We start from the raw sequence: 117,845 nt of genomic DNA, 5'->3' as shown, positions 1-117,845 counted from the left end.
CAGCCCCGCACGTTTTACACCGAGGAAATGAAGGTGGCATTCGTCTTGTCACTACTGACGGGGAGGGCTGCCCTCTGGGGGACGGCGGTGTGGGAGAACCAAGACAGCTGCTGTGCCTCGTTCCACGCCCTTTCGGAGGAGATGAGACGGGTCTTCGACCGCTCCGTCGCCGGGAGGGAGGCGGCTAGACTTCTCACGGACCTACGTCAGGAAGACAGGTCCGTATCCGATTATTCTATTGAGTTCCGCACCCTGGCGGCGGAGTGTAAGTGGAACGAAGAGGCGCAGTGGGATCACTTCCTGCATGGGTTGGCTGACCGCATCCAACAGGAGATCCGCGCCGTTGAGCTCCCCACTTCTCTCAATGGCCTGATTGACCTCACCATCAGAGTAGACAACCGACTCGACCAAGCCGCCAGACGGAGGGGGAGAGCAGTTCTCGCGACCAGACCGGAGGCTCAGCGTCAGCGCTCAGAGGTTGCAGTCAGCCCACCTGGAGATCTTGAACCCATGCAGGTGGGGCGAGCTCGGCTCTCCCGGGAGGAGAGGATCAGGCGGAGATCCCTGGGACTGTGTTTATACTGCGGCAGCCAAGAACATCACATCCACCGCTGTCCAATAAAAGACCAAGCCCGATAGTAAAACGGAGGCTACTATCGGGTGGGATCTCTGCCAGGAAGACCACATCTACATCGACACTCCTTCCGGTGAGTCTACGATGGTCCACCCACGCACTCGATCATCACGCTTTGTTGGATTCTGGGGCCGAGGGTAGTTTCATGGACTTTAAGTTTGCTAGTAAGCTCAACATTCCTCTCACCTCCCTCAAACACCCCATTGCACCTTTTGCACTCAACGGACACAGACTGCCAGTCATCACACAGACCACTTTACCTGTTTCTCTCATTACATCTGGCAACCATACGGAGGAGATTTCATTCTTCATCACGGACTCACCTCAATCTCCCATTGTTCTCGGTCACATCTGGCTCCAGAAACACAACCCCAGGATCGATTGGCGCCTCGGATCTGTGGGAAGTGTCATTTGTCTTGTCTTTTGTCTGCTGGTGTTAATGTTTCTGAGTCTGTGTTTCAGGGGGAAGCAGTGGATTTGGCTAACGTGCCCGCGGAGTACCACGACCTGAAGGAGGTGTTCAGTAAGTCTCGTGCTGATTCTCTTCCTCCTCATCGTCCCTATGACTGTGCGATAGAGTTATTGCCAGGTACTTCTCCGCCTAAGGGCAAGTTATATTCTTTGTCTATTCCAGAGACAGCGGCCATGGAGAAATATATATCCAGTTCTCTAGCAACGGGGTTCATCCGCCCTTCTTCTTCTCCAGCGGGGGCGGGGTTTTTTTTGTGGGAAAGAAGGACGGATCCTTGCGACCTTGCATTGACTACCGAGGACTGAACAACATAACGGTAAAGAATACCTATCCTTTGCTGCTTATGTCTTCAGCTTTTGAGAGGTTGCAGGGAGCGTCCGTTTTCACTAAATTGGACTTACGTAATGCTTATCATTTGGTTCGCATCAGGGAGGGGGATGAGTGGAAGACTGCCTTTAACACCCCTAGAGGCCATTTTGAGTACTGCGTGATGCCTTTCGGGCTAACGAACTCGCCGGCAGTCTTCCAAGCACTCGTTAATGACGTGTTGCGAGACATGGTCGATCTGTTCATATATGTTTACCTGGATGACATATTGATTTTTTCTTCGTCTCTCCAGGAACACATGCAACACGTACGACGAGTGCTTCTGCGGTTGCTAGAGAATGGATTGTTTGTCAAGGCGGAGAAATGCGTTTTTCATGCACAGTCTGTTTCTTTTCTAGGACACATCATTTCGACTGAGGGTGTTCGCATGGATCCTGAGAAAGTTAAGGCTGTGGTAAATTGGCCATCCCCAGAGTCTCGCAAGGCCCTGCAGAGATTTCTGGGGTTCGCCAATTTTTACCGGCGTTTCATTCGCAATTTCAGCCAACTAGCCGCTCCTCTGACCGCCTTGACCTCCCCTAGTTTGACGTTCAGGTGGTCAGACGCAGCCGAGGCTGCGTTTGTCAAACTGAGAAGCTGCTTTGTTTCAGCTCCCATTCTCGTCACTCCTGATCGCTCACGTCAATTCATAGTGGAGGTCGACGCGTCAGAGGTGGGGGTAGGAGCAGTGTTGTCCCAACGCGCATCCTCAGACGGAAAGGTGCATCCTTGCGCGTATTATTCTCACCGTTTATCTCCTGCGGAAGTTAATTATGACATTGGCAATCGAGAGTTGTTGGCAGTCAAACTTGCACTGGAAGAATGGCGTCACTGGCTTGAAGGGTCGGGTGTACCTTTCATTGTATGGACGGACCATAAGAATCTCGAATACATTAGAACCGCCAAAAGACTTAACTCCAGGCAGGCTCGGTGGGCATTGTTTTTCGGTCGTTTCGATTTTACACTTTCTTACCGGCCGGGTTCCAAAAACATCAAACCCGATGCTTTATCCCGTCTTTTTGAGCGTTCCGATCGTACTGCTACTCCCGAGCCCATTTTACCGGGGACCATCATTATCTCCGCGCTCAGATGGGAGGTCGAATCGAAGGTGTTGACTGCCTTAGAAGGGGTAACGCCCCCGGCTCGTTGCCCACCGAACCGATTGTTTGTGCCGGAGGGGTTACGGTCAGACGTTCTCCAGTGGGGTCATTGTTCCAGTGTTGCTTGTCACCCAGGGGTTAGTAGAACTAGGTTTCTAGTCAAGCAACGATTTTGGTGGCCTGGTATGGCTCGTGACGTCCACGACTTCGTCTTGGCTTGTTCAGTTTGCGCTATTGGTAAGACTTCCAATCGACCTCCAGATGGGTTACTCTTACCACTGTCTGTCCCTTCGAGACCCTGGTCCCACATTTCGCTAGATTTCATTACCGCCCTCCCGCCCTCTAAGGGCAATATGGTGATTTTAACCGTAGTGGACCGGTTCTCGAAGGTGACTCATTTTATTCCCTTGCCCAAATTACCATCAGCCAAGGAAACAGCGGTAGCTGTCATTGACCACATCTTCCGTATACATGGCCTTCCGACAGACGTGGTTTCTGACAGGGGTCCCCAATTTGTGTCAAAATTTTGGCGAGAGTTTTGTAAATTGTTAGGAGCGACTGTTAGTCTTTCTTCCGGGTTCCATCCCCAGAGCAATGGTCAAACCGAGCGAGCCAATCAGGATGTCGAAAGGGTTTTGCGATGTTTGGCTTCCAATAATCCTTCGTCCTGGTGTCAGCAACTCTCAATTGTGGAGTACGCACACAATTCTTTGCCAGTGTCATCTACGGGCATGTCTCCATTTAAGTGTAGTTTAGGGTACCAACCACCTAATTTTGTCAGTACGGAATCCGAGGTTTCGGTCCCCTCCGCACACGCACTAGTCCAGAGGTGTCACCGCACCTGGACCAGAGCTCGCAGAGCTCTGCTCCAGGCTAGGTCGCGCACCAAGGCTAAGGCCGATCGCCACCGGTCGAAGCCTCCCCATTACGTCGTTGGTCAAAGAGTGTGGCTTTCAACCCAGAATATTCCTATGCGTTCCGTTTCGAATAAGCTTGCTCCTAAATTTATTGGCCCGTTTTCTGTTACCAAAATCATTAATCCGGTAACAGTGCGTCTTAGCCTTCCTCCGGCGTACAGGAGGGTTCATCCCGTATTCCATGTGTCCAAAATTAAACCGGTGATTTTTTTCCCGTCTTAACCCGCCTGCCCCGGTTCCCCCCCTGCCTTGTATCGTTAATGTGGAAACCACATATTTGGTTAATCGTATTCTGGACTCTAGACGGAGGGGACGCGGATTTCAGTACTTGGTGGATTGGGAAGGTTACGGTCCGGAGGAGAGAAGGTGGGTTCCTGCTCGGGACATACTGGATCACCGCCTTATTTATGATTACAATCTACAGGTAAAGCAGGCTGGGAACGTCAGGTGACGTCCTAGGGGAGGGGGTACTGTCACGGTAGGAAATCCATTGTTTCCTCCGTGTCATGTTTTGTGTTTGTATTTGTACTCCTGTAGTCTCCATGTGCTCGTTTGGGTTATTGTTGTCACCTGTGCGTTGATTGTCTCGCTCCAGCTGATCCTCATCTCCACTCAGCTACATATACTCACTCATCTCTCTGTCTGTTGTCAGATCCTCATTCATGTCTCCGCTTCCTAGTTGGATTACCGTCTCCCATGTTCGTGTGCTGGATTATATTCGTGTTGTCGTCTTCGTGTCAGTGTTCCGGTCTGTTCCTGGTTTCACCCATTGACCGTCTTCACCTTCACCATCGACTTCACCATCCAGCTCTTCTCACGCCACCGTAGACCTTCCTTTCCATTGCCTACATTCTGGACTCTGATATCAATAAACTTCTTCTGATTGCCTGCATTTGCTTCCTCCTCTTTTACGAACCGTCACAGTAAGTGATTTTCACACTTGATTTTTCGAAGACATGATGTATGATATCTTGATAATCAAGTAAATCTAAGTTGCTGCACACCAGTAAATGTTTATTTTGATATATTACTAATAATATCAAGGGTATTCTTACTTATCAGCAAAGCATCACATTGTATTACTGGCTCTGTGTTTTAAGTTTGCACTGTATACACATTGCATTGCATAAAATATGCATTTTGTACTTTACTCAAGAGTAAACATAGTGCACATGCACTATTTAAACAATAATGTCTAGACAATTTCTCATGTATCTTCTATTTACATGGTGCATAAAATGTTATTACATTTTCAGAATGATCATAACTTTTTAAGGCAAGATGAATAATATTTTAAGTTATTTAAGATTACTATGCCTTAGAAATGTCTATCACTGCACATACAGCAATGATGCGTCAATATCTAATATGGCATTAATCTCCATTATGCTGTGTTTATCAATAGTTGCTCGTCCAAAGATCTGTTTTACATTTCTAAGGAGACACACTGACAAAAATAGCATCAGCACCGTTCAGTAACAGTAAAAGCATCTCCAAATCTAAAAACAAAGCCTCATTGCCACCTTTGTTTAAAAACAAATGACAAATATGGGAATATTATTTTAATATATCCTGTTTTCCCCCAACAATGCATTAGACTTTGAAGTCTACAGTATTTACGTTATATAACAGTTTCCTCCTGCTCTATTCTTGTGAATGAACCAACAGTGTTTGATCTCACACATTCTTTTAAGTTTCCAGAGCTGTTTCTGTAAATGACATAAACACATGTAAGTTTGCACACTAAATCTGTGAGTAATGAGTAAATGAAAGCAGAATTTTATCTTTGAGTCAGTGAACTATTCATTTGAAAATCTACCTTAGCTGCCAATTGTGAAATCACATGCAAATAAAAATTAAATTAGAGGTAAAAATCTGTGATGTTAGTTTTCTAATTACACTGCAGAGCTAACTATCTGTCATCAGCCTTAATGAGCAGAGCATGACATCCTCATAACTAACAGATCACAGGCCTACAATCACACAGATGATTGCATTCGCAAGTACAAGCTAGCACTTTGGTTTGGCCACAGACTTTTGTGCAAGCCATGAAATATGTTGTTCCTGTCCTGGCTTGATAGTATGACACCTAAGAGTGAGCTGTAACCAACAGGAGACTTTATTTCTCTTTGTGCTGCAGGCGAATGACATTCTTCAAACACAACTTCAACAAGTATTATAATGATAACATTAGTGTCTCAGATTACACACTATGCTCTTATTCTATGCACTCAACCGTCTACTGTATGAATAAGGTTATGTTATCATCACTGACATCAAGGTCAACATGTTGTCAACATCAGAGTCTGATAGCTTTTTCCTGTTATTTAAGTACATCATCTGGGAATTGGCATTATCTGGGCAGTGTGTGAACACACTAATACATTATTTATACTAAAAACAGAATAGAATAGTGCATAAGTATGCAAATTGGGGCACACCTAGTATGTGACAATGCTACTGTACTTTGATATGGTCCAAAAGTCTAAAACCACACTGAAAATCTGAGATTAAACTCCAAATTAAACTGATTTCAATATGTGTGTGTGTGTGTGTGTGTGTGTGTGTATATATATATATATATATATATATATATATTTAGTGTGCGAGACAATATAGTCATTAGATTTTCATGTTAGTTTTTGCATTTAACTTTTAACTCAAATTGTTGTGCATTCAATTCTATTTTATTATAATTAAAATGCATACCTAATATTTAACTATTTATTGAAAATACTCTAATAAATACTGGAACTGTTTGTAAATAAATTGCATCATAAAAATAATAACTAGTTATTAATTAATTATTAAATTAATAATAATTTACGGTAATTGTCTTAATTTATTTCATCTTTATTTGTTTATTATTATTTAAAATTTATTGATTTATTAATTAATATTGTTAGCAGTTACATTTTTATTTAAATGTATATATTTTCTTAACAATTTATTAACTTAATCAATTATGACATTTTGTGTTCTCTCAAGGGTCAAACAAGAGCTTAATAAAACTACTTTTGTTCTGAAAGTCTGAAATATTTATAAACGGACACAATCCGTGTCTCATATTGCACTGGTAGCCTTGACACAATATCTGACTGTCCTCCTTCTCTGTTCTGGTTCGCACTGGTTATCCTGCTGTAGCCTACTACTGATGTAAGCCGGATCTACAGCACTTCCGGTTGCTGACGTCAGAGCGGTGCGCCTATAAATACCGCAGCAGCGCAACTCTCAGACAAAGCGCTTCCTGCGATTTCAGACTTAATGTGATTCCTCGCGGACAGGGTGAGAAACCCGGACTTTCTGCTGAGGGTAGCCCCCTTGGAACCGAATGAAGAAACAAATCTTACTGCTTTTCACATACCGAGGTCTAGTAAGAAAAGGGAAGAAGAGTAAAAGAAGAAAATGGCCAATTTTATATTACGGAAAGCCGAACCCAAGGACGTGTCAGACATATTGCGACTCATAAAGGTACAAACACGACGCGAATAAACAATTATTCGTCGACGATGTTTATACTTTGATGTTTGGGAGATAATGTACTCTTATTTAATTAATTCTAGGAACTTGCGAAGTTTGAGGAAATGGAGGAACAGGTCGTCCTGACCGAGAAAGGTAACGTTATAGCCGTTATTCGGTCTTCGAATCCAAACCTTGTGCTTTCCGTGTACCGTATAATCTATTATACGATGATTGTTTGTTTGTTTCTCAGAGCTGCTCGAGGACGGTTTCGGAGATCATCCGTTTTATCACTGCGTCGTCGCTGAAGTACCGAAAGATAAACAGTCCGTTGAAGGCAAGCCAAACTCATCAATGTTATCTTTCTTACAAAAACAACCGTTTGTGTCATGGATAGGGTATTGTTACGGTTAATGATACGTTTGTGATGGAAAGTTACAGTTTATCGCTCTGCGTCATCTGTTAGTGATGACGTCAGATCCGCTGAATCAGAATCCTGTAATTTTCCCTATTTTTTTTTTTTTTTTTTTGTGTACTAACCATCCTCGTGTATGATTTCCACTTCAGGTTATACAGTAGTTGGCTTTGCCATGTACTACTTCACCTATGACCCCTGGATTGGGAAGCTGCTTTATCTGGAGGACTTCTATGTGATGACGGAGTTCAGAGGTCTGAAGCGTTTCCGCTTAGCGTGTGTTCTAATTATAGTAACCATTTGTATGAATAATTATGCTGATTTTAATAAAAAAAAAAAACTTTTTTTATAGTAATAGCACTATAAATCATGCTATTATTTGCACAAATGGAAAATATAATTTATCTATTTCTCATAAATCGAGTATTCCAATTTAAATAACTTGGATTCTTTGCTTTCTTTCAGGTTATGGGATTGGCTCTGAAATCCTGAAGATGCTGAGTGAGGTACTTATAAATCATTACAAAATTTATGGCCATTTAAAGTAATTTAGTTGAGTTGTTATATAATCTACTCTAGGCATACCCTGTGACACACACACTTGACTCTTCTTTTGTCATTGTCTGCAGACGGCAGTGAAGACTCGATGCAGCGGCATGCACTTCATCGTGGCCGAGTGGAACACGTCATCCATAGAGTTCTACAAGCGTCGCGGAGCGGCTGATCTCTCGCACGAGGAGGGATGGCGTCTGTACGAGATCGACAAGTGCAACCTAATCAAGATGTCATCCAAGTAGACTCAAGTGCGGGAACGCTCCCAAGAGGAGGATCATTATTGCAACTGTTGATGTGTAATCTATGGATTACACCTAAAATGTATCTGTTAATAAATATTATACTCTGAGAAACGCATCCTGTTTCTATCACTGTTAACCCTGTTCTCCTCTAGTAAAGAGACACTGTCTTGGTTCACTACCTTGGGATTTTGCCTTTGAAATATTTCATTATTTGGCTTTTTTTTTTTCTTTTTTTTTTTTGGTCGAAGTTAAACTTAATTATACTGATAATGTGAGACCATAATCTCATTCAGGAAGTGTTTTAATTGCGTTCTGCTGTTTGGAAACAACCAGATATCTAGGCTAAACTAGTTCAAAGGTTGCTAAACCGCAGCAGTTGCAGTTTCTTTTAAGAGTTTACACCGAAAGGGGAAGTTCAGACTGAGAAACTGCTGACATGTTAACCCTAAATGTTTACATTTCCTCCTCGCACCTTACGTGGTGTATACATGCAATATATGATTGCATACATCTATACAACATTCAGAAATCATACCACCATCACATTTACTTTAGGTACACCACTGTGTTTTTAATACAATTGCAGTAGTTTCTCAAACTCAGACCTTTCCAGTCAGGCCACTAGCTCCTGTCTGATACCGAAAGAGGAAGTGGCTAGTGCAAAAGCAGATCATGAATGTGAGCGAATGATGGAGATCATGCATCACAAGCTCACTGTCTGCGAGACGATGATGCATCTGTAAACAGACAGCACAGAAAACCACAGTCATGATGACTTCTGAGAAAAACCATGAGTGCTGGGAACAGAGCATATTTAATCTGTAAAACACAGACCTTCGTGCCATCACATTAGAATGCAAAGTATTAAAACAGGTATATTGTAAATCATTTAAAATATATTTTATTAAAGATGCCACTTGGTTTAATATTTTACAATCTAACGCAAATAAAGTTTTCCAGTAAAACAATTGTATGCTTATTAAACTGCTTCTTAAATGTATGCATCTGTGTTCGATATTTTGTACCTAAGCTTTGGTCTCCCCGCTTGAACTTTTTTCTGCTTGATCCTGTTAAAACACAAAACAAATAGTTTCCAAACACAAAATTAGCAGTATTCAAATGCTTTCTGTAGGTCAAACACTAGAGGCTGTGGGTTTGATTGCTAAGAAAAGCAAAAAATATGAAAACCTTGAATGCAATGAAATGGCTTTGGATAAAAGCATCGGGCAAATGCATGAATGTAAAGTCTTTGTGAGAAGAGCCAGACTCACTTTCTTTGAGGCAGGTTTGTTCTTGATGAGTTTCTCCACAGTAACATAAGCCTGAAGCGCCCAGTCGTACACGGCGTCTCCTGTGTCCTGTTGTGTGGGGAGATTAGAAAAGGTCACTTCAGTGAAGCGCAACGTTCACACGTTCACATACACTGAGATTTGATTTTTTGCTGGAAGCACATGTTTTTTTTTCAGTGTGTTTCAACTGCTGAAGGCCCTTGTGTTATTGGTGGCTTACACAACTGTTCCTAGCGTTTGGAAATCTGGTCTGGAGATATAATGCACTGTACAAATTATGAAGTTAAAATACAAGTCAATATTTTTGTTGCTTTATGCTTTACATCAACACAATGCATGATTGATATATATATATATATATATATATATATATATATACACACACACACACATGGCTGAAAAAAGTTTATTTTTACATAACCATCAGAAATTCAGCTTTGCATCACAGAAATAAATTATATTTTAATGGATATTAAAATAAAAACCATTATTTTATACTATAATACAATTACTGTTTTTTTCTGTATTTTTGATCATTTAACATGCAGCCTTGATGACCATAAGAGACTTCTTTCTTTATATATATATATATATATATATATATATATATATATATATATATATACGCACCTTTTTTTAAAATAACTCTTTCTTGCAGTAATAATGCTTAAAGATTTTTATTCTTCATGTTTTAAGCATAAACATAAAAAAAGACTCAAAAAGAGTGTGAAAAAAAAAGTTTTTATTAAAAAGAATGGATGGATATTGTATGCTAAGTCCTGATTTAACGATATCTACATATTTCTACTGCAAAATTACAAAGATATTGAGAAAGAAAATCACTTTTTGCAGTGTATGAGATACTGTTAATGAAAGCAGACAAAATGCAGAAAGTAGTGATTTCACTGTTGGTTCGTCTCTATAATTAATACCGCTCATACAGCGTTGTCAATTGACCGGTCTAACCTTGACACCTTGAATTTGAACTCGGCTCAAATCAAATGTGAAGCTAATTTGGGGCTGTTTTATAGTTTAATCAGTGCCTCCCGCTGGTCTTTCGCAGCATTTCCATCAGCGGATCTGACAGGATGGGTCCTGCAGAGAGATTTGGATCTTAAAACCGCTCACAGCGTTTCAGCAGGACGTGTGCGAGGCGAGAGATAGAGAGATATTCACAACGCTTTCCACTGCAAAGTCTATATCGGTTACAATCCAAACAGACAAACGGCTGATATTAGACACAGTGTTGATGTGCCTGGGAGTTGTTAGGAAAGTGTTTCATCTGCTGTTTTTAACTGGTGGAAAGTTACAGATCGTAACCTCGCCTCGCCTTTTCCTCCTCTCGTTTCCAGGCCTGATAACAGCTCACAACCCTTGAGCCAATAAAAACACAAGACACACAGACTCTCGTACCTTTGCGACGGTCACGGCCTCTCGAGGATAATACATGGACGCAGACACAGCCATCAGACCAGTCGGGTAGATCAGTTTCTTCAGCCTGGAGCCTTGAAATGACAGGATTACACTAAAAATCACACTACTGTTCAAAGGTTTCATTCTCAATAGGACACATTCGGTTCATGAAAAGTGACGTTTATAATTTCTGTTTCAAATAAACACTGTTCTTTTAAACATTACTGAGTTTTCACTAAAATATATGAAGCGGCACAACTGTTTCTTGAGCAGTTAATCGGCATGTTAGATTGATTTCTGAAGGATCGTGAGACTGATGCATGTGTAATTATGCTGAAAATTCAGCTTTGTATCACAGGAATAAATTACATTTTAATATATATTCACATAGGAAAAAGTATTTTTAAATAGTAATATAATTTAAAAATTTTACTGTATGTTTGATCAAATAAATGCAGCCCAAGCATGCAAAAAAATTTTTTTCCGGAAAATATTAAAAAAATGTTACTGAAATGTTTTGTATCTGAAATATCAGTGAGTGCAGTAAAGCAAATGAATAGTATTCATGTTTTGGGAGAGATAGAAATACATATTTACATTAGAAGGAAAATGACTTAAGATATCAATCATTGTTTTCTGGAAAACGTATGAAAATTAAGTGTTTTTGCTTAAAAGAAGAAAAAATATCTGCCAACAAGGTCAGAAAAATAATCTTGTTTTACCCCTGAAATTAAGTTCAATTTTCTGATTCCACTGACAGATTTCTTTCTTATTTTAAGCATGAACTCCCTATTTAATTTATCACAAAACAAGACTTAATATCTTAAGTCATTCTGCATCTTGAGTAAACTTTTTTTAGATATTTGTAATGATTTTCTTTTTCTTTTTAAATGCAGGCTCCAAAAGGAATCATTAAATCTTTAACTACCTCTTCCAAGGAAAAGGCCCAGGATCCCGGCAAATCCGATGACTCCGGCTCTGGGGTAAAACTCAGGCGGAGGGTTCTTCAAGTAGGCATAACTGTCTAGATGACAGTGCAAAGATTCACTTTATGACTGAAAAAGTCCAGTATGAGAGCATGTTTCATGTGTTCATGATCGTTTGCTTACTCTGTCCGAACTGTACAGTGCTGTCAACCTTGGGCTTCACCGTCCCATAGACGCCCTGAGAGTCAGTGCAAAACAATATTACTTATAAGCATCTCTATTTAAACTTTATAGTCAGTATTACATGCTAAATGCAAAGACTTAAATTCAGTGTAGAGTGTAGGAAAACAAGCTGCAAGCATTAAGGAATATTTTCATTGCATGGAAAAGATCAGACCATATATCTGTTTTAGTTTCATAACTGTCTCGAAAATCTCTTTTTTGGCTGAACTATTTCTCTGAACCCTTTGTGAACTTTCGCACAGACCAAAGGTTTATAAGTGTACTTTATAGCATCTAGGTTATATTTTGATAATTGATAAATGCACCTCCTTGGCAAATCTTTATCAGTAGCCATAAACAACTAATGCATGACTGACAGAGATATAACTGTCTATATCTTGGCAATCAGATTTTCTGCGGTATGTGACCTAAGGTAGAACAGAATATATCTGATATAGAGCAGAATCTGATGAATTTGCAAAAAGTGAAGAACTTGAGCAAGAAAGATTTAAAGCTGTGCCAGAAAAACCAAATATGCAAAAACAATTAATTAAAAAAAATATATATATATTTTAATCAATTAATTAATTTTCTTTCTTAAATAAATATCTTGATTTAATAATTGTATATAATAAATGATTCAAAATAATAACTAATACTACAATAGTTTGGAAATAATACTATATTTATTAAATATGATCTAATTGCTTAATCTTTTAAGCAAATAACATTTCTACCATGTAAATGTGCGATCTCTGTGGCTTCACCAGATGGGACAGCAATAATAATGACTGTTTTCAGACAGGTCCAAACACTCCGCCCGTCTGCTATTGGTCGGATGGACAAAGTCCCGCCCCTAACTCACACCACTCTATGAGGTTAACGTGTTGACACATTTCATAAAAACACTGCAGAATTTCGCTTCTTGTTTTTTTTTTTAAAGGCTGTTCTGCTTTCAGATGTGGGTCAGTGTGTCCTGCCTCCTCATGTGGGTTATGACAAATAAAATCATTTTTCCACTTTGTGTTTGTGTTGCAAATGATCTTTAACTTGCGCACAAATGAGTGGTCTCCCAAATCCATTTCGAACAGGGAGCTGAAAGAACAGCTTACTTTCTACGTCAAAGGCCACGGTTTTTAAAAAAAATGAGTGTTGACGTGGACTTAAGCATAAATGGCTGCCCACTGCTCCGGGTGTGTGCTCACAGTGTGTGTGTGTGTGTTCACTGCTCTGTGTGTGGAAATTTCGGATGGGTTAAATGCAGAGCACAAATTCTGAGTATGGGTCACCATACTTGGCTGAATGTCACTTCACTCACTCACTTCTTCACTTCTTCTTCAAACTATATATAAATATTTTAAAAAGCTAATAAAATGACAGAAATTAAATATTAAAACACATTCAAATGAAAAAAAAAATTATATATATATATATATATATATATATATATATATAAAACTAATAAAAAATAAATGATTAAATATTAATCATTAAATAATTCTTTACCTCTGGTTCATTTGGTTTATTTCAGTGTTGATTTTAGGAAAATGTTTCAAACGAGCTGTCGACTATTAAATTGAACTGCAGAAACCCAACAACAATGTACAAAATGATTAACATGGCATTATATGCTGAGAAGGAAAATTGAACATTTTGTAAATGTATGATTTAAAATCCTCCCGAGCGACAGCTGCACTGACTGGAGCGAGACTTTGTCTGACCAATGGCCAAAGCAAAACCTGTTTGAACAGTCGCCAGTGCACTTCAGTTTGGTAATGCAAATATGTGACCCTGGACCACAAAACCAGTCGTAACGGTCCATTTTTCAAGATTGAGATTTATACATCATCTGAAAGCTGACACTGACAACATTTGGCCAAGATACAACTGTTTGAAAATCTGAAATCTGAGGGAACAAAACAAAATCACAAATTTGAGAAAATCTCCTTTAAAGTTGTCCAAATGAAGTTCTTAGCAATGCATGTTACAAATCAATAATTAGGGTTTGATATATTTACGGTAGGAAAGTTACAAAATCTCTTTACTGAACATGATCTTTACTTAATATCCTAATGATTTTTGGGATAAAAGAAAAATCGATAGTTTTGTCCCATACAATGTATTTTTGGCTATTGCTACAAATATACCCCAGAGACTTCAGACTGCTTTTGTGCTCCAGGGACAAGATAGTGACATAGTAAGGCAGAGCAGAAATCAGTTCTATACTCAAGCAAACAGCGTGAGAGCAGAGAGCAGCGTGGGTAAAGATGATGATGATGATGATGTGTGTGTGTGTGTGTGTGTGTGGGTACCTGTGCTGTCTGTTTGGCCGAGCTGGCCGTTTGCTGGACCGGATCAGACCAGCAGCAGACGGCACATTAAGATGAAGAGGAGCCAAATCATCACAACATCATCATCAGTGAAGGTCAAACGATGATAAATCACAGTGAAAAGAGTCACAGATCACAGGAAAGAGCTGCATTCCATAAACTTTCAGTAATGCTTCTCTCTAAACTTTATAAAGCTCAACTTATTCACCTACTGACAACATCTGTGACATGCTGACGACTAGCAAGAAAACAAGGTAAAACGCATGATGCATTATACAGCTATCCATACAGTACATTCTAATGCATTATATCTTTTCATAAATGATGCATTATAAAATGTAAAGGTCTTCGTGTCTTTTAATGCACTGGACTTTCTAAAGGTGTAACAATGAAAAGAGAAGCGTTGTGTTATAATGCATTATGAATATATCATGAATACTTGTAACCACACTTATATGGTGCATTACAAGGCATAATTCATGCATTATTTAAATTTTAGTTTTAACTTTTATAATGCATTTTATATATAAAGGCTTTAAATTAAATTTTACTGAAAATTTTCAATTTGTAAAAACAAACATAAATCGTGTTTAGAGTAATAGGCTTAAAATAAGAACAGCTTCTATTGTTGTTAAAAACCTCTCTCTTCATGTAAAGGTGAATGTTATTGGATTCATTACTGTACACATGATTTCTGCTTGTTTTTACAGACTGAACGACTTTTTGTTATTCTTCTGTGGTAATCGACAGCATGTGTCGTACAGATGCTGGTGATCCGTTTTTTCCTTTTTTTAAGGTCTGTTTGTTTGTAAAATAATGTGAGCAGCTCTGTGTTTGACACAGCTTTTAAAGAGAAAAGAAAAGAAGAGAATAAAACTGTTTAAATGCAGAAAACAATCAAATCTCACAGAATGCAGCTCTAATTTAGACCAAAGCAAACCAACTAAATATGAAGTGTCAAGTGTTTGGAAATATGAAAGTAGTAGGCCGGACAAATGATTAGTCATTTAGATTCAATTCTGCATTTGTTTGTTTGTTTATTTAAACTAATATTAAAATCCATTATTATTTTACATGGGTCAATCTCACAAAACATATCTGCATTAACTTTTATCCAAAAAGCAAAAGAAGAAATAATACAGAAATTGTATAGAAAAATAACATTTTAAGTTTTTTTTTTAATTGCACCACTACATATTCCTTCAAAATCACTTTAATAAAATATCATAATATTAAAGTAAAACATTAACAAAGGAACTTAAAAAACTATGATAATTATCATATATAAAAATATATTTTTTGTGATGATTTTGTGAGAGATCCTGGCTGACTGCTGGTTTCCAGCTGTTGTATAAGGATTGAATTATTCAAGTGAGTGAAAGTTAGTGGCTGTAGAGTGTAATTAAAAAACTGAGATCACATTCTGTCCTAAAATGAAGAAATGGAGGAATAGAAAAGCCATGATGAGCAAATAAGCCACCAAGCTGCATTTACTGCATTCTCATGCGGCTGATTAACACAGAAATGGAAGTACTAGTACAAGAACTAGTGCTGAACCAGTCGAGCTTGTTAAAAGTGTTAAAAGTGCTGCGTGCTTGAGCTGTTACCTGGCACCAGCTGCTGTAGGGCTCTGCCAGCGCTCTCAGTCTGGCCACGCTCTCCTCCACCTGTCCTCTCTCAGACTCCACGTGCTCGTACTTCTGCTGCACCGTCGTGTAGAGAGACAGCTACCAGAGCAACAGAGGCAAAGTTAAAATGACCATCCTCGCTGGGAACACACATCATTCAGGTTCTTTTGAACACAGTCCAGAAACCAGTGAAGACTTAGTTAAACTCAGGCTCAGCTGAACACATTTCCCTCTGAAGTCCAAACAAAGAATGTGAAATTATATTTTGCATAAAAAAAATAAAAAAACTACACCTACTTGTTCATTTTTCATTACAAATAAGCATTTTTGTATGTTTACTGTAATGCATACAGATATTTTAAGATTAGTTTTTTTTTTATTATTTGAAATTAAACTTTTGAGTTTAATGTTTAAATGTTATTTGGCTCAATAGAATTATTACTCAAGAATTTTCTTTTTTTTTTTTTTAGTTCAACTGCAATTTTTTTTTTTTTAATACTGTAATTCAATATGAGTGTTAAAAACTACTTTAAATGGGTAATTCTCATGAAACTTGTCTAATCTGCATCACATTTCATCCCAAAAACATAAGAGTAAACATAGTAGGATCATATATATATATATATTCTTTTATTTGGCCAATTTGCCATTATTCTCAATGGGTTTGAGGCTTAAAACTTAAAGAAATAAAGTAGAAATGTTGACTTGGCAACCAAATGAAAATAAATGTAAATATAGGTACTAAAATGACTAACAAAGAAAAATATATAGAATAAAAAAAAAAAAAACTTTCATCAAACTAAAACTAGAAATATCAAAATAAAAGATTATAATATATAAATAATATAAAAATAACATTGAGTGTAAAAAAATGTTTAATGTTATTATTTTTTGCTATTTAAAAATTTTCAGGACTCTAATCAGCATTTATATATATATATATATATATATATATATATATATATATATATATATATATATATTATTTTTTATTTTTATTTTGGCATTGCCAACAGGCAAGATTCTATTATTTTTCTAATATAAAAAAGTTATATAAAGGTTCATATTGTCCAAAAAAAAAAAATTCCCTCACATATTATGTAATGTTTTAAATGACTCTCATAACAGAGTGTTAAATATGCATCAATTATAATCAAATAATAATATTGTTTTTCTCAATGCTGGTTCTCATTCTCACTAGATTAGATTCGTATTGTTTGCTTGTCTGATTTTCTTTATGTTAAATGCATTGTGTAGTGTTTCAGTTGGTGTTGGGGTCAGAATGTGTGTGTGATGTGAGATGACCTCATCTACACTCAGACTCGCGCCGGGTTTGTCATCATCAGCGGAGACGGAGGCCGAGGCCGCCAGCACAGAGGCAGAAATCAATCCCAGAGTGCCAGAGACTCCTGCGACCACTCCGACCTATCAGAGCCACAGAAACACAGAGCACGGATGAACCGGTCCAAACACCGCAGAAGACCTGAAGACAGCTCGGGTTTGTGCTCACTGTCAACACACCGAACACTTTCGGTTTAAGCGAGAATAACACACAGCATATTTCCTCAAGCTGCCCACACACAGCTGCTCTGAGGACAGTCAAGGTCCCTCGCTTTCTCATAGAGCTGAACTGTGAGGGATTCAATGAGGAACAGTCACACAATATCAGACATTGGAGGTCAAATCATTTTAGTGTTGAGGTCAAAGGTCAAAGACACACGTGTCACAAGTTTTTCATTTGACTGATATTCACTTCTATTTGCATATGAGAAATTGATAACGTTTCAGTTTATACATTTCCCCCGGTCATGTAACAATTTGTGACTATTAAATATTGTTTTTGATAATAGAAATAGTTAAAATATTAAATTGTATCTGTATAAAATATATAGATAAAATATAAAGATTAGCTGAAAATCTGAAAAAAAGTGTGAAATGTTGCAAGTTTAAAATAAATAAAATAACTAAAAACCTAAGAGCCTAAAAGCAAGGCAAATAATAATAAAATGACAAAAGAATACATACAATTAAAACTGAAAATATAAAAATAAAAACTATCAATACATAAATAACATGTATAATTTAAATAAATTATAATAATAAAAAGCATTTAGTAATAAAATTTATTGCAGCACAAGTGTTGCCACCAGAAAATATTATAATATTTATGAAAATCTATTATTTTAGTTCATTTACATTTAATATTTCTACTTACATTATTGAGTGAAATCAGCATTAGAGCAGAACATTGTTTCAGTGTCTTTGGGATTTAACGGTTTTGTCGCCGTCTAGCGGCCACATGTGGACCAGCGCACTCTTATCAAACGGGATAACACATTCTTATAATAATCAAATGTAAGGTTAGTAACAGTCGATGTATAAACTTTAATTTCATCTTATACTTTGAGCATTGACGGTGGCAAAGTCAATAAAGCCAAAAGACACTTTGACTTTTACTATCGGTATAACGATCTTATTGAACATTACAAATCGCGCCGATAAATTTAGATTTTTACACACTGAACTCAGTCTATAGAAAAAGAGCAGTCTAAAATTGTATAAAGAATAACAAGTTTATGTAAACAAGTAAAACTGTTTATTATATTTTAAATATTCTTCAGTGTCCTTGTATTTCCTGCTCTCAAATGCCTCTTTAAAGATGAAAAATATATAGTAATCTTTTTAATAAATCCCCAGAAGTGAAATCTTTGTACATGTGTATTTAAGACGCGGGACTGAATGTGATGTCAGTGAGTCATCGAGAGAAAAAAACAGAAGAACACAAACTGAACGACTCGACTCAAGTTTATAACTCTCACCTTGTACATGCTGCGCTCGTCTTCTTCTTCTTCTTCTTCTTCTGTTTTCCATTGAGCCGCGATCAGACTTTCATCCGCGGAGCGCCATCTAGAGCTCATCAGGCTCACTACACTCCCTTGAAATTAACATTTTATACTGAAGGTTGTCAATATTTATTCTTTCTATATTACAGTTCTGCAGTGCTAGGGCATAATACATAAACATTGCAATAATTTAAATGTATGTTTATTTCAAATAATATTTTAGCATTAGCATATAAATTGCTATTTAATTATTTATTTATGCATTTAGCAGACACTTTTATCCAAAGCAACTTACAGTGCATTCAGGCTATCAATTTTTACATATCAAATTTAATTTTTATTAAAATTATATTAAATTTTTTAATACAATCTATGTGTATTCAGTGATTTTTTTTCCCAGAACAGGGTTATTAAAATATCGTTACATGAAATACAATAAAAAGTAAAAAAAATAAATAAATCATCAGGCTCACTGAAATTTATTCATTTTTACAGGTTGTAATATTTATTATTTATGTATGCTAGGGCATAATACATAAACATTGCAATAAATAAAAATCATATTAATTTCGAATAATCATTTAGCAATAGGATAGAAGTAGTTATTTATTTATTTAACATTTTATGCAAGCTATGTGTATTCATTGATTTATTTTATTCAGAACAGGGTTATTGAAGTTGAATAAAATTAAAAACATTAAAAAATGTGTTACTTGAAATACAATAAAATGTTTTTTTTTTATTTAAAAACAAAATGTCTTATTTTAAATCAATTTAACTGTTGACAGTTTTAGTTTGTTAAAGTTGTTAAGGCATCTTGTGTCTAAATAAAATACATTGAATAAATACATACACCATTCACAAGCCAACATCACATCTTACATCCCATCAGTCTCACTCAACAGTCATTTAATTTATTTTTATTAATTTATTTTGTAGAATATAAAATTCAATCAGTTTTCGTCATTCAGTGTTTTCCCGCCATCTAGTGTTTATGAAGCGAATTACAGTCAAAACTTGTTTGACTTATGGACTGTAATCAATCAATATTAGTAATATTAATAGTACATATTAGTAATCAAATTACTAACTGATATTTTGGACTTTAATGGTTCTATATTACTTAGTTTGTAAGAAGGAAAGCTTTAAAGCTGGAAATGTTGGCTGATACTTTCACTGGTGTCCTAGCAACGGCTTCAGTCACGTGCACTGGCCTAACAACACACATCACGCGCAGCTCGTGTTGACAAACACTACAGAACACAATCATAAAAACACCTCGGTGTTAATCAGCGTGTGTGTGTGTGTGTGTGTGGAATTGTTATGGAGGAGAGGTGAGTGCCATCTGATACTTTATACACTTTGCAAACGAAAGTATCATTTGTAATGTTCTGAATGATTGTTTCTGGTTTAGATTGGAGAACTATGAGAACTGTGCCAGAAGAATTCAGGCTTACTGGAGATGTTTTAGGGACAGAAGGCTCTTCAGACTCATGATGAACACTGTACGCTCAGCTGTGAGTTCTTACAACTCTACAGCAGAACTTTGAGTGTGAATTATTACAATGTTATTACATTATTATATCTCACAAATGATTCAAAAAGAGAAAAGTAACACACTGAGCTGAACAAAACATTTTGAAGTAGAAAAAACAAAATAGTAGTGCTGTCAAATGATTATTCGCATACAAAATAAAAGCTTTTATTTTATTCATTTATTTATATAAATATATATTTATATTGCACATAGATATATTTAATACATAAGCTTAAAATAAAAATGTATACATTTGAATTCTAAATATTTGTAAAATTTATTTAAACCCAAGAAAATGCAATCACATATAGAAAAAAGAAGAAGAAAATATATATATATATATATATATATTTGTATATTATATATATATATATATATATATATATATATATATATATATATATATATTTTTTTTTTTTATTTCTTTTTTTTATGTGTGAACATCATATAACACATTTAAATAAGAAAATTCCAATATTATATTTATAATAAATGATGATCATTATTATTATCATTATTATTTCTTGACACTGAAATACATTTTGAAATTTTAAGTTAAAACTAAATATATATTCATTTTCGAAAATATATTTCATTAAGCTTCACTGTTTAAATTTCAATTATAGCATATATTCAGCATATTTAAAACATATTTTGGCCATTTATTTATTGCTGTATGTGAATAATCTTTGTTATGTTTACATCTTCGAATCCTCGTAATTTTGGTCATTTTTACTAGAAATCTTCATCTGTTTTACTGTTAATCAGTGCAGTTTATTTATGGGTTATGAGGTTTATTGTTCTGCAACATTCCTGTCAGCACTTTCATTGTACTAAATTTGATCGTGTGTGTGTGTGTGTGTGTGTCTCAGGAACAGTGTCTGGCATCAGCAGTTCTGCGTCAGCTCAGTCCCAGAGAAGCTGAATTGCTGAAAGACCCCAGTCTGAAGTGCAAGATCAGATTCAGGTATGAACTTCATAAATACATCATCAAGCAGCATCATAAGGTGGACCAGAAGCTGTCTTATGCAAAAATTCTTAACCCACTCAGAAAAAGATTTACTGGAACAAAACATGTGACAACTAGCCGGTGTCTCCCTGATATCTAAACTTCTGTTCAGGTTTGCAGGTCCTCAGTTTCCACCTTCACTTGTCTTCAAGATTGTCCACATTGGAGGAGGAGGACACTATATGTCTGGCAAAAAAGTCTTTTCTGCCTCCAATCAGGTCCTGAATGCTGGTTCAGTGTTATTTCAGAATCACTGCAATAATAGATTTTTTTTTATTAATATTCTTAAAGTTCAAAAGTTTAGTCAATTTGTTGTGTTTTTATCATTTTTTTTTTTTTTTACATATTTCTGGCTTTTATTTATTTTTTATATTTATTTCAATTTTAGTTTTAGTTATTTATCAAGTTAAGCTAAATTAAAATGTTAAATGTTGCCCTGGGAACATGTTTAAATAATAATAATAAAAAAAGTATATTTACTTATTTAACATTTTATTCGTATTAATTGTATTTTACTTATTTTTATTTTTATTTTACCTATGTAATCCAGTACTGGTCTTGGATCAGGTTTATTCAGATGCATCCTAGTTTCAGTTTTAGTTTAGTTATTTATCAAGTTATTAAAATGAGAAATGCCAGTTTAAATAAAAATATTTAAATAGTTATATTAAAATATTGTTAACATTTATTTTACAGATTTTATCTTTTTTTTTCATAATCCAAGACCATTAATTCACCATTTCATTTTTTTTTTTTGTATAGCCTATAATCTTTTTATAATCTATAATATTGTTTTGTATAATCTACAGGTGTATCTCAATAAATTAGAATGTTGTGGAAAAGTTCATTTATTTCAGTAATTCAACTCACATTGTGAAACTTTTGTATTAAATAAATTCAGTGCACACAGACTGAAGTAGTTTAAGTCTTTGGTTCTTTTAATTGTGATGAAAAACCCTGTGCTGGTCTCATAGCAGATCAGATCAGATTATTTTTGCACATCCTAGATTTTGCTGAAATAAAGAATGGTTTACTATGAGAGTAAAATATGCATTAATTGTACTGTGTATGTCTGCGTCAACAGGCCACAGCAGACACCTGCAGAATGATGGGAAACAGAGCATTTATGGATCTCGTGTCAGTGGATGAGTTTCATGGAGCTGCCGTTGATCCACAAGATGTGATTTGCATGAGAGACTATATGAAGGTGGATAAAAAAACACCCTTCAGGCTATATTCACAGGCCAATTCTGTGACGTTCACCCTTTTCTCCCACTCAGTATTCCAGCCACCTGGATGAGCTTCCAGCGTGTGTAGGAGGAAGGGAAAACAGATGGAGGTTCCTGTCTCTGAAGGTGCTGTCCCGAGACGTCATGCTCAGAGAGGGTGTGAAGCCAGGAACCAGAGGCATGTTGAAGACTGTATTGCCATTTAGACATCTACCCCGCTCTCATTTTGCTGGACAGCAGATCTCACACAGGTATTCAGTTTCATCTTGTATTATAGTCTCTAACAGCCTGGACCCCAGAAACAAACCCATTGCCAAAGTTAAAGAATAATATAAATAAAAAATGTTCTTAAAGGAATAGTTCACCCAAAAACTGTGGAATTTTACTCATCTTCATTCCAAACTGTAGATGCTTTTGCTTCTTCATCAGAACAGATTTGAAGAAATGTAGCATTGCAAGACTTGCTCACTAATGGATGCTCTGCAGTGAATGGGTGCCGTCAGAATGAGACTCCACAAACAGCTGATAAAAACATCACAGTGATCCACACCACTCCAGTCCTTCAGTTAACATCTTGAGAAGACAAAAGCTGTGTGTTTGGACTCTGACGGCACCCATTCACTGCAGAGGATCCATAAGTGAGCAAGTGATGCTGCATTTCTTTAACCTGTTAGATGTCACCCCGTCCCGTATACGGGACGCCTACGTTGACTATACTATATTACAATCAAATTTAATCTAATCTTGACAAACTATATATTGTTGGAAAGGTCTAAGACTCCCAAATATATATTATACCAATATTTTTTGTTAAAAATTATGTAGGAAAAGTAATAGATCAATTTATGAAAAGAGTGCACCCTCAGAAATCTACATTACAAAAGGAGCTTTGACTTTTGTTTAAAAATAAGACTTCCTCATTGCCTTTTTCTCTATCACATTTTAGAAATGATCAGAAGTTATATATCACTTGAAAACATAAAATCTCAAAATTCATCCTTCAAAACCCATGTAAATGGCACATCAAAATCATGTTACAAAATGTTTTCAGTCGAGAAATATAAAAATTTAGGTTTGTATCATGCACATTCAAGTCTATCTTCAAAAACGTGAGTGACAGTTATCAGGTTAAATAAAGAAATAAACTCATCTACATCTTGAATGGGCACATTTTTGGGTGAACTATTCCTTTAACATTATTCTGATGTGTGTTTGTCACATTACAGAGGTTCCCGGGTCTCTACACGACAATCTGCCCGTGCTCAAAACACCGCGGCTCAGAAGAGACGCCTCTACGGCCTGAGCGAGGCTGAAAGAGTATGCTTCATTTTTATAATACAGTAGTTTTTGCATCTTTCTAAAAATATACTCTATGGATTCCCATCACTTTTAATGCCAACTGTGGAAAACATGTAGAAAAAAAGTATCCTCAGTACAAGGCTAAATAAAGCAAAAGGTTAAAAAAAAGTTACTTTACAAAAAGTTTTCATTTAACATTATTACCTACTTAACATTAATGAAAAAATACTCCTATTGCATTAATGTGTCTTAGTTAACTTCAAGACTAACTGATATATTTAAAAAAAACATTTGTAATATAATATTATTTAATAGACTTGAGATAACATGAACTAACAGTTGTAGTTTTGTCAACTAACATTAAAAAAGAGGAATAAACATTGTAAGTAACAAATAATTTGCTCATTATTAGTTAGTGTTAGTTAATTCATTAACTACTGTTAACACACACACACACACACATATATATACATATATAATTTCAATTGGTGATGGTTGAGGGGAACACAAGCTACAGTAGGTGACAGAAATGAGATAAAATAGATTAGAAAAATGACCTTGATTAAATTATTGAGATGATGATTTACAGTATTGTTCAAAATAATAGCAGTACAATGTGACTAACCAGAATAATCAAGGTTTTTCGTATATTTTTTTATTGCTACGTGGCAAACAAGTTCCCAGTAGGTTCAGTAGATTCTCAGAAAACAAATGAGACCCAGCATTCATGATATGCACGCTCTTAAGGCTGTGCAATTGGGCAATTAGTTGAATTAGTTGAAAGGGGTGTGTTCAAAAAAATAGCAGTGTGGCATTCAATCACTGAGGTCATCAATTTTGTGAAGAAACAGGTGTGAATCAGGTGGCCCCTATTTAAGGATGAAGCCAACACTTGTTGAACATGCATTTGAAAGCTGAGGAAAATGGGTCGTTTAAGACATTGTTCAGAAGAACAGCGTACTTTGATTAAAAAGTTGATTAGAGTTAATTAAAAGTTAATGTTCAGCTAAAATGATCTCCAATGCCTTAAAAACCAGAGAGACGTGGAAGAAAACGGAAGACAACCATCAAAATGGATAGAAGAATAACCAGAATGGCAAAGGCTCAGCCAATGATCACCTCCAGGATGATCAAAGACAGTCTGGAGTTACCTGTAAGTACTGTGACAGTTAGAAGACGTCTGTGTGAAGCTAATCTATTTTCAAGAATCCCCCGCAAAGTCCCTCTGTTAAAAAAAAGGCATGTGCAGAAGAGGTTACAATTTGCCAAAGAACACATCAACTGGCCTAAAGAGAAATGGAGGAACATTTTGTGGACTGATGAGAGTAAAATTGTTCTTTTTGGGTCCAAGGGCCACAGGCAGTTTGTGAGACGACCCCCAAACTCTGAATTCAAGCCACAGTACACAGTGAAGACAGTGAAGCATGGAGGTGCAAGCATCATGATATGGGCATGTTTCTCCTACTATGGTGTTGGGCCTATTTATCGCATACCAGGGATCATGGATCAGTTTGCATATGTTAAAATACTTGAAGAGGTCATGTTGCCCTATGCTGAAGAGGACATGCCCTTGAAATGGTTGTTTCAACAAGACAATGACCCAAAACACACTAGTAAACGGGCAAAGTCTTGGTTCCAAACCAACAAAATGAATGTTATGGAGTGGCCAGCCCAATCTCCAGACCTTAATCCAATTGAGAACTTGTGGGGTGATATCAAAAATGCTGTTTCTGAAGCAAAACCAAGAAATGTGAATGAATTGTGGAATGTTGTTAAAGAATCATGGAGTGGAATAACAGCTGAGAGGTGCCACAAGTTGGTTGACTCCATGCCACACAGATGTCAAGCAGTTTTAAAAAACTGTGGTCATACAACTAAATATTAGTTTAGTGATTCACAGGATTGCTAAATCCCAGAAAAAAAAAAATGTTTGTACAAAATAGTTTTGAGTTTGTACAGTCAAAGGTACACACTGCTATTTTTTTGAACACACCCCTTTCAACTAATTGCCCAATTGCACAGCCTTAAGAGCGTGCATATCATGAATGCTGGGTCTTGTTTGTTTTCTGACAATCTACTGAACCTACTGGTAACTTGTTTGCCACGTAGCAATAAAAAATATACTAAAAACCTTGATTATTCTGGTTAGTCACATTGTACTGCTATTATTTTGAACAATACTGTATGTGAATTTGCTCTGGGACCAAATACAGTTTGCTCTCTGATTCCAGATATTAGAGGAAGCGAAGCACGTTAACACCCATGACATGAAGAAACAGAATGAGACGACTGAGAAACTGGACATCAAGATAGTTCTGCCATCTGTCGAGACGGAAAATTACAACTCATCCGAGTCTGAATGGGAGGAAGAGGCTGAGAAACTGTGCAACTGGTCAAAACAGCTGAACATAGATGCTTTAGAAACACCTGCATTCAATTAGACGGAGAAATACGATTTCACACCAGGAGATGTATGTTAATGAAAATGTATGTTAACTGTGCATCTAATTTCCAGACTCTCATCTTCTTAGGAACATGCACGTCCGTCAATAATCTGTTCATACTTTTATCTGTTCATATTAGTGTCATATTCGTAAGTCTTTCTGCCTTTCTGTCTCGATTTTTATCTATTTGCATGCATGCATGCACACCTGTATGTATGCATGATCAGAAAACTACTAAACATGAAACAAAAATCCTCATGCAAGGAAAAAAATAATGTTTTCACTAAATATGTGATCAAACTAAAAAAGTTTGTTTTTCAGTTGTGATAATGTATTACTGTGGTGTTCATGTAAATAATTTGTGAGTTTAATATTTTATTTAATACTCTGTGGGCATGAAAATAATGAATGACCCAACCAGTGAAACAAAACAATGAAAACCCATTTCAAATGTTAATACTTAAGTAAATAGTTTAAATAGTGAGATAAAAATATGGTTTTGCAGATGAAATTTCTAATAAGAAAATACAACATGCTTGCATGATAAAAAAACAACAACAACAACAACTATTAAATATGAAACAAAAAAGCCTCTTGCCTGGACCACAAAACCTGTCATAAGTAGCACAATATTTTTGCAGCAATAACTAACAATAGCCTACATTCTATGGGTCAAAATTATAAATTTTTATTTTATTAAAGATCATGTTCCATGAAGATAGTCCTACCATACATATCAACACTATATAACTTCCTTTGGACAACTTTAAAGGCGATTTTCTCAATATTTAGATTTTTTTGCACCCTCAGATTCCAGATTTTCAAATAGTTGTATCTCACACAAATATTGTCCTCCTAACAAACCATACATCAATGGAAAGATTATTTATCAGATGATGTATAAATCTCAATTTCATAAAACTGACCCTCATGTTATGACTGGTTTTGTGGTCCAGTCACATTTTGATTTAGGTTTAGAGATGGGAGAAAAATGTTTAGAAATGTAAAGAAAAGAAAAGAACGGTGGGAAAAACACATGGCATGTTTCGTAAAAAATTGCAAGCCTTCGGTTTGGATATTGTGCAGATGAACAGATTGGATTTCCATCGCTAAAATTTGTGCACTAAATATTTTATCTAAGACATGTGGGCATGAAAATGTCGTGCCAACCAGTGGGCGCTTTTAAGGGCCAAACAATGAAAACATACATCTTTGATATGAACATTAGAACATTGATGTTTAAACATTGCGTTGAAAGCATCTGGCACGATCATTTTCACCGTCGCTCGCCGTTAGCTTCGCTTTCTCCGGTAAATATTGGTCACCAGCCTTGCGCGTTTTCCTGCGGCTCTGCGCAGTGACGGAGCAGCGGGCTGCAGCGCGTCTGTGTGCGGAGCTCCGCCCTCCCTGCGCACTGCGGCCCGCCCAGCGCCCGCTAACTCCCGCTCCAGCCCTGCCCGAGTCTGGGGGAATCCGACGGCCTGCCTGCGTGCCTGGGGAAAATCTGGAGGCCGCCCCGCGCGTCGATCTACGGTAAGTGCGACGATACCAACGAACCGTCCAGCGCCGGTTTCATCTCGCCCGCGGATTGCACGCGCGCGTTAGGTTTATGCGCGTTTATTGCACGTTTTGTTGCATTATGTTTCGCGTCGCGGCTGGAGACGCGAGGCCTCGGATTGGCGCTGGGCCCCGGGCCTCTCGAAGGCCGCAGTCGGGCCTGTAGCGCTGGGGGTTGGGTTATTGTTTATAAATACCCCTACATGCACGCGACACCAAACGCCCCTTTGTTTTTAAAGCAAAGCTCGCGCGTATGCATGCGTTGGAATCAAACGCGCGATGTTATTATGACTCAAAATGGCGCGCGCAGGGAAGGCAGGTTTTGTTTTCAGTGCAAGGGGGGAAATTATGGTCACAAGGCGCCATGATTATGTCCGGTTTCATGTGCTGAAAAACGAGGAAACCTTCAGCGCGCGCTGCTGCACGCATTCTTCTCAAATGCATGAAGCTTCGTGTGTTTCCTGACATGCACGTAGCGTTTAATGCATTTTGCGTTGCGTTTAAAGACGTGTTGCATCATTTCATTAAATGCACAACCGTTTATTGGTGCTCATGTTTAATTTCCAGTCGCTCTTCTTGTCGCAGTCATTTGCAAATTAAAGGGACATTCACGTCCGTCAATAATCTGTTCAATAATTATTAGTGTCATATTCATAAGTCTGTCTGTCTGTCATTTATTTATGCACAGCTGTCTGTCTGTTCAAGCCTATGGCATGTTTACATTACGTGCACTAGTTCTTGAAGCCTGTCACAGTGTGTATGGTCCTCCCAGATCTTATGCTATAAAGGCTTCATTCTGTGTTTACTTTGTATGAAAGAGTAATTCTCTTCTAAGTGATTGTTTAACTCTTTGATTCTCTCTTTTTTTGTCATAAATGGTCTCTATCAGACATTCTTGATGTATTGTGTGTGTTGTGTGTTGTTGTGTTAGTTGTGCCGTGGCCAATGAAGAATAAAGACGATGGATGAGGAGGTGACCAGGCTTGCTCTCCGTTCCCAAGAGCCAAAGATTATACTGCATGGCTCAGGTAATAAACAAAGCGTGACGTTTGCTCACTCATTTGTATGTCTGGGACACTTAATGGACACTTAATGCCAATGTTGTGTCGTTATAATTCTAGAGAGCATTTGATTGGACGAAACAGTATTTTTCATCACAGATGAGAATGTAGAGTTGTAATTGATATATTTTATAATTAAACATTTAGTAAATTTTCGGGAATATTTCAGGAATGTGAATATGAATAAAAATTTTAAGTACAAAAAATTTCTTCAATAATGTTGAATTCTTATTGCTTATGTATAGTTACAAATACACACATTATATTTATTTCATATTTTTTTTAATGAAAATTGATTTTTTTTGCATTATTATGAAGAATAACTAATAATTATTAAAATTACAAATATAGTACATGGGGAAAATGTACATAAATATACCTTATTAAAATGGAATAATTAAATTGCATAATGTGAAAAATTATATATATAATTGTTTTTATATAATTTAATTATAATTAACATTAGTTATATTATTAATTATAAATGTACATTTATATGCATTATTTATATTTAGTGTATATTTCATTATGATATTATTAAGAGTTTTAACTTAATCATTATTATTTTAAGAGTCTCTGTCGGAAAAAAGATATATTGAAAAATGCTTACATTGAAAAATGCTTTTATAATATATAACTATAATAAATTATAATAATGAATATAATGACTTCTAATGAATATTTTAATATAATTACCTTTTAAAATGTATATCATTATAATAAAACATGTAATTGTTATTTAAGTAATACATATAAATGTATTTAATTATGAATTATAATAATTATTATGTAATAAAAATAATTATCATGATGTGTGCTTTTACTGTTGTCAGTTTTTTTTCTTCCTATTATTATTATTATTATTATTATTATCATGGTATCAAAAAGCAGATATAAAGCAGTATATATATATATATATATATATATATATATATATATATATATATATATATATATATATATATAATGTATATGTGTGTGTGTCTGTGACCCTGGAGCAAAAAAGCAGTCTTAAGTCGCTGGGGTATATTTGTAGCAATAGCCAAAAATACATTGCATGGCTCAAAATTATTGTTTTTTTTTATGCCAAAAAATCATTAGGATATTAAGTAAAGATCATGTTCCATGAAGATATTTTGTACATTTCCTACCGTAAATATATAAAAACTTATTTTTTGTTTAGTAACATGCATTGCTAAGAACTTCATTTGGACAAGATTTTTTTTGTGCAGATTACAGATTTTTAAATAGCAGGGCTGAATGTCCTTACCGTCCCCTTTGGATTAATAATGCTTATTATTATGTAAAATCATGCAAATGAAATTGTATCTTCTTAAGATAATTCACGAAAAACATCAATTGGCCAATCAGAAGTCGGTTCTGTAACAAGCTGCGCACGAGCTGAAGCAAGTTTTCTTCATTTTTCGCACAAAATGGTTCAATTACAACTTGAATTCCTTTTAAAAGAAGACAGCAGAAAAGGGATGATTTTCCTTCATTAGAATGTAAAAACATTCCCCTGATATAATGTTATTGTGCTGTGTGTGCTGACATTATCAAATCATCGTCTTGTGTCTGAAAGCATTCACTGCGTGATGAAGCCTGTTAGAATACAGCTCAAATAAACGTATAATTCAAGCAATAAAAAAAAAATACCCTTGAATCAGTTTTTATGTTTTTATATTCATTGCACAAGCAATGTACATTTCTGAATATCAGTAGGCCTACATGTGCAAGCACAAATGTGCTATTAATTTTCTACAACAGTGTTTCCTTCCATGAATGAATCAGTTTGTGAACGAATCAAGTGAGTCAGTGATTCAGCGGCTCATTCAGGTGCACACCTTCCCTGCGTCCCAGTGTGCATACTGTCCAGCCCATCTGCCCTAAATATTATTACAAAATGACTAATATCGCATAGAATTTAGGATGGATAGTACACAATGCACATTGGGATGCAAGCTTAGTTTCTAATTGAATCAGCCGTTTTGAACGAATCATTTGATTTGAACATTTCAATAAAACGTTTATCAAAACAGGGGCTTGCTGCTTCCTGCTGGTGGCTTTATTGTCATCGCTATTATCCATGAACAGCCAAGGTTTCAGCACAGAAGCTTATTTGTTTTCAGATGAAGCACAAATCTCAATTTCACAGAATTGAGCCTCACGACTGGTTGTGTGGTCCAGGGGCGTAATTGAACTGTAGTAAGCAGCAGTGTCCACTGTGAAGTGTGCACCGTAGTGTTGAGCAGTAGTTGTGTGTCGTCACAGATGAGGGCGGAGCTGGGGAGGAGGAGGAGTACGTGGTGGAGCTGCAGGAGACGGTGCTGGTGTCTGAGGTGGAGGGCGAGGCCGCCTCCGTCCAGGGCTTCTCCTCCGACGAGCTCGTCATCCAGGACGCAGTGGAGGATGTGGTCGCCGAGTACGTGCACTGCGATGATGACGAGGGTGTTGCTGTGGAGACCTGTGTGATGTCACTGGAGGGGGAGGAGGAAGAGGAGGATGGTGTTGCCATGGCAGAGATGACGGAGGATGTTCTGGTGACGGAGGGCAGGGATGCTGAGCACGACTCGGACGGCTGCGGAGATTACCTCATGATCTCCTGTAACTCACCACTCATTCACTCACTCACTCCTTCATCTGATTCAGTTTATTTTCTCAAATGCAGTTTTTAAATGCATCATTTAATTTGTTTGTTTGTTTGTTTATAAAAAATTTATATAATATATAATTCATTCTTAATACTTTTTACAGTATTATGCAATATAATATTTTATAATATTATTATTTTTTGTGCCTAAACATATTTCAGTTAGATGCCAAGGCTGCATTTTCTTTTTAGTTTTTTTATCTTAATCTTTGCTACTTTTTTTATATCTTCATTTTTTTTTAAAAGTTGCATTTTATTTATTTATGTACTTTTGGCATCGTTATTAGTTTAATAATATTACATAATGCTACTTGTTTTGTTTTTTATATTTCTTAAATGTATTTCATTATTTAGCAATTTTGGTAAAGCCGCTTTTTACTTTTTTAAAATATCTTCAGTTTTACAAAAATACATTTTGTTTATTTATGTGCTTTCATCATTGTTAGTAGTTTTTATAATATGATGTAATATAATAAGATAAAATATGTAAATAATGTTTTTGTCATCAATGTTTGTTTTATTTTAGTTTTTTAATTTTTAAAAAAATAATCGTAGTTTAGTTGTGGTTTTGCCAGTTCATTTGTTAAAGTTGTTTATTTACTTAACAGTTGTTTGTTTGTTTATTCAGTCAGTTATTCGTTTATTTGTTTCTGTCTGAATAGTTTGGACAACCTTTTCAAGCTGGACTGAATTGTCCAAAAATAGACATTAACACATGGCTTTTTTTACATGCAATATTTAATAACAGGTAGTATTTTATTTAATGTTACAGTTCCAGTGTTTTGTCTCCTGTCTTTTTATCATAATCCTAAAGATGCTTCTGATCAAGCATTCAGTGTTCATAACGATCCAGTGTGTTGTTCCCCGTGTAGTGGACGAGGCGGGGAAGATGGTGTCTGGAGACGGAGACGAGGTGACCGTCGAGGGGGCGATAGATGACCAGGAGGTGGAGAAGGACGAGGACGGACAGGAAGTCATTAAAGTTTACATCTTTAAAGCAGACTCTGGAGAAGACGACCTCGGTGAGTGAACAGCCGATTTAAATCAGGGCTACTTTAGTGTTATTTCTACTCAGCTGAAGTATTTAGAGATTTTAGCTTTTATTTGAATATTTTTCGTTTTTCTTTTTTATATAAAAAATAATTTTAGTTAGTTATTTGTAGAATATTATTTAATATATTTTATAATGTTCATTTTTTTATATTTCTTTTTTTAGCTTTGATTTCAGTTTTAGTAATTTTAGTATTTCAATGTAAATGTATTTTAGTTTCTTGTAAATTTTCGTTTACATTTTTTTTAATATAACGTTTGTGGTTTATTTTATCTTCAGTTTGTAGTTTTTAAAAAATCATGTCATTTATAGTTATGCGCCTTTGTCATTGTTATTCGTTTTTATAGTGTTATCTAATATTATAATATTTTTAATATTTCTGTTTAGCTTTAATTTTTTATTTCGGTTTTAGCTTTAGAAATTGTTTAACTTATTTCACTTAGTTGCCAAGGCTTCATGTCTAATTTCTCATTAATTTGTCATCTGAAGTTTTGTTTCATTTTTATATTTATTTATATTTTATATTTGAATCTTTATTTCTTTAATTTTTTTTCTTTTTCTTTTTTGTAGTTATGTGCTTTTGTCCTTTTTAATTTAATTTTAATTTTTTTTTTTCTGTTTAGCTTTAAATTTAGCAGATTCAGTTTTATTAATTTTAGTAATTAAACTTTAGATTAGTTGCTTCTGCAACATTTCTCATTTCATTTAAATATTTTATTATTTTATTAGCTTTAGTTGACAGTAGCAGCACTGTTTAGGACTCGTTGATGAAAACTGCAGTTCATTATTTTAAAAGAAATTGAGACTCAAACTGCAGATTCACATACTCTCCTGCTCTTCATTTCTGATCAGGTTAAGATGCATCATGGTTGAGGAGATTTGTATCCCAATGTGTATCATATTAAGAGCTAGTTGCTGTTTCTCAGCCAGACTAAAACATTTTTAATTTTTACTTCAGTGTGAGTGAAAATGTTGCCAGGGCAAGTTAAAAAATAAGAAAATCCTGTCAGGATTTGAGCGGCCTGTGATGAGGATGTAGTCCGGTGGTGGGACAGTTGTTCAGTGCTGTATCTGTGTGTAGGAGAGCCGGTGGATCTGGGTGAAAACGAGGCGGTGGCTCTGGCTGAGCCTGTGGTTCGTCCGCTCAGAGAGAAGATGGTCTACATGTCTGTGGGAGACGCTCATCACACACCGACTGATGGTGAGAAACTGAGAACCCTTCCCAATATGAAGAAGCACTGTTTTCAACATTGATAATAATCAGAAATGTTCCTGAACAGAAAATCATCATATTATTCTGATTTCTGAAGATCATGTGAAACTGAAGACTGGAGGAATGATGCTGAAAATACAGCTTTGATTAACAGCATTTTATTTTTAATTGTAATGAAATTGAAATATTGAAAAACAACAACAACAAAAACATCTGTTTTATAAAATTAGTTGAACTCAAGTGTTTTATAATGGAACTATGTTTTACCAGTGTAGATAAGTAACAAAAATAAATAAATAAATATATATATATATATACATATATATATATATATATATATATATATATATATATATATATATATATATATATACATATATATATATATATATATATATATATATATATATATATATATATATACATACATGTGTGTGTGTGTGTATGTGTGCGCATGTGTATATATATGTGTGTATATGTATGTGTTAACTGAAATAAAATTAATTCTGAAAAAATTTAAAACAGTTAAGTTTGTTGAAATGCTAAAATTGCACAAATTAAAACTGAAATAAAAAAATAATAAGAAATAAGTGGACATTAAAAACTAATAATAATAGTAAAAACATGGAAACAAAATTAATAAAATTATAACTAAAATTAAAACAAAATATAAAATAGTTAATAAATATTAGGATATTAAAAAGCACCATTTAATTGCACTGTCGTCAGTTGTTTAATATGAATCATCTGATCTTTTTCTGATCACAAAGTGAAAATATTAAAGTATTTAATTCACTGGATTATACAAATATAGTATGTTTACTATTTAATATATAATTGTTTATTACATGATTACTTGATATATAATATTTTATATTAAACAATGTTTTAATTTATTTAATATATCATATTTTGTTGTTGTTGGTATCTATAAAGTGATTCACACTGATATAACCATACAGTAAAATGTTTGCTTGATATTGGCTGCAAAAGCTCAAATATACATGTAGTTTTTGCTCAAAGCCCTTTGCTCTTTCTGTGCTACAAATGTCAAATTGTATCTCTGAATGACTGATGCCTTTGGTTCCAGTTTTGCAAATGTATTGTCTTAGTTATCTTTGTCCCAAATTTACTACTCTCTAATTTTTAAGCTGCAAAATGCAATAATAGAGTTCCAGTGATGAAACTCATTGAAACTGCATGAGACATACTGCTTGTATGGGGGATGTAATGATGTACAGTGGTTCTAGATGCTGTTGTTGTGTGTCTATCCCTCGTTTATGTACAGTTTGTGGTGTTGTGTGCGCAGGAGGATCGAAGCTCTCGGACGAGGTGTACATGGAGGTGGTGGTGGGAGGAGAAGAGCCGGTTCCTCACGACAGAGCGTATGACAGCACGGCCCTCAGCAAGGACTTCATGCCTGTCGCGTGGGCCGCTGCATACGGTCAGGAGCCCACACTTCACCGAGCCTACAAATCCAGATCATGTAGTATACCTGCAGCCTTAAAGAGATAGTTCACCCAATAATCAAAATGATGTCATTAATAACTTACCTTCATGTCGTTCCAAACCAGTGAGGTGGCGCTGTTACCAAATTTGTGGCATGGTCAGTGTGAGGTGACGATGACACATACAAAGTTTGGTGCAAATATGTCAAAGCTTAGCAGAGATGCAGCCTCAAATGCATTTTGGCACCCTTCCAGCAGATTCGTTGATGTGCTAAATGAGAACCGTTTTGTATATTGACACGAAATCCATATCTTTTTGCCAGCATGGTCTGAAGATGATCCATGTCAAATTTGATCAAAATCGGACTAACGGTCTACTTCACAAGCATTTGAGTGTGTGGATAATAACTAGATTAGAGCGCCCTCTGCTGTTAAAATCTAAGCTCAGAATCGATTCCAGAGACAATCGCGATGCATTCAGAAGATGGATTTATCATCGCAGCCCTACTAAATAGAGGCTATTAATGACAACATAATGCATGCATACAGCCGTTAATAAATGTAGGCCTGAGTTTTGAGACAAATTTCACGATTCGATTTGAATCGATTTTTGATTAGATTCTGATCTCGATTTGATTCAAAATCTGTGTTATTTTGGTATCACTGAAATATATATTTTGAATGTTTTGATATATTTTTTTATTTTAACATTTTCCGTTTTAAGAATTTTTATTGTGTGTTTTGTCATTTTTAGTAGTCTTGCGTTTTGGTCCATATGGCTTTTATTAATTTTCAGTAATCATAGGTCTGCTTCTGACTTTCTGTACTTTTAATATCATCTTTAATAGTGGTTGACTGATTTGTGACCCTTTACTACAAGACCAGTCATAAGGGTCAGTTTTTTGAAAATGAGTTTTATAATAAGCTTTCCATTGATGTGTGGTTTGTTAGGACGGGACACTATTTGAATCTGAGGGTGACAAAAAAAAAAAATCTAATTATTGAGAAAATCGCCTTTAAAGTTGTCCAAATTAAGTTCTTAACAATAAATATTACTAATCAAAAATTAAGTTTTGATATAAAGTAGGAAATGTACAATATATCTTCATTGAACGTGATCTTAATAAACTAATGATTTTTAGCATAAAAGAAAAATCAGTAATTTTGATGCATACAATGTATTGTTGGCTATTGATACAAATTATGACTTAATTATGTCTTATGGTTCAGGGTCAAATATAAGGATTTTGAACTATAATAAAGTTGTGGTTTTGCATTTATTAGGATGTTTCTTCTACTGATAAATGGTTGTGAATCTGCTGGTGTGTGTTCGGTAAGCAGGTGCGGATGAGGGCTGTGAGAACCGTAACGGAGCAGCGAGCGCATTACTGCACATTGACGAGTCGGATGCACTGGACAAACTCAACCGGCAACACGGCAAGAACAAGAGACGAGCTGAACCCCGACAGGTCCAAACAGGTATCAGCACGCTCACCTCCCACCAACTAAATTAATAAATCTTAGGTTTTGTAGAATTTATTTGAAAGTGCTAAGCTTTACACACAATTTTAGATTATGCATAGTAAGTTTGTAGCGTTATGCATCACGCCGAAGGGGCTATTACAAATGACTTTGTGAAGTAAAATGAGGATTAAAAGTGATGAAAAAAGCAGAAATATACATTTTCGCCAATATACAAGTTTAGACTTTTTTTTTTTACCTTGATGTTGAAAATGTTGTTTTGTTTTCAAATATTTTTCTGTGAATTTAATCATTTGTTAATGTTTAATTGTCATTTTATTTCAGCAGCCTCAATTGAATTGTATGTAGTATCCAGTATTATGTTAGTATCATCAATTTTTTTTATACTTTGAATTTTAAATTGTTTAATTTTGTATCAGCTGCAGTTTTTATATTTTCAGTTTTAATTTGGATTTGAGTGTTTTTGTTGTCTTGCAGTATTGTTGTTTATTTATGTTTATTTCTATTTCAGTTTTTATTTTCCTTCTATATATTTATGATTTTATTCAGTTTTTGTTTATTTATTTCCAGTTAGTAATTTTAATGATTTTACAAATTTTAATGCTTCGACTTAAACTAAGCGAAACTTAAATGATTCCTTGCAAACATTTTAGTTTAGTTTTTATATTTCAGTTAACAATAATGCTTTTAAATAGTTTTATTTAAAACCAATATTGCATTCAATTGACTACAGAACTGATTATCCTTTATCCTCTCACCATCCTTTTCCATCTCCTCTCATTTCCCTCCAGCGATCATCATCGGTCCGTATGGACAGCCTCTGACCGTCTATCCCTGCATGCTGTGTGGCAAGAAATTCAAATCCCGTGGCTTCCTTAAGCGCCACACTCGCAACCACCACCAGGACGTGTTGACTCGCAAAAAATACCAGTGCACGGACTGCGACTTCACCACCAACAAAAAAGTCAGTCTGCACAACCACATGGAGGTGCACGCGCTCAGCAACAAAGCACCGTTTGAATGCGAGGACTGCGGTAAGGAGTTCCACCAGCAGGCGGCGCTGTTCTCGCACCGTCTCCAGCACCACCAACAGGAGCAGAAATCGCCCACGGCCATCGCATCGCCGCCTCCTCCCGCCGCCGCGAACAAGACGCACAAATGCAAGTTTTGCGATTATGAGACTGCCGAGCAAGGGCTGCTCAATCGCCACCTGCTGGCCGTGCACAGTAAGAGCTTTCCGCACATTTGCGTGGAATGCGGCAAGGGTTTCCGCCATCCGTCGGAGCTAAAGAAACACATGCGCACGCACACCGGCGAGAAGCCGTACTCGTGCATGTACTGCGATTACAAATCTGCCGACTCGTCCAATCTGAAGACGCACGTGAAGACGAAGCACAGTCGCGAATTGCCGTTTCACTGCGAGCGCTGCGGCCAGACCTTCGGCGAGGAAGACGAGCTGACGCAGCATGCGGCTACACATGAGGACGCTCGGGGACACCAGTGCAGTCACTGCGACCATCGCAGCTCCAACTCCAGTGACCTGAAGCGACATGTAATTTCCGTGCACACTAAAGACTACCCGCATAAATGCGCTGTCTGCGGGAAAGGCTTCCACCGGCCGTCCGAGCTTAAGAAACACTCGGCGTCGCATAAAGCCAAGAAACTGCACCAGTGCCGCCACTGCAACTTCAAGATCGCAGACCCGTTCGTTCTCAGCCGCCATATCTTATCCGTTCACACTAAGGAACAGCAGCAGCCGGCCCAGTCGCCGACTCCGCCCACTCAGGCGTCGCCACCACAAGCCCCGCCCACAGAAAAGCCCACCCCCAAGAGGACTATAAGTGCGGCGCAGTTAGCAGCGCCCGCTGTAAAGAAATCGGGTGGCTCGAAGGGCCCGCGAGAACGGAGGGTGTATCAATGTCAATATTGCGACTACAGCACAGGAGACGCGTCTGGCTTCAAAAGACACGTTATTTCCATCCATACTAAGGACTATCCTCACCGCTGTCAGTACTGTTCGAAGGGCTTCCGGAGACCTTCAGAGAAAAACCAGCACATTATGAGGCACCATAAAGACATGGTGCCAGCAGAATGAGCTCCTCCTCTTCCGTAAACACACTAAACAGCCAGTGATTGGAAATCACCATCCTTCATTTTGGCAACCTCCGTATTGGGCTTCTTACCAAGACCCCTCATGCATAGCAGTGTGTGTGTTGTGTTTGTATGCGAGAGAAAAGGGTTTAGTGACATAGTGCTTTCACATTGTTTATGATCACATGGTCTCTCCAGTCTTAAAGGAACAGTTCAGCCAAAAACCAAAATTCGGTTGTTATTCATTCACCCTCGTGTCGTTTTCAAAGCTGTATGCATTTCTCTGTTCTGCTAAAGAAAATCTGCATTTAGTTCTCATTGACTTCTATTCTATAGGAACACAAATTAAGATATTTTGAATAGTGTTGGTAACCGAAGAGTTTCAGTTCCCGTTGACTTCCAGTGGAAATAACTAAACTGTTTTGGTTCCCACTTATGTACTTTGTAACACAAAAAAAGATACTTTGACAAATTTGGGTATCCATACTCTTTCTGTTTCCATTGACTTCCATTCTATCTTTTATTCGTACAATGGAAGTCAATAGGAACAGAAACCATTTAGTTGCTGGGTTTCTTCAATATATCTTCCAGAATAGAAAGTCGAACACATTTTAAACATCATAAATGATGACTGAAAATAGTTTTTTGTGTTTGTGAAATATCCCTTTAAAGGAACAGTTCACACTAAAATTTAAAATGAGAAAATAATTTACTTGCTCTCATGTTGTTTAAAATTAGAAGATTTTCGGCCAAGGAATGTAAAAAAACAACAACTGATTTTTTGTTATAATATTATCATTATAATAATGTATTATAAATATTAAAATAATACTTGTGCATTATGTTCCAGACTTTCTGAAGTCTTCTGATATATTTGTGTGAGGACTGACCCAAATTTATGTTGTTGTTCATTGGAAATCTTCCCCTTCACTTTAGAAATTATGTATGAATAGGAAGGTGAGTAAATAATGACCTTTTTTTTTTTTGGCTGGACTATTCCTTTACCTGTAGATGTTTTATGTTTTTCAATGCATTTCAGTTTGGTTTTGTCATCTGAGTAGATGAAACTCACATGTGCATTCAGCTTCTGGGATCAGGTGCATATTCCTGAAGCGTTTCAGAGTCATCGAGTAGCTAACATAACCTCTCTGAAACGCTTTATGAAGATAATGTGATTGATATCAGTCTTGCACTTTATTAGCATGTCGGTCTGATAGATAGCTGTTTGAAAAACATGGACACCAGGAAATGTTTTTAATATTCAGAAACACGTCAGAAAGGTAGATATCAGGCTGTTTTTCATTAGAACTGAGGACATTGCCTTATTTTGATATCTGGTCTCTCAAACCTATAATGATGGTAAAAAGTGCATATGATCTAATTTGATGAAGATGATGAGGGGAAAACAGATGCAGCATTATCTATAACCATGAATTAAAAAAAGCCATTCATGTCATTTTTATTTAACGATTTATTCAAAAATAAAAAATTTCAATCACATTTTTTTTAACTTCCTGGATCGAGTCCATGCAGCTCATGAACAAAGTTGATTTATAAAGCATCTCCGGCACCTCAGATCTCAGGCATTTTGGGTCTGTGAGACCAGATATAACCCCTTTAGTCTGTGTAATTATAAGAAAGCTTGAATTCTTCGCTGATAGGACAGATTTTAATCATGCAAAGGTAAATGTTTTCTCATGTTCTAAGTTGACTTCAGTGCATTTCTCTTGGATGTATGGGACCACAGAGATGTGTAGTAAAACTCATGTAAAGAGCACGTCTGGCTCAAATCTAACCCCAAAATCGAGAAAAACTACAACATAATAGCATTTTCTTTTCTACTTTTATGCAAAATTAAATACAAGTTGTTTTGCAGTAAATATTTTATGTTACAGATATGTAAATAACCATCGGACATTGAATTGGAATTATTGGAACTAAAAATAGCACCTACACTGAAAAATGGTGTAAAAAGGATTTCCACTTTTCACAATTAATTACAAAAAATCAGCAAGTAACACACTGAACCTCTGAAGTAGAAAGACTTTAAATAGTATTTTCTTGGAAAACTATCTCTGCTAAATGATGTTTCTATATATATCTTTCAACAAAAAAAAATCCACTGTATTTCCATCTTGATACTTCAGCATTTCACGTTTACTTCAATGTGTTATTTTCTATTTTTTTTGGAAATATGTGCAATTTACAGAGTGAAAATTACTTTTACACCATTTTTTTGTATAAAAATCAAATAAAAAATATTTATTGCTACACAATGATTTGTATTTCAAATTTTACCACTGATGGTTTAGCATATTAGGTTTAATAGGTTCAAAATATTAATAATAATTAAAATTTCTTTCGTTTCTGGGGTGAAATTTGACCTGAGCGTGTATCTTTTTTTTATTTGAGACTCGGTCATATGAATTGTAAACATACACTATATAAGATTCAATATGCCAATTATGTGTACCAAAGTACCAAGTGTTTTGATAACCTTATTGATAAGTCATCATGCCAATTTCATCTCTCAACAAGCTGTATGAGTTTCATTTGAAAAGGACAGCTACGAGGAAATTACAGATGATGTGTATGCGTGTGTGTGTATGATTATGGTTGATGATTTTTCTGGTTTATCTTTAAAGCAATGCATCAGATATGTTTGCCGTTGCCAATAATCTTTCCACCAGGTGACCTTCTCGTCTTGGCGACTTCGTAAGTGGTGTTCACATACAGTCAGTGCAAATATACAATAATACCCACTAATTGTCTTAAACAGTCGCTGTCAGACCTCACTGAGAGCGTGCTCTAGGCTGGCATCCTTTAAAACATGACCCAAAGCTGGAATCGACAAGGCGAGTCGTCTTGGAAATGCGCTGTTTTGTGTTTTTAGTCGAATCAAATTATGCTTATTCGGGTCACAACTCCACTAACCTGTGATGGATGATGTCATATCCAGCTTTGCATGTGATTGGCCAGAGGTTTCCAGCGGGACTCGACCTGGAAGCACTGAAACAGCCTCCCATTGTGTCCAAACAGCACCATTAGCAATGATTAGCAAAAACGATGCCATCGGTCGGAAAGGGAAGCACTTCCCGAGCCTTTCCTCCCTCTCTCACTCTCGCTCTCTCCCTGTGATCATTTTTATACTGCAGATATTTATTTGGTCACCGTTTAAACTTTGTTGTATAGTTAAATGTAAGTAGGAATCTATGGGACTATAACTTATTGTTTTGTACACTGATCTGTAAAGAGAGAGTGTAGATGTAAACACTTCGGAAAGAGGACTTCAGAACTTTGTGTTGTCATGGATGTATCTTCACATTTGTTTAAAAAATGATAAAAAAGGAAATAAAAGGCAAAGTATTTTCCTGCATCCTCTGTTCTTCATTATGGAAACACCGTTGTCTTTTTATGAGGGATATAATGAGCACTCACATTTACGTTCGTTCATGCGGTAGATGCTCTTTATGTTATTTATAAGTAAGTTCATCAGGTTTATTATTTATTCAGGACAATATTTCTCAATATCTTTAAAGTTGTGTATTTACAGTGTAATTTGTTATTTTGGCATCATTGACACTACTAGTTTATATTATTATTATTTTTTATTTTTTTGTAGCTTTGTGATGGTTTTGTCATTTAGTTGTGTATGTCTATATAAATGTCTATACAGTTTTTGTAAAAAAAAAAAAAAAAAAAAGAATTTATTTAAAAAATGAGAAATGTTGCCAACTAGCTGAAATAAGTTTTTTTTTTTAAACTTTTGTATTTTAGTTTTTATTTCAGTTAAAGTTTAACATTTTTAAGATTTATTTTAATGTGGTTTTAGTATTTTTTGTGTTTATTATTTTTTCATTTTTATTTTTACTCACTTTTATTATTTTTATATTAATTTTTATTGTGGTTTTAAAATATAAATTTGATTACCGTAATTTAGATAAATTCTAAATTTATTTTTATAACTTTTATTAATTTGTATTTTATAGGAAATGCTATATAAAAACAATTAATTTTGTATCATTTTTAACTAGTTTTTATTCATTTTTATAAACATATTTATTTTTATTGCATTTGATCTATTATATATTTATTTATTTTGTTTAATTAAAGCCTTGGAAATCAGTGGAAATATTTATTTATATTTCATACTTTATTTCAGTTAACGTGAAAAAAATAAACATTTAGTTGTAGTTATATCCCTGGTGCGTACATGCTTAAAACTCGTTTTTTATGAAGACTTACATTTTTACATTTAACTTTTATAGCTTTTCACTTCTACAATAATCTGCCAAATATCTTTAAAGGAGACCAAATGCTCCAAAGCATTCAATATATACAACAATTTCAGTTGTAAAAGTCATTTTCTATGACTGTTAACAAGCTAAATACACGAAAGTCACATAAATGCCTCAGAACAGACTCACAAAAGATTTTATTGTTCCAAACTGATGAAGAAATAAGAATAAATGATGGAAAGAACTTCGAGGGTAAAAGGACTGATAGTGAGAGCAGAAAACACTAGAGGCACTTTAAATGATTCACTACAATCATATGAAATCAGTCAGGATTCAGAGAGGAGCTTCACGGCAGCACATCAAGGACACTCGTCTGGAGAGAAAAGATGCTGAGTCAGCCCTGGATACACTCATATTTAATGTTAACAAGAGTGTTTTTAACAGTTTTTTACCATTTTTCGGCAGGATGGCGATGTTCTCAAGCAGAATGCCTTGCTCCAGTGAAAACTCAGTGAACTTGTCCAGGACGTCCTGACTCAGGTCTGGGGTTCGGCCTTCACAAGTGTCCCGAAAACAATCCAGAATCAGTGCAAACTTTAGTGAGTATCCTCATAATCTGAGCTGATGCTATTCACAACATGTTTACAGCACACATCACAGGCTGAGGAACATGAGATCTAAATGCATAAGAAACCGCTTCATAATCCATTTAACCTTTCTAATATTTCAGCAAAATGAAGAAATTCAGTGAAAGCTTCATTTTATCCATCAGAAAACAATTGTGTGTTTTATATTCAATTTTATTGATTAAAGTTGAAAATTAAGAGAGATTCAGTCAGCTGAAAATAAAAGAATGGTTCATTTGTGAACATTAACTGAGATTAATAAATGCTTTATACACATATATTCAAATCAAATGGGCAATAAATAGAATACAAATGCTTATACTACTACTGCTACATATTTGCTCAAATAATTTCAAAATATATTTACATAAATATATTTGCATTTTTATATTTTCTTAAATATATTTTGCCCTCCATATATTTTCAGTACAATAAAATACATTGACGTTTAAATATATTAAAAAACATTAATGAATTATTATGAATCTAGTTTTGATCTCTCATTTAACATAATTGCTTACAGCATATGTTTAAAATCTATTTTATTTTTGGCCATATGTGTAACGTGGAAGTATATTCGCCTCATTTTCATCAGCATTCAATTCAATATGATATCTAATCTAACTGAAGTATATAGTTGTCTTTAGTGTTTATGTGAAGAGGAAGATTCAAAACCTGTTAAAAATAGTAAATGTTTGTTACCGTAGAGTTTGTTGAGAAGCGTGGTGGAGTCGGCTTTGGTCTTGATGATGTGGATCAAAGCATATTCATCATACTTCACATCAACAACACGCATGTCATTGTCAGTCTCCCAGCCTGAGGAAACACATCATTTCCCGTCTGAATCCTGAATAAATCACACTTTCATGTCTAGATGAACACTATCTTCCTTACGTTTACTGCGGAAGCTGAATTTCCCTGGAATATTCGTCTTTTGAGCCAGATTGTTCATTGTCCAGCATGTGCCATCCGGGCTGGAGAAACGGGATGGGTTAAGGGTTAAAATCATTCGACATGAGAAGATTTTATTAACAGTTTGTCTTACTTGAGACTGGAATATGATATCTCCAGATCTCCTTCATCAGTTGGTGTCAGCATGGAGGTGCCCATCTTCATGTTCGCCTTGCGGGCGACAAACCACTCAGCATTGGTGGCAAAACCAATCAGGTACCATTTCCCAGCCACCTGTGTGAAGGACACACGTCAACGACAGGGGACTAAACTCCCCAAATATACACTTTCTGTTAAAGCTGAAAATCTAGTTTGAAAAAAGTTCTAAATTATTCCTTTTATGTTTGATGCAAGTTTTGTAATATAAAAACTATGTTATGCAGAAAAAAATATATTGATTCTTTTTATTTATATTTTATTTTATTTTTGCATGAAAATGTAGCATGCATGATGAAAACATACACTTCCTGTTGACAGAAACGATAGTTAAAAGTGCCGTAATTATTGAGCATTTCTAAAATATTAATTTAATGTTTGATACACGTTTTGTAATATAAAAAGTCATGCAAAAATGTTTTATGTATTTATTTATGATTGAAATAAATGGGCAGCTGCGATGACATCCAAAATATACACGCTGAAAAATACAAACATTTTAACTACTCCAGTAGACCAGAAATTATTGTATTTGTGTTTTTTTTAGCTATTCAGACACTGAAGTTTTTGTGCAAAAAAATAAAATAAAATAAATTATGTATAAATAAATGGGTAGCACCCATAGCACCTGAAATAAAAAAATTCTGTTGAGCCTAAAATCTAAAAAGTAAAAAAGTACATATATTTTAACTACTCAAATAGATACAAAAAAAGTTTTATATGAATTATATGTTTAATGTTTGATATAAGTTCTGAAATATCTATCCATCTATCTATTTATCTACAGTATATGCATGTATACACACACATATAGTAACAAATTAAATAAAAAGTAAGGTTTTATTATTGTCACCTCGTTGATTTCTCTTAAATTAAATTGTACCCTATTTGTATCCCGGTCTTGCAGTCTTACCCCCTTGAGGTTGAAGTCTGCCTGCGGTGTGACCTCAGAACTGACAGCAAGGACACAGAGCAAAACTCCCATCAATCCCAGCAGGGCGTTTGCCATGACTACAGCAGAGCTCGGTCTGGAGTGTGTGGGAATCAGGGGCTCGAGAGCTGAATTCAGATCCCAGAGTCCCACTGCAGGAGCTTATATAGAGCAGAAGCCCATTACATAAACACACGCCCCCTACACACACACACACACACACACACACACACATCTACAGGAGCACATACCAACAGTTAATTACAATCAATCAAACCAACACAAACCCTACAAACAACTATTTAAATTTATTTATTTTTTTTTACAGTTTTGCGATTATTTTTTCAGATTGTAGGTGCAGTTTTGTCTCCAATTTACATCTACTGTATTATAACCCACACACACTGCACACACAAAGACACACAAAGCTCCAATGCACTTGTCCGTCTGTGCCGGATGCTCAGCACACACATCTAAATCTCAATGACATCCATTCAGTTCTCACTTTTCATTGCACACACACACACACACATACATACACACAGGGGCATAAATATTGTAGAGTTTTAGGGCCTCTCATTTAATAGCTTTGTTATACAACCGTTGGCACAGAGTTTTGTGAGGGGGTGAGTTACCTTCTTAACCAGAATCTACACACACACACACACACAAACACAATTACATTTGATTAGTCACCTAAATAATGGATTTTTTGTTCTTATCTTCTTCTCAATGATAAAACTTTATTTTCAGGTTTAAATGCAATGCAATAAATGATCCAGATTTTCAGTGTGGTCTCAGTCTTTTATACCCCAAACAAAATGCAAGTATTTGATGCTACATTACAACATCAGAATCATCAATAAAAAGTGTTACCAAGGCTGCATTCTTTTTAAAATTCAAATACATTAAAATTGCGAAATATTATTACAATTTAAAATAGCTGTTTTCTGTGAGAATATATTGTAAATAGTAATTTATTCCTGTGATCACAGCTGTATTTTCAGCATCATTACTCCAGTCTTCAGTGTCACATGATCTTCAGAAATCATTTTAATATGCTGATTTCTGATTATTATCAATGTTAAAAACAGTTGTGCTGCTTAATTTTATTTTTAAACCATCACGTTTTTATAATTCTCTGATGAACAGAATAAAAATGAGGGTATTTATTTTAAATATAATCTTTTATAAAATTATAAACGTCTTTTATGTCTTTTAATCAATTTAATGCATCCTTGCTGAATAAAACGTATTTCTTAAATAAATAAATAAACAACAGTGATCCCAAACATTTGAGTGGAAGCATATGTCTGTGTATGTGTCGTTGAATGTGTTCCATCTGTGGTTTAAGATTGGAAAAGAGCCATCAATAACTACAGCCAAAAAAAAAGTCAAACAGGGAAATAAAGCACAAAGAGCTTCTGTCTCTGTCTCTCGTGCTCTGGGCTGTTCTGGAGCCTGGGACAGAGAACAATGTCAGCATTTCACATAGAGAAAACACAATGTTTACAGTGCAAACCCTGCAGTCACTCGCATGCACAACAAACACAGTTCAACACACTGCATCAGCTGCAAATGCATTCGGACTGAAAGACTTCAGTAATAGAGAAGTTATTAGTGCAATCATAGTGAGCTTTAAAGCAATGGTATGAAAACCACGTTTATAGTTTTACCCCATATAAAGCTACCTGTGAGATGTGAGATCTGCCTATAAGAGATGCAAACACCTACAAACAATCACAGCATTTTCTAAGAAACGGCTTTCCTCTGAACAAATCCGAGTGTGTGTCCCAACACATTTCCTATGATACAGGTAAAGCAGGTATTTCTGAGTGTTTCTGCAGGTGCAAACTCATCTCAGCTGATAACCTCATTAATAAATACCTGAACGGTTTCAACAGGTCAGAACCAGAAGATATAAATCTAATCACAGACTTCTGGAATTATATTTTAATTAAAGGCAGAATATTGATGCAATGCAATATAAAAAAAAATAGTAAAAAAAACAATACAATAAAATAAAAGATTCTGAACTGGTGAATCATGATTAATAAGTGTGACTGTATTTTCAGTGCCTTGATAAAGTTGTAATAAAGTCATCACATTGTGAATTTGTTTTTATGAAAATAGTTAGAAAATAACAACAATAATAGTACAGAAAATAACATAAATATCTTAATATTTAAAATCAAAACTCTCTAGATATTACAACTTTAATCTCACATGCTACAACTCTATTCTCATAATTTTTAAATTAATATTAAGTTTATTCTTATGTTGCTGTAAGATTCTAGTATTGATATGACTTTATTCTCATAATTTTTACTTTATCATCAAAATACTTCAATCTCACTATGACTTTATTCTCATAAATTGTCAGATTATTTTTATAAGTGAATTTTTTTATAGGACTTTATTCTTGAATTGATACTTTTTATTGTCATTATGAAAATAGTGCAACTTTAATATCACAATGAATTTATTATTTTAGTAATCTTGTGTGACTTTATTCTTGTACTGATGTGATATTATTATTGTAATATTTTTAAAAACTTTATTATAAAAAAAACATTACTTTAAACTCACAGTGCTATGACTTTATTCCCACAATTTTCACTTTTCAGATTTTTAAAAGTTTAATCTCATATAAGGTTTTTTTCTTGTATCACTAATACATTAATTCTCATAATTCTGACTTTGTTATCAAAATATTAAGACTTAATCTAACCATTCAACACAATTTTATTTTCATTATTTGGACTTCATTCATACATTTTCACAAGATCAAGCCTGCACAAGACTTTATTCTTGTATTGCAACAACTTTAGTCTCAGAATTTTGATATAACTCTCAAAATACTTTATTCTCATAATAATACTTTTTTTCTTTTTTTTTCTGGGGCCCTCTTCTGATTTGTTGTCCAGGCGTGAACTAGTCTTTTGAATCTTGCTGTCGCCTCTGGATTACTAAAGGGGAGGTCAGACAAAAGCGTTAGGATGTTTACAGGAGACTGCATGGACATATATCACAGTCCACAGCCACAGAACTCACTTCCCACGACCCTGGGACTTCTTCAACGGTACCAGAGGAGAAACAACACACCGCATGTGTTTACAAAAACATCTAGTGACATTTGTTACAAATTTCGAATTATATAAGAAAAAATAAACATATTGGTCAAATGCACTGGAACTGTTTCTACAAATGTGTGGATAAATCATAAAGTAAAGCTTCTGATCAAAATATTCATTGTCTCAAGAGAACAGACTCAAGTTTACCTAATCAAATTAGGTGAAATAGTAAAAGTGGCAGTCAGATTAAGTACAATATTGTAGAAGACGAGTAATGTGTTCAGTTCTCCTGTAGGAGTCCTTCCTGCTCTTCAGTAAAACTTTTTCAACCCTACCTAACTTTTAAATGATTTGTTCAGTTATATATGCTGTGGTCAAACTTTATTAATTCACTTTATTATTATTAACAGAATGGGGAAAATCGAATGTTATTTTTATTTGCTTATATATGAGGACATCAGCTTGCATTTTTAAACGCATTTAAACAATCAATTTCCTAATGATTACAGCAGTTTCTGTAACTGATCAAAAAGGATTGTTTTACAGTGATACAAATCAACCACTACCTTGCATTTTACTCTGTGAATATTAGTTATCCTTTACAGGTTTATATGTACACACACACAAACACACGTACTGTTCATATATCAAGTGTGATTAATCAGGTTTCTTTTAGACACATGGCAGCTCCCGTGATAATGTTCCTTTTTATTCATGCTTAACAAGCATTTAATTGTTCCTAGCTGCATTCTAGCTTTTTACCATCTGGCACCTTGGTAAAACAACTAATCTTTATGCAAAGATTTATTCTTAGGCTGAGACTTTTTTATTCTTTTTTAGATTAGACCTAAAATAAAGCAATCTTTTCAGGCAGATGCAAGTATCATAGACTTATTCTTTAGGAAATATGTTGTTTACATGTTTTCAAAAGTAGTCATTTATAGGTTTATTTCTAACTCTGAAATGTGACGTTATTTCGGTCTATTTATCTATTTATTTTATGACCTTAATCATTTTCTTCTGAATATCAGTCAATCTGTAGGTTGACATTTGACCTCATTACATTTTAGTTGCTTATATGTACTGTAGCATAAATAATCAAATGCTTTTGGCTTTATAAAAAAAGACCATAAAACAATCAAAAACATTCTAACATTTGGTAAGTTAATTAAAATAAAATTAATTTTTCTTGAAATAAAATGAACATTAACTGAAATTAACTTATTTAATAACTAATTTAGATGCCAGATTGTTAATTTTATTTATTTGTTCGGTTTTATTTAGTTGAGCTTGAAGTACTAATATAACTTAATATAAATAAACATTAAATAATATCTTTCATTCAATTAACAAAACCTATAGTGTATCTGTATACAGTGTGTGTGTGTGTGTGTGTGTGTTTGTGCAAGGCTGGTAAAACAGGTTTTCACAGAAGCAGTTGTGGTTTAGTGTGGTGTGTGACTAATGCTCCTCGTGCGATGAATCATGCTTCATTTAGACGTATGGCATCTCCCGTGATAATGTTCCTGTCTCTTTCATTCTTAATAAGCATTTTATGGTTTCTGTAGCTGAATGCAAACCTGTGCCATTTAATGTTCTCACTCGAACTCAAATAAAGATGTATTAAATATATATATATAATTACAAACGAGTTAGACTCTCACATTTTGTCCAGTGCAGACTTAAACTCATCCTACCCTGATCAGATCATCACGAGACCTGTGATTTCTCCTATTCGCTGCTAACTACTGTAAGCAGAAAACATCACAAGACTTTTATTTGTCATTCGTATTCAGTTCTATATATAGCATTTGAAGTGGACCAAAACCTTTCATCAAAGTTGTCCTAAAAAAAAAAGAGAGAGAAAAAAAAGCTTTCTTGTCTTAGGACAACTTTGATTTACTTTTTTTGATCCACTTCAAATGTTGACAACTTTATATACACTACCAGTCAAACTTTTTACGTTTATTATTTTTATTGTTTAGTATTACTATTTTCCACATTTCAGAATGACAATAAAATTTCATAAAATACTATAGAAATAATGTGACAAAAAAAAGAAAAAAAAAGAAAACTAAAAACATTGTACCCATATTGCATATTAAAATGTAGAATGTTCTTATTAAATTAATCCCATTAACTTATGTTTTAAATGAATGATACACATCATTTCTTTGGTCTTGCAGTTCTTCAGATGGAGTTTAAAAAGGATTATTTTAGTTAACAAAAACTAATTCTAAAATGAGAAAAAAATGCATTAAGATAAACTGCAATAAGTGCAGTGTATACTGTATATATATATATATATATATATATATATATATATATATATATATATATGCATATATATTATACCTTTCTAATCTTTTTGTATTGTATTTTCTTTTCATTTATTATACCATTATACATAAAGACCTCTAACACTAGCTTGCTCTATTCTTTTTCTATTTTGTCGGTTTTCTTTTTATTTATTATATTATTTTAAAGCCCTTGCTACGTGTACTGTGTTAACCTAACCGAGACTTTATTATAGCACTTATATATCATTGCTCTTTTGTTGTTTTTGATTGCTTCCATTTGTAAGTCGCTTTGGATAAAAGCATCTGCTAAATGACTAAATATAAATGTGTATATATATATATATATATATATATATACACACACACACACACACACACACACACACAAAACTTCAACTTGTTTGTATTAAAATAACAAAAAGTGAAATAATTTTTTTTTATCTTTAACTTAAAATGAAAAAATAGTATAGTAGTATCTCACAAAAATAACACTGGTGTGAGCTGATGGACAATGTTGAAAACTGGTGGAGAAGCAAATTTCTCAGCTGTAATAATGAAAACAATGCTTCAGGTTTTTTCTGAAGCGGTTTCTTTCTTTTCTTCTTTTGCTCAGCTCATTCAAACTGAAAGGCTTTTTTTTGAGTGTATGAAAATGCATGACCCCCCCCCTTTTTTTAAAGAACAAGACACAAAGATATTTGTATGCAATATTCTACAAAAAACAACATTCTTTTAAAGGGTGTAAATAAAACAAAGACTTCCCATTTGAAATATGAAATTTATTTCCCTTTATTTTAAAAGTTCCATTATTTTCAATAAATCAGGTTTAGAATGTTGATTCATATCCATGTGCAATTATTTCACAACAATATAATGGTTGTCAAAGTAAACAAAGCTGTGCTGGTCTTATAAAACTCCTCTACATACAGTATGGTATTTTATTATCCGTGTGCATACATTAAAAGTATTCAATAAGATCCTGTTGAGTTTTTGATATCTGGATCCCGTGCAGCTGGAGTTTTGCTCCACTGTGAGGAAGCGACTTATGAACCCTCAGATGAACGAATTCATCGCCTCCTACATTTACCTGAAGAGGGAGACATGGAGCATGAGAATAATCAGTTTACACATGCTTTGAACTCACAGAAAGTAGATATTGATGGCAATATGCAAGCTGCAACACGGCAGTCCAAACAGCTGATAAAACCCCACAAGTAATCCATACCAGTCAATCAGTTAACAATTTATGAAGATAAAAGCTGCTGACAGACTGTTGCACATTATTATGGAGTGCATTTTGTCTAGAAGCAAAGGTCTGAAGTTAAAAACGCCTTGATGATGGATTTATTTCTTACAAACATACAGGTTTTGTCTTCTCAAGACATTAACTGATGGACGGGAGTGGTGTGGATAACTTGTGGATTTTTGGACCTGTTTGGACTCTCATTCTGACGGCACCCATTCACTGTAGAGCATCAATTGATGAGACACTGATGCAATGCTACAGAAAAACGTATCTACATCGTGGCCTGAGTGTGAGCAAGTGTTAATTTTAAAGTGATCTGTTGCCTTACATCCTTGTTTTCAAAGTTTACCTTGATAAAGTAGTTGGTTCCGGCCACGACCTGAGTGGTGAAAGATTTGGCAACGAAAACAGCAAACTTCTTCCCTGCCTTTGTCTCTGCATGAGGTTTGACCTGAATCAAAAGACAAAGATTTAATTTTTAATGCATAGGTGTTTAATTGTCATTAAAATAATGACACTTTGAAATTTTAACTTGGTCTTAAAATATGATTCTTTTTCATGAAACACAATTTCTTGTTTTTTTTCCCCCTTTGACCTAAATGGAAAAAGCTGGTTTTGCAAAAAGTATGTAATTTGTCAAGTTACAATTATTCTGACACACCCCAAGACAAGACTCAACATCATTCATTCATTTGTTCATTTATTTTTTTACTTTGCTTTTCAACCTAGCATAAATCCCATTTAAAACATGCATCTCTGGTGCATGCAATTGTTGTGCATTTGACATGACTTTAAATCATTTAGGAAGCTAAACCATTTAAAGTAGTTATCCTGCATTAATAATTTTATTTATTTATCATTTGATTATTTTATCAACACATAGTATAGTAAACTCTAAATACTAATGAATAGCTTATAATAGTTAATAAATACACATCACGTGCATTCCCATATCAGCTGACTTTCATCATCAAAACAAAAGAAGCTCCAGTCTCACCTCATCACAGATCTTCTGCACCTCGGGTGTGGCTTGCTTCACCTCGGATGGACCTCCAACAAGGGTTGCCATTGCTGTAATCGGTGTCGAGATGAGAAGAATATATAAATATTTTAGACAGTCTAATTCACAGAAGTGTCACAACTGCAGTATTTATGTTGTCTAGAGACCATATGACTATGAGCCATCACTGGAATGCACCATGTGTTCGGAACAGGTGGGGGTTGATTAAAAAACAACTTTACTTAACAAACTTAAAAATGTTAAGCTAAAACAGTAATGGAGTATAATTATAGGTTGGTGTTTAAAGCTAAACACATTTGTCTATCATAACATCTGATGTATAAAGGATATTTCCTCTAATATTTTGGTTTAGTCTGAGGCGAGCCTAGCACAAAACTGAGTAGAAATCCAATTATGGGCGTGGCTTAATATACCGAGCGTTCTCTCTGATTGGTCAACACCGATGGCATAAATGAAACGTTTCTTATTTTAATTACAAACTGTATATTTTATATTAAATTACATTAAAATAACTTCATGGAATTATTAAAGAATATCCTATTGTACAAACAACGTCAGAAGCACAAATATTAACGACGCAGTCACGTGGTCGTGTTACTATTCTCAGCGCTGATCTGAACGGACCGATCAAAATAGATTGTGATTACTAGATAAGATGCGTTTTAATTAAATTTAAAGGAATAATTGGGAACAAGATGCATGCCTATATCAGAAATTGCTCATTTAAATTAATAGGTTCTAACGATTATATTGAAGCATCCCCAATAAAACGCCATGACATATACAAGCGGGTGAATAGGGTAATTGGCTTTTGAGCCTCCGAGCGCCGTCTGGAGGAAAACATGCTTCATGTCTCAAGATAAACACTATCAGCTACAGATCCGTGCAATCACAGATGCATATTTAAACCAAATACGCTGCTTTAGATCAGTCATAGCTGCACTTTTTAGACTTCATTCTATCTGAGCTCACGTATCTTGAGTAGAGATGAACACAGTGATGCACCTGAGGTCAGATGTGTGCGCTCTAGTGGCGCTCCTGCTTCTGTGTGTCTCAGCACACAGTGACGATCAATGCGATAATGGAGCTGACAACTGCAATAAATGGACTGAAACATCTCACAATCGACCTCTAAATACAGGTTAAGTAGGCATATTTAGTTTCTCGCTGTATACTATTTAATGACACAATAATAATGTCCTAGTTTAAGATGTTATATATTTGTATTCCGTTGGCTTATATGCGAAATAAAACAGAGTACAGAGTAAGCAAGCATGGGAGTTGGTAGGTATGGTCATTGACTCATGGGTCAGAGAAGGTTTGAGGTTGCTTCATCTGTTGAACAGTTAGCTGCCTTTGGCAAAACCTGCCTGATCAAAGCCTTTTCCTGACACAAAGAAAAAACTTGGTCTCGGTCATTAGGAGAGTGTATTAAGGAGATAACTTGTTGTAACTAGGTCTATATGAAAAAAAAAGTTGACATTATGAGATACTAAGGTAGGCTATAATATGAGATAAAATGTAAAATTAGATATAAAGTAAAAATTAAGACATAAACGGTAAAAAAATAAATAAATAATTAAAACAAATTGACACAATGAGCCATGATGAGATTAAAAAGTCAAAATTATTACACTATCATAATTATGAGATAAAAGTAGAAATTATGACAAAAGTAAAACATACATAATTTCATTACAGTCATTACAATTAACATTAATTACATAATTATTACAAAAAGTCATGATGAGATAAAAACATAAATATTGGAATAATAAGTAGAAATTATGACATAAAAGCAAAAACTATGATAAAAAGTCATAATTATGTAATTAAGGTGTGGGATTACAAATTTATAAAATGTTCGATCTAGGTTCCAATATAATAGTAGACTTTTTGGGGTAATAAAGCTGACATCCAAGAAGCTCAAATCAGGAAAATCAAGTGTCTGAGACATTAACCTTTTGTCTTCATGCACTTCCTTACTATAGGGCCTGGTCCCAAGATAAAAGTGCCTGCTAAACTCGAGGCACTGCTTTGTTTTTGTCTCTATGATAATGTGAAGGTATCAGCAATACTGTCAGGCACCTCTGTATTTAAATGACACTGTTATGCTGACAAGATCAAAGATGGGAAAATGGCCAGTATCAGGCTGATCCCTTTAGTCATAATCGTGACAAAAATTCTTTATGAAATACTGTCATATAAATAATGAGATAAAAGTGGCAATTATAAACAATATATAAACTATTATTTTATAATTAATATATAAACAACTTTCAGATTATTTACGTATTAATAATTTTTTATCACCATATAATCTGGCTTCAGGTCTGATCATTCTAAACCACTGCATTACTTAAGTTTACTAATGATGTGTTCTCAGCTGTTGATGATGATAAACACACATGTGCTATTTTACTTGATTTATCCAAAGCTTTTGATTTAGTTGACTGATATTTACTTTTAGATAAACTTTATCCAACTGGTCTTTCTGAAAATGCAGACAGGTGGTTTAATTCATACTTGCTTAATAGAAAACAGTGTGTAGTATTAAATGGGAATAAATCAGATTTTTTTGGTTCAGCAAAGGTGAGGTGTGCCCCAAGGTTCAATATTAGGACAGCTTATTTTTTATATATGTTAATGATTTAACGTTAATTTACAATAATTTTAAAGTTCAACTTTATGCTGATGACACCATATATATATATATATATATATATTTATATCTAATTCTGATATATTGACATATTGCATGGAGGGAAAGTAACCTATCCTACAGAAAAGCATTAAAAATGGCTAGATCTGATTACTTTTCATTTATTTTAGAAGAAAACAAACATAACCCCAGTTATTTATTCAGTACAATGGCTAAATTAACAAAAAATATAGCATCAGTAACTGTTGACATTTCGCACCATCACAGCAGTAGAGACTTTATGAACTACTTTACTTTTAAGATCAATACTATTAGAGATATAATTGTAACCATGCAGCCGTCAGCTACATACCTCAAGGTTAGATTATTGTAATGCTTTATTGGGTGGTTGTTCTGCACGCTTAGTAAACAGAGAGACCAGGACAACTAGAGCCCCAACTGATACAGATCCCCTGTAAAGACCTTGTCTCAGACGACCACCAGGACAAGACCACAGGAAACAGATGATTCTTCTGCACAATCTGACTTTGCTGCAACCTGGAATTGAACTACTGGTTTCGTCTGGTCAGAGGAGAACTGACCCCCCAACTGAGCCTGGTTTCTCCCAAGGTTTTTTTCTTCATTCTGTCACCGATGGAGTTTCGGTTCCTTGCCGCTGTCGCCTCTGACTTGCTTAGCTGTGGTCACTTCATCTACAGCGATATCATTGACTTGATTGCAAATGAATGCACAGACACTATTTAAACTGAACTGAGATGATGACATCACTGAATTTAATGATGAACTGCCTTTAAATGTCATTTTGCAATATTGACACACTGTTTTCCTAATTAAAATTCTTCAGTTGCTTTGACAGAATCTTTTTTGTTTAAAGCGCTATATAAATAAAGGTGACTCGACTTGACATATGTTATAAACGTATGCTGCATTTATTTCTTGTGAAAACAAATCAATAAAAGCCAACTTTCTCACAGAGTATATTTGTTTAGTTGAATTACTGTGACACACCCTGGTGAAGATTGCTGAATCTCTGTGTGTGTTTGGGTGGGAGTCTAGTTTCCCATGAGATTCTACTCTATGACACATTAAGAAATACACACCTTTTTTTTTTTTTTTTTTTTGACAACATTGCACTTTTTCACTGTTAATTAAGTTTGGAGGGCAAAATGAAGAATTCTCTATCAATATATAATTTAAATAACACAAATTGTGTATTTAAATGTAGTAAAACATAAATTAAATATTTAATATTATTTCTATATTATTTCGTCTGCTGAATATTTAATCTTTTCTGGAAGATCATGTGACACTGAAGACTGGATAAGTGATGCTGAAAATTCTGCTTTACATAACTAGAATTAAATACAATTTGCAATATTTTCAAATAGAAACAGTTATTTGAAATTTTTACATTTCATAGTATTACTGTTTTTACTGATCAAATAAATAAATATGACTTAGCAGCAGTATGTTAGCAGTATGTTGTCAGTACTCGGATGTGTGCTCACCTGTCGTGTGTTTCAGATGGTGAGGTGACGTATGAGCAGCTGAAGATCATGATGTCCACCGGAAGCATCCAGCTCTTCGATGTGCGTGAACCAGACGAGCTGGAAGCAGGATTTATTCCAGGAGCCACTAACATTCCCTGTAAGTCACCAGCACACACAGATCTGCACAAACACACTCAGATATGATGAGTTACAGTGTTTTTGGTTATGTAGTGGGAGACGTGGAGCAGGCCCTCAGACTGAACCCAGATCAGTTTAGAGAGCGCTACAGCGTCCCGAAGCCCGGTATAGAGGACTCAGACTTTGTGCTGTACTGCCAGAGGGGCATCCGCAGCCTCACCGCGCTGGAGACCGCAAGAGATCTGGGATACAGCAAGTATGTGAACACACACACACTGAAAAAGTGGGTACATCCCATAGGTGTAATGGTTTTTATACTGTACAAACTGTATATTCTTTGGCCCTTAACCAACCCTACACCTAACCCTAACCCTCACAGGAAACTTTGTGCATTTTTACTTTCTCAACAAAACTCATTCTGTATGATTTATAAACGTTTTGAAAAATGGGGACATGGGTTATGTCCTCATAAGTCACCCTCTCCTTGTAATACCTGTGTCATACCCATGTCATTATACAGAGTTGTGTCCTGATATGACACACACACACACACACACACACACACACACACACACACACACACACACACACACAGTATACTTTATTTGATTCCACATTAGAAAGTCAAATTTCATTAGGAATCACATTTTTTGAATGATGCAACAGATTAAAGCAAATCCGCACATTGTTATGGATAACACAGTTCTATGGGTACAGGAAACATCACCTTTTCCAAATAAACATGCTTCCTATAATTGCTGAGATTGAACAGTACTTTGCCAACTGTTTAGTCCTTATTTTAGATAACCCCCCAATACAAAGTCCAGGGATCACCAGCCTGTGAACATGAGCTAGACCACCAAACACCATCACCTTAAGCTGGCATCTGTACCCAAGGTTTCAATGGTGGATATCAATGACGGATATTTTAAAGTCTTAGAGCAGTAAGAGTCTTCCATAAACAAGGCAAATGCACATGACACCTCAAATAGTGTAACTGTTTTGCCATTCTGAGAGATGTTAATGAGACCTTGTGTATTAGCAGTTCCTAGAAAAGTGTCAAATCAGTGTAATGGCTAGTCATTTGCTCTAAAATATTTTATTAGTTAGAAAAAGCTCTACAGATATTGCAATTAAATGTGTGTGTGTGTGTGTATGTGTGTGTGTGTGTGTTTGTGTGTTTAAATCTTTATCTGGAAATCACAAAATCCTCAAGATAACTCATTTGATTATCCTCACAAACAACTGAACTCATCATAAGTGTGTTTGTCTCTCAGGGCCTGTCATTATGCTGGAGGATACAATGAATGGATTGAGCTGGACCCTCAGTAAACGCTCTGTGAAGGACTGTGAAGATGATGACTGAAATGTATACAGCACTCGACTGTTAAAATGACAGCACAGACCAAAAATGCCTTATTCATTAGATCTCAGATGTGTTTATATATTTTTGGTAAATAAATAATGAATATTGCATTGCCAATGTTTATGGTAGTTTGGTTGTTTTCATATAATATAATATAATTTTGATATGATCTAGTCAGCACAGACTTCACAGCAGTAGACCCAGTGAAAATATGCAATGCTTTTTGCTATACATTTATGTTTTTCCAAATAGCTAAAACAAACACTATTGTTATTAGTTATCTTAATTTAAAATAATAAAAACAGTTTTAATACCTGAAATATAATCAGACAGACAAAAGACTAATTTAGTTAGTTTAGTTTTGGAGATATCTAAGAGGTGATTTACATTTTCACCCCAATTTAAAAAGAAATCTAAAACAGGCCCGTGTTCTTCCTCCCCATCATGTAAAAGGCTCATCAAAGCAGTGTGATCTGCATACTTTTACAGGACCAACAGGGGGCTCATGAACAACTACCACCAAACAGAAAGACAACTGTGGATCATCCAGGGAATTAAGATTAAGATGAAAACTTTTGAACAGGGTCATTTTTTTAATCTTTATATTAAGGCATGTGCAATTAAGCATTGAACTGTACAGAGTTTGAAATTAAAAAGTCTGTAATTTTAAGAAATTATGTATAGGCCTATGCAAAAAAAAAAAAAAAAAATCATCATCATCCACTTCAACTTACCTTCTAAATTATTTTAGTGTTCTTTTGTTATTTATTGAAACACAGTTCATAGTTTGGGGAAGAAGGAGGCGGGAACTGGCAGATGTAACAAATTCAATAATAAAATAAACAACAATGAAAGTACATCGGCAGCCCCCCGTGAACGACTGCTGCACAAACATAAACAAAACAACTAATTAAATAGACTCCAGTTCTAATCTGCTAAATGCAATAAGGTATTAAGATACGAACAAATATACAGTTGCAATCAAAATTATTCAACCCCCATGACCTGCAAGACAATTTGTTGTGGAGAATAACATATTATGAAATCAATTTAACAAAGGCATCAGTAAAGTATTAGAGAAAGTTTGTTAATACACTTTTGAGTGATTCTTGGAATGGAACATTGATGAATCATGATAAAATTCGAATTGGCTCTAAACATTCATGTTCAAAATTATCCAACCCCCTTTGTGCAGAATCTTTTATTCTTTAAAATCACCAATAAATGCTGTCTCTACTACAGTTTTGGCCCATTCCACACCTGAAAAAGCTTCCAGATCACTGATAATCTTTGGTTTTCACATTGCCACTGCTTTCTTCAAATTCAACCAGATATTTGAAATGAGAATTAAGCCTGGAGACTGAACAGGTCACTCAAGTACATTCTATGACTGATCCCTGAACCACGCAGTAGTAGATTTGGATGTGTACTTTGAATGACTGACCTGTAGGAAAGTTTCAGTTTTTGCATCAAAGGCATCACAATTCTTGTCAAAATGGCCTGATACGTCAAAGAATCCATGATGTCCTTCATACAGTCATGATTTCCACTTCCTTCTAAAGAAACCCCATAACAGGACTGATCCACCTCCAAGTTTGAGGATGATCCATGGGTCCAAAAAGTTCCAGTTTGGTCACATCACTCCATAAACGTTCCTCCAGAGCTCGACAGGTCTACACAAATAAATTTTATCAAGTTCAAGTCTGCCTTTTGTTCTTCTTGATCAAGAGTGGTATTCATCAAGATGTCTCAACATGAAGGCCATACTTGTCTAGTCTTACACGCTGCATTGAAATGGTTTCCCTCCTTTCATCGGGTCATCTTGCAAGTCTTGGGCTGTACATCGCAGGTTTTTCTCAGTTGCTCTGATTTAACGTTTTATGATATTGTGCTTTTTCTTCAACACCTTCAAAGGTTTTCTTGTAAAACACACTTTAAGCTAAGGAATAAGGCTGAGACCTGTGTCTCTAGGAACTTTCAATGTCTTGGAAATCTTCATATAGCCTTAGCCTTTCTAAAGTACTACGATATTTATTCTCTTTAGCTTTTGTGAGATCTCTGTTGACATTTTTGCTACTCAACTTCAACACATGCATGGGCTAACTGTATGTGTATCAGCTCAAGCTAATTCTGTTTTTAATAGAGTTTCTAAAAGCTTAATTGTGTTTTGAGACTGTTTTATTCCCCACCATGCAAATAAGTGATTTAAAAACAACAATGTTGAATAGGGGTTGAATAATTATGACATAGCAGTATTATATAAAAAATCTTATAACTCAAAAGTATTACATTATATATTGACAATATCACTTTTACTATGCCAGTGAACTGTTATAGATGCAATTTTTGTTTTATCCTGGATCTTCAGAAAAGCTTGTATTTGTAAAGTACTGCAGTCTCTGGGGGGTTAGGTAATTTTGATTGCAACTGTATATATATATATATATATATATATTAGGGTGGGTAAGCGATTAAAATGTTTAATCAAATTAATTAGATGATGTGGTGATTAATCTAATTAATTGCACATATAATTTGGAGAAATTGGAAAAATTATATTTTAAAGTCATTGTTGTGCTTTGTCTTTATATTTTGGTTTGCAGAATTTAACAAAACAGACAACATTGTCTAAAATAACACAATATTAACTTCTTAATGAACTGTTGTATAATATGAGTCTCACATTTGCGCTCGTGTGATATTGAATTTAGCCTACAGCTCATGTGATATTTCTTGATGTAAATATAAGACAAAATTTCAAATGGGCATTTTGCCCCATATCTTGAATTTTAGGGATATTCTCTAGGCTCCATCATTTTCTTTGCTCTACCTCATATTATTTATCAGTCGACTGTATGAAATGGCAGATGATCCACACAGGTCTGGGACGGGCAAGTGCGTTAAATGCATTAATAATTTTAACACGTAAATTTTCTCCATAATTAATTAATCTAATTAACGCGATAAATGACCAGCCCTAATATATATATATATATATATGCATGCAAGTCAGGTTTCTCAGCTCACTATCAAAACTGTTACCTCTATAGAAACATACACTACATTTTGGATACTAAACCAATTAGATGGCATTACTGCAATTGACAAAAATATAGTTTGCTTAGTTTTTTTTTATTTTATAAATGTGCCTCTTATTAAAACTGTTTTTAAATGAGTTATAAATGAATTAATCCTGCTCCAGAAATTATATCCAAATGAATAACAAAACAGAGTAGTAAAGGGATCAATACTAGAGGTGCAACCAATCAGAACTTCACAGTACCAAAGAGAAAAACTAAATTTGCTAAATCTACATTTTCAGTTCAAGCTTTGGAACGGCCTGGGCCGGGTTTCCCGATAACGATGTATCTTAGCTCTTAAGAGCGTTTTCTACGTGCAAACTTACGAACGCTCGCAGCAATTCCACGAGCGTTTCCCAAAAATGCACTTAACATGAACGCGCGAGAACGCGCTCTACGTGCTACTTACGAGTCGCTGTCCATTCGCGAAGTGCTGAAATTTAACCTTATATGGAATCGTATTCTGAACGTTTAACCTAATAATTGTCATCTGTTTTGGATTACCAATAAAGACAATCAAGTCTTTATAAAGCACCTACATACAGGCGGAGACACTGACAAAATGGCTGAGCAAAAAACAAACAAGAAAAGATACCTTTCAAAAGGATGAAATTAATGTCCTCTTAGAGGAGATAGAGAAAAACAAAGATGTGATTTTAACCAGATTTAAAGGACACCATACTAATAAAGAAAAACAAAACATCTGGGAGGACATTGCTACCGAACTAACTGCAACCAGGGGTGTTCAAAGGTCAGGGAAGGAGGTCCGCAAGAAGTGGCAGGATTTTGCAAGCCTGGCAACAAGGAAGAGGGCACTGCAGAGGACTGCAATTGAAAAAACAGGTGGTGGACCCTAACTCAACCTGAGCCTGAGCCTGAACCTGAGTCAGGTCCTTCATGCTCAGAGGAACCATCAGTTTCATCTGCCATCTCCGAGCACCTACCATCTCCTAGTCCTCCAAAAAACCCTCCCAGGCCACAGCCTCCATCTTCAGTTCATTCAGTTCTTTTGTTCATTCATTTAATTTAGATGTGTTTTTTATCTTTTTTTCCCCTTTTTTTATTTCATTTATAAATTCATGTAAACACAAAAACGAGTACAATAAAGTGTACAATAATACAATCAAAATATTATTATATTACTCGCGTTGCAGTGTGTTAAATCTAGATAAAAGTGTAATCTGCCGGTTGTCCTGCAGGTGTCCTCATAAATCTGTCTTCTTACGATGCACTTGGGGATGTACGATTACTCCAGAGCACTCGTAGATCTACGAAGATTTTCAAGTGCTACTTAAGCTACGATGCTTTTGGGAAACAGACCGTAATATTAAGATCAATCGTACGATCGTTTTTACGATCAACTTAGGCTTACGATGCTTTTGGGAAACGCAGCCCTGGCTGGTTGAACTGAATTTCAAACAGAGTTGAACATATTTCAAAGAAATAAAAAATATTGGTTAAACAAAAGCAGGTTAATGAACACTGTTGGTCGGACTTTGCCTAGAAGCCTGTATGTGGAACATCAGCTGCTTGAAATTGTAGCAATATTATACTGCATTATCCCTAATAAATACAAATTTTGCTTTTGTATGATATATTTCAGTTTGAGATATAAAAAGTATTTAGACACTGAAGTCAATAAAATCTTAAAATTAGATCATTTAATTTAACTTTTAAAAAATTCTATAAATTTATATTTAAAAATATTTATAATAATGAGGAATATCTATGTTCAGTTATTTCAGCATTCGACATTTAAGTGAGTTTGACGTTGTTCAGTAAACACACTGACTCTGGAGGATTTGATTATGGAGTTTAATATTGAGGAATGAAATGGTTTCAGTTGTTCCTCTATACAGTATGGCAGTTCATTGCATGTGTCTGTTATTAAACCAAGACTATTTCTGTAAGTGTTCAGGAGGAATCAGCGGGTCATCAACGGATTTGGGGTACTGGATTTCAGTCACAATCAGTTCCCCTCCATCACAGGGAAGAGCCTGAAATATCAACGCGTGAACACACACTCCATCCCCATCTACATTAACCAGCACCTGACAGAGAGAGAAAAATAACTAGGGTTTAATGTAGACAAACACTTTACAAGTTTGAGTACATTTGGACATGTCCAGCAATGCTACAATGTTAAGAAAAGTTTTATCTTATGCAAATATTTGAAGCTTGACATGATGCATTTTAACATTCAGTGAGGACGGACATATTATTTGCAACATCATCACACCTGGTTAGGACATACAGGGTGAGTTTGTGAGATATACATATCAAAATTTATGAGAAATACAAACAAACAAAAATATTGATTTACCTTGAACATGTAATTTTTTCCTGCCACAAGTTGAGAAGAATAAACCACAGGAATGAAAATCTTAAAATCAGTTCCAATCTTCTTCTCTATCTCTGGCCTCACCTGGAGAAAGAGAGAAACATTATTATTATGCTCACAATACGGTTATTTTTTTAACAATTAGGAGTTAACTACATTAGTAAACATGAACTATTAATAAATGTAGTAATTTGAATATTGCACATCACTTTTGATTAGTTAAGAGTTCTCAATAAAGGAATAATCAAGAACAATTATTGATCTGTATGTTACTAAATCTGAATTTATTGCATAAATAGGCACTTGCATATATCATTCAGACTGTGCTACGAGAATATAAAAAATGTAAATTGAACTAAAACAAAACAAACCCCAAACAAACAAATAATAAATTTTGTGCAAACAATATTACAGCACCAAAACCTACAAATCAGCTAACGAGTAACAGACAGTGTGTTTAATTTAGGAGTGAACTTGTCTCATACCTCAAAGCAAATCCTTTTCACCTCTGGATTGAACAGTTTAATGTCGCTCCAGCCTCCAAAGTTTGACATTTCTGCAGTGTGCTGATGATCAGAGAAGAGAAGAGGAGAGATAATCAGTCAGTCTGACTCCCAGAACAACAGTCCTGCACTTTAAAAGTTAAGATCACATGACCTGAAGAATTGTGGGAGGTGATTGCACAAATGTGGCAGTGAACCGTGGTTAGATGTTTGTTTAAATCACCTAACCACAATGTTAGGTAAAAGTAATAATATGCAATAAATAATTAATAAAGCGCTATATAAATTTCTCACTCACTCACTCATTCATTGCTCATTGTTTCAAAGTGGCTTTGAAGAAAATCGTAACATGTCTAATGCTTTACCTAAGAAAAAATTGTAGGGCAATTTTTCAATTTTTTTTTTATATGTTTGAACGTTGGTCAGTTTGGTTCTAGCAAGAGGTTAAAATGTTGGTTGGTTTCTTATATATACTGTATGTGTGTGTGTGTGTGTGTGTGTGTGTGTGTGTGAATTACTGAAATAAATGATGTTTTCTCATGACATTCAAATTTATTGAGATGGACCTGTATGTGCCAGATGATTGCAGCTAAATGATGACTGATAGACACAAAACAAAAGAATTCAAGATTCTGTAATAATTTGTGTAAAACTGCATTTTTTTGGCATTTCCTAAAATATTTCTCATATTTCAACTGGTTAGTAACTCATGAAAATAACTCCCTGAAATACTTCTGGGAAATATACATGTTCAGTGGAATGAAATGCTTTATCTGAAGGCATTTGCAGAATCTCCCCACTATGTGTCTCAATCCTGTAATGAATCACAGCACACAGTTTTCTGCTGTTTTATCAGTTTTTGGCCAACAAATGTTTATCACTGTTTGCAAACTTAACAGGAATTTGAGACACACCTGTAATTATTCTATCAATGCTGCACTGTCTTTTGCATTTCTGTGAGTGCCATTCCTAAAATAAAGCAAATAAAATAAATAAAGAAATACAATAACAAAAAATAGGTTAATGTACCTATAACCTGGTTAGGAATAAAGTTGGTTCTTACCTGATAAACCATACTGTATTAGTATCCTTAATTTACCTACAGCAGACCAAAGCTGAATTATGATGGTGTATGTGGACCATGGACAAATGTCATACTATGATCTACTATGTAAGTTAATTTTAAATGTTTTTTTTTAGTTTCTTTGTATTACCAAATTAAAATGTTGGTCACTATTGTGCTATGAAGTCTCTGGGCTACTTTTACACTGTTAGTGTGGGTTGGTTTTTAAAGCGATTTTCCCCCGGGACACTGCCAAAAGCACCAAAAGTTGGTTAAATGACCATGGTGTTGGTGTGCTTGACTGGCCAGCAAACTCACCAGAGCTGAACCCTAGAGAGAATCTATGGGCTATTTTCAAGAGGACGATGAGAAACAAGAGACCAAACAATGCAGATGAGCGGAAGGCCACTGTCAAAGAAACCTGGGCTTCCATACCACATCAGCAGTGCCACAAACTGATCACCAAAAAGGAAAGCAAAAAGAGCCCCTACCAAGTATTGACAGTGTTAGGGAGTAACTAGTTACATGTAACAGCATTATGTAATTTAATTACAAAATAAATGTAACTTTAATCAGTTATTATCATCCATATACAGATTTAATTGATTTTTTTCCCAAATTGCACCGACTATTCTGAGACATGCGGCCCTATAATTTTCACGATGCAAAAACATAGTCTGGTTCGTAGAATCCAGTCATAAAAATTGGATTGCTATTGCCTAACATGGATGAAATATGCCACATTTTGGACAAATAAATCAAAAGTAGGTCAGTACACTTGGATCAAAGCATGATATGGACTAGTGTCTATGAATATTAAGCCACAAAAGACAATATGAATCCTGCACGTTCTGCGTGTCTGTGGAAAATAGGTGCGGACTGGACATCGGGAGAACCGGGACAATTCCTAGTGGCCTGGCAGTCAATTTGTTCTGCTATCTTAATTTTATTAATTTATATTTGCCTGCCGAATGTACTAAAGCGATCATTTCCAAATCCGCCATTCGATAATTAAATCTCTACATCATGGATTGCTTTGTCGTGACTCACGCACTCTCTGCGTCTTCGCCAAACGGTTTGGATCAGACTCCTCCTAGAGATTTATTCAGATCAACAACAAATTTGGTATGCCTGATCTAAAGGCCTTTGCGATGTTAAATTGTGAAGATCCTGAGTTTTCGTTGAAGGGCGTGTCCGTGGTGGCCTGACGAATTTCGATGCTTCGCCATAAAAAATGAAGTTGCTATAACTCAGACATACAATGTCCAATCTGCCCCAAACTTCACATGCTTGATAAGACTCTGGACCTAAATAGATTGACATGCACATATTCAGTTATAGTCATAGCGCCACCTATTGGCAACAGGAAGTTACATATTTTACACTGCAACAAACTACTGCTAGAAATTTTGTGACATCATTGTCTTTTTTGTGGTCATTCTAATCTAAAGGCCTGTGCGTTGTTCAGTTTTGAAGATCTTGAGTTTTCTTTAAAAGGCGTGTCCATGGCACAATGACGAATTTCGATGTCTCGCCATAGGAATAAAAGATGTTCTAACTCAGGCATAAAATGTCCGATCTTCCCCAAACTTCACATGTGTGATAAGAGTCCTGGCCTAAACAGATCTGAAGGCCAATATTCCATCGGGTGTGGCAAAATGGCTTGATAGTGCCACCTATACACTTTCAGCGGAGTGCACCTCGAGCTATGTTTCACATACATGTACAAAAATCGGTACACATATTTAACACACCCATACCTATGAAAAAGTCTCTTGGTACGAAATCCGAATCCCAACAGGAAGTCGGTTATTTAGAATTATCTATGTAAAATTGGTGTTGTTTTTGCTCAATGCGAGAGAGAAAGACCGGAGTGGACTGTAGTGCACAGCTGGAGCAGAGAAGCAAAACGTCCCAAGGTTATGAATGTAAGCCTAGATCCTCGAAGGAATGAGACACTGCATCTAACGCTTTGGGGAACGCCTTTGGCGAGACCGACTCTGAATATTGCATGCAATCTGTCCAATGGAAGGGTGTGACGTCAAGGGCGGGGTGAAGTAGAGTTGCAGATGTCCAAGAGGGTCACACCTGTGAGAAGGCCTTAGAGGCTAACATACCCAGAGTAGAGTGAGCCTTGACTCCCAAAGGAAAGGGAAGACCAGAGGACTCATAGGAAATATTGATGGCCTTGACTATCCAACGACTTAGGGTCTGCTTAGAGGCAGAAAAAAACCCCTTTTTAGGGGGCTTGACAGATGGAACTTTAGGAACATTACCCGCTCGAGGGTATAAAATTGCTTTGGCCATACCAGGGGCAAAGTCTAGGTAGGTAGGGGCCACCGAGAGAGCTTGAAGATCTCCAACTCTCTTTAGAGAGGTGATTGCCAGTAACAGCTGCCCTGTTACTGACTTCTTAAGAGTCAGATGTCTATCTGAACTATCATGTATTGGCTCGAATGGAGCTTTACAAAGAGCCTCTAAAACCACAACCAAGTCCCAGGGTGGAACACAGGACAGTACTGGAGGCCTTAGTGTACTGGGGAGGAAACGTGTAACTAGGGGGTGTCTACCTACTGACTGATCATTGAAAGAGACATGGTAAGCAGCAATGGCTGCCATGTACACCTTTAAGGTGGAGTGAGTTAACCCCGCAGAGAGCCTAGCTTGGAGAAACTCCAGAACTGTACCAACTGGGCAGTTAACAGGGTCAAGCTAGCGATCTCTGCACCACGAGGTGAAGAGTTTCCACCTCAGGGCATACAGTTTCCTCGTAGAGGGAGCTCTGGATTGGAGGAGGGTCTCAACAACCTCGGCTGAGAGACCGGATGCTATGAGCTGTGCACCCTCAGGGGCCACACCCACAGTTTAAAGCAGGTTCTCTAATCAACGGTGCGTGATTTCACATAGAGCAGCTGTTACTACACAGAGCCATTCAATCAATCAATCACCTTTATTTATATAGCGCAAAATACATTGCGTCAAAGCACTGAGCAACATTCATTAGGAAAACAGTGTGTCAATAATGCAAAATGATAGTTAAAGGCAGTTCATCATTGAATTCAGTGATGTCATCTCTGTTCAGTTAAATAGTGTCTGTGCATTTATTTGCAATCAAGTCAATGATATCGCTGTAGATGAAGTTACCCCAACTAAGCAAGCCAGAGGCGACAGCGGCAAGGAACCGAAACTCCATCGGTGACAGAATGGAGAAAAAAACCTTAGGAGAAACCAGGCTCAGTTGGGGGGCCAGTTCTCCTCTGACCAGACGAAACCAGTAGTTCAATTCCAGGCTACAGCAAAGTCAGATTGTGCAGAAGAATCATCTGTTTCCTGTGGTCTTGTCCTGGTGGTCCTCTGAGACAAGGTCTTTACAGGGGATCTGTATCTGGGGCTCTAGTTGTCCTGGTCTCCGCTGTCTTTCAGGAATGTAAAGGTCCTTTCTAGGTGCTGATCCACCATCTTGTCTGGATACGTACTGGATCCGGGTGACTGCAGTGACCCTCTGATCTGGATACAGACTGGATCTGGTGGCCACGGTGACTTCGGAACAAGAGAGAAACAGACAAATATTAGCGTAGATGCCATTCTTCTAATGATGTAGAAAGTACGGAGTTATGTGAAGTGTTTCCGGTTCCGGTTTACCTAATTAATGCAGCCTAAAAATCCTTTAACGGATTTGGATATTAAAAGCATATTAGTATGTTATGTGTATGCCAGGTTAAAGAGATGGGTCTTTAATCTAGATTTAAACTGCAAGAGTGTGTCTGCCTCCCGAACAATGTTAGGTAGGTTATTCCAGAGTTTAGGCGCCAAATAGGAAAAGGATCTGCCGCCCGCAGTTGATTTTGATATTCTAGGTATTATCAAATTGCCTGAGTTTTGAGAACGTAGCGGACGTAGAGGAGTATAATGTAAAAGGAGCTCATTCAAATACTGAGGTGCTAAACCATTCAGGGCTTTATAAGTAATAAGCAATATTTTAAAATCTATACGATGTTTGATAGGGAGCCAGTGCAGTGTGGACAGGACCGGGCTAATATGGTCATACTTCCTGGTTCTAGTAAGAACTCTTGCTGCTGCATTTTGGACTAGCTGTAGTTTGTTTACCAAGCGTGCAGACAACCACCCAATAAAGCATTACAATAGTCTAACCTTGAAGTCATAAATGCATGGATTAACATTTCTGCATTTGACATTGAGAGCATAGGCCGTAATTTAGATTAAGATCCAATAAAAATTAGATTAAGATCCAATAAAAAACTAAGATCCAATAAAACTAATAGAGAGATACACCCACGATCAGATGATAAGAGCAGATCATTTGTAACTCTAATGCTGTGTTCACACCAAACGCGAATAGAGCGTCAAATTCGCGTCTACCGCGTCTAGTTTGCCGCTTGACCATTTTGAGATCATTTGCTTCATTCGCGCGAGTAATTCGCGCGTGGAATTAACTTCACAACAGACGCGAATTCGCGTCATGGGGGGGCTTCTGCCAGCTGAGTTCACGCAGCATTTTCAACCGCCATTTTTATTAGGATAATTTTCTAAATATTACTGTTACTGTGTCATGAAATGTAGTTTTAAAAGTATTTCAGGCGAGAATGTAGTTGTTTTAAACTCAGATATGCGGTTTATTTATAATGACAGCGTCTATTTAAAAAAATGTGTTTCGCCGATCTCGGAGATGAGCTCCATGCGACCAGCGGGAGCTCCGTCATCATGTATCCGCCAAGAGCAGCCTCGGCTCGGCTAGACCTTCTGACATTTGCCGCTGGCTCTGATGTCTCTGTAGTGGTTCAAGATAAATTTGTTTGGGGTAAAATGAAACGTTTCTTATCAATTGGCCTTTGTTCAATTTATCTATTAATATGTTTTTTATATACATATATGTCCTTTTTATTCCTGTCTCTATAGAAATATGAACTTTTGTCATATAGCTCCGGTTGACTGCTCACTGACAACATCAGTCGTTCCTCCTTGTTGAATGAGTGGAGAAGGGTATTCCTGCACAACCGGAGGCTGCAGGAACATTCTGTTGAATGAGTGACTCCTAGCAGGCTCCTGATTGGTTAACGCGGCGCGAATTGACGCCAAAGTTGAAATTTTTCAACTCGGGCGGCAGACGCGAATTCGCGACAAACGCTAAATGCACAAAAAGCACCTTCGCGCTTAACGCGCGTTTCGCGCGAAACGCCCTATTCGCGCGTCAATTCGCGTCATTCGCGCGAACTAGACGCGCGAATGAGGCGAATTCGCGTCTTCCGCGCCGCGCTTAACGCCCCATTCGCGCCGCGAGACCTCCAGACGCGCGTAAACGCGCCTTTGCATTGACTTAACATTGAAATCATTCGGGCCAGACGCTCTATTCGCGTTTGGTGTGAACACAGCATAAGGAGAGCAGTCTCAGTACTATGATACGGTCTAAATACTGACTGGAAATCCTCACATATACCATTTTTCTCTAAGAAGGAATATAATTGTGAGGATACCACCTTTTCTAGTATCTTGGACATTGTTAACTGAGAAGCTGCGCAAATCCATGTTCATTTTCAGCATTCATTTGCACATCTTCTCAGTTAACAATGGCTCTGTGTGGTAACAGCTGCTCTATGTGAAATCACGCACCCCTTGCATAAACGGAGCTCCCCTTGCATAAACGCTGTCAAAACGGCAACAACCAATCTGAAATAGGCTTCAACTACTGACCAATGAAAACGCAACATCGTACATGGAATCTTATTGGTTGATATTGAACTGCACATGGAACACATGGAATAAGTTCACTGAAGTTCAATTAAGACGAGCCGAGATGGAACTGCCGAATCAACGATCTCAGGTAACCAGTTTTATTTGTTTTGATGTTAAATATGTCAAATTTATCTTAGAAATGTCTGAGAAGAGGGCGATTCGATTATTTTGGGCATTTAGTTTATATACACTGCTCTGAGTGAGAGGAGTTTGCCCTGGGACCATAGATGGATCTGGTGTGCCAACTTGTACAAGGGGTGCGAACACAGACCCCCCTGGTGATTGATATAAGAGACCACCGATGTGTTGTTGGTGTGCACCAACACATGGTGACCTCTCAGGTCTGGGAGAAAATGTTTTTATGCTCGATACACAGCTAGCATCTCTAGAAAATTGATATGCCATGTCAGATGGTGACCGCTCCACAGACCACAAGCAGGGTGGCCACTCATAACCGCACCCTAACAGGTGAGGGATGCATCTGTTGCTAGCATTACACGGCAAAAAAGAGCTCCCAGCATTCAAGAACCAAGGTCTCTTCCACATGTCTAAGGCACTAAGGCATCGTCACATGACCTTTATAGTTCAAAGTGAATTCCCCCTAGGGGAAAAACCCTTGGACTTGAGCCACCACTTTAGGCATTTCATGTACAGCAAGCCAAAAGGTATCACATTGGGCACAGCTGCAATCAGACCTAATAGTCTCTGAAACTGTTTGACAGTGAGTGACTGGCCTTCTTTGACTCTCTTGACTGACGTGCTCTGATTGAGCTAAAATCAACCAATCGTCGATATAATTCAGAATGCGGATGCCCTGCACACATAGAGGAACCAGAGCCGCATCTTCTTATTTCGTGAACGTGTGGGGTGAGAGTGCAAGGCCGAAGGTAAGTACTCGATATTGGTAAGCTATGCCCCCGAAAGTGAACCTCAGAAACTTCCTGTGTTGTGGAAAGATGGATATGTGGAAGTATGCATCTTTGAGATCTATTGTAACAAACCAGTCCTCGGATCTGATTTGAGCTACAACATGCTTGATGGTTAGCATTTTGAACTTCAGTGATATAACGGAGCGGTTCAACTGACGTAAGTCCAAGATCGGATGCAACCCCCCCATCTTTCTTTGGGACTATGAAATACCGGCTGTAAAACCCGGATTCCCTGTATTGTGGAGGGACCACCTCGATGGCCTCCTTCCTTAATAGGGAATTTACTTCTTGTTCCATAACCAGAGCCTACTGGGGGCCGACTAGTGTCGGTGTAACCCTGTTGAATATTGGTGGTGGATGGCTGAACTGAATGCAGTAGCCTTTTTCTAAGGACCCACTGAGAAACATTTGGCAGTAGTTTCCACGCTGCCAAATAATCTACTAAGGGAATCAGTCTCTCGAGACTGACCTCTGGTGTAAGATGCCCCCGAAGGCGCGATGAGCGTCTCAGCTCCGCTATGCTCAAGGGCGGAAATAACTGAGGACTGTGCTAGCTGGAAAGCCGCCGCGCCCTGAAACTCTGGCAGGGTTGGCAGACCGACCTCCCAAGGGCACTGAGGTGAGACGGGCACTGTATACTGAGGTGGACTGCTCTCTAGCCCAGTAGGCCCAGTAGGGCTCTTTGTCGAGGACTTCCTGGCCACGATGATTGCCAGAAGGTCTGATTTGGCCCTGGAAGTCCCCGACTGAGGGACCTTGGTCCCGGCGTGGGGGAGCATGAGCGGCGACACTCTGCTTCTAGTCCTCTCGATATGAGGAGCTGGTATGTGGCGTGAGCATCTCCTGCCCAGATGCTCCATGAGAGCAACGAGGGAGGAAACTCTGGAATGCCGCCACCTGTTTGCATGCCTCCTGGAATCTGTCGACGACAATATTGACTGTGTCGCCAAACAGGCCAGAAGGCTGAAGCGGGGTGTCCAGGAGGCAGACCCTATCTCGTTCTTTTATCTCTGACAGGATCAGCCACAAATGCATCTCTGCGGCCACTAAGGCTGCAATTGACCGCCCAATAGAGCGAGCGGTCTCTTTAGTGGTGCTGAGGGAGTGCAGCTGCCGCTCTGCCTCGGCAGAAGCTATCCCAGCACCGCGGGGAACGCTGGTGAAGACTCCCTTCGGGAGCCCTTTGGGATTGAAGCGTCCGAATTGGCAATCGTTCACAATGCGGACAGTTGGCCCCCACGAGAGCCGACTCAGTGTGCTTCGATCCCAGGCAAACCACGCATAGACAGTGTGTATCCCCACTCGTAATGTACTGAGGTCAGGGAGGAACACACAATCTATAACATGATCTGGAATCGCCCCTCATATGCTTAGTCTTAGCCTTACTCTTAGGCATATTGAGCTGCTCTTTATTTTGAAGGCAGTAGAGTTGGGTCCGAGTCCACCTTTGTCGAGTACGAGTCAAGACCAAGTCCACAAACATCGAGTCCAAGTCCGAGTCCGAGTCCAAAAGGGGCCGAGTTGGACTCAAGTCCGAGTTCTTAAAGGCCGAGTCCGAGTCGAGTCCGCCCGAGTCCATGAATTAATTAAATTAAAAAAGATTATAAATTGGTATTGTACATTTTTACATTCTATTAATATTTTAACCTTTCAACCCATTAAACCAATGGCAATATAAAAATGTAATAAAAAAAATACCACTGTTACATCTAGTCATTGCCATTGAACATTTTTATTTTATGTCAACAGAACTAGTTTCCTATCAAAAAAGTTTTCAAAGGTTTTATTGTATTACAAGTGCATGAAAATACAAATGAACCTATTTTATTATTGTATCACACTATATTGTCCTCCAGTTAAAGATGACATTTCAGTTATTTAATGCCTCTCCCCCACATTTGACAGAGGTAAAGTGCAGCCAATGAGGAGATCCTTAATGATGGCATTACGAATTTCTTGTTGTCTTGGAGAACTTGCATCATAAAGTTGCATTGCTTGTTTGGTCAGTTCTGGTCTTGCAAATCCTGCAATGCTGAGCTGTGCAGCATCTGTTGGTTGCTGCTGCTGTCTTTGGTACTTGGTTGCATCGGTTTTCGGATCACCAGTACACTGAACCGAAAACCGTTTCTTTCGGACGCGTCCGATTCGAGAACCGAGGAGCTGATGATACTGCGCATTCGTGATTCAGCATAAAGCCGAATGACTCACAGCGCGTCTGACCCGAACTGATTCTTTTGGTGATTTATTCTGAACTGATTTTGTGCTAATGTAATGAGTGCGGGTAAACCGAGGGCTTGAATGAAGGGCAATCTGACGAAACGTAAATTCATTTAATAACAAATACATCGCAATGGATTATGTATCCGGTGAACTGTTTTTTTTTTTCAACCGGTTTATTGAATCAAACCGTCCGAAAGAACCGGTTCGCGGAAAAGAATCGAACTTCCCATCACTAATCCACATTGATATCCAGTGAGTGGTGCCTGTGTTTCGTCTGCAAGCAGGAGACTTCTGCCTGCCGGTGTGGTGCAGTAAAATGACAGAAGGGGAGACATTCATTAATTTATCATTTCAATTTAATGCTGGTTTTATTGTTACACGTGACGCGGACTCGACTGTACTCGGAATATTTTCCGAGTCCAAAATGTTCAAGTCCGTGTCAAGTCCGAGTACAAATTCACCCGAGTGCATGACAAGTCCGAGTTCATTCAAAATTGGACTCGAGTCCGGACTCGAGTCCGAGTCCAAGTTCGAGTACCCCAACTCTAGAAGGCAGACAACAATAAATAAGACTAACAGGACAGACTTTTGACATGCACACACAGAGCGCTTTCTGAAATACGAGAAGCTGAAACCAGCTGAACGGTGTGGTGGATTTGAGTGAGATACTCTGTGTAGATTAAGTGGACTTGTGTGTTTGACGTGTGATTGATTGATTGCTCTGGCCTGAGAGGCGCATGTGAGTCGAGGCAGAAGTAAGACAGTAAAGAGAACACTGGTTCACGGCATAAGGCCTCATAGTGTGTTTATTTTACATAAACCAAGGACATAAAGGCTCCTGACAAATATATATATAACATATACAAAACTACAACATGGTGTCAGAAGACGGTGAGTACAGCGAACAGACTGTCGATAAGATCTGAACGTCACGCCAGCAAAGTTTTGATTGCTAAAGGCTAGCAAATATGGACCAGTTCAAGACGCCAACGCCATTATTGTTAACGGGTGTAACGATATGAACTTCCTATTCATTGGGAAGAAGGAGGCGGGAACCGGGGCACAATCAAAAACACTTTAATATTCAAAAATAAACACAAAACAGCGAAAATAGAAGCCAAAACATAAAATAACGTCCCAGGCCTGGTCATCTCGTCCTTCACTATAGTCGCTACAGTTTTATATCCTTCCATCTCCTACGTGGGACTCGATACCAGCGGTGGGGCTCAGGTGCAGCTCATCTCCAATCACTACACCTGGCCTCACTCCTCGTTCCCACGCCTCTCGGCCCCGCCCCGCTCGCCACAACGGGCAATTTAGCAGAAAATTGGCGAAGATGGGAACAACGTTATCATCTGTACATGACTGCAACGAGAGCAAATACCAAATCGGAGCCAGTCAAAATTGCAATTCTGCTACACACCATCGGAGAAGAAGCATTATAAGTGTATAATACACTCACCGTCCGTCTTGCCAATCAAGAGAACGAGACGATAGAAGACATGCTCACAGCATTCCGAGACTATTGTAGTCCACAAAAAAACATTGTATTTGAAAGACATCAGTTCTGGTCACATCCCATGGCAGAAGGCATCACAGTCGATAGATTCGTCACAGAGCTGAGACAGAAAAGCAAAGACTGTGAGTTTGGCCCGATTGAGAATGACATGCTGAGAAATAAACTGGTGTTTAGCATAACGAACGCTTCTCTTAAAGAAAGATTACTCCCAGAAAATGATTTGTCGCTGCACAGAGCTTGTGAAATATGCAGAGCAACAGAGTTAGCCAAGACACAGATACAGGCCATGCAAAGTGCAACAGTTGTTCAAGACTCTCAAGTGAACGTTATAGACAAGGCAACAGACCAGAAGAAAATAAGCGTAAGACGAAAGAGCAACAAGAAAACAACTATGCCAAACTGCAGCAGATGCGGAAAGAGCCATAAGCCTCGCCAATGCCCAGCTTTCGGTGCAGTATACCACAAGTGTGGTAAGAATAACCACTTTGCCATGGTATGTCATGCAGTCACTCGCAACGATAAGAGATCAAAGACTGTGCACAGCATAAAAGGTGAAATAGAATCCATGTACATTGGCACTTTAACACAAAGTCAAGTGCAAGAAATAGACCACACAAAAGACAGTATATGGTACACAACAGCTACCATCAGGGGCGTACAGATAAAATGCAAGTTAGACACAGGAGCAGAGGTGAATGTGCTACCTGTATCAATAGTCCAGAAGATCCCTGGTCAAGTTAAGCTTCAGCCTACATCAACCAAAATCACAAGCAATTTACAGTTTTATGTGTCTGATCAAGCAGATATACCAATCCTGGGCAGAACAGCGTGCGAGCAGCTACAGCTGGTGAAAAGGATTGAGGTGCTTGCAGAGAAGTCCGTGACTACCAAAGAGGACCTGGTCAGAATGCATCCATCAGTCTTTACAGGGCTTGGTGAGTTCCCAGGTGTTCATCATATACACATAGATCAAACAATCACGCCTGTCATTCATGGATGCAGAAACATTCCACTAGTTGTTCGAGATAAGCTAAAAGAGACACTTCAAGAGCTTGTGCACAGAGGGGTCATAACACCTGTAACAGAACCCACAGAATGGGTAAACAGCCTGGTCATCACACAAAAAAAGAATGGATCACTAAGGGTGTGTTTGGATCCTCGTGACTTGAACAAAGCCATTAAAAGACAGCACTATTCCATTCCCACAATTGAAAAAGTGTGCAGCAATTTGTCAGGGAAATCTATTTTCACCATTCTTGATGAGAAAGATGGTTACTGGCAAATCAAATTAGATGAACCGTCCTCAAAGCTCTGTACTTTTAACACACCCTGGGGAAGATATAGATTCTTGAGATTGCCGTTTGGCATCAAGTCTGCAAGTGAGGTGTTTCAACAGAAAAACTGCGAGACCTTTGGTGACATACAGGGAGTTCACATCATTGCAGACGACATGATAATAGCAGCCACGTCACAACAGGAACATGATGACATCCTCGCTAAAGTGATGGAGAGAGCAAAAGCACTCAATGTGAGAGTCAATGGTGATAAGATCCAGTTTAAGATAAGTACTGTGAAATACATGGGGCACATCATCTCACCAGAAGGCCTGCGACCAGACAAGGCAAAGGTGAAGGCGATCACGGAAATGCCTCCACCACAGGATAAACAAGGTCTTCAACGCCTACTGGGTGTGACTAAGTACTTAGCACAGTACATCCCCAATGAAGCGTCAATCACAGCACCCCTGAGACAGTTGCTGAGGAAGGACGTTGTATGGCAATGGAACCCACACAATGATGCTGCTTTAGAGAGATTGAAGTCAGCTCTCACACAGGCGCCGGTATTGAGGTTCTACGACCACAAGAAGCCACTAACAATACAGGCGAATTCGTCAAAAGACGGGTTAGGAGCATGTCTCTTGCAAGAAGGACACCCTGGGCCCTATCTTGCACCCAGCGCAATTGACTTTGTACACCGACGCATGTGTCATTCCTATTTTGCACCTGCGCAAAGCGCGCTTTTCCCTCCACAGAGGCACGTCGCTAAACTAGTGAATGAACTTGCGCTCCCTGGGCGGTTCAGCGCAAAAAAGGAGGCGTGTTCCGGCGCAAACAATCCCTGGTGCTATTTTGCTGTTCCATTAAACAATTGCGCCACTGACCAGAAAAAACCTAGTCTAAAGTCAGTGGCGCGTTGCGCGTTGTTTATTATGCTATTTTAAGGGCGCATGCTTGACCATAATGTATAGCGTGCACAACGCGCATACACTTTGCTCATGTAATCTACACAGATGCAACAGTTATTTTTGCAAATCATAAATTGTTACACTAAAAAAAATATTAACACATGAGATGACGGAAATCATTGTGGTGTATTTTGGGTGGGTTTCTCCCATGCCCATACAACACAACTTCTCTGTCTTTCACTGCTCTTACAAGAACATCAGTCTCCTCGGCTGTGAACCGCTCCTGGCGTGCGCCTGGTAAATACGCCATAATAATAGCAATCCATAATGGAACTTGCGCACCTGCTTTTAAAGGGAATGTTGGATGACGCTCTGATTGGTTTATTTCACGTTACGCCCAAACCACACCTATGAATAATGAAGCTACTTCAGACCAACCCATTTTAGATTTGCGCCGGGCGCAAGAGCCATTTATCCCGCCGGGAAAATAGCAACAGCGCCGAGACCCGCCCACAAAGTTACTTGCGCTTCGCGCTTTGACACTTGCGTTTCAGATCGTTTAAATAGGGCCCCCTGTGTGTAATGCATCGCGGGCACTCACTGACACTGAGCAAAGAAATGCTCAAATTGAGAAAGAGTTGCTCGCCATACTCTTTGCAGCAAGGAAGTTTCATCAGTACATATACGGCAAGCCGGTGATGGTACAATCAGACCATAAGCCCCTGGAGAACATCATGCAGAAACAACTTTGCAAAGCCCCTGCAAGATTGCAATGAATGCTACTGCAATTGCAGAAATATGATCTGAACATAGCATACACCGGGCAAGCACATGTATATAGCTGATACGCTATCACGTGCGACTGCGAGCAAAGAGGTTGATGAGGCTGGAGATATCTATGATGAGAAAGTTGTGCATGGCTTGAAAGCCACTGATGCACTGAGTCCACAGACTTTGCAGCAATTGCAGCAAAAGAGGCCACTGCAGCTGACCAAATCCTGCAGGATCTGTGTGAAAAAGTAAAGTCAGGCTGGCCACAGAAACGACGCAGTGTAAACATCAATTTACACAGTTATTGGCCTCTGCGACACAAGATCAGCATTCAGAATGACATTGTGATGGTAGGTGACAGGATAGTTATACCTCATACATTCAAAAAAGTAATCCTAGAGAAACTGCATATAGCTCATCAAGGTGTCCAGAGAACAAAAGCCAAAGCAAGAAAATCTCTCTACTGGCCTGGGATGGCTCGGGACATCGAAATGATGATGGAGAAGTGTGCACCGTGCCAACAGCTCCAGCCGCAACAGCAGAAAGAGACGCTCATCACACACGATGTTCCAGAGCTACCATGGTTGAAGGTTGGTGTGGACATTTTTGAGTTGAGCGGCCAGTCTTATCTATTGCTGGTGGACTATTTGTAAAAATATCCTGAGGTCCGCAACCTTGCAGACAAGTCAGTAATACTGAAAATTAAATCTGTTTTTGCCAGACATGGTATCCCGAAAGAAATAGTGAGTGACAATGTTCCATTTGCAAGTTACAAAATGAAGTCATTTGTTGCATCATGGGATTTCAAGCTCACACATTCCAGCCCAGGATACCCTCAATCAAATGGACTTGCGGGAAGGGCAATAAAGACTGTCAAACATGCACTAAAGAAAGCACTACAAACAGGCACAGACCCACATCTAGTGCTGCTGTCGCTGAGAAACACTCCGGTAACAGGCCTGAATGAGTCCCCTGCACAAATGTTAATGGGAAGAGTCCTACGGAGCACAATCCCATGTTCTAGTACTGTGCTCCAACAGTCAACCCCACAATCTGTACACAAAAGGCTGGTGGATTTGCAGTCACGAATGAGGTATCAATACAATCAAAATGCCAAGACACTACCTGAGCTACCTCCTGGCACTACAGTACCCATGCAGACAAGACATGGTTGGAAGCCCGCTGTGGTGGTGCATAAGAGAGAAGAGCCTCGGTCATACACGGTGCAGACACCAGCTGGAAAGGCATTCAGGAGAAACAGGCGCCACTTGAGGAGGATACATTCAAGTCTGTTCAACAATGTTGATCCTGACGGACAAGTGGAGGAAGTACCGACTCAGGCACCCCAACAACCTGACCAAACATCTGAGATTGTGCCGGAAAGGGTGGATGAGTATCCATCATGCCACACTAGAAGTGGTAGAACAGTAATCCGGCCAAAGAGATATAGTGATTATGTCATGGACATGTAAAAAAAAAGAAAAATTGAGAGAGAGTAGAGGAAGCAAAACAGCTATCTATGACATAATGGCAAAATAATAGTGGTGATGTAAGTGAACGAGTTAGTAATGTTATAAATGTAAGGTTTGGTAAGTCATGCTAAAGTTCAGGTAAAGTCACTGTTATATAGGCTTTATTAAGTAAATGAGGAGATCTGAGTTAAGCAAATTTGAATGTATAAATCATATCTTCTTTTGGATTTGGGAAAAGGGGATGTTGTGGATTTGAGTGAGATACTCTGTGTAGATTAAGTGGACTTGTGTGTTTGACGTGTGATTGATTGCTCTGGCCTGAGAGGCGCATGTGAGTCGAGGCAGAAGTAAGACAGTAAAGAGAACACTGGTTCACGGCATAAGGCCTCATAGTGTGTTTATTGGACATACACCAAGGACATAAAGGCTCCTGACAAATATATATAACATATACAAAACTACAACAAACGGCACATGCTTTTATAACTTCCTGGTCACTACGTCACCCCGCCCGTGATGTCATGCCCTTCCATTGGACAGATTGCTGATGATATTCAGATTTCGTCTTGCCAAAGGCATTCCCCAAAGCATTCGACGAAGCTATACTAGAAAGTATAGTTTTGTTAAGAACTTTTAATTATTTTGCATGTCCCCAAACTAAAAATGTAAACCTTTTTTTTATGTCAGGTCCATACAAAAAATAGTGTTGTCCATGAATTTGTTTGTATAAGTTTGAGATTTTCCGATCTGAAATTTTTTCCACCCTCGGCGGCAAAGACATGAAGTTTTATTTACTATACACAGGCCTACTGAAGCTCGCAGTGTTTTCAACCTCTGCCACCTCAATATATGAACACATAAACACATAAACATAATCTGTAGAACTGCTCTGAGTCACTTCATGACCATTTAACTTGTTTTGAGAAAACTATCATCAAAGAGACAGCAATGTTTCAGGAGTTTAGTACAGAGAATAGGACGTATGCTTATTAGATAACTATATTTGAGTTGATGTATATGCTTTTATTTAACTATTTTTTTCCCCAAACCATTGTTAGAAGCATTGTTTCCTGTAATTATACAAAGATTTGGTTTCAAAACAGTTTCACTAAACAATTCCTTATGATTTTAAATCTGCATTAAACTCCAGATCAATCTCAAAGTAAAAGGCAGAACTAAAGTCTGATTTTGTGGTATATGTGTTAAAATTTGATCATCTTAATTCAAGAGATGAAGGATTTTGAAATTGTTTGACATTGTTGAGCACTACTGTAAGGTTGACCCTGCATGGTGTAAATGTTTGAAAATGATTAACAGTTGCAAATAAACATTTATTAGAGTCTTTGAAAAGTAATCAAAAAGTAATCAAAAGTAATCAGTTACATTACTTTAATAAAGTAATTGAAAAAGAAATACTTCTGGGAAATATACATGTTCAGTGGAATGAAATGCTACACTTCACCTGAAAGCATTTGCAGAATCTCCCCCCTATGTGTCTCAATCCTGCAATGAATCACTGCACACAGTTTTCTGCTGTTGTATCAGTTTTTGGTCAACAAATGTTTATCACTGTTTGCAAACTTAACAGGAATTTGAGACACACTAATTATTCTATCAGTGCTGCACTGTCTTTTGCATTTCTATGAGTGCCATTCCTAGAAAAAAAGCAAATATAATAAATAAAGAAATATAATAACAAATCTCAGGATGATGTGGCTATAACCTGGTTAGGAATAAAGTTGGTCCTCACCTGATAAACCATACTGTGTTAGTATCCATATACATATTTGATCTTAATAATATGGTAACTTTGGTTTTATCATGATTGGGTGGGATTTGTAGAGAAAACCTGGCAACCCTGGCTGGGGGAAGCACTGTGCACATGGCTAGACCCAGAAGGCATGCTGTCATTGAACATCAAAAGTTGTTTGGCTGATGATTCTGTCACTAATGCTCGTTACAAATCAGATGCAACATCTCTGAACAAAAGGGAATCTGTAGTGTTGGCCACTGACTTTTTTTAGGCTATTCAACCTCGAATCATGAAACGAATCATAACCCATTTTGTGGACATTACAAAGATAAAAATGATACCTAAATAATAATAAAAAATAAATAAAAACAGATCAGATAAATAGTAATAAATAAAATTAATAAAAACATTTTATTTTATGTTCATTAATTTCAGTGTAAAACATTTGTGAAGTGAGTTTGATATTATTCAGTAAACACACTGACACTTGAGTGTTTGAATACAGAGTTTAATACTGAAGAATTTCAACAGTTCCTCTACATCTCGTTGAATTTGACAAGTCTGTTTCTGTATTTGGTTAGATGTGTTCAGAAGGGTTCCAGAGGTTCATCGAAGGTTTTAGGAAACTGGAATCCAGACAGTGTCAGTTTTCCATCATTACAGGGAAGAGCCTGATGTATCTTCGCATGAACACACACTCCATCATCGCTTCCACCAAGAAACACCTGATGGAGAACAGAGAGAGAAATCAATACTTTACAAGCTCAACAGTGACAGTGGTCGACTACATTTAGGCATGTCCAGCAATGATACAAAGTGGAGAATAATTTAGTAAAAAGTTCTCAAAATTAAGAAAATCTAATGCAAATGCAGGAACACAGATGGCGAGCTGAAATGCTTTCAGAGATGAATTCCCAAGCTCAAAATCCATAAAAAAATTACAAACAAACAAAAGCACTCACTTACCTTGACCACATAGTTTGTTCCATTCACAACCTGAGAAGAATAGACCGAAGGAATGTAAACCTTCGAATCATTTCCATTCACAGCTCTGTCCTCAATCAGTTTCCTCATCTGAATAAACAGATAAACATTATTATAGTAACACATTACAATAAAACATGCTTTGAATATTGTACATCAGTTTTAATTAGTTCAGAGTTTTCAATAAAGGATTAATCCAGAATGATTATTAATCTATGTTTTATTAAAGCTGAATTTATTGAAAAATGCAGTTACATATATATCATTCATACAATGCAACATGGATATAAAAAAAATATTTGAAAACTAAACAACCCAAAAACAAATAATTAATTTAGTACAAACAATATTACAGCTCACTAGTTAGTCTAGGAGTGATTTTGTGTCTCATACCTCAAGGCAAATCTTTATCACCTCTAGAGTGACCGGTTTCACTGGACTCCAGGCTCCACACATTGACATTACTGCAGTGTGCTGATGATCAGTGAAGAGAAGAGGAGAGTTAATCAGTCAGTCCGACTCCCAGAACAACAGTGTTGCACTTTTGAAGTTAAGATCACATGACCTGATCAATTGTGGGAGGTGTTGTCAGACATGTATAACACAATATAAATGGTTTCAAAAGGCGTGTTTTCGTAATTCCTTTATTAAGAGGTTTGAATGTTGTTGTTTTTTTATTCTAGTTAGCTGGTATTGATCAATTAAGAAACTATTGGTCGATTTTGTTCTCATTAAGAGTAAGCAATTCTCAAAAAGTATTCTGAATTCTGAAGTACTCTTACTGTATATGAAAAGTCTGAAGTTCTTCTCTGACCGGATGTAACCAGCAGTTAAATTCCAGGCTGAAGCAAAGTCAGATTTTGCATAAGAATCATCTGTTTCCTGTGGTTTTGTCCCGGTGATCGTCTGAGACAAGGTCTTTACAGGGGATCTTTATCTGGGGCTCATCTAGTTGTCCTCCGCTGTCTTTCAGGGTTTTGAGAATGCAGCTTGTTTTACAAATGCAGATTTGTAACAAGCTTGTTCAAATACTGAGGAGCTAAACCATTCAGGGCTTTATAAGTAATAAGCAAGATTTTAAAATCTATATAATTTTTGATAGGGAGCCAGTGCAGTGTTGACAGGACCGGGCTAATATGGTCATACTTCCTGGTTCTAGTAAGAACTCTTGCTGCTGCATTTTGGACTAACTGTAGTTTCTGTATGTTTGTAATCTTACCTTGAGGTCATAAACGCATGGATTAACATTTCTGCATTTGACATTGAGAGCACAGGCCAAAATTTTGATATATTTTTGAAATGGAAAAAAAATGCAGTTTTACAAATGCTAGAAACGTGGATTTCTAAGGAAAGATTGCCATCAAACAGCACACCTGATGACGAAGAATTGACAGAGCAGTGATCAAGTTTTAGACAGTGTTCTAGGTTATTACATGTTGAGTTTTTAGGTCTTATAATCAACACCTCTGTTTTTTCAGAATTTAACAGTAAGAAATGACTTGTCATCAAGTTTTTTATATCGACTGTGCATTCCGTTACTTTTTCAAATTGGTATGCTTCGCAGGGCCACAAAATAAAGAGCTGAGTATCATCAGCATAACAGCGAAAGCTAACACTGTGTTTGCTGATGATATCTCCCAAGGGTAACATGTAAAGTGTGAAGAGTAGCGGCCCTAGTACTGAGCCTTGGGGTACTCCATTATGCACTTATGATCGATATGATACCTCTTCATTCACTGCTATGAATTGATTGCGGTCATGTAAGTACGATTTAAACCATGCTAATGCACTTCCATTAATGCCAACAAAATGTTCTAGTCTATGCAAAAGAATGTTGTGGTCAATAGTGTTGAGCGCAGCACTAAAATCCAATAGCACTAATAGAGAGATACAACCAGAAGCTTGGACTGAAAAGGGAGATTCGAGATCGGTCTATAATTAACTAGTTCTTTGGGGTCAAGTTGTGTTTTTTTGATGAGAGGCTTAATAACTGCCAGTTTAAAGGTTTTGAGGGCATATCCTAATGACAATGAAGAATTAATAATAGTCAGAAGAGGATCTATAACTTCTGGAAGCAACTCTTTTAGGAGTTTAGATGGAATAGGGTCTAACATACAAGTTGTTGTTTTAAATGATTTCTCCTATTGTAGAGAATGAGTGGAATTGTTCCTCAGGGGATCTATAGTGAGGAAAAGTAATCAGATCAAGGCACTGAACCCCCACCTGCTCCCCGGGCAGCATGAATGGCTGCCTACTGCTCCAGGTGTGTGTTCACTGTGTGTGTGTGTGTGTGTGTGTGTGTGCGCACTTCAGATGGGTTAAATGCAGAGAACGAATTCTGAGTATGGGTCACCATACTTGGCTGATTGTCATGTCACTTTCACTTTCACTTTCACTACTCTTGCACCTAATCAAAAAGTCCACCTTTAATATAGTGATTCATATTATTATTACTGTTGTAGTTGTTGTTGTCTAAAATCTAACACCTTTGCAATGTAAACAAATGACAGGCTACATTTGTTATTCATATACTTCACACTGCACTTTGATGTCAGGTATATTATGCATTTTTTTATTGACATTGATAAGTTTACATTTATTTCCAGATCAGATAATAAGAGAAGGTCATTTGTAACTATAAGGAGAACAGTCTCATTACTATGATATGGTCTAAATCCTGACTGGAAATCCTCACAGATACCATTTTTCTCTAAGAAGGAATACAATTGTCAGGATACTACCTTTTCTAGAAGCTTGGACTGAAAAGGGAGATTCGAGATCGGTCTATAATTAACTAGTTCTTTGGGGTCAAGTTGTGTTTTTTTGATGAGAGGCTTAATAACTGCCAGTTTAAAGGTTTTGAGGGCATATCCTAATGATAATGAAGAATTAATAATAGTCAGAAGAGGATCTATAACTTCTGGAAGCAACTCTTTTAGGAGTTTAGATGGAATAGGGTCTAACATACAAGTTGTTGTTTTAAATGATTTCTCCTATTGTAGAGAATGAGTGGAATTGTTCCTCAGGGGATCTATAGTGACGAAAAGTAATCAGATCTATCAGTTTTTAATGCTTTTCTGTAGGATAGGTTACTTTCACGCCAAGCAATACCACACATAATATTAAGAACAGTGGGGGCTCCAGACAATTTTGATTGGGGGGGCAATGGGGGGGTCCTGGTCATTTCAAGGGGGGTCTCATGAAAACCAACAAAAAATACAGTGAACACGGCTAATAACTGCTTATTACTGCTACTAAACAACAAAAACAACACAGCATATCAATTACTTTGTTTTTAATTAATTAATTAATTAATTGCAGTTTGCAAACAATATGCTCAAACTTTAAAGGGTTGGCCCTTTAAATGTTTCGCGTCACCAATACGCATTAATCCACAAATGATTTAAGTGGTTAACTTTTTTAACGTGGCTGACACTCCCTCTGAACAGGGCCGTGGAGAGACCTTTGGAGGGGCAGGTGCTCAAAGTATAAAAGGGGCACATGGAACAAGGCTTTAAATGGCGCTGTTCAAAATATCAATACAGCAATATATTGTGATGCATTCCTTGCTGATTTGTGTATCAATATGGATGATTATGTATTGATACAGCAGCAACTGCTTTGATGCAGTTTTGAAAAAGAAACAATAGAGAAGACAATTTTAAGTTTAAAGGAACACTCCACCGTTTTTTGAAATAGGGCTTATTCACATTATTTCCTACATTTAGATAGGTGGGCAAATGCATTTTTGTGTCAGTGCATGCATTGTTTTAGTTTGACTGGGTCGGCGTTAGCTTAGCTTAGCACAATGAATGGAATCCTTTGTTGCCAGCTAGCATGGCCTGAGTAAAAGTGATCAAAAAAATAAAAAAAAACACCTAATTACTTCTTGTGGCCTGCGTATTCACAACGAGTACAAATAGCGATCCAGATTAACACTAGGCGATTTCCTTGGCAGATATTGACTTGGGACTATATTATGGGGAAGCACAGAAGAAAGCACTGCTACTTCGGCGCAGAGATATCACGCAACACATGAAAACATCAACTCTATGTGAATACAGGTATAATATGGGTCGATCTATACATGCGTCATGATTAAAATAATCACTTACTCTGTGGACAGCTGTCCATTTGGTCCATTCGGCGTGGGGCGTTTTTTCCAGGTCACTTTGTCACACCGGAAAAAAAAATCGAGTACTGCAGAATGGATCAGCGCCGTGAAATCCTCTGTAGATTTGACACAACTTCGGGCACGCTCATCTTGATCTGACGTGTTGAGCCTGGTCATCAATGGCAAAAACATGTCCCACTCTCTACAGCACAGACACTCTATTTCCGTCGGTTATAGATTGGCATATTCCCCCACATTCACACCACCAGTTCATGTTGGCTCTCATCCTCACGTCCTCAGGCTGTTGAGCGATCGCAACTAATACACGCGCATATAAATTTCACTCGCGGCTGGCTTGACGGTGTTTTTCTGAAGTGCGGCTGGCTTGACCGCAGTCTCCTCCTGTCGTTCTATTTCCAAAGCACGCAGCTCGTCTTCTGTAAACTCTGGTTCAAATAGGTATGGTTCTGGTTCTTGACTGTCTGAGAAGTCACCCTCTTCGTCTCTCTCAAAATCAGCCATGTTCATCGCCATTCGTGTACTGTAAGGAAAATAGCCAGGCAGCTACTATTCACGCCGGTATGTTGATGGAAGTCGTGGGATTTCATGTGTTGCGTGATATCTCTGCGCCGAAGTAGCAGTGCTTCGCCTAAGCAGCAGTGCTTCGCCTGTGCTTCCCCATAATATAGTCCCAAGCCAATATCTGCCTAGGAAATCGCCTAGTGTTAATCTGGATCGCTATTTGTACTCGTTGTGAATACGCAGTCCACAAGAAGTAATTAGGTGGGTTTTTTTTGTTTTTTTGATCACTTTTACTCAGGCCATGCTAGCTGGCAACAAAGGATTCCATTCATTGTGCTAAGCTAAGCTAACGCTGACCCAGTCAAACTAAAACAATGCATGCACTGACACAAAAATGCATTTGCCCACCTATCTAAATGTAGGAAATAATGTGAATAAGCCCTATTTCAAAAAACGGTGGAGTGTTCCTTTAAAGGGGGGGGGGGGGGGGTGAAATGCTATTTCATGCATACTGAGTTTTTTACACTGTTAAAGAGTTGGATTCCCATGCTAAACATGGACAAAGTTTCAAAATTAAGTTGTACGTTTGAAGGAGTATTTCTGTTCCAAAAATACTCCTTCTGGTTTGTCACAAGTTTCGGAAAGTTTTTTTCGAGTATGGCTCTGTGTGACGTTAGATGGAGCGGAATTTCCTTATATGGGTGCTAAGGTCACGTCTGCCGGAAGAGAAGCGCTCCCGTATAGCAGAGCACTGAGAGCACAACAGACATTCACTGATCAGAGCAAGAGCGTCGCGAAATGTCACAAAAGAAGGGTGTTTTTGGTTGCCAGGGCAAGACAACCCTGCACAGATTACCAAAGAAAAAACAGCATTAAGGGACCAGTGGATGGAGTTTATTTTTACAGAGCATCAACGGATCATAAATAAACGGCTGAATCTGACTGTTAGCCATGATTTGTTTTGGATGATGGTTTTTTCCTCAAGGTAATGTCACAGCTTCCAAACGCTTTCAACGCAAAATCGTACTGGCGCTCGTGATTCTTTAGCTCTGCCCACACGCCACGCCTCCAGTCGGTCGTGTTTTTCCGGGAAAAATCGGTACAGACTATCTTTCTCTTATGAATATAATAAAACTAAAGACTTTTTGGAGTTATGAAGGATGCAGTACTACTCTATAGGTACTCAAGATTAACAGGATATTGAGTGAAAACGAGCATCTCACCCCCCCCCCCTTTAAAATAAAAATAGATCTGTGATTAGAAACTGAAAAGTCTTAAATTGTCCCAACCTGATGGCTTTTTCTTCTCTGTTATACAGAATAATTAAGAAGAGTGGTTATAGTAAAAACTATAGAAAACACTTGTGCCTCTACATACATTTCCCTCTTTCTCACCAGCCTCTGACTCCTGGCTTGCTGTTCCCTGCTCTCTTTCTGTCACTTATGCCTCTACATTTCTCTCTTTTTCTTCTTCTTTCTCCATCTCCTCATTTGATATATTACTTTCCACTCTCTGTCCATCTAAGAACAAGGCTCAATTTACTATTTCAGCATTAATCTATTATTTTAACCATCACTACTAAGTCGTGGAAGTAGTGGGCGGGGAAGTCGTGGCTTAATGGTTAGAGAGTCGGACTTGCAATTGAAAGGTTGTGAGTTCGAGTCTTGGGCCGGCAGGAATTGTGGGTGGGGGGAGTACATGTACAGTTCTCTCTCCACCTTAAATACCATGACTTAGGTGCCCTTGAGCAGGGCACTGAACCCCCACCTGCTCCCCGGGCAGCATGAATGGCTGCCTACTGCTCCAGGTGTGTGTTCACTGTGTGTGTGTGTGTGTGTGTGTGTGTGTGTGTGTGTGTGTGCACTTCAGATGGGTTAAATGCAGAGAACGAATTCTGAGTATGGGTCACCATACTTGGCTGATTGTCATGTCACTTTCACTTTCACTTTCACTACTCTTGCACCTAATCAAAAAGTCCCCCTTTATATAGTGATTCATATTATTATTACTGTTGTAGTTGTTGTTGTCTAAAATCGAACACCTTTGCAATGTAAACAAATGACAGGCTACATTTGTTATTCATATACTTCACACTGCACTTTGATGTCAGGTATATTATGCATTTTTTTATTGACATTGATATGTTTACATTTATTTCCAGAGAGATATTACAGGCTAAAGTGGTTTTGCTGTTGTAAACACTGTTGCTATTGTAGAAAAAAATGAATATTTGCGTCACATTTAAAATATAATTATATTTTAATTCATTTCTGAATTGTTTTATTTTTATAATGATAATTCAGAGAATGAGAAAATCTTAATAAGCCTTACCAGTGTTGTGATAATTATTTTTAAATAAATAAGTAGGCCTACTGTAATATAATAATAGTTTAGTCAAATAACATAAACAAGACCAGACCCCTCGATGCCTGTGAAACTTCTCCCTCAAACAGCACGATAGTGTTACTTCTACACTACAGGCTACACACAGCAATATGAACAACAACATATCTGCATGTTCTCACATCACATCGTTCTTGTAAAATAATAATAAGTAAATAAACATCAAAATCAATTCGCTTAGAATGAAACACCACTTACCAGCTGCTGCAGTGTTGAAAATATCCTTTAGCAATTAAAAAATGCGCGTGAGGAATCGTCCCGGTGTAGCAGTCGATTCTGTACCCCTCGGAATGTCTGTTCCCCTTTACGCACACATACTACAATTCTTGCGTAGTTGCTGAGTTACTATACGTACGATCAGAACTAGCCTGCGCAAGAAGCGCGACTGGATGTACGGCAAGTCAAATAGTTCAAAATACCGTCCTAAAACCTAAACTTGAAAATAGTTTTAAGACGAGAGGTTTTTCAACTTGAAATGTATTTCCTTTTTTTTTTTTTTATTACCGATTTCAATGTGATGCTTGAGGTTTTGGATCTGTTTTATACTGTCGTATACTTATTAATTTATGCTCATTTATGTTTACTTGTTTATCATATGCTGTTGTAGTATTTATGTATGCACTGAAATATTAAAAAATCTTTGTGTGTGGTGTGTGCAAAACATTCATTAGAATAAGTATACAATGAACCATCAATGTTGTGTGTAAATCAGAACCCTATGCACACATGAAAATTTTAATGCATGGTGATCTTTTTACCCTTTATTCAATAAAAGATATAAACCTGGTTAACAGACTCTGGTGCTTTGGTCTGAAAGTATGATCTTTGTTGCCCATACCTGTGAAATGAAGTAATGCATTACACAACTGCTTCATATTTAGTAAGATTAGCATTTTGTGTATAATGGTCAATAAATTTACTCATTTACATTGTTGGTCCTTGTGTCTCCCCTCTAAATTCATCCTAGCTGTTAACATAATCAGTTTATGTCTCACAGCAATATTGAAAAGGAAAATATTTGGTAGCCTTTTGAACCATTTATCAATGTCCACCCCCATTCCAGGCCAGTAGAATCTAGCTGAAATGGCAAGCTTGCTTTTTTCTTATTCTAAAATAAAAATTGGCAGGTCTCTTTTTGTCCTAAAGCCACTTTTCTTCTAAACTTTACATTGTTTTCTGAGGAGATGTGATCAAGTTTGCCATCTATTGAAATAGCTTTATTGTTAAAATCTAAACAAATAATCTGCAATGAGGTTCTAAAGGTCATTGTCAATGTGCTAGTTGATTTAAGTCAGTTAAGTATAGTGTCTTGACAAGAACTGACTTTTTTATTATCAAGACTTGGTGTATCACTATACCTCACTTTAAACATGTCAGTGAAGAGAAGTTATCACTTAAAGTACTATGTTCTGGAGGAACATCTGCAGGTGAAATATTTCTGCTTTTTTTTTTTTTTTAAGACAAATGGATAAACACCTTGAATTTCCTCATATAGGTTTGACACATATGAGGAACTATATTCCACTGTTATCAGTAAGAAGGTAAACAGATTAATCAAATAGAATATTAGTTAAAAATGTACTGTTGCTCTATATGGAAACAGAAATATAATACCCTGAGTTTGGACGTCAGCATGGACTGATTACACTAATTTGCAATGGAAAAATTAAATTGCAAAAACTCGGACATAAGACAAAAATAAAGGAACAACTGCAAGATGAAAAAAAAAATAGAACATAAACGGGAGTGTGAGAATCATTTTACTATGCTGCAGTGTAGCAGAAATGTGTCCCTTTTTGCTTTCCTTATATCCAGGTGTGTTTGGTGTATTTGCTTGGCAGTGTTGCCAAATCCGCGGAATTTAGGCTACTTTGGGAGTATTTTGATTTGGTTGGGTTTATTACATGGACTTGGCAACCCGCGGGGATACAGACATTCCGAGGGGAAATTTTATTTCCTTTACTAAAGCCTTAAAGAGAATCAAATGCAAATATGCAATTAAACTTGATAATTTAATTGAAAGATACGATTTGCTGAACAAGCCCTAGCCCCTAGAATGTTTCTTACAATGTTTTCTGACAATGTTCTTTATGATTGTAAAAAGATGCACTATTTTTGTTTTGTCTTTTATTTATTGCACCCGTTATGTTTCAAGGAATACTACTCAAACTTCATGTCACTTTGTTTTGTAAATGGAACTTTGTCAATAAAGTTTTATTTACGGCTAAATTATTATTAATAAATTGTACTAATATTATGATTGGGCGTGGGCAGGCATTCAAAAAAGGGAATGTTATTACAAAAAAATGCGAGGAAATTTTGCTTTGACAAAAGGTCAAAGGAGCAGGTTCTCAAGTGAACCAGTTCTTTCGGACAGTTCGATCAAATAAAACCAGTTGAAAAAAAAAAACGGTTCACCGGTTCATTCGCGATGACTGCCCTTCATTCAAGCCTTCGGTTTACCCACGCTCATAACACTAGCACAGAATCAGTTAAGAATCAATCATCAAAAGAATCAGTTTGGTTCAGACAAGCTGTGACCAGGCGGCAAGGAAAAATAGGCTAATGATTGTGTCATAACCACTCGACTCTCTGTCGCACAGTAGAGAAATTACCGTACAGACAGGAGGAGAAGCTTGCAGGCAATCAACTTAACAATGGCGTACTGGCATTACATTTTAAAATACCATACAAAATAATTAATCAGAATACTTACTCCTGCTCACTCAGTGTGAACTGACCACCAAGTCAAGTCAATAGAGGTCTTCACAGTGCACCCGAGACCCGTCGACCCCGGACCCGACCCGGGACCCGTACGGGTTCGGGTCTATATTTTAAATCATCGGCCGGGTCCGGGTCGGGTCCGAATCTATTACCTCGGGTCCCGGGTCTGTTTAACATTGTGTGTAATACCCGTGCAATCGCCGATCGGAGTCATCGGACTCGGAGAACATCCGGCCGTTATCAAAGACTGCTTGTGTTTTTTGTAACTTGCAACTTGTAAAATTAGGAAAAGAAAAGAGTGAGCCAAAAAAAGTGATCTCTCTCTCTCTCGCTCGCAGACTCAAGAGTTAATACAAGTGCACACACGGTAATGCTTGCAGACTTGACACACTCATGTTTAATATATTTCAAATCAGCAACACAATCTGAGGTGAACTGTCACATGAATGTTTTCTATTACGCTCAAATTGCGTTAAGGCATTTTAGGTTGATAAAGCTAGCACGCATGTGCAGTCATGTTTCTATGGCAAGCAGTGAGGGACACTTCGACCGCCAAACCGCGTTTTACATTTTCTCCCATTTTTATAATATTATAAATGAACTGTTTAATCTTAAAGTTTTAGTGGTTCAGATTCAGACTCGATGCTGAGCAGAGAGCACAGACAGAGATCAGATGATAGTAAATAAATAATGTCAGCGGCCATGGCATTGCACGAGCGATCGTTATTATAGTTCAAAAGGCAAACAGTGTAAGTTATTATGCGAATGAACTCGAGTCAGAATGTACATGTGCACAGTAGCATTTGTCATCCGTCACCGTGACATCAAGTGGACTTTTGAAGCTGAAATAATGAGTGGATTCAGCTTGGACTTGGAATAACGAGAGGAATAACATGAATAACTTTCTTGACGGAGGATTGTAATGCATCACAGGCAGTCAGGGACAAGGAAGAGAGACCACGGCTCTTTAAATTAGGTAAGACAAAAAGCTGTATTCTTCGCAACAGGTTTATTGACTTGTAATAGCAATTTAAGGTGGAATATGTCAACGTCGGTCCCAGTCGGGTCTGTGTCTTCCCGGCGGGTTCGGGTCCAGATTTCAAGTAATATACGGGTCAGGGTCGGGTCCGGGTAGGCATTTCTCGGATCTACACGGGTCCGGGTCCAGCTTTTGAAATAATAGACGGGTCCGGGTCGGTTCGGTGTAGTACATTACGGGTACGGGTTCGGGCAAGAATTTTTGGACCCGTGAAAACCTCTACAAGTCAAGTCACCTTTATTCATATAGCGCTTTAAACAAAAAAGATTGTGTCAAAGCAACTGAACAACATTAATTAGGAAAACAGTTAATAATGCAAAATGACATTTAAAGGCAGTTCATCATTGAATTCAGGGATGTCATCAGCTCAGTTCCATTTAAATAGTATCTGTGCAATCATTTGCAATCAAGTCAATGATATCGCTGTAAATGAAGTGTCCATAACTAAGCAAGCCAGAGGCGACAGCGGCAAGGAACCGAAACTCCATCGGTGACAGAATGGAGAAAAAAACCTTGGGAGAAACCAGGCTCAGTTGGGGGCCAGTTCTCCTCTGACCAGACGAAACCAGTAGTTCAATTCCAGGCTGCAGCAAAGTCAGATTGTGCAGAAGAATCATCTGTTTCCTGTGGTCTTGTCCCGGTGGTCGTCTGAGACAAGGTCTTTACAGAGGGATCTGTATCTGGGGCTCTAGTTGTCCTGGTCTCTGCTGTCTTTCAGGGCAGTAGAGATCCTTTCTAGGTGCTGATCCACCATCTGGTCTGGATATGTACTGGATCCGGGTGACTGCAGTGACCCTCTGATCTGGACACAGACTGGATCTGGTGGCCACGGTGACCTCGGAACAAGAGAGAAACAGACAAATATTAGCGTAGATGCCATTTTTCTAATGATGTAGCAAGTACATCGGATGTTATAGGAAGTGTTCCCGGTTCCGGTTTACCTAATTAATGCAGCCTAAAAATCCTTTAACGGATTTGGATATTAGAAGCATATTAGTATGTTATGTGTATGCCAGGTTAAAGAGATGGGTCTTTAATCTAGATTTAAACGGCAAGAGTGTGTCTGCTTCCTGAACAATGTTAGGTAGGTTATTCCAGAGTTTAGGCGCTAAATAGGAAAAGGATCTGCCACCCGCAGTTGATTTTGATATTCTAGGTATTATCAAATTGCCTAAGTTTTGAGAATGCAGCAGACGTGGAGGATTATAATGTAACAAGCTTGTTCAAATACTGAGGAGCTAAACCATTCAGGGCTTTATAAGTAATAAGCAAGATTTTAAAAGATATATAATGCTTGATAGGGAGCCCATGCAGTGTTGACAGAACCGGCCAAATATGGTCATACTTCCTGGCTCTAGTAAGAACTCTAGCTGCATTTTGATGCATTTTGGACTAAATGGAGTTTGTTTATTAAGTGTGCAGAACAACTACTTGAGGTCATAAACGCATGGATTAACATTTCTGCATTTGACATTGAGAGCATAGGCAGCAATTTAGGCATATTTTTGAGATGGAAAAATGAAGTTTTACAAATGCTAGAAACATGGCTTTCTAAGGAAAGATTGCTATCAAATAGCACACATAGGTTCCTAACTGATGACGAAGAATTGACAGAGCAGCCATCAAGTCTTAGACTGCGTTCTAGGTTATTACATGCAGAGTTTTTAGGTCCTATAATTAACACCTCTGTTTTTTCAGAATTTAGCAGTAAGAAATTACTTGTCATCAAGTTTTTTATATCAACTATGCATTCCGTTACTTTTTTAAATTGGTATGTTTCGGCAGGCCACAAAATAAAGAGCTGAGTATCATCAGCATAACAGCGAAAGCTAACACTGTGTTTCCTGATGATATCTTCCAAGCGTAACATGTAAAGCTAGAAGAGTAATGGCCCTAGTACTGAGCCTTGAGGTACTTCATACTGCACTTGGGAATCGATATGATACCTCTTCATTAACTGCTACGAATTTATGGCGGTCATATAAGTATGATTTAAACCATGCTAATGCACTTCCATTAATGCCAACAAAGTGGTCTAGACTATGCAAAAGAATGTTGCGGTCAATAGTGTCAAGTGCAGCACTAAAATCCAATAGAACTAATAGAGAGATACAACCACGATCAGATGATAAGAGCAGGTCATTTGTAACTCTAAGGAGAGCGGTCTCATTACTGTGATACAGTCTAAAATTTGAACTGGAAATCCTCACAAATACCATTTTTCTCTAAGAAGGAATATAATTGTGAGGATTACCACCTTTTCTGGGGGTCAAGTTGTGGTTTTTTGATGAGAGGCTTAATAACAGCCAGTTTGAAGGTTTTAGGGACATATCCTAATCACAATGAGCAATTAATAATAGTCAGAAGAGGATCTAGAACTTCTGGGAGCACCACTTTTAGGAGCTTAGATGGAACGGTCTAACATACATGTTGTTGGTTTAGATGATTTAACAAGTTTATATAATTCTTCCCGTCCTATAATAAAGAATAAGTGAAACTGTTCCTCAGGGGGTCTATAGTGCACTGTCTGATGTGATACTGTGGCTGACGCTACATGGTTACAATTTTATCTCTAATAGTATCGGTTTTAGATGTAAAGTAGTTCATAAAGCCATTACTGCTGTGATTTTGGGAAATGTCAACACTTGATGATGCTTTATTTTTCATTAATTTAGCCACTGTATTGAATAAATACCTAGGGTTATGTTTGTAATCAGATCTAGAAGTTTTTAATGCTTTTCTGTAGGATAGGTTACCAAGCTTCCTTGAGGTACCAGCACAATAAGACACTCAGCAAAATATTGTCTAATTATCGTTATTGATAAAATCTATGAAAATAGAGATATTTTGTCAATATCGTACACCTCTACATCCAATCCATCTTTTAAATCCATTCACTGATGGTTTATTATATTAAAACTATTGCAATATATTTGTATATTGATATATATTGTAAACTATTGTTATATCTTTACTCTTCCTTTATACATCTCTTTGCCAAGTAATTTAAATAACGTACCATAAATGTTTTGTAAATACTATAAATAATACCTGGCAATCATGTCAATAAAGCTATGTTCTGTTTTTTTTTTAAATATAGAACCAGCACTGTTTTGTTCCTTTATTCTCAATAATTAAAAAAGTTGAATATTAAATGTTATTATACAGATAATAACTTTAGAAACTCTTTTTAAAAGTTTTTTGTTTTGTATAAATTGTATCTTAATTTTGATTAATATTTTATAAATCAGTTGCCCGTATTTAATAAATAAGAAGCAAATATATAGCCTAGCAGACAATGTATGCTGGCACGATCACTTGTATTGCATGTGAACTAAACTCAGCGTGTGCCTCACAGATATACAAATATCTGGGGGGGTCTTGGGGGGTCTCAAGACCCTGCCAAAAAATGCCTTGACCCCCCATTTGACCCCCCCAGCCTCTTCCTGATTAAAAAATATATATATTCGGGATAAAGATCCAAAATGTTTTTCTTCAAACTACGCAGAACAATAATAAATAATAATTATTTCGACATTTATTCATACACTGAACCGAGAACCGTTTCTGTCGGATTCGAGAACCGATGAGCTGATGATAACTGCGCATGCGTGATTCAGCGTGAAGCAGACTGACACAGAGCGCATCTGAACCGAACTGATTCTTTTGGTGATTGATTCTGAACTGATTCTGTGCTACTGTTATAAGCGCGGGTAAACCAAAGGCTTGAATGAAGGACAATCATCGCAAATGACGGCATTACATCGAGCGTAAAAGAACCGGTGAACCATTTTTTTTTCAGCTGGTTTATTTGATCGAATTGTCCGAAAGAACCGGTTCACTTGAGCACCTGCTCCTTTGCCCCTTAAGTGCCCTTTTGTCAAAGCAAAATTTCCTCAATTTTTTTTTGTAATAACATAAACTTTTGTGAATGCCTGCCCACGCCCAATCATAATATTAGTACAATTTATTAATAATAATTTAGCCGTAAATAAAATGACCAACATGATGACCGTTCACCTGACTACGACCTCATCCACTCGGGAAGATTCCTCTGCACGCGCATTTTTTAATTGCTAGAGGATATTTTCAACACTGCAGCAGCTGGTAAGTGGTGTTTCATTCTCAGCGAAGTGATTTTGGTGTTTATTTACTTATTATTATTTTACAAGAACGATGTGATGTGAGAACATGCAGATACGTTGTTTATATGTGTAGCCTGTAGTGTAGAAGTAACACTAGCGTGCTGTTTGAGGGAGAAAAGTTTCACAGGCATCGAGGGGTCTGGTCTTTTTTATGTTATTTGAATAAACTCTTATTATATTACAGTACTTTATTTATTTTTTACACGTAAAAATAATTATCACAACACTGGTAAGGTTTATTCAGATTTTCTCATTCTCTGAATTATCATTATAAAAATAAAAACAATTCAGATTTTAAATGTGATGCAAATATTTTTTCTACAAAAGCAACAGTGTTTACAACAGCAAGACCACTTTAGCCTGTAAACTCAATAATATCTATCTGGAAATAAATGTAAAAATATCAATGTCAATAAAAATGCATAATATACCTGACATGAAAGTGCAGTGTGAAGGATATGAATAACAAATGTAGCCTGTCATTTGTTTACATTGCAAAGGTGTTTTTGTTGTTTAGTAGCAGAAATATGCAGTTATTAGCCATGTCCACTGTATTTTTTGTTGGTTTTCATGAGACCCCCCTTGAAAAGACCAGGACCCCCCCATTGCCCCCCCAATCAAAATTGTCTGGAGCCGCCACTGAGTGCAAGCCTTGGGTTCGGTGAAAAAAAAACCTAAGGTTCGCCCAAAACAGAAAAACAGGCCAAATCCGAATCCTGGATTCGGTGCATCCCTAGTATAAATACACACATTGTCACTGTTCATGAATTCACTTTCTCACCTATCTGTGCGTGCGGTTGTGTTGGAGGGTGTGGTTACTGATTACCTATCACCCTGATCACTGCCACCTGCTGCACTCAACACCGGGACTATTTAAACCTGTTTCTCACCCAGCCGTGTTGTCAGATTGTTTCAGTGTGTCTGGTGTTCCGGCTGTGCATGTGCTTTCTGGTGTTCACTCTTCATTGCTATGGCTTTTGGATTCTCTGCCTTTCTTTCTGCAACCAGATGTAACTGAACAATCTGACCATTGATGGAGGAACAGGTCTCCACTAGGGGTGTGCATTGGCACTGCCCTCATGATTCGATTCAATTCGATTCTACGATGCATCAAAATTCTACTGCACACAAGGCAAATTTTTCATCAGTCATGAGGCAATACAAGCAGATATTAAACAACAGATTTTATTGGCTGCAATGTGTCTCCTGTATCTTTGACATAAAAGTTAAATTAAATGAAATGTAATAAAATAAAATAAAATGTAATTAAATAAAATGTTATTAAATCAAATTAAATGGTACAGGGTATTGGATATCGCATTTTCATACCTGAAAATGAAAACAATCAAGTACTTTTTTTTTCTTTTTTTTTACACATAGTAAAATAGCAGCTCTAAGACAGGGCACTTCCCTGTGCAAATATTAAAATAATAAGTAACACTATTTTAACAACAACCACCCAGGAATAAAAATATTCAGTGCAACAACACACAGTAACCACTTATTACTGTGAAACTTTTTTCAAGTAGTTAAGTAAAGTGCAAACTATTCTCAACAAAACAGCAGCTTAGCAGCTATATGACAATGACAATTATATATGCCTGCCCCCTGATCCTACCATCACATCAGCTGCATACAATCGGTAGCTTATACCGGGGCTCAGTTGTTTCAAGCATGTGGCAAAACCCCACATTTTCTACCACAGAATAGGGTCGTAGATCCTTCGCTATAAAACATGCCACCGATCGTGTGATCCTCTTTGTTCCCTGGAAGTTGTGTGGCAATGTTGATCAGGATACCAATGATCAACATGGTTCGTGAAGTTAGTTGTATTGCCAACGTGCTTAATTTTAGTGTGGCAAATTTTACACACCGCGTAAGACGTGTCTAGTTTCCCATTCACTTCATAAAATCCGAAATGTGCCCAGATGTCCGCTTTCCAAGCTTTGGGCACGTTTTTTATTATCCGTCTATCACGGTCATCTCCCTCCGCCTCAGCCATCTTGCTTGTTGTTGTTGTTATTCTCCCGGAACCGGAAGTATTTAAACTTCACAACTTTTTTGTCCGCCAGAAAATAAACAGTGAAATAATCGATTATGGCACTTTGCCGCATCGATGCTGAATCGTTCATGCCCCGCATCGCGATGCATTGCCGAATCGATTATTGTTGACACCACCGCTCAGGCAGTACAAGCTCTAGTGACGCAGGTGTCCGAGCTCACTACCCAAATTCAGCAGCTAAGATTGCCCGCTGCGCCCACCCCACCGCCTTTTCTCCCAAGGGGTTCTTTTTTGTGGGTAAGAGGGGAGGATCTCTGCGACCTTGCATTGATTAACAAGGGCTGAACAGCATCACGGTGAAGAATACCTATCCTTTGCCGTTGATGTCTTCAGCCTTCGAGAGGCTGCAGGGAGCATCAATTTTTACAAAAGCTGGACTTACGTAATGCTTATCATTTGGTCCGCACAAGGAAGGGGGATGAATGGAAGACAGCATTTAATACCTCCCGGGGCCATTATGAATATTTGGTCATGCCTTTCGGGCTGTCCAACTCCCCTGCTGTCTTCCATGCACTAGTCAATGACGTGTTGAGAGACATGGTAGATCAGTTCATTTATGTCTACCTAGATGACATACTTATATTTTCTTCTTCTCTCTGGCCTGGTATGAGTTTGTTTTGGCGTGTTCGGTTTGTGCCATGAGTAAGACTTCCAATCGCTCCCCAGATGCGTTACTCCAGCCGCTGTCTGTTCCTTTGAGACCTTGGTCACACATCGCTCTAGATTTTATTTCCGCCCTCCTGCCCTCCCAGGGCAAGACAGTCGTTTTGACCGTGGAGGACAGGTTCTCAAAAAATGGTTCAATTCATTCCCTTGCCCAAATTACCTTCTGCCAATGAGACAGCGGTGGCTGTCATAGATCACGTCTTTCATTTACATGGCCTTCCGATGGACGTGGTCTCCAACAGGGGGCCCCAATTTGTATCCAAATTTTGGTGGGAATTTTGTAAATTACTGGGGGCTATGGTTAATCTGTCCTCGGGTTTCCATCCCCAGAGCAAAGGCCAAACTGAGCGGGCCATCTTGAGAGAGTGTTGCGATGTTTGGTCTCTAAGAACCCTTCCTTTTTCCAGTCTGTAGTCTGAGGTCATGGTCCCCTCCGTTGTGGGTCAAAAAGTGTGGCTTTCATCCAAGAACATTCCTCTGCGTTCTGTGAGTAATAAACTGGCTCCCAAATTTATTGGTCCGTTCACTGTCACCAAAATCATTAGTCCAGTGACTGTCCGCCTCAAACCTCCCGCATACAGGAGGGTTCACCCTGCATTCCATGTCTCCAAATTGAAACCTGTTTTTCACTCCCATATTAACCCGCCTGTCCTGATTCCCCCCTGCTGCGTCTCGTAGATGGGGAGCCTACTTATACGGTCAAACGTATTCTGGATTTGAGACGAAGGGGACGTGGATTTCAGTACTTCGTGGACTGCGAGGGTTATGGTCTGGAGGAGAGATGTTGGGTTCCTGCTAGGGACATACTAGACAACTCCCTTATTGATGATTACAATCAACAGGTAGGTCCTCCTGGGAGCCACCTGCTGCACTTATCACCGGGACTATTTAAACCTGTTTCTCACCCAGCCGTGTTGTCAGATTGTTTCAGTGTGTCTGATGTTCCGGCTGTTCATGTGCTTCCTGGTCTTCACTCTTCGTTCCGGTTTGGTTCGCTCATTGCATCCCTACGTCGCTGTCCTGAGCTGCCTGCCTGCTTCAGAGCCTGACTTCACATCATCTATACATAATAAATATACACACACATTATGTAAACAAAAACATTTTCATGCAATTAATCACGAAAAATATTAGAACAAGTATATGCAAAACTGTATTCTGAAGTCATGATTTGGATGACAGTACTTTTATTGTTTATAAATTGATTTTGAATAGATTTTTGGGGGGTTTATCTACTGTTTTTATGGAAAAAGTTACACGTCGATACTTTCAAGTGTTTCATTTTGTGCTCCTTTGAAAATAAATCAAACTTGTAAAAATTCTAACAACATGAGGGACAGCAAATATTTAAAGCTTAAAAAATAATTTAAAGCTTGTGACTTCATTTTCAAGTACATTTTCAGCACAGTTTAATTGTATTAAAATATGTAATAATATGTATATAATATGTAATATGTAATAATGAACCAGTGCCTGTTGATACCTGAGGTCTTCTTCTCCGACTCGCCTCCTCCAGGTGTCTGTGCCACAAGATCGCAGTGAACCGATCGCTTGTCTGAAACTTGTAAACATTCCCTGAGAAACACAGACATTCTGCTTGAGTTATATAAGAAAACATAATTCATCATTAACAATGACTAATTTGGTCAAGACTGTCATTATAAAAGCACTACTCAATAGCAGACTGACCTTTGTCAGGATGGTTGAGCTGAAAGATATTGGGTTGAGCCGGATCATCCGGCAGCACCACCATCCAGCCCACAACACACACTTTCTTACACGCCGAAGACTTGTACTATGTGTTACACAGATTGAGATTCCATAAAATGATATTTTCATATCAAATGATACTTTATTTATTCATTTTTCATTTATTTAAAACATTTTTAAACAGTTTTACATTTAATCATTTAGCAGATGCTTTTATCCAAAGCAACTTAAAAATGAGAACAATAGAAGCAATCAGACCAACAAGAGAACAACAACATTACACAAGTGCCATGACAAGTCTCGATTAGTCTAGTCCAGAATGCATAGCCAGGGTTTTTTTGTGTACAAAGACAAAGTATTTAATTAGTAAACTATCAGTATACATATAAGTTCACTTTTAGTATAATTGCAGTAGTTTGCTAGTGTTATAATTAAAGTATACTTAAAGCCAATTTAGTAACAAGGAGGATTGAAACAGTACACTTACAACTAGAACAATGATATTTCTATACTTTCTACATAAAGTATATTTAAAAATATACCTGAACTTTACTTAAGTATACTTAGTAAAATAAACTAAACTATAATAAAAAGTATACTACTTTTTGGTAAGGGTTTGGATCTGTAGAATATGAGAGTGGAACCACAAAGTGTGATCCAATACCGAGGCAAGCTGGCAAGCTGAATAAAAAACAACCAAACAAAACATATGAACAATGATGCAAACTCAACTAAACAGAGCTGGGCAATGCTCTCTAAATATATGTGATATCTACATTCCTGTAGCTCAAAGAAGAGAACGACAGAAAATCAGTGTTTAATTCCTAGCGATCTAATGTTCACCTGCAATGCAATGCAAGTATCTGGCAAACACATTCATGGTAATGCAGGGATATCTTTTAGGATTTTATTTTTTAGATACACCAAAGAATGAAGAAATATATTATGATGTTTAGTTTTTGTATATGTGGATCACTAGATGGAGTGTTTGAGTCAAAGATTGTGTTCTTTCAAAGCCACAGTGATGCACTTTCTGATCAGTGTGAAGGTTTTCTAAAATATTGTCATAAATCTTTTACCAAATAATGTTCAAGCTAAAATTTGGCCATACACACTGAACATTTCTGAAAAATAAGGCATTTTAATAACATATTCATTGCCGTTGAACTGAAATGACTGACTGAACCTAAACACAGGAGCTTGATAAAATGGCAAATTGTAAAGCGCTTTGGATGGCCATGTGGTCTGTTGAAAGCGCTTTATAAATGCATTCCATTTTACCATAAAATGCTCTTTTAAAACAATATGTAAAAAATATTTTAAACATATATTTCTTCAAATGTGACATATGTGAATGCATATAAAAAATATTAATATCCCCCATATTTTGACAAATACAGTGGGGCTCGAAAGTTTGGGCACCCTTTGCAGAATCTGTGAAAATGCGAGTAATTTTCAAAAAATAAGAGATCATACTAAATGCATGTTATATTTTATTTAGTACTGTCCTGAGTAAGATATTGTACATGAAATATATTAACATTTAGTCCACAAGAAAAAAAAAAAAAAAAAAATTGCTGAAATTATTAAAATAACCCCCTCAAAAGTTTGGGAACCTTTGGTTCTTAGTTCTGTGTGTGGTCACTTGATGATCCTCGACTGTCTTTCTGTTTTCTGATGGTTGTCTATGAGTCCCTTGTTTGTTCTGAACAGTTAAACTGAGAACTGTTCTTCAGAAAAATCTTTAAGGTCCTGCAGATTCGTCAGTTTTCCAGCATCTTTGCATATTTGAACCCTTTCCAGCAGTGACTGTATGATTTTGAGATACATCTTATCACACTGAGGACATTTGAGGGACTCAAACACAACTATTTAAAAAGATTCAAACATTCACTGATGTTCCAGAAGGAAACAAGATGCATTAAGAGCTGGGGGGTGAAAAATCACTCAAAATCTTTTTAGCCAGCTTCTTTGGCAATGAATGTTTGTGGCTTACCCTCCTTGTGAAGGGTGTCAATGATTGTCTTCTGGACAACTGTCAGATCAGCAGTCTTCCCCATGATTGTGTAGCCTAGTGAACCAAACTGAGAGATATTTTGAAGGCTCAGGAAACCTTTGCAGGTGTTTTGAGTTGATTAGCTGATTGGCATGTCACCATATTCTAATTTGTTGAGATCTTGAATTTCTGGGTTTTTGTTAAATGTGAGCCAAAATCATCACAATTAAAATAACCAAAGACTTCAACTACTTCAGTCTGAGTGCATTGAATTTATTTAATACACGAGTTTCACAATTTGAGTTGAAATAAATGAACTTTTCCACAATATTATAATTTATTGAGATGCACCTGTATACTGTATATGCAATACATTTCTTTAATGATTTTAAGATTTTAATGGGACAGTAATTATTATTATCCAAGAACAATTATTTTTCCCAAAATGTTTATATTGGCTAAAGGCATGTGCAAATAAGCAGTAAACTGTACAGAACTTGAAAATAAAAAGTCTGTTATTTTAAGAAATTACACATAGGCCTACACAATAATAATAATAATAATAATAACAATAATTATATAACATAATACATACATAATATTACATAATCTTCTTCAACTTGCCTTCTGAATTATTTGCGTGTTCTTTTTTTGTTCAGTGCAACAAAGTTCATAGTTTGGGGAAGAATTTAAACCTGTACCCATCACACGAAACCTGTCATTTCTCCCTCAGCAGCAACTAAACTGTTTTGCAATTCAACTTGGACATGAGAAGTACATTGTACCTGAAAATCACTGTTTTTGTCATAAGTACATAGTAGTTAAAAGACACAATATAAAGTGGGACTAATGGGTTTAATCAAAATATTATTACATATTAACATATTACACACGTTTATGTGGGTATGTTTTTGAGAGGTTATGTGAATGTTCAGGATTTTAAAGATTATGTTCATCATCTCACAATTCAAAAGAAGTATTTCCCGTACTTGTGAGATGGGCTAAACAGAAAATATGTGTTTTATCCTTTTGTAAACGTGGTATAAAAAATTGTCACGCTGATGTACAAGGACCATTTCGAAGAAAAACAAACACTAAACAATATAATATACGAAGTATTATATCGAAAAAGAGTCAAATTGAGCATCTGCTAATGAATTCAAATGAGCTTTTTTTTTTTTTTTTAGCATTGAGTGAAACCTGATTGTGTGTCACTATAACAATATTCTGGTTATAGTTGTTCCAGAAAGGATAGACCGTCATGAAGAGGAGGGGGAGTCATGATTTATGTTAAGGATATTTTAAAGAAAAGTAATCATTTTTAGAAAGGCGAAAACTGCATATTTCCGAATCAGGAGACAATAACGAACAATAATGAACAAATGAAATGACTGATGTTTTACAGTTTATTTGTTTATTTTGTTTATTTATTTGGGTCCCCATTAGCTTCCACAATGTGGTTGCTAGTCTTCCTGGGGCCCATAAATGTGCTGAAACCGTGTACAATTAAAAATACACAAATATAATATACATATAACTTACATATAACATAACCACATGTATACATTTATCCACATATACACATTCACACACATACAACATTTGAAAATGTCAGTACCTATATAACAGTCACAAATTAACTGGTGTAATGCTATTAATAATAATCTGTTTTAGAGTCTTCTTAAAATTACATATGTTGGATATATGCCTTGTTCTTAAGTCCAATTTATTCCAAGCAGATGACGATCTAACTAAAACTGTTCTTGTCATACAATTGGACCTTGACTAAGTTTGGAACCACTAACACACCTGAGCTCACCTGACGCGTAACATGTGCGTGACAATTCCCACTAAAAACCAATTTATCTACAAAAGATTTTGGATTGCTTTTAAATAGAGCATTGTGCATATAACAGAGAAGACTTATATTAAGTGGCTGCAAAATAACTGTTTGACCTTGAATTTTTCAAAAATCATCTCATCTAACATGTTTTCAGTAAGAAGAAAGGAATGTTTTTATGATTAAGATCAATCAAAAATCAAGACAGTGAATAATTTTCAATATTTAGGTTATTTTAGATTCTCATTTAAAATTGGATGTGCATGTACAAGAGACTGTGTAGAACAATCAGAACAAACTTTAATAGTTTTTATATGATTAGACTGTTTATATATACATATATATGCCAGCAATGTCAATACAATGCCAGCAGCCATATCACCCTGGAGCCCAAGACCGGTTTCCCACTGAAGCTAAGCAGGGCTGAGCCTGGTCATTACCTGGATGGGAGACCTCCTGAGAAAGCTAGGTTGCTGCTGGAAGAGGTGCTAGTGAGGCCAGTAGGGGGCGCTCACCCTGTGGTCTGTGTGGGTCCTAGCACCTCAGTGTAGTGATGGGGACGCTATACTGTCAACGAGCACCGTCCTTCGGATGAGACGTTAAACCGAGGTCCTGACTCTCTGTGGTCATTAAAAATCCCAGGATGTCTTTCGAAAAGAGTACAGGTGTGACGTTGGCATCCTGGCTAAATTTGCCCATTGGCCTCGGACCATCATGGCCTCCTAACAATCCCCATATCCGCTGATTGGCTTCATCACTCTGTCTCCTCTCCACCAGTAAGCCGGTGTGTGGTGGGCGTTCTGGCGCAATATGGCTGCCGTCGCATCATCCAGGTGGATGCTGCACACTGGTGGTGGATGAGGAGGTATCCCCTGACTATGTAAAGTGCTTTGAGTGCTAGAAAAGCGCTATATAAATGTAAGGAATTATTATTATATACATATACACAAGCATGCAATGGTCTTTTCACACCTGTCTTACTGTGTGATTGTCTGGAATCAGGTTTCTCAACTGACTATCAAAACTGTAATCTCTATATTAACAAACACTGAACATTCTGAACCAGAAACCAATTCGATGGTATAATTGCAATAATTAAAATATAGTTTGATTAGTTTTGAAAATTTTACAAATGTGTCTCTTATTAAAATGGTTTTTAAATGAGCTGTAAATTAGTTAATACTGCTCCAGAAATTATATACAAATTCATAACAAAGTAAAAAAAACTAAATTTGCAAAATCTATATTTTTAGTTTCAGAACATATTTTAACATTTTTTTACAAACTGTAAATAAAGACAGAAATAGGTTTATCAACACTGATGATCGAACACAGTTTCAACTTTCTTGTATTATTGTTATATTTTAATTCTTGTTTAGTTTTTTGGTATAATTATTGCTTTATTGTTAAATATTGTTTTGTATAAAGAAGCCTAACCAGGGACTGGGACTGCAAATTAGTCTTTGGCTAGAAGCCTGTATGTGGAACATCAGCTGCTTGAAATTGTAGCAATATTATACTGCATTATCCCTAATAAATAAATAAATAAATAAATACAAATTTAGCTTTTGTATGATATATTTCAGTTTTGAGTTATTACAAAAACGTATTCAAGTCAATAAAAATCTTAAAACCTGATAACTTTATATTTATTTTTAGTTATTTCAGCATTCAACATTTGAGTGAGTTTGACGTTGTTCAGTAAACACACTGACTCTGGAGGATTTGATTATGGAGTTTAATATTGAGGAATGAAATGGTTTCAGTTGTTCCTCTATACAGTATGGCAGTTCATTGCATGTGTCTGTTATTAAACCAAGACTATTTCTGTAAGTGTTCAGGAGGAATCAGTGGGTCATCAACGGATTTGGGGTACTGGATTGTAATCACAATCGGTTTATTTCCAGTACAGGGAAGAGGCTGAAATATCAACGCGTGAACACACACTCCATCCCCATCTGCATCAACCAGCACCTGACAGAGAGAGAAAAATAACTAGGGTTTAATGTAGACAAACACTTTACAAGTTTGACTACATTTGGACAGCAATGCTACAATGTTAAGAAAAGTTTTATCTCATGCAAATGTATGAAGCTTGACTTGATGCATTTTAACTTTCAGTGAGGACGGATTCATTATTTGCAACATCATCACACCTGCTTAGGACACACAGTTGACCAGTTGATATTAGGTGGCATGCAAGTTCCATATAAAACTACAAATGAACTAAAACCTTAATTTACCTTGAACATGTAATTTGTTCCTGCCACAACCTGAGAAGAATAGACCACAGGAATGAAAATCTTAAAAATAAATCCAGCCTCCTTCTCCATCTCTGGCCTCACCTGAAGAAAGAGAGAAACATTATCATTATGCTCACAATAAGGATCATTTTTTAACAATTAGTAGTTAACTACATTTCGTAAACATGAACTATTAATAAATGCAGTATTTTGAATATTGTACATCACTTTTGATGAGTTAAGAGTTTTTTAATAAAGGAATAATTAAGAGCAATTATTGATCTGTATGTTACTAAATCTGAATTTATTGCATAGATAGGCACTTGCATATATCATTCATATCGTGCTACAAGGACATAAAAAATGTAAACTGAACTAAAACAAAACAAACCCCAAACAAACAAATAATCAGTTTTGTGCAAACAATATTACAGCACCAAAACATACAAATCAGCTCACTAGTAACAGACAGTGTGTTTAATTTAGGAGTGAACTTGTCTCATACCTCAAAGCAAATCCTTTTCACCTCTGGATCGAACAGTTTAATGTGGCTCCAGCCTCCACACATTTCTGCAGTGTGCTGATGATCAGAGAAGAGAAGAGGAGAGTTAATCAGTCAGTCTGACTCCCAGAACAACAGTCCTGCACTTTTAAAGTTAAGATCACATGACCTGAAGAATTGTGGGAGGTGATTGCACAAATGTGGCAGTGAACCGTCCTTAGACGTTTGTTTAAATCACTTAACCTGATTGATAGGCAAAAGTAATGATGTGTAATAAATAAGTAATAAAGCACTATATAAATTCCTCATTGATTCATTCATTTATTCATTCATTCATTGTTTCCAAGCAGCTTTGAAGAAAATAACATTATGTGTATAATGCTTCACATAAGACCAAATTGTAGGGCAATTATTATTATTATTTTTTTTTTAAAAGATGTTTGAACGTTGGTCAGTTTGGTTCTAGTAAGAGGTTAAAATGCTGGTTGGTTTCCTTGTATTAACAAATAAAAATTGTGTTCACTATTGTGCTAAGAAGTCTCTGGGTTAATTTTACACTGTTTCCTTGGATTGGTTTTTAGTTTGCATGTGAAAGTGATTTTCCCCTGGGACACAATTTCGATGGAAAAAATGTAATCGGACTAAATAACACAGTTCCAACACTTTTAGCAATGCGTTCTTAAATATTGGAATAATTAAGATGAATGAATGTTCAGAAGAATTTTTCATTGGCAGTTTATGTTAACTAATGAATTAACTAATGTTAACTTAATGAAGCCCTAATACAAAGTGTGAATGAACAATATAGAATTAAATACCTTTAAACAATATCTAGGGAATATAGTAGTCCAGATTACAAAAAAAAAAAAAAAAAATCGGCTATTAAGTCTAAATATTTAAGTATTTGGTGCTGTTGCTGAACACCATAGCAAATCCACAAATCTGAATAGCTGTTTAAAATTATATATATATAGTGCTGTCAATCGATTAAAAAAAATTAACTAATTAATCGCACAATTTTTTAAAATTAATCGCGATTAATCGCGATTAATCGCAATTAAAAGACTGAAACTTTTTGGATATGTAAATGTAAAATGTAAATAATTAATGTAAACTCAAGACAAAGAAACTATTTAAATTCAAAATATTATTGTTTATTGGAATTTTTGTTTAACTTGTAACACAGATTTTCTCATGTAAACAACATACCTGCAATAAACCATCAATATCCTCCAAATTAACTGTTGGCTTGAAAGCCATATTTATTACAGAAATAAAAGCACAGGCATGTAAGTACCATTTGAATTTCAAAACAATCAATGCCAATAAAAAACAAAAATGATTTCTGTTATGTTGAATTCTAAGTGGACTGCAAAAAAATTCCAAAGTATAGTCATTGCCAGTGCTTTAAGTGGGCTGGTATGCACTCAGTACCGCCACTTCCAAATATAGCTCTTGAGCGTACCGCCACCTCTCTGTGCGCCCAGAACGTGCTTGTAGCGTACCGGTACGCTCATTTGGACATCTGTTTTAATAGAGGTTTTAATCTTTTACCTGCACTGCCGATTTTCAGAGCGCCCTTCACAATGCAAGCTTCCTAATTCATCCCACCCAGAGCAGAAACTACATTACCCATTCACCCTTAAGTTATACAAGTGAATAGCGCATGTGTCGCTTTCCCACTGTTAAGAGTCAACAACTCAACGTGGCCGGAGAAGGTGTGTGAAACTCGTTGTGAGTTATACTAAAGCAAAATCTTGAGTATTTATTGTCTGATAAAAATTAAAAACTGTCTGCGGAGGTTGAGTCGTCCTGCAGCCCCCGCTGGCTGTTCATTGGCTGCAGCATCTTTTTTCTAATTTCTAAACAAATACCGTAGACGGCAAGGCACAAATTTAGATATTCAATTATCTAATTAATCTATAGCCTATGCACAAAGACAATATGATCTTTTTGTCCCCTTTTTGTTTTAAAGCTTGATGAAGAGAGAGAGCGCAAGTTGCTGCAGCTGCGAGGAGGACAGTGATGCACGCGTACAGGAGTGATTGACAGTTCGCGGCACTGTGTACAAAAAATATTCCGCTACACAATTATTTCCTTATTTTCGTTTAAGCTTATTAACGTTAGCGTTACAGAAAGGTCTGATTTACGCACTGTTACAGTCATTGTTTTTTTTTTTTTTTTTAACAATGACATTTGAGTTCATGATTTTAATGTTGCTGTTTCTTGTGGCAGATTGAAGAGTAACCCGGCAGAGTTTTATACTGAAACTTTCCGTCTAAAAGTCCTTCCTTGGTCTTATCCATATTTCTTTGCACGTTGAACACACATAGGCCACAACTGGAAATAAAAAAAAACTGCAACCGCGTTAATTGCGTTATTTTTTTTTAACGCGTTAAATATTTCAAATTAATCGAATGCGTTAACGCGCTAATTTTGACAGCACTAATATATATATATATATATATATATATATATATATATATATATATATATATATATATATATATATATATATATATATATACATATATATATATATATATAGTATTTTCACCAACAAAAATGTTTATAAGCCAGTTATTTTAATATTTTGCTTTGTTGTTAATTGTATTAATCAGGGTGAGATTTTTTGTTTGCACAAGGAGTCTAACAGCAGCCAGTGTCCCACACAGAGATCTGATTTCACCATCATCCAGTCTGTCTGGAATTACTTGAAGAAACAGGAAAAAACGAACGAAACTGAGACGGACTAAATTCTAAAAACTATGCACAAGGTTTCTTGAAGTGTCTTGGAGGCAGTGCCACAGTTCTTCTGGACTGAGTCTGTCTCAGTTTGTTCTGTTTCTTCATGACAGACTGGATGATGATTAGAGCAGATCTCTGTGTGGAGCACTAGCTGTTGTCAGACTCCTTGTGCAAACAAAAATCTCACTGGATTATTACATTTAATGGCAAAAGAAATGCTTGAAAATGTTAATGGATATTTCCTACTGTCACACTACAGCAAAAGATATAGAAATAATGGTCTTAAAAGCATTTTATGTTGGTGAAAACACTTTTGCACATAAATTTATACATACATTATACATATATATATATATACTCATTTTTAATTTAATACTTTTTATTTTTAAGAGATTTTATGGAACTAAATTATATTAGTCAGAATCAGGATTATCAGAATACTCTTATTCACTACAGGGCACTGGTGGGCTCAGGATCTCCCCTCTGTGTGTCTCAATCCTGTAATGAATCACAGCACACAGTTTTCTGCTGTTGTATCAGTTTTGGCCAACAAATGTTCATCACTGTTTGCAAACTTAACAGGAATTTGAGACACATCTGTAATTATTCTGTCAGTGCTGCACTGTCTTTTGCATTTTTATAAATGGCATTCCTAGAATAAAGCAAATAATATAAATACATAAACAAATAAAGAAATACAACAACAAAACTCAGGATGGAGCTATAATCTGGTTAGGAGTAAAGTTGGTCGTGACCAGATCTACCATACTGTATTAGTATCCTTAATTTACCTACAGGAGACCAAAGCTGAATTCTGATGGTGTATATGGACTCACATACATGTCATAGGATGATGTACTATGTAAGCTGATTTCAAATAGGTGTTTTTAGTCACAGCTCAAAGTTTTGCAATATCAGTAGTATTTATCTTAAAGTAATTTTTATTTCATTATTTATTTCTATAATTAATTTATGTATATATATATATATATATATATATATATATATATATATATATATATATATATATATATATATATATATATATATATGGCCTTCTAACATTTAAAACATTATGTGAACTACTGTGTTAAAAGTCTAATTTGCAATGTTTTGTAAAAAAAGGTCCTGGCACAAGTGAGGTTGCCAGTGCTGAGATGTTTGTTTATGATCTCTATATCTAAATAATAATACCATAAATAATGATACTTGATTTATTTGAGTATCATAATGCAATAAAAGGCTGTCAATGTTACCAGTACATGTGCCAGATGCTAACAGTATTACAATTGTTTCAGATAATTTATTGACATTTCATGAAGCTCATCTAAATGTTTTCTCTCATACAAACTATTCTTCAAGTGAACTACAAGAGAAAAGCTTTTTGTGTGATGACGTGTTCATACTAGGAGTGTCCCCGATGAAGGATTTTCATAGATAGGGTAAATAATGTTTTATGTTTTGATGAACAGATAGCTAACACTTAACGTTGGCGAAACCATAACAATTAACTATTTTTAAAAAAAAAAATTTGAGTCTTAGTAAAGTTTTAAATCCCTGCCGCCAGGATGCTCCTCTTTCAGTCAATTTGTAGTTATATATTGGCCCATAGGACCACTAGGTAACTTTTTGGATGAAAACCTCAACCTTAACCTTTCCTGAGGATGGTACTCTTCTACCCTAGGAAAAAGAAGTTTATTCAAGTGTGCTATTAGTGTACTTCTTTTAAACTAAAAATAGGAAATTATGCTTTAAGTTGACTTTTTATGTACTTCTCAGAAATATTCTTAAAATGAGATTTACGTAAACCTTTACTTACAAAAAGTCTAAATATATTTGAACTATACTTGATGAATCCGTGTTTTCATTATTATACAGTAGAGGGCGCTAGTACACATCTTATGCACAGAATTTCCCAAAAAAAAAAAAAAAACACAAGTGAAGAAGAAAAAAGAAACAACAGACACTAACACATGTAACACGATTATTTGTCATGAAACAGCATCAAAACTGTAATGTTATGGAATAAATTGTCAACCGCTGAAGAGGTAATAATTACAGTCAAGCTTTGGGGTGTTGAATTCTGAATCCAATTCATAGTCTTTTTTCAACTTTTTGTTCAAAATGTTATTTTTTCTTTATTTTTTTTAACTTACCTACATTAAAGTGTTTATAAAAAATAATTTATGAAGCTAGAATAAAATATTTTTGTTAAGAAGCAAATACCCTGTTATTTCTTTTGATGTTTTCTATGTTCAGATATTCATGTAACAAAATATATACAAATTAAAACCTAAATTGGGACAGTAGTAGTATACTTAAAGTATGATGTAAAGTTCACTTAACGAAAAACTTATGAGTATACTTGCAGTATAAAACTGCTAAACTAGTCGTTTACTGAGACTATACTCATATAGTATAGTCTCAGTACTATACTCAATAGTCATTATCATTATGATAAGCTGTTTTCCCAAATGCTCATATTGGCTAATGGCTATTATGGAAATTAGCAAAAAAAAAAAAAAAAAAAAAAAAAACCATTTTGCCCCAAAAAAGTATCAACAACTTAAACTTCAATATTATTTTATTTTTCTGTTATGCAAATTATTTATAAACTATTAAGCGGTGTATCAAAAATAGTATTTGTGCTTGCAGGATGTCATGGATGATGCAATATTAATCTGAAACTCATTTCCAGTGAAAAGTGATTGTTTGTTTAAGGTTTGATTGATTGTTTGATGTTCAAAGATGTACATTTCTAAGATTAAGGACCAGAATGTAGTTGGCATCATATATTCCTACTTGGCAAATAATATGTTATATTTGTATTCTTCTGTAATCACGATAAAATGGGGTTTTGTTCTTTCTTTGAGATCTTCAAAGATCAGTGTGTTTATTGTTTTACTGATTGTTCAGTCTTATCGGGAATTTCAGCTTTACACTTCCATGTAATCTTACAGTGCATGCACACGCTGATTTATGTTTAACTTCAGTTGGGTTTCATTAGAAGAATTGTGTTGACGTCACCATAAATGGGACTGGTCAGATATTTGTCTTATGGTCATCGTCTGATTCATTATGTGCAGGTTATGGTTGATGTAAAAACAGTTTCTTCCAATTTTCAAATCTAGTTTGAAGACACATCTTTTTAAATAGGCATACCAGTGATATTTATCTGTTTCCTGTTTGTAAAGCTAAGAATGTGGCATTTGAATCTTGTTGTTTGTTAATCGTTTTATGCATTTAATTGGATGTAAGGTGTCCTTGAGTGTCACGTATAAGGTACCAATAAATAAAATGCATTACTGTATTATTATTATTATTATAGTTTAATTGCATTAAAGTATAAAAATGTGTAATGATTCAATTTGCATAAAAAAATCAAGAAGCATAATTTAACAGCCTACAATAAATATAAAAATGATGTATAAGTCAATAAATATATATTTATTTATTTTATTTGTATAAGAGTCATGAAAATTTGGGGGTTAAATCCAGCTAATAGTCATGAAAAAATAATATATATATATATATATATATATATATATATATATACATATATATATATATATATATATATATATATATATATATATACATATATATATATATATATATATATATACATATATACATATATATATATATATACATATATATATATATATATATATATATATATATATATATATATATATATATATATATATATATTAAATGGGGGACCTTCTTTCTGTCTTTAACTATATAATTCGTTACAATGCGCTAATTATGATTTTTCATTAATTTATATACATTTTTTTTACATTTTACATTAATTTATTAATTACACTGTTGACTCTAATCTTTCCGCTTAAAGCTACCCATATCACCGAACCTGACATTAACCTTAACTCTATTCAACCTCAATAGCAGCAAAAGTGTTTTGCTAAATATAAAACCTTTATATAAATATAAAACCATTTATTTCTATTAATCTGGTCATAAGATATGACATGGATATGTTGAGAGTTTGGGATATTAAAAATAATGTACATCATCTCATCATTTATTTTATTTTTTTTTTTACTATAGTGCTTTTATAACATTAGCCTAAAACTTTAGCAGTTAATCTTCTGCATTTCTGTTTTGAGCTGTGCTCGCTGATGATGACCAGTAGAGAGATGCATTTGATAGAAAGTTTTATTCAATGGGATTCAACTCATAATTTCACATAGAAAATGCTTCGTTATCTATACAAAATATCGTTAATATTAAGACTTATAGGCTATTTGCAAAAAGGGCCCCAATGCACATGAACATATCTGTGGGGCTATGAATGCGAACTCCTTTTGTGGACATGTTCTTCACGAAACAATGTGCAGAAACACGGTTTTTAATCCCTGCCGCCAAGATGCTCCTCTTTCAGTCTCAGATTATGGAAAGTGAAACATAAATCTATAGGGGTGGTTGGATTTATTCACGCACTTTAAAATATTAATTTGAAGCTTCATTCTTTTCAGATTCTTACAACTTTATCATAATAGGCTGTATATTAACTTATTGGGAGAAAACCGGTATTTCCCCCATATAGTCAAAATGGTATAATCAATAACACCCTGCGAATATTCGATTGTTAGATTGGTAGTCGAATCAGGCTCCTCAAATCAAAGCTTCAGTTCGTCGACTATTCGGGGTCATACAGTATCATGTTCCATGAATATATTAGGACAATTGTATTTTGTTTCATGTAATTCATTCTGTGCATGACTTAAAGTGATCTGTAAAGTCAAAACAGACAACATCAAAACAGTTTTGGATCAAACCAGACGATACTGCTACCTGCAGCAATGCCCAATAATTTCTTATTTTCCCCCATTTGACTGGAAGAGTTGGAGTTACTGGTCTGCTTATCTCTAACGATTGGAAATGTAATCCTTTACCATCTTTGAATGAGACCTGAAGGAGCTGTTGATACCCAGTTACTATTACCTACCCTCTTAAAATCCAATTTGTAGTTATATATTGGCCCATAGGACCACTAGGTAACTTTTTGGATGAAAACCTCAACCTTAACCTTTCCTGAGGATGGTACTCTTCTACCCTAGGAAAAAGAAGTTTATTCAAGTGTGCTATTAGTATACTTCTTTTAAACTAAAAATAGGAAATTATGCTTTTAGTTGACTTTTTATGTACTTCTCAGAAATATTCTTAAAATGACATTTACGTATGCTTATACTTACAAAAAGTCTAATTATATTTGAACTATACTTGTGCTCCTAGAATCCGTGTTTTCTAGTACACATCTTATGCACAGAATTTCCCAAAAAAATAAAAAAATAAAATAAACACAAGTGAAGAAGAAAAAACAAACAACAGACACTAACACATGTAACACGATTATTTGTCATGAAACAGCATCAAAACTGTAATGTTATGGAATAAATTGTCAACCGCTGAAGAGGTAATAATTACAGTCAAGCTTTGGGGTGTTGAATGA

At 36.5% G+C, this 117,845-nt stretch overlaps 9 protein-coding genes and 1 long non-coding RNA gene across 12 annotated transcripts; 4 read left to right on the top strand and 6 right to left on the bottom strand.

Moving 5' to 3' along the window:
• The first annotated feature begins 6,711 nt into the window (after positions 1 to 6,711).
• Positions 6,712 to 8,275, top strand: sat1a.2 (spermidine/spermine N1-acetyltransferase 1a, duplicate 2). Its single transcript, XM_026240607.1, has 6 exons — positions 6,712 to 6,960; positions 7,053 to 7,104; positions 7,202 to 7,285; positions 7,516 to 7,617; positions 7,829 to 7,869; positions 7,993 to 8,275. The coding sequence occupies exons 1-6, from the start codon at positions 6,895 to 6,897 to the stop codon at positions 8,158 to 8,160; spliced, it is 513 nt and encodes a 170-aa protein (XP_026096392.1). The 5' UTR covers positions 6,712 to 6,894; the 3' UTR covers positions 8,161 to 8,275.
• Positions 8,276 to 8,700: 425 nt separating this feature from the next.
• apooa (apolipoprotein O, a) lies at positions 8,701 to 18,840 on the bottom strand. 2 transcript variants are annotated; one of them, XM_026240602.1, is made up of 10 exons: positions 18,788 to 18,840; positions 17,274 to 17,393; positions 15,948 to 16,067; positions 14,323 to 14,355; positions 11,972 to 12,026; positions 11,791 to 11,886; positions 10,863 to 10,954; positions 9,432 to 9,518; positions 9,186 to 9,227; positions 8,701 to 8,897 (listed from the first exon to the last, which is right to left on the bottom strand). In XM_026240602.1, the coding sequence occupies exons 1-9, from the start codon at positions 18,794 to 18,796 to the stop codon at positions 9,186 to 9,188; spliced, it is 654 nt and encodes a 217-aa protein (XP_026096387.1). In that variant the 5' UTR covers positions 18,797 to 18,840; the 3' UTR covers positions 8,701 to 8,897. The 2 variants fall into 2 exon arrangements, with proteins under 2 accessions (XP_026096387.1, XP_026096388.1); XM_026240603.1 differs by lacking the exon at positions 14,323 to 14,355.
• A 1,163-nt stretch (positions 18,841 to 20,003) lies between these two features.
• Positions 20,004 to 26,630, top strand: lg30fhxorf58 (linkage group 30F CXorf58 homolog). The gene is made up of 8 exons (XM_026240596.1): positions 20,004 to 20,145; positions 20,226 to 20,328; positions 21,221 to 21,315; positions 21,470 to 21,575; positions 22,442 to 22,564; positions 22,638 to 22,837; positions 23,813 to 23,903; positions 26,117 to 26,630. Exons 1-8 carry the CDS (start codon positions 20,135 to 20,137, stop codon positions 26,324 to 26,326), a joined length of 939 nt encoding a protein of 312 aa, XP_026096381.1. The 5' UTR covers positions 20,004 to 20,134; the 3' UTR covers positions 26,327 to 26,630.
• Positions 26,631 to 27,529: 899 nt separating this feature from the next.
• Positions 27,530 to 42,258, top strand: LOC113068026 (zinc finger Y-chromosomal protein 1). The gene is made up of 8 exons (XM_026240586.1): positions 27,530 to 27,862; positions 28,818 to 28,914; positions 31,219 to 31,551; positions 32,470 to 32,619; positions 33,730 to 33,849; positions 35,171 to 35,305; positions 36,651 to 36,788; positions 37,583 to 42,258. Exons 2-8 carry the CDS (start codon positions 28,848 to 28,850, stop codon positions 38,884 to 38,886), a joined length of 2,247 nt encoding a protein of 748 aa, XP_026096371.1. The 5' UTR covers positions 27,530 to 27,862; positions 28,818 to 28,847; the 3' UTR covers positions 38,887 to 42,258.
• A 1,041-nt stretch (positions 42,259 to 43,299) lies between these two features.
• On the bottom strand, positions 43,300 to 45,940 carry zgc:153704 (lipocalin/fatty-acid binding family protein). Its single transcript, XM_026240605.1, has 6 exons — positions 45,767 to 45,940; positions 44,792 to 44,931; positions 44,641 to 44,720; positions 44,449 to 44,562; positions 43,573 to 43,674; positions 43,300 to 43,493 (listed from the first exon to the last, which is right to left on the bottom strand). Exons 1-6 carry the CDS (start codon positions 45,860 to 45,862, stop codon positions 43,480 to 43,482), a joined length of 546 nt encoding a protein of 181 aa, XP_026096390.1. The 5' UTR covers positions 45,863 to 45,940; the 3' UTR covers positions 43,300 to 43,479.
• A 5,979-nt stretch (positions 45,941 to 51,919) lies between these two features.
• On the bottom strand, positions 51,920 to 53,558 carry LOC113068046 (cystatin-B-like). The gene is made up of 3 exons (XM_026240613.1): positions 53,402 to 53,558; positions 52,754 to 52,855; positions 51,920 to 52,245 (listed from the first exon to the last, which is right to left on the bottom strand). The coding sequence occupies exons 1-3, from the start codon at positions 53,471 to 53,473 to the stop codon at positions 52,117 to 52,119; spliced, it is 303 nt and encodes a 100-aa protein (XP_026096398.1). The 5' UTR covers positions 53,474 to 53,558; the 3' UTR covers positions 51,920 to 52,116.
• Positions 53,559 to 54,274: 716 nt separating this feature from the next.
• On the top strand, positions 54,275 to 59,111 carry LOC113068041 (thiosulfate:glutathione sulfurtransferase). The gene is made up of 4 exons (XM_026240608.1): positions 54,275 to 54,566; positions 57,612 to 57,734; positions 57,809 to 57,971; positions 58,993 to 59,111. The coding sequence occupies exons 1-4, from the start codon at positions 54,413 to 54,415 to the stop codon at positions 59,045 to 59,047; spliced, it is 495 nt and encodes a 164-aa protein (XP_026096393.1). The 5' UTR covers positions 54,275 to 54,412; the 3' UTR covers positions 59,048 to 59,111.
• Positions 59,112 to 63,962: 4,851 nt separating this feature from the next.
• Positions 63,963 to 65,202, bottom strand: LOC113068043 (cystatin-A-like). The gene is made up of 3 exons (XM_026240610.1): positions 64,988 to 65,202; positions 64,485 to 64,586; positions 63,963 to 64,212 (listed from the first exon to the last, which is right to left on the bottom strand). Exons 1-3 carry the CDS (start codon positions 65,054 to 65,056, stop codon positions 64,060 to 64,062), a joined length of 324 nt encoding a protein of 107 aa, XP_026096395.1. The 5' UTR covers positions 65,057 to 65,202; the 3' UTR covers positions 63,963 to 64,059.
• Positions 65,203 to 83,160: 17,958 nt separating this feature from the next.
• On the bottom strand, positions 83,161 to 90,959 carry LOC113068044 (cystatin-B-like). 2 transcript variants are annotated; one of them, XM_026240611.1, is made up of 4 exons: positions 90,890 to 90,959; positions 84,046 to 84,126; positions 83,635 to 83,742; positions 83,161 to 83,393 (listed from the first exon to the last, which is right to left on the bottom strand). In XM_026240611.1, exons 2-4 carry the CDS (start codon positions 84,112 to 84,114, stop codon positions 83,256 to 83,258), a joined length of 315 nt encoding a protein of 104 aa, XP_026096396.1. In that variant the 5' UTR covers positions 84,115 to 84,126; positions 90,890 to 90,959; the 3' UTR covers positions 83,161 to 83,255. The 2 variants fall into 2 exon arrangements, with proteins under 2 accessions (XP_026096396.1, XP_026096397.1); XM_026240612.1 differs by lacking the exon at positions 90,890 to 90,959 and adding an exon at positions 84,435 to 84,620.
• Positions 90,960 to 108,600: 17,641 nt separating this feature from the next.
• LOC113068047 (uncharacterized) lies at positions 108,601 to 109,220 on the bottom strand. Its single transcript, XR_003279474.1, has 2 exons — positions 109,117 to 109,220; positions 108,601 to 108,847 (listed from the first exon to the last, which is right to left on the bottom strand). It is a non-coding gene; the product is annotated as an uncharacterized LOC113068047 (long non-coding RNA).
• Between the last annotated feature and the right edge of the window lie 8,625 nt (positions 109,221 to 117,845).

This window comes from Carassius auratus, linkage group LG30F (assembly GCF_003368295.1).
Source record: "Carassius auratus strain Wakin linkage group LG30F, ASM336829v1, whole genome shotgun sequence".
NCBI classification, from domain to species: Eukaryota; Metazoa; Chordata; class Actinopteri; order Cypriniformes; family Cyprinidae; genus Carassius; species Carassius auratus.
This window is presented reverse-complemented; position numbering and strand designations above follow the sequence as displayed.

Bases quoted from the DNA above. Each gene is read 5' to 3' on its own strand.
- sat1a.2 (XM_026240607.1), top strand. From the start codon at position 6,895: ATGGCCAATTTTATATTACGGAAAGCCGAACCCAAGGACGTGTCAGAC. The intron at 7,286-7,515 runs GCAAGCCAAACT...TTTCCACTTCAG, and splicing joins AGATAAACAGTCCGTTGAAG to GTTATACAGTAGTTGGCTTT. The intron at 7,870-7,992 runs GTACTTATAAAT...CATTGTCTGCAG, and splicing joins TCCTGAAGATGCTGAGTGAG to ACGGCAGTGAAGACTCGATG.
- apooa (XM_026240602.1), bottom strand. The intron at 14,356-15,947 runs GTAACAGCTCAA...GATCCGGTCCAG, and splicing joins CCTACAGCAGCTGGTGCCAG to CAAACGGCCAGCTCGGCCAA. The intron at 10,955-11,790 runs GTAGTTAAAGAT...TGTCATTTCAAG, and splicing joins GGGCCTTTTCCTTGGAAGAG to GCTCCAGGCTGAAGAAACTG.
- lg30fhxorf58 (XM_026240596.1), top strand. The intron at 21,576-22,441 runs GTCCTGAATGCT...CTGCGTCAACAG, and splicing joins TCTTTTCTGCCTCCAATCAG to GCCACAGCAGACACCTGCAG. The intron at 22,838-23,812 runs GTATTCAGTTTC...GTCACATTACAG, and splicing joins GGACAGCAGATCTCACACAG to AGGTTCCCGGGTCTCTACAC.
- LOC113068026 (XM_026240586.1), top strand. From the start codon at position 28,848: ATGGATGAGGAGGTGACCAGGCTTGCTCTCCGTTCCCAAGAGCCAAAG. The intron at 33,850-35,170 runs GTGAGAAACTGA...TTGTGTGCGCAG, and splicing joins TCATCACACACCGACTGATG to GAGGATCGAAGCTCTCGGAC. The intron at 36,789-37,582 runs GTATCAGCACGC...ATTTCCCTCCAG, and splicing joins ACCCCGACAGGTCCAAACAG to CGATCATCATCGGTCCGTAT.
- zgc:153704 (XM_026240605.1), bottom strand. From the start codon at position 45,862: ATGGCAAACGCCCTGCTGGGATTGATGGGAGTTTTGCTCTGTGTCCTT. The intron at 44,721-44,791 runs GTAAGACAAACT...CCGTTTCTCCAG, and splicing joins ATATCATATTCCAGTCTCAA to CCCGGATGGCACATGCTGGA. The intron at 43,675-44,448 runs GTAACAAACATT...ACACTTGTGAAG, and splicing joins GCTTCTCAACAAACTCTACG to GCCGAACCCCAGACCTGAGT.
- LOC113068046 (XM_026240613.1), bottom strand. From the start codon at position 53,473: ATGGCAACCCTTGTTGGAGGTCCATCCGAGGTGAAGCAAGCCACACCC. The intron at 52,856-53,401 runs GTGAGACTGGAG...CTTTTGATTCAG, and splicing joins TGCAGAAGATCTGTGATGAG to GTCAAACCTCATGCAGAGAC. The intron at 52,246-52,753 runs GTAAACTTTGAA...CTCCCTCTTCAG, and splicing joins GAACCAACTACTTTATCAAG to GTAAATGTAGGAGGCGATGA.
- LOC113068041 (XM_026240608.1), top strand. From the start codon at position 54,413: ATGAACACAGTGATGCACCTGAGGTCAGATGTGTGCGCTCTAGTGGCG. The intron at 54,567-57,611 runs GTTAAGTAGGCA...CGTGTGTTTCAG, and splicing joins CAATCGACCTCTAAATACAG to ATGGTGAGGTGACGTATGAG. The intron at 57,972-58,992 runs GTATGTGAACAC...TTTGTCTCTCAG, and splicing joins AGAGATCTGGGATACAGCAA to GGCCTGTCATTATGCTGGAG.
- LOC113068043 (XM_026240610.1), bottom strand. From the start codon at position 65,056: ATGTCAAACTTTGGAGGCTGGAGCGACATTAAACTGTTCAATCCAGAG. The intron at 64,587-64,987 runs GTATGAGACAAG...CTCTTTCTCCAG, and splicing joins TGAAAAGGATTTGCTTTGAG to GTGAGGCCAGAGATAGAGAA. The intron at 64,213-64,484 runs GTAAATCAATAT...TCTCTCTGTCAG, and splicing joins GAAAAAATTACATGTTCAAG to GTGCTGGTTAATGTAGATGG.
- LOC113068044 (XM_026240611.1), bottom strand. From the start codon at position 84,114: ATGTCAATGTGTGGAGCCTGGAGTCCAGTGAAACCGGTCACTCTAGAG. The intron at 83,743-84,045 runs GTATGAGACACA...CTGTTTATTCAG, and splicing joins TGATAAAGATTTGCCTTGAG to ATGAGGAAACTGATTGAGGA. The intron at 83,394-83,634 runs GTAAGTGAGTGC...GTTCTCCATCAG, and splicing joins GAACAAACTATGTGGTCAAG to GTGTTTCTTGGTGGAAGCGA.